Consider the following 144,179-nt stretch of genomic DNA (forward strand, 5'->3'; position numbering starts at 1 on the left):
CAGGGACAAAACACCTGGGGAAAGGGGCAGCTGTGGGCGCAGCTTCAGCAGACTTAAACATTCCTGCCTGCTGGCTCTGAAGACAGCAGCAGATCTCCCAGCACAGTGCTCGAGCTCTGCTAAGGGACAGGCTGCCTCCTCAAGTGGGTTTCTGACCCTCGTGCATCCTGACTGACAGACAACTCCCATCAGGGGTCAACAGATATCTCATACAGGAGAGTTCTGGTTGGCATCTGGCGGGGGCCCCTCTGGGATGAAACTTGCAGAGGAAGAAAACAAGCAGAAATCTTTGCTGTTTTGAAGCCTCTGTTGGTGATACCCAAGCAAATAGGGTCTGGAGTGGACCCCCAGCAAACTCCAGCAGACCTGCAGCAGAGGGGCCTGACTGTTAGAAGGAAAACTAACAAACAGAAAGGAATATCATCAACATCAACAAAAAAGACGTTCACACAGGCCTACCTTAAAAGAGCTCCTGAAGGAAGTACTAAACATAGAAAGGAACAACCAGCACCAGCCACACAAAAACCCTATCTGAAGGTCACCAGCATCAAAGACCAAAGGTACATAAATCCATGAAGATGAGGAAAAACCAGCACAAAAAGACTGAAAACTCCAAAAACCATAACAACTCTTCTCCTTCAAAGGATCACAACTCCTCACCAGCAAGGGAAAAAACTGGATGGAGAATGAGTTTGATGAATTGACAGAAGTAGGCTTCAGAAGGTGGGTAATAACAAACTCCACCAAGCTAAAGGAACATGTTCTAACCCAATGCAAGGAAGCTAAGAACGTTGATAAACAGTTATGGGAACTGCTAACTATAAGAACCAGTTTAGAGAAGAACATAAATGACCTGATGGAGCTGAAAACACAGCATGAGAACTTTGTGAAGCATACACAAGTATCAATAGCTGAATTGATCAAGCAGAAGAAAGAGCATCAGAGAATGAAGATCAACTTAATGAAATAAAGTGTAAAGACAAGATTAGAGAAACAAGAATGAGAAGGAATGAACAAAGCCTCCAAGAAATATGGGACTATGTGAAAACACCAAACCTACATTTGATTGGTGTGCCTGAAAGTGATGGGGAGAATGGAATCAAGTTGGAAAACACTCTTCAGGATATTATCCAGGAGAACTTCCCCAACCTAGCAAGACAGGCCAACATTCAAATTCAGGAAATACAGAGAACACCACAAAGATACTCCTTGAGAAGAATGACCCAACGACACATAATTGTCAGATTGACCAAGGTTGAAATGAAGGAAAAAATGTTGAGGGCAGCCAGAGAGAAAGGTCAGGTTATGCACAAAGAGAAGCCCATCAACTAACAGTAGATCTCTCAGCAGAGACCCTGCAAGCCAGAAGACAGTGGGGGCAAATATTCAACATTCTTAAAGAAAAGAATTTTCAACCCAGAATTTCATATCCAGCCAAACTAAGCTCCATAAGTGAAAGAGAAATAAAATCCTTTACAGACAAGCAAATGCTGAGAGATTTTGTCACCACCAGGCCTACCTTAAAAGAGCTCCTGAAGGAAGTACTAAACATAGAAAGGAACAACCAGTACCAGCCACTGCAAAAACATACCAAATTGTAAAAACCATCAACATTATGAAGAAACTGCATCAACTAATGGGCAAAATAACCAGCTAGCATCATAACGACATGATCAAATTCACACATAAAAATATTAACCTTAAATGTAAATGAGCTAAATGCCCCAAATAAGACACAGACTGACAAATTGGTTAAAGAGTCAAGACCCAGCAGTGTGCTGTATTCAGAAGACAAATCTCACATGCAAAGACACACATAGGCTCAAAATAAATGGATGGAGGAATATTTACCAAGCAACTGGAAAGCAAAAAGAAAAAGCAGGGGTTGCAATCCTAGTCTCTGATAAAACAGACTTTAAACTAACAAAAATCAAAAAGACAAAGAAGGGCATTACATAATGGTAAAGGGATCAATGCAACAAGAAGAGCTAACTATCCTAAATATATATGTGCCCAATACAGGAGCACCCAGATTCATAAAGAAAGTTCTTAGAGACCTACAAAGGAATTTAGACTCCCACACAATAATAGTGGGAGACTTTAACACCTCATTGTTGATATTAGATCAACGAGACAGAAAATTAACAAGGATATTCAGGACTTGAACTCAGCACTGAGCAAAGCAGACCTAATAGACATCTACAGAACTCTCCACCCCAAATCAACAGAATATACATTCTTCTCAGCACCACATCGTACTTATTCTAAAATTAACCAGAAATTGGAAGTAAAACACTCCTCAACAAATGCAAAAGAATGGAAATCATAACAAACAGTATCTCACACCACAGCATAATCAAATTAGAACTCAGGATTAAGAAACTCACTCAAAATTGCACAACTACATGGAAACTGAACAATCTGCTCCTGAATGACTACTGGGTAAATAACGAAATGAAGGCAGAAATAAATACGTTTTTTGAAATCAATGAGAACAAAGACACAACATACCAGAATCTCTGGGACACAGCTAAAACAGTGTTTAGAGGAAAATTTATAGCACTAAATGCCCACGGGAGAAAGCAGGAAATCAACACCCTAACATCACAATTAAAAGAAGTAGAGAACAAGAGCAAACAAATTCAAAAGCTAGCAAAGACAAGAGATAACTAAGATCAGAGTAGAACTGAAGGAGATAGAGACACGAAAAACCCTTCAAAAAAATCAGTGAATCCAGGAGCTGGGTTTTAGAAAAGATCACCAAATTAGATAGACTGCTAGCAAGACTAATAAAGGAGAAAAGTAAAAAATCATATAGACACAATAAAAAATGATATCACCACTGATCCCACAGAAATACAAACCACCATTAGAGAATACTATAAACACCTCTATGAAAATAAACTAGAAAATCTAGAAGAAATGGATAAATTCCTGGACACATACACCCTCCCAAGACTAAACCAGGAAGAAGTTGAATCCCTTAGTAGATCAATAACAAGTTTTGAAATTGAGGAAGTAATTAATAGCCTACCAACCAAAAAAGGCCCAAGACCAGATGGATTTAGAGCCAAATTCTACCAGAGGTAAAAAGAGGAGCTGGTACCACTCCTTCTGGAAGTATTCCAAACAGTAGAAAAAGAGGGATTCCTCCCTAACTCATTTGATGAGGCTAGCATTATTCTGATACTGAAATCTGTCAGAGACACTACAAAAAAAAAAAAAAAAAATTCAAGCCAATATCCCTGATGAACATCGATGTGAAAAATCCTCAGTAAAATCATGACAAACCAAAACCAGCAGTACATCAAAAAGCTTATCCACTATAAGCCTTTTTTTAAGAAGAAAATCAAGTTGGGTTCATACCTGAGATGAGAGGTTGGTTCAACATATGCAAATCAATAAAAATCATCCATCAAATGAACAGAACCAATGACTAAAACCACATGATTATCTCAAGAGATGCAGAAAAGGCCTTCAATAAAATTCAACACCCCTGCATGCTAAAAACCCTCAATAAACTAGGTATTGATAGAACGTATCTCAAAATAATAAGAGTTATTTATGACAAACCCACAGCCAATATCACACCAAATGGACAAAAACTGGAAGCATTCCCTTTGAAAACTGGCACAAGACAAGGATGCCCTCTCTCTCCCCTCTTCAACGTACTATTGGAAGTTCTGGCCAGGGCAATCAGGCAAGATAAATAAAGGTTATTCAAATAGGAAGAAAGGAAGTCAAATTGTCTCTGTTTGCGGATGACATGATTGTATATTTAGAAAACCCCATCGTCTCAGCCCCAAATCTCCTTAAGCTGATGAACAATTTCAGCAAAGTCTCAGGATATAAAAATCAATGTGCAAAAATCACAAGCATTTCTGTACACAAATAATAGACAAATAGAGAGCCAAATAATGAGTGGACTCCCATTCACAATTGCTACAAAGAGAATAAAATACCTAGGAATACCTCTTCAAGGAGAACTGTAAGCTACTGCTCAAGAAAATAAGAGAGGACACAAACAAATGGAAAACCATTCCATGCTCATGGATAGGAAGAATCGATATCGTGAAAATGGCCATACTGCCCAAAGTAATTTATAGATTCAGTGCTATCCCCATCAAATTACCATTGACTTCCTTTACAGAATTAGAAAAAAAAAACTACTTTAAATTTCATATGGAACCAAAAAAGAGCCTGTATAGATGAGACAATCCTAAGCAAAAAGAACAAAGCTGAAGGCATCATGCTAGCTGACTTCAAACTATACTACAAGGCTACAGTAACCAAAAGAGCATGGTACTCACAACAAAACAGATATATAGACCAATGGAACAGAACAGAAGCCTCAGAAATAATACCACACATCCACAACCATCTGATCTTTGACAAATCTGACAAAACGAGCCATGAGGAAAAGATTCCCTATTTAATCAATGGTATTGGGAAAACTGGCTAGCCATATGCAGAAAACTGAAACTGGACCCCTTCCTTACACCTTATACAAAAATTAACTCCAGATTGATTAAAGAATCAAACTTAAGACCGAAAACCGTAAGAATCCTAGAAGAAAACCTAGGCAATACCATTCAGGACATAGGCACGGGCAAAGACTTCATGATTAAAACACCAAAAGCAATTGCAACAAAAGCAAAAATTGACAAATAGGATCTAATTAAACTAAAGAGCTTCTGCAGAGCAAAAGAAACTATCATCAGAGTGAACAGGCAACCTATAGAATGGAAGAAAAAATGTTGCAATCTATGCATCTGACAAAGGGCTAATAGCCATCATCTACAAGGAACTTAAATAAATTTACAAGAAAAAGAAAAGCAAACAGCCCCATCTAAAAGTGGGCAAAGAATATGAACAGACACTTCTCAAAAGAAGACATTTATGCAGTCAACAAACATACGAAAAAAAGCTCATCATCACTGGTCGTTAGAGAAATGCAAATCAAAACCACAATGAGATACCATCTCATGCCAGTTAGAATGGTGATCATTAAAAAGTCATGACACAACAGATGCTGGAGATGATGTGGAGAAATAGGAACCCTTTTACACTGTTGGTGGGAGTGTAAATTAGTTAAACCATTGTGGAAGACAGTGTGGTGATTCCTCAATGATTTAAAACCAGAAATACCTTATGACTAGCAATCCCATTACTGGGTATATACCCAAAGGATTATAAATAATTCTACTATAAAGACACATGCACATGTATGTTTATTGCAGCACTATTCACAATAGCAAAGAGTTGGAACCAACCCAAATGCCCATCAATGATAGACTGGATAAAGAAAATGTAGCACATATACACCATGGAATACTATGCAGCCATAAAAAGGATAAGTTCATGACCTTTGCAGTCACATGGATGAAGCTGGAAACCATCAATGTCAGCAAACTAACACAAGAACAGAAAACCAAACACTGCATGTTTTCACTTATAAATTGTAGTTGAACAAAGAGAGCACATGGACACAGGGAGGGGAACATCACACACCTGGGCCTGTCAGGGAGTGGGGGACTAGGGGAGGGATAGCATTAGGAGAAATACCTAATGTAGATGTCAGGTTGATGGGTGCAGCAAACCACCATGGCATGTGTATGCCTATGTAACAAACCTGCACATTCTGCACATGTGTACCAGAACTTAAAGTATAATTTTTTTAAAAAAAGTCAAAAGTGAACAAATATTGGTGAGGATGTGGAGAAAAGGGTATATTTACAAACTGTTGGTGGGGATGTAAGTTAGTACAACCTCTATGGAAAACAGTATGGAGATTTATCAAAAAAACTAAAAAATAGAACTATCATCTGATCCAGCAGTCCTACTACTGGGTATCTACCCAAAGGAAAAGAAATTATTATATCAAAAAGACAGCTGCATTTGTATGTTTATTACAACATGATTCATAATAGCAAAATATTCGAATCAAGCTAAGTGTCTATCAATGAATATTTAGATAAAGGAAAATGGGGTGTGTGATATATATATATATATCCTACTCAGCCGTAAGAAAGAATGAAATCTTGCCTGTTGAAGCAACATGGATGGAGTTGGAGGCCATTATTCTAAATGAAATAACTCAGAAATAGAAAGTCAAATAATGCATGTTCTCACCTATAAGTGGGAGCTAAAACGAGTACATGTAGGTATACAGAATGGACTAATACAGGTTGGGGACTCCAAAAGGTCAGAGGGCAAGACAGGGAAGAGAATTATAAAACTATCTATCTTGTACAATGTTTACTCTTTGAGCAATGGGTGCAATAAAAGCCCCGACTTCACCACTATGCAATATGTCCTTTTAACAAAAAGGCACTTGTATCATGTAAATCTATAAAATAATATCAAAACAACAAAATACTAAAATAATAAAATACTTCCTTTGGAATGGGTGGAAATTAGAAAATCATAACATCAAATGTTAAGTGTGTAAGAGAATAAAAACTACAGCACATATTTAGGTCACACATAAACACATAGAACATTACACATATTTAAGGATGCTTAAATATATAAAGACATTAAATACATATATTTACACATTAGGGCGGATATCTGTGGTGAAAAAAATAAGCATCAAAATATTAATAAAAAATAAAAATAATAAAACTAGAAAGAAGCAGAGACCAATGATGACAATATACCATGAATTGAGAAATCCAATAAATTCAACTTCATCCCTTCAGTCTAAACATTAAAATAAAAAAATTCAAGAAATACAGCAAAAAAAAATTATATTTGGAAATTGAGAGAAACTATGTGCTGTTTTCAAAGTGGTAGATGAATGATATATCTAAATGTCCCAGCACAAGCTATTTCAGTGAAAGTCAGGATAGGAGTTGAACTCAAGATAGGAGAAAGTAATTGAGTAATCAAAGTGTGCAATTATAGAGTCAATGCCAAGGGGCTAGAAATCTCACAGAAGTAGAGAATAAAGGAAAAGTTTAAAAGTTTGAAAGTTTAAATGAGGTACAATGGTATCATGAAAAGTCTTTAAATGTCTTGATTCTGTTTTTGCAGTGGAAATGTTCAGTAAAGAAGTATGACAGGAGAACTTCTAAATGAGAATTTTAAAAGCCAAAATGGTTTTTATTAGAAACTATACAGAAATCTAATTTCAAAATGTTAAATAATAAAAGAATGTCAGAACAGATCAAAATAAAAAATAGTTATAGAAATCATTCAAATCATGGATAATAAAACTATCCATAAAGCACAAGAGAGAAAATTAAAAAGAAATATTGTGCAGTGGTTAAGGCTAAGGATTTGGTATTGGAAAGCTCAGATTTGAATTTAGGCTTGCCTTTACATTTATTCACTAAGACACTGGTGTGGCCTCGAGTAAAAACTTATCAACTCAGTACTTTCTCTTTAAATGGATGTTGGAAGGATTAAATGAAGTAATGCAAATAAATTCCTAGCACATGGTAAGTATCACTATCAGTAGCATCAGTATTTTGAGAGACAGTATCCATACTTAATTTTATCTTGGTTTCACCCACAACACCAAATAGAGCCTCTAGGAAATGTTTAAATATCCAAATGGGAGAAAATCAATAAATTACTATAAATATATTAAGGATGGCTAGATAGGTAGATAGACACATGGATGCATACATAGGGAGAAAGAAGGATACATAAGAAATAATCTGTTATAGGATTATTTAAAGAAAATAAAGAAGTCAGAGTATCAGTGAGATGATGAAAGACTATTGTCCCAGAAGTCAAAATAAAAGAAAGTACTGAGGAGAAAAAGCTGTTTATTCTAAATATTTAGCATTTTAAAAATGACTCTAAACACTTTGTAATTCTAATCAAATACAAAAGTTAATAGCTGAATGCCAACTATGTGTCAAGCACAGTGTGATAATGTGGATAGTATCATTTTTAGTTTCCATATAAGAACATTGAAGCCTAAGAAAGAGTAAAAAATTTACCCAAGGTCACACAATGATTATCCAATTTCAAGTTGAGAGCTCCTTCAGGTACATAAAGTACATTTTACCATTATGTGTTAGTGTTTGAATTTGTTCTTCATGAAGATTTGGTGGGACGAAGTCTTTGTCAATGCTAAAAGATTAATGCTTTATGAGGGAGAAGTTTGCCAGGAGCACCAAGATTATTCACATTTGGATGTGTGGGTGGGGGAACTCAAGAACATCTGCTGCTCCTCCATGGGCCAGTGCACAGCACTATACAAATGCAAAATGTTCTCTTTTTTTCTTTTTTAATGAACAACTAGTCCCAAAGGAATCACCGAAGGGATAAGGCAGACTTTAAATTGAACCACAAAATCATTTCAAAGCTAATTAGAAGCTACAAATGTGGGGGGCAAATTTTCAATGCAGTGTTCATAAAGCGAGAAAAGAATGAACTGGCAGGCTGTGTTCTATCCACAGACAGACCATATTAGCCAGCCCAGCACCGCTCACACTTTTGTTTGACTAGCACGGCCTTCATTCACACTCAAGAAGTAATTAAAGAGTATAACCCGCCTCTCTAATCATTGTAAAATGTCCCCTTAGAGTAGGCAATCGTTACATGAAGAACTATATCTCAAAGCAGAAAGAGGTTGAGAAATTATAGCTGAGTTTACCTGTTGGCATTAAGGACCCTGTGGAGTCAGAGATCAGAGAAGCCTCAGCCAAAATCCCACCCAGCATCTCTTTTCAAGACAGATGAGTAAAAAGACATGAAAATAAGAGGTTGAGAGGCTCTGTGGGATCATAGCTCATGGTCACAGCCCATGGTTTTATATTCCATATGTGAGAGACGTTTGCCAACCACCGCACTGCTTGTGTTCACATCCAAGACACCATAAGCATCTAAAAAACTGTCCTAGAAACACTGAGGATTTTGGAAACCACAGATTTTGGAAACAACACTGAGGCATCTTCCTTCTCTTGTTCAGTAGTGTTGCTTCCACTACTGATGAAAGAAAACAAGCATTAGCCTTTCCTCTCATTCCTGCTTGCCTAACCCAGAAATATCACCTTTTCTAAACTCAACCCACCTTATCTACATAGAGAGGAAAGAAAGCTTTTTTATCAAAGCAAAGAAGTAATTCTAACACATTTTATATTATTACATTTTGTACTACTAGCTGAAATATAAAGTTTTAATCAACTCACTAGTAAAGACAGCGTCCACAAAGGAAAGGCAAACTGGAGTACTGGAATTGATAAAACTTTTTTCAGGGCAGCCACAACTTACTTATGCAGAGGTCAACCTTCTGGAAACTTTCATTCTCTGTTGCATAAGCCAGAAGTCACTGGTTGAACACCAGAAATAACCAGCACTGAGCACTTTACAGACATTTATATTCATCACAAGTGTATTGAGCACCTACTAGGTTCTTGGTGCTGGGGAGAACATTTTTGATAAGACTGTGACTGAGACTGCTAATTGTTCACTACAGCATCACTCCAACCCTTCTTCCTAACCGGCATTTAGCTGCGCACATTGCTGCACGTAATAAAAGACTACACCTCCCAGCTTCCTTTGCTGCTTGGGATAGAGCCATGTTACTGAATTCTGGCCAGTTCTCAAGATGTAAGGGCAGTGTGGCGTGGAATTTCTGAGAAGTTTCCTAAAAGGGAGTGACCTGTATTTCTACCTTTCCTTCTTTCTGCTATCAGTTATATAAAAGAATTTGGCCAGGTATGGTAGTTCATGCCTGTAATCTCACACTTGAGAGGCCGGGGTAGGGGGATTGCTTGAGGCCAGGAGCTTGAGATCAGCCTGGGCATCATAGTGAGACTTTGTCTCTACAAAAAAAACTTAGAATCATAAAAAAATTGGTGGAGTTACAGAAGCCATTTTGGAACATGAAGTGACATTAAGATCATTAAAATGTTGGCCGGCGCGGTGGCTCACGCCTGTAATCCCAGCACTTTTGGGGGCAGAGGTGGGCGGATCACAAGGTCAGGAGAGCGAGACCATCCTGGCTAACAAGGTGAAACTCCGTCTCCACTAAAAATACAAAAAATTAGCCAGGTATGATGGCGGGCGCCTGTAGTCTCAGCTACTCGGGAGGCTGAGGCAGGAGAATGGTGTAAACCTGGGAGGCGGAGCTTGCAGTGAGCCGAGGTGGTGCCACTGGAGACAGCCAGGCTCTGTCTCAAAAAAACACACACACACACACACACACACACACATTAAAAATTTTTCTTTAAGATTCCAAAGGAAGAAGCCAATCCATACCAATTTGCTTTGTGGGCCATGAGTCTATCACAACTACTCAACTGCCATTATAGCAGAAAAGCAACATAGACAATGCCTGAAAGAATGGGCGTGGCTGTGTTCCAATAAAACTTTATTTACAAAACAGGTGGCCATCCTATGGCAACTAATTTACCAATCTAAGACAAAGATAGTAAAAGGAGAGGATAAAAGTAGTTTGCATCTTGATGATGAAAAGATATTACACAAGCCTTAGACTTCGTAAACTCCAGGTATCCTTTTTATGAAAAAAATATATATATTTTTCTATCTTGTTTAAGTCACTTTTATTCGGGGGTATTTCTCTATTACATAGAGTGAGAACTAGACCTATGTATTACAAAAATAGGGTTCCTGCGTCAAAGTGTTACAATTTTGTTATCATTCGGGCAGTTCAATGCTAAACCTCTATACAGTATGGAACTTATGACATTGAAATGAAAGAATACAGAGAGATGTCTAGTCTAGATGGAGACAGGATTAGGTGAGGGTTTTTAATGCAAAAGACATTGAAGATGAGTTTGAAGGATGATGAAAGCTCTCTATGTGAAGAACATGGAAAGCAGTGTTTCAGACAGAAGCAGCAGGATGTGCAAACATCCTCAAATGAGAGACTATGAGAGCCAGATCGTTAAGAGCCTTACATACCAAATGAAGAAATCTGAACTTTTTTCTACAGTATTAGCTCATCAAGAAGTGTTTAGGGGTCCAGTGACTATCAGGTTTGCAGTCTAGGAAGATCAATTTGGCTGTAGGTATGAGGGTGATATACACTGGGCAAGATGGAAGTTGGTGAGATTCGTTGTGAAGATATTTGCAATAATCCACAGCAAAGAGGGTGGACCTGGTTAAGGTGACAGGAATAGTGTTGAAAAATGGGCTTGACAAGAGATATTTAGACATGCTGATGGATTAGTTAGAGAAGAAAGATGCCATACATTAGAAAGATAACCAAATTGCGGCTGAGGTTAGTGACTTGAAAAACTGAAAGACTAGGTACCATTCCTGGAGATCACAATAAATGTAATAACAAGAGACAAATATGGAGTTGAAATATCTAAATTAAATTCCCAGTTTGGACCTGTACTAGCTCTCTAAACTTCAGTACACCCTTAACTTTCTGAACCTCATCTGAATGTGTGAGTAATGATGTCTGAGTCTAAGGACTGATGTGAGGCCAAGGTAGAATAACAAATGTTCCCCCAAAATTCATGTACTGAAGCCCAAACTCCCAATGTGACTGTATGTGGAGAAGCAACTTCTATGGAGGTAATTAAGGTTAATTGAGATCATACCTGTGGGGCTCTGATCAACGGGATTTGTGACCTTATAAGAGGAGGTGTCAGAAAGCTCACACGTTCTTTTTCCGTTCTTCTCTCTCCCTCCCTCTATCTCCTTTTTCCTCTCCCTCTCTTACCTCTCTCTTCTCTCCCTCTTTCTTCCCCTCTCTTTCTCTCTCTTTCTCCCTCCATTTCTCTACCTTTCCCCCAACACACGTGAGGATGTACTAAGAGAGCCCTTGCTAGAATCCAACGCTGCCAGACCTTCATCAGGAATTTTTCAGCCTCCAAAACTGTAAAATATATAATACACAGGCAACTACTAAGCACAAGGCCTGGCATATATTAGATACCACATCAGTATATGTGTCAACCCTCCTTCCTTGCTTATCCCTCCATATGTTATGCCTTTTTTTCATAATATCAAAAATTTAAAACTTAAAAATAATGGTTTACACAGTGGTGCAGCCCCACAGCAGCTAACTGGCAAATGTATTGGAAGGGCTTTTAGAGGGTACTAACCTGACAGCAGTGGAGACAGTCGAGGTCCTGCTACTGAAAGGGCTAAAACTGTATAAGCACTGGTACAGTAGCACATGTTTATAATTTTGATCCTGGGACATCCAAAAAGTGAAAATTGCCTTCAATTATTTTCTGCTTAAGTGGGCGTGAAATCAAGTTACATATTTAAAAATTACAATTGACCCTTGTAATCCGCAGGTTTCACATCTACAGATTCAACAAATATTTTCAAATATTTTGAAAATATTCAAAAAAGAACCAATAAAAACAATGTATCAATCAAATAATATAACAAAAATAATAACAGCAAAACTATTTACATAGCATTTACATTCTATTAGCTATCCTAATCTAAAGATGATTGAAAGTATAAGGGGATGAGCATAGGTTATATGCAAATACGACACTTTTTAAAAATTTTCCAACTTTTAAGTTCCAGGGTACATGTAAATGCAGGATGTAAAGGTTTGTTAATGTGGGTAAATGTGTGCCAAGGTGGTTGGCTGCACAGATCATTCCATTGCCCAGGTATGAAGCCCACCATCCACTAGCTATTCTTCCTTGTCTTTTCCCTCCTCTCAACCCCCCACCCTCCGACAGGCCATAATGTGTGTTGTTCCCCACCATGTGTTCATGTGTTCTCATCATTTAGCTCCCACTTGTAAGTGAGAACATGTGGTATTTGGTTTTTTGTTCCTGCATTAGTTTGCTAAGGATAATGACCTCCAGCTCCATCCCTGTCCCTGCAAAGGATGATTCATTCCTTTTTATGGCTGCATAGAATTCCATTGTGTATATGTACTACATTCTATTTATCCTATCTATCTATCATTGATGGGCATGTAGGTTGATTCTATCTCTTTGGTACTGTGAATAGTGCTGCAGTAAACATACTTGTGCATGTGTCTTTATAATAGAACCATTTATATTCCTTCAGGTATATACCCAGTAATCAGACTGCTAGGTTGAATGGTATTTCTATCTTTAGGTCCTTGAGGAATCTCCAACTCTGTCTTCCACAAAGGCTGAACTAATTTACACTCGCACCAACCATGTAAAAGCATTCTTTTTTCTCCACAACCTCACACAACATCTTTTACTTTTAGACTTTTTATTTTTTATTTTTGTTTTTTCTCATTTTATTTTATTTTATTTTAAGGTCCATGTGCAGGATGTGTACGTTTGTTACATAGGTAAATGTGTGCCATGGTGGTTTGCTGCACCTATTAACCGAACTGTATTAGTTTGTTCTCATGCTGCTATAAGGACATACCGGAAAGAGGTTTAATTGACTCATGGTTCCACATGGCTAGGGAGGCCTCAGGACACTTACAATCACGGCAGAAGGAGAAGCAAACACATCCTTCTTCAAATGGCGATGGACAGAGAAGTGCTGAGCAAAAGGGGGATCAGCCCCTTATAAAACCAGTCAGATCTCATGAGAACACACTATCATGAGAACAACTTGGAGGTAACTGCCCCAATGATTCAATTACCTTCTACCAGGTCCCTCCCATGACACATGGGGGTTAATGGGAGCTACAATTCAAGATGAGATTTGGCCAAACCATATCATTCCACCCCATCCCCTCCCAAATCTCATGTCCTAACATTTCAAAACACAATCATGCCTTCCCAACAGTCCCTCAAAGTCTTAACTCATTCCATCATTAATCCAAAAGTCCAACTCCAAAGTCTCATCTGAGATAAGGCAAGTTCCTTCCACCTATGAGCCTGTAAAATCAAAAGCAAGTTAATTACTTCCTAGATATAATTGGGGTACAGGCGTTGGGTAAATACAGTCATTCCAAATGGGAGAAATTGGCCAAAATTAAGGGGCTACTGGCCCCATGCAATTCTGAAATTCAGTGGGGCAGTCAAATCTTAAAGATCTGAAATGATCTCCTTTGACTCCATATCTCACATCCAGGGCACAATGATGCAAGAGGTGGGCTCCCACGGACATGGGAAGCTCTGTACCTGTGACTTTGCCTGATACAGCCCTCCTTCCAGTTGACTTCACAGGCTGGTGGTGAATGTCTGTGACTTTTCCAGGTGCATGGTGAGAGCTGACAGTGGATCTACCATTCTGGGACTTAGAGGATGGTGGTTCTCTCCTCACAGCTCCACTAGGCAGTGCTCCAGTGGGGACTCTCTGTCAGGGCTGCAACCCCACATTTCCCTTTCACACTGACCTAGCAGAGGGTCTCCATAAGGGCTCCACTCCTGCAGAAAACTTCTGCCTGGGCAAACAGACATTTCCATACATCCTCTGAAATCTAGGCAGAGGTTCCCAAACCTCAATTATTGACTTCTGTGCACCCTCAAGCTCAGCACCACATGGAAGCTGCCAAGGCATGGGACTTGCACCCTCTGAAGTCATGGCCCAAGCTATACCTTGGCCCCTTTTAGCCATAGCTGGGATACAAGGAATGATTTCCTGAGACTGCACAAAGCAGCAAGGTCCTGGGCCTGGCCCAGAAAACCATTTTTTCCTCCTAAGCCTCTGGGCCTGTGACAGGAGGGGCTGCCATGAAGACCTCTGACATGCCTTGGAGATATTTTCCCCATTGTCTTGGTGATTAATATTTCACTTGTCATTACTTATGCAAATTTCTGCAGCTGTCTTGAACTTCTCCCCAGAAAATGGGATTTATTTTCTACCACATTGTCAGGCTGCAAATTTTCCAAACTTTAATGCTCTTCTTCTTCTTGAATGCTTTGCTGCTTAGAAATTTCTTCTGCCAGAAACCCTATATCATCTCTCTCAAATTCAAAGTTCAACAGATCTCTAGGGCAGGGGCAAAATGGTGCCAATTCTCTTTGCTAATGCATAGCAAGAGTGACCTTTACTACAGTTCTCAGAGAGTTCCTCATCTCCATCTGAGACCACCTCAGCCTGGACTTTATTGTCTATATCAGCATTTTGGTCAAGTCATTCAACCAGTCTCTAGGAAGTTCTGAACTTTCCCACATTTTCCTGTCTTCTTCTGAGCCCTCTAAACTGTTCCAACTTCTACCTGTTACTCAGTTCCAAAGTCATTTCCACATTTTTGGGTGTCCTTATAACAGCACGCCTCTCCCTCGGTACCAATTTACTGTATTCACCTGTTCTTATGCTGCTGTAAGAACCTACCCAAGACAAGGTAATTTACAAAGGAAAGAGGTTTAATTGGCTCACAGTTCTGCATGGCTGGGGAAGCCTCAGGAAATTTACAATTATGGCAGAAGGGGAAACAAAAACATCCCTCTTCACATGGTGGTGGAGAGAGAAGTGCCAAGCAAAGGGGGGCAAATTCCCTTTTAAACCATCAGATCTCATGAGAATTCACTCACTATCATGAGGACAGCATGGAAATAACCTCCCCCATGATTCAATTACCTCCCGCTGGGTCCCTCTCACAACACATGGGAATTATGGGAACTACAATTCAAGATGAAATTTGAGTTGGGATGCAGTCAAACCATATCATCATAACCTAGATATTAAGCCCAGCATGCATTAGCTATTCATCCTGATGCTCTCCCTCCCCTTACCCCAGCGCTGACAGGCCCCAGTGTATGTTGCTCCCCTCTCTGTGTCCATGTATTCAGCTCATTGATCAGCTCCCACTTATAAGTGAGAACATGCAGTGTTTGGTTTTCTGCTCTGTGTTAGCTTGCTGAGGATAATGGCTTCCAGCTCCGTCCATGTCCCTGCAAAGGACATGATCCCATTCCTTTTAATTGCTGTATAGTATTCCATGGCGTATATGTACCACATGTTCTTTATCCAGTCTATCATTGATGGGAACACGGGTTGATTCCATGCCTTTGCTATTGTGAATAGTGCTGCAATAAACATACATGTGCATGTATCTTTATAATACAATGATTTCTATTCCTTTGGGTATATAACCAGTAATGGGATTGCTGGTCAAATGGTATGTCTGGCCCTAGGTCTTTGAGGAATCACCACACAGTCTTCCACAATGGTTGAATTAATTTACACTCCCACCAACAGTGTAAAAGTGTTCCTACTTCTCTACGGCCTTGCCAGTATCTGTTGTTTCTTGAATAATCGCCATTCTGACTGGCGTGGGATGGTATCTCATTGTGGTTTTGATTTGCATTGTTCTAAAGATCAGTGATGTTGACCTTTTTTCATATGTTTGTTGACTAAATAAATATCTTCTTTTAGGAAGTGTCTGTTCACATCCTTTGCCCACTTTTTAATGGGGTTGTTTTATTCTTGTAAATTTGTTTTAAGTTCCTTGTAGATTATGGATATTAGACCTTTGTCTGATGGCTTGATGGCTAGATTGCAAAAGTTTTCTCGCATTCTGTAGGTTATCTCTTCACTCATTAGTTTCTTTTGCTGTGCAGAAGTGTTTTAGTTTAATTAGATTTCATGTCAATTTTTGCTTTTGTTGCAATTGCTTTTGACATTTTTATCAGGAAATCTTTGCCCATGTCTGTGTCCTGAATGGTATTGCCTAGATTTTCTTCTAGGGTTTTTGTAGTTTTGGGTTTTACATTTAAGTCTTTAATCCATCTTGAATTGATTATTTTATAAGGTGTAAGGAAGGGGTCCACTTTCAATTTTCTGCATATGGCTAGCCAGTTCTCCAAGCACCATTTTAAAATAAGAAATCCTTTCCCTATTGCTTGTTTTTCTTTTTTTCAGTTTTGTCAAAGATTAGATGGTTGTAGATTTGTGGTCTTATTTATAAGTTCTCTATTTTGTTTGATTGGTCTTTATGTCTATTTTTGTACCAGTACCATGCTGTTTCTGTTACTGTAGCCATATAATACAGTTTGAAGTCAGGTAGTGTGATGCCTGCAGCTTTGTTCTTTGTGCTTATAATTGACTTGGCTATTACAGGCTCTTTTTTGGTTTCACATGAATTTTAAAGTAGGTTATTCTAATTCTGTGTAGAATGTCAATGGCAGCTTAATGGGAATAGCATTGAATCTATAAAGTTTTTTGGGCATTATGGCCATTTTCATAATACTGATTCTTCCTATCCATGAGGATGGAATGTTTTTCCATTTGTTTTTGTCCTTTCTGATTTCCTTGAGCAGTGGTTTGTAGTTCTCCTTGAAAAGGCCTTTCCCTTCCCCTGCTAAATGTGTTCCTAGGTATTTTATTATTTTTGTAGCAACCGTGAATGGGAGTTCATTAATGATTTGGCTGTCTACTTGTCTATTGTTGGTGTATAGGAAAGCTTGTGATTTTTGCCCATTGATTTTGTATCCTGAGACTTTGCAGAAGTTGCTTATCAGCTTAAGAAGATTTTGGGCTGAGACAATGGGATTTTGTAGATATAAGATTATGTCATCTGCTAACAAAGATCATTTGACTTCCTCTTTTCCTATTTGAACACCCTTTATTTCTTTCTCTTGTCTGATTGCCTTGGCCAGAACTTCCAATACTGTGTTGAATAGGAGTGGTAAGAGAGGGCATCTTTGTCTTGTGCCAATTTCCAAGGAGAATGTTTCCAGCTTTTGCCCATTTAGTATAATATTGGCAGTGGGTTTGTCATATGTGGTTCTTATTATTTTGACTTATGTTCCTCCAATAATTTGTTATTAGAGTTTTTAACATGAAAGTATGTCAATTTTTATTGAAAGCCCTTTCTTCATCTATTAAGGTAATCATGTGGTTTTTCTCTTTAGTTCTCTTTATGTGATGAATTACATTTATTGATTTGCATATGTTGAACCAACCTTGCATCCCAGAGATGAAGTCTATTTGATCATGGTGGATAAGCTTTTTGATGTGCTGCTGAATTTGGTTTGTCAGTATTTTGTTGAGAATTTTGACACTGATTTTCATGAAGGATATTGGCCTGAAGTTTCTCTCTCTCTCTCTCTCTCTCTCTCTCTCTGCCTCTCTCTCTCTCTCTCTCTCTCTCTCTCTCTCTCTGTCTTTCTCTCTCTCTCTCTCTCTCTCGTCTCTCCCTGTATCTCTGCCAGGTTTTTGTATCAGGATTATGCTGGCCTTATAAAATGAGTTAGAGATGAGCCCCTTCTTTTCAATCTTTTGCAATAGTTTCAGTAGGAATGACACAAGGTCTTCTTTGTATTTCTGGTAGAATTCAGCTGTGTATCTACCTGGTCTGGGGATTTTTCGTTTGGTAGGCTATTTATAACTGCCTCAATTTTGGATTCAGTTTCTTTGTTGTTCAGTCTTAGGAGGGTGAATGTAATCAGGAATTTGTTCATTTCTTCTTTTCTAGTTTATGTGCATATAGGTGTTTATAATATTCCCTGATGGTTGTTTGTATTTCTGTGGGGTCAATGGTAACATCTCCCTTATCATTCCTGTTTGTGTTCATTTGAATCTCCTCTCTTTTCTTCTTTATTAGTCTAGCTTGCGTTTTATTTTATTAATTTTTTCAAAATATAACATCTAGGATTTTTTGATATTTTGGAGGTTTTTTTGTGCCTCTGTCTCCTTCAGTTCCACTCTGATCATGGTTATTTCTTGTCTTCTGCTAGCTTTGGGTTTTGTTTGCTCTTGATTCTCTAGTTCTTTTAATTGTGTTGATAGGTTGTTAACTTGAGATCTTTCTAGCTTTTTGATGTGGGCATTTAGTACTATAAACTTCCTTCTTAACACTGATTTAACTGCATCCCAGAGATTCTGATACACTGTATCTTTGTTCTCACTGGTTTCAAAAAAACTTCTTAATTTCTGCCTTAATTTCATTATTTACCCAAAAGTCATTCAGGGGCAGGTTGTTCAATTTCCGTGTGGTTGGCTGATTTTGAGTGAATTTCTTAATAATGAGGTCCTATTTGTTTGTGTTGCGGTCCAAGAAACTGTTAGTTATTATTTCATTTATTTTGCATTTGCTGAGGAGTGTTTTTCTTTCGATTATGTGATCAAGTTTAGAGTAGGTGCCAATATTACAATATTTGATATCAGGGACTTGACCCTCTGCAGATTTGGGTATCTGCAGGAGGTTGTGGAACCAATGTTTGTGGATACCTATGGACAACTGTATCATTAAAAATATTTTTAAAATTTTTAAATATTAAAAGTGTTGATATTTTAAGGAACTGTGTTCATTGAAGTGGAAATCTCTCTTGAACAGTATAACTTATTCTCTAAAATAGTTGGCTAAATGAAGTTTCCAACTATTAAGAGTCTTTTGCTAATTCAGGTTTTGAGTCTTCTAGTGGTTAATTGATATTTTAACTTTTTTCCACCCTGTTTAATAGTATAACTTTGGGGAATAGTAAAATGATTTAGTTATATTGATGTGTGAAGCCAGAAAAGACCCTTAGAGGTTAAGCAGCCTGGAGCATCCTCCATCTTGCTGCCATTACTCCCTCCTTTGAGCTGAACACTTGCTACTTGTTCTTTTAGTCACTGCTCTGATGCAAGTTTCTCCAGGTTCACTTAAGCCCAGTTAAGAAACTAGGCCATGTTTCCTTAATACCCAAACATATTTCTCACATTTCATTTGTCATCTCATTTAATAATCACCTATTGATGAGCTGATTTCTTCCTCCAGGCTCTGTGTTCCCTGAGGGTAGACCAGTGGCGTAATTGTCCATGTAAGTCTAATGCAATACACTGGTTAGCAAAAAACAGGTTCTCAATAGATGTTTATTATGTAAAGGCATGAATAAAACCCAGCCTTTGCCCTCAGCTATAATTTCTTTGAAAACATCCATGAAAAATTAGAATGCAGCCTATTTTGAAGAAATGGGATATCATCATGTTTATTCATTATTTTATCAACTGTTAAAAATCCCCCTACATTAATAAATAAAACCTAAACCACATTTGCTTTTATTTAAAAAGACATTACAGTCCATTCAATAGAGCCCTTTCAAAGAAATCTAAACTTACAGTGTGTTAGTTAGTGTTTTCTTTCTCTTTCTCTTTCTTTCTTTTTTCTTTCTTTCCCTTTCTTTCTTTTTCTTTCTTTCTTCCTTCCTTCCTTCCTTCCTTTCCTTTCCTTCTTTCATTCTTCTTTCCTTTTTTTTTTTTTTTTTTTTGAGACGAAGTCTGGCTCTGTCACCCAGGCTGGAGTGCGGTGGCCGGATCTCAGCTCACTGCAAGCTCCGCCTTCCAGGTTCATGCCATTCTCCTGCCTCTGCCTCCCAAGTAGCTGGGACTACAGGCGCCCGCCTCGTCGCCCGTCTCGGCCTCCCAAAGTGCTGGGATTACAGGCTTGAGCCACCGCGCCCGGCCTCTTTCCTTTTTTTATAGCAATTTAATTAACAGGTGATATAGCATAAGTGCACTAGGTCCTTGAAAAAATAGTGACAGTTTTCCTATGCTGAGCGTTCATATTCTTACAATTCTTTAACTCAGGTGGTTCCAGCAGTACTTAAGAATTTGTGTTATGTATTTTTAACAAGATATGCATGGCAGTCCTAGGTTGATCTAGAAGTAATACAAATGTTTAATACTGATTATTTCCATTACTGATTACACCTAGTTACTTCTTTAAGAGATAATAAAAATTTTCATGTAAATCATTACCTCCTTAAATATTTTATCTATCTCATTAAATCTATTCTGTGCTTCTGGAAATCAAGGTAGCTTTATATTATACTTTCTCATTCTCTTATCCATATCTCTTAGCTTTTTTCTTATTTTCAATCTCCTTGCCTCTCTAGAATGAATTTTGGATAGCCTCTTCAGTTACGATTTTTCTGTTCAGGATTTCTTTCTTCAGCTTTGTCTAATATGTTATGAAATGCAAACATAACATTCTTAACTTTAGTAATCATATTTTGAATTCCTGAAAGTACTTACTAGTCCTTATAAAAAATCTGCTTTCATCTTTTTAATGATTCCTTATTCTCTGTTTTAGTCTTTCATTTTTGCTTTATAAATATTTGTGCAATATATATGTGTGTGTGTATGTAATTATAAGTATCTATGTGTGTGTGCATATATATATATAGTGTAACTGTTTTTACTTGAGATTCCAACACTACTGCTTATTTTATCTACTGATTTTTACTCATGTAGTTTTTTCTTTATTTGATTCATTTTCTCACTTGTTGCTAACTTGCTGTTAAATATATGTTTGCATTTTAGAACAACTTAAAATTTGCAAAAGCATGGTGAAGATAGTACAGAGGGTTCTCATATACTGCACACCAATTTCCCCTACTATTAATCTATTACATGAGTATGATACATTTGCCAAAACTAATAAACCAGCATTAATACCTTATTATTACCTTATTATTAACTAAAGTCCATACTTTATTCAGATTTCCTCAACATTTCCCTAATGCCCTTTTTCTATTCTAGGATACCATATTACATTTAGTAGTAGGATCTCTTTAGGCTTCTCTTAGCTGTAAGAGTTTCTCAGAATCTCCTTTTTCAAAACTTTGACATTTCTTAGGCATACTGGTCAGGTGCTTTGGGATTGTCTGATGTTTTTCTCATGAATAGACTGAAGTTAATGGCTTTTTGGGGGAGGAAGACCACAGAGTTAAAGTGACCTTCTCAACACATCATATCAAAGGCACCTACTGAAAACATGACTTGACATTGTTGATGACTGAGGCAGTGTTTGTCATGTTTCTCCACTGTAAAGTTTCACCTTCTTTTACACTTTCTAATAAAGTTTTTGAAAAGAAATCACTGTATCCAGTGCACACTCTACACATGGGAAATTATCCTTGAAGCCAGAGTAGCTAGAATAAATTATTGGGAATTCTTCTACATGATAAATTTGTCTATTTCCCTTGTTTATTTATTTATTCCATCATGTATTTATACCAGTAAGGATTCATAGATATTTATTTTATACTTTATGATATAATTCAATACTTCTTTCTTTATTTTATTACTTAAGTTGTTCCAACATTGGCCAATGGGAGTTTTTTCAATTGGCTCTTGTGTACCTTTGTCATAATCCACCATTGTGTTTTGTTTTTACTGCTGTCATTTGTTAATTTTCTTACTTCCTTTTCTGAGCATCTCCCTTACCATAAGATGCTCCGGGTTCATTTTGTATATTTCTTACACCAGCCTTAAAATAACTTATTTCTCTAAGGAACTCTGCTTCCTTTCATTGGAAAATTGTGTTAGAAATCAAGATTTGGACACTATGCCCTCATTGGAGTACCATTGCCTCTAGGCCTCTCAGCTCACAAAGAAATATATTTGTATGCCACATGTACGTAAACATGTATTTATAAATATTTCAATATCTTTCTATCTGTATTTACACTAAGCTAAACATAAGTTCTTACTGATGTCTCTAACTCTAATCCATTATTACATGGATCCTTCTAGTTTTCGTTCCGTAATTATCTGTCATGTCTAATTCCAGCAGTGACAAACCTGGTTCCCACCATCTGATAACTATTTATTTAGTTGTTCGATTTTAGGGGAACACTATGCCTCAGCCTCTGTTTGCCTGATGGCAGGACACAAACCCTTTCTTACTAGAGACAACACTTGCTTATCGGCCCAGAGAAGGCACCAGCAGGCACCCGAGGAATCTGGGAACACATTTTACTACCTTCCCACATATTCTCAACTTTTAAAGGACTGGAACTCCTCTCTCCTTTGACTATGCTAAGATTGATTGCCCTTTGTTAAAATACTGTTTAAGCAAGGCCCCTACGCCACTCCCTTGAGAGAGATACTTTTGAACTACAGTCTCTCCCATGTAACGGGTACAGCAGGCGTCAATAAACTTCTGTTCTTCGTCTTGCTAATCTGACTTTTGTTTTCTGGAGTGCCTCAACTAAGAACTTCTGAACCTTGAGAAAAGAAATTACATGTTTTCCCTTTCAGTGGTGTTACAGAGATATGTATGTTACACCTTTCAGAATTGTCCCAAAGCTCTTGGATGTTTTACACTGTATATATATACATATATATATATATTCTTTATTCTCTTTGCATTTCAATTTGAGAAGTTTCTATTGACCTGTCTTCAAACCCACTTATCCTTGTTTCTTCTGTGTCAAGTCCTCTAATGAACCCATCAAAGGAGTTATTCTTTTCTTTTAGTGTCTTTTATTTCTATTGTTTCTTTCATATTATTTCTTAGAGTTTCCACCTATCCTCTTACATTAATCTGTTCTTACATGTTATATATTTTTTCTATTAGAACAGTTAATATCTTAATCATACTTACTTTACATTTCCTGTCTGACAATTTCAATAACTGTGTTGTATCTCAGTTTGGTTCTGATCATTGCTTTGTCTCTCAGGCTCTATTTTTCTTCTTTTGGTGAGGGGGCATACCTTGTGATCTTTTTTGTTTATTGAAGGCCAGATATGTCATATCAGGTAATAGAAATGGACATAAATAATCCTTCAGTTTGAGGGTTCATGTTAATTAGTTAGGAGCTGACCTGTGTTTAGTGTTTGCTGTAGTTAGAGGTGCCAAGACTGAAAATTACCTCGGGTCTTCACTTTTGTCTCCCCTCATGACTTCAGGCTTCTTAATTTCTTCTCAGAAAGAGTCTATGTCTCACAACTATTTTCTGTATGTAATACATGTACTGTTACAGCAGAGTCCTATTGGTGTGATTTACTAAGTTATGTTTGTTGGAGGCAGCATTCTACAATCTTCTAATTAAATCTCAGTCACTTAATAGGCCTGGCTCTCAAGGCTATGACCTTCACAGGTATTTCTATAGTGGTATAATATTTTGTCCCTGGCCTCTACTTCCTTCCTTTCCTTAGTATTTCCAATATATTTCTTTAAGTCTCTGACCCCTATTGACTCTTTGCCCTACTTGGTAGAGACACAAAGAGTTGAGTGGGGCTAGAATTGGATAAATGTCCTTCCCTTACATGGGATAGAGCTCAGGCAGTTTGTTTCCCTGAAGAGTAGTTCTTTGTTATGGAGAAGGTTCTGGGTATACTTCACAAGGGTTATTCTTCCCTTCCCCCTGGCAGAGTCCCGAAGAGCTCATTCTAGGATCTTCACTATGACAACCTGGTAGGTTTCCTGGAGTTAAAGCCTCTGCTTCAATCCCAGGGACTGAAGCCTCCAAGAGTCTCCCACCACACTGTTCCATACTCAGCTTCCAACAATTTGGCAAAATTGCCGTTTAAGTTTTGCTGCCAGTTAATGGCTCTAGAAACTTCTTTTCATTTTTTATTAATAAGGGTGTATAGTAGGTGTAAGCCAATCTTGCCTGTAACTTTGTGAATGCACCTGTCTCCCGATTTTGGTGTGGCAGTTTGCCCTGTGACCTCTGTCCTCTAATGTGTTTAAGAAGTAATTGATGGATTTTAAGTAAGGATAGCTTTTCCTTCTTGTAAGAATGGAAAGTGTGACTTCCAAACTTTTTATATGTGGGAACTGAAATCAGAAGGCTAGTTTATTTTTATTTCCTCCTGCGTTACTGGCCTGTTTCATAGTGAGAGCAGGATTAAACCCTATAGATATTCTACCAGTATCTGATTCAAGTGTTGCTGATACATGCCTGTTACCACCACGTTCTGCTGCTAAAGTCATTGCACATCATTTTAGGTGCTAAAAATTTAGTTCTATTAATTTATGCATATTAACTTTGTAAAACCCACTAAAACCAAACAGTTTTTTTAAAATAAAATAAATAACTAGAAAAGAAATTATGTATCATTGTGTTATTTGTGGGAAGGTACATATACCTGACAAAGAAAATATGATAGAACAAGTATTCTGTTTTTTAACTTTTATTTTCTCAACCACCAAATGAAAATCTGTATGAATATACTTTAACTACTAGTAAGAAAAAACCTGTTTCAACTGAAAATTGAAGGAAATGTCAAACATCAAACTTCTCTCTTCTGATAGGGTAACTTCATTCAAAAATTTTTATCAAGAATAACTGCACTGTCTCTCCCAATTCCATCTACACCTTTTAAAAAATGAAAATTAGGGCCAGGCATGGTGGCTAATGCTTGTAATCACAGCACTTTGGGAGGCCGAGGCAGGAGGATCACCTGAGGTCAGAAGTTCAAGACGAGCCTGGCCAACATGGTGAAACCTCATCTCTGCTAAAAATACAAAATTCAGCCAGGCATGGTTGTATGCACCTGTAATCCCAGCTACCCAGAAGGCTGAGACTGGAGAATCGCTGGAACTGGGGGGGTAGAGGCTGCAGTGAGCCAAGATTGCGTCACTGCACTCCAGTCTGGGTGACAGAGCAAGACTCCGTCTCAAAAAAAACAAAAATGAAAGAAAATTAGAAACATAGAAGTTACTGTTTGTAGAATGGCTTCAATGATAACTATAAGCCAGACATTTAATAATCTAGTGTCCACTATACTCTAATTTTGTGCTAATAGTTTTAGACATATTAGATAAACTCAGTGACTGTTTTTTAATCTTCATTTTACAGATAAGAATATTAAAGCATAAAGCAAGAATGTGCCTGGCATCACAAAATTATTAAAGTAAAAGCAATGTACTTTCAGTGTATGACATTGATTCTATTATAATATCAATGTTTATAATATTATATATATTCTTATGATTATTAGGTATAACATATCTGTTTATATTAATAGTTAGGGTTTTCAGATTTAGCAATCAAAAATACAGAAACAAATTTATTTGAAATTTAAATTCAGTTAAATTTAAATTGTATATAAACAACGTATTTTTTAGTATGTATCAAATATTGCATGGGACATACTTATACTAAAAATTATTTGTTCTTTGTATAAAATTCAAATTTAACTGAATTTTCATTATTTTTTCTGGCAGCCCTATGTGTACATTATTGTTTATCTCCATGTTACAGGTGAGAAAACTGAAGCAGAAAGTGTCACAGAACTATTAATGGAAAGGTACATTAATGGGACATTTATTCTATTTGTCAGACAATCAAAACCAGAACCATGGAGAAATTACATAATGTCACTCTTCTCCTCCTGATTAAACTTGCTGAAGAGGAAATAGCTGTACCTTCATAGTTCTTCAGTCCATCTGAATTTTTTCAGGGCTACCCACAGTCCTTAGCTCCACCACTAGGAGCTGCTCTCTCTGCCTGAGGGTTCACCAGAATCACTGGAGTTTGTCAACCGGACATTCCTGGCCAACCGAGAAGTGCCAGGAAGATAACACCCCTAGGAGCAACCACTAGCCAATGGGAGAGAGAACAGGGGAGATAAAGCCCAGGCTCTCCGTCCTACTAGAAGGTCATCAGCAGAATTGAGCCCAATGACAATCTTCACCTTCATATCCTCTGTTCTTCCTTCCCTGTTTCACTTCCCCATTTCCTCACTTGTGCCAATACCTGTTTCCAAATCCATGTTGCAAATACTGCTTTTACAGAAATCCAAACCAAGGGATTGGTCTGGCAACTAAAATAAGTGGGAGAGACTTGAAAAGGCTGTTTTCCAATTGACATTTCTACTTCACTGAGATCTTGAAGAGTTGAAAGACTCGCATTGCTCTCTTCATCGGGAAGTATGGTTTATAGCAAAGCACCTTCAGAAAGAGCAAGAACACTGGTCTCCCAGAAATCACATATTAGGAGTTTAGGTTTCAAGCAATACAATTGATAGAAAATCAGTGTCATCCTCAGCACCCTTGTCAGCCTCACCTTTTGTGTTTTCATTACCACTTTCTTCCCCAGGCCACAAACAACCCTGCCCTCTCTACTGTTCTGATTTTCCTTATAACAGATTCAATCTTTAGTTTCAATGAAATATTGATGTGTTCTCCTAGAAGGGCAGCCCAAACATTCACACTTTCTTTGAATTATGTGGCCATTTCCTGCAGGCCACTGTAAAGTCACAGCACTCTCAGAATGACCTCTTATATGCCTCCTTCAGGAAAGCAGTTAATGGGCCTTCCAATTTCATGGGGCTGTTACTTTCATTGATATTCATCCTGCAAGCCAAAGAAAGTTACATGATCTCACTAATGACACAGTCACCCCATGAGATTGAGCAGGATATAAATATTCATTAGGACTAAGCTTGCGTCTTCCTGAAAGTTGACTAGATAAGGTCAGGACGAATTCATGTTGGAAATGTGTTCATTTGAACCAAATAATGAATCCATTTGTCATAATGATTAACATGGAGAGAGCAATTTATAAAGGAGAAAAATGTTTCTTTTTATCAAATTTTTATTTGCTTATAGTTTGTTCTACCTCTACCAGTCACATAAGTCATTTGTATGATAATTAACAAAAATGCACAGTTTTATGCACAAGGAATTTTATACTTTTTCATAACTTATAATCCATTAAGGTTTTTGATAAACTTATTTGTCATTTGGAAATCTCAACTCCCTTAAAAATTGTTAGGGGAGAAATGGTATCTTCATTTAAAATTTTCCATTTTCAAAGATGTTAAGGAATTATTTTTATATAGTCTTGTTGGTATTTAATGAGGAAAAAGACGTTACTGAAATGCTGTATCCAGTAGCATGAAAACATCTAATTAATAAACCAATATTGAAAACTATATACTTTTTAATGAAAGAAATGTTTTGTTTTGTTTTTGAGATAGAGTCTTGTTCTGTTGCCCCAGGGTAGAGAGCAAATGGCACAGTCTCCGCTCACTGCAACCTCCGCCTCTCGGGTTCAAGTGATTATCCTGCCTCAGCCCCCCAAGTAGCTGGGATTACAGGCACACGCCACCAAGTCTGGCTAATTTTTGTATTTTTAGTAGAGACGGGGTTTCACCATGTTGGCCAGGCTGGACTCGAGCTCCTGACCTCCAGTGATTCACCTGCCTTGGCCTCCCAAAGTGCTGGGATTACAGGCATGAGAAATGTTCTTCTGTTTGAACCATTTATACATTTCTGTTTTAACATTTTTTAAAACAGTTTTAAAAGTCTAAAGTTTTTTAAGTTTATTAAATATACCTAGCTTTACGCTTAAAACAGTTCTCTACCTCTCTCTTTTTCCCTTGTCTAAGAAAAAAATGCATCTGACAATAATGAATACTGAATTATTTTTAAATGATTCTGTATTTTTGTCATTAGGTGCACTATGCCTATCCAAACCATTTTAAGAATCTGAAATATGTGTTTGAGAATCTGAAATATGTGTCAAAAGTTAACCCTGTTTCAAGAAAAAAATGTACTTGGATGAAATAAGTGTGTTCAGCTTATTTTAGAGAGGGCTATGATTTCTGAGCTCAGACCCAGAAGACTCATACAGAATCAAGACTTTTACCTATCACATGCAGAATCAAATGGAAATTGTAATGAGGAACAAAGAAAATTCCCAAATGACAGATATTTACCATTTACATTATGGTCCCAGAACTTATTTTTCATCTTAAAGCACCTGGGTTTCACCATCCCTCAGGGTAACCCTAGGGACACTATGTCCCTCATTCCCTGCAGAATACCTGAGCAATTTTCTGGAAGAAAATCAACAAGGCTGTGTCAACTCTGAATATCTCAGACAGGTCTCAGTTTATTTAGAAAGTTTATTTTGCAAAGTTGAGGATGTGCGTCTGTGACACAGCTTCAGGAGGTCCTGACAACATGTGTCCAAGGTGGTCAGAGCACAGTTTAGTTGCATACGTTTTAGGGAGACATGAGATATCGCTCAATATATATAAAATGTACATTGATTCAGTCCAGAAAGGTGGGTCAACTCGAAGCAGGGACGGGGCTTCCAGGTCACAGGTAGGTGAGAGACAGAGGGTTGCATTCTGGCTAACCTTTTGAGTTTCTGGCTAGCATTCTGAGTTTCTGACTAGCCTTTCCAAAGGAGGCAATCAAATGTGCATTTATCTCAGTGAGCAGAGGGGTGACTTTGAACAGAATGGGAGGAAGGTTTCCCCTAAACAGCTCCCAGAGTGAATTTTCCCTTTAGCTTAGTGATTTGGGAGCCCCAAGATTTATTTTCCATTCACAGCTGACTTCAGCTGCTCTTCACCCGAAACTGTATTCACTAATTATTTTTCACACCCGGTTGCATATGCAGGAAGATGAAAACCTCTATTTTTAATAACACAAAATTTAGTTACTTTCCTGTACTCTAAAGTACACAAGGTGCTTGCAATACACGTTAATATGGATATTAATTACCCTGTTAGTCACATAGCCTTCATGACACTGTAAAAGCTGTTTTATTTTTTCCCCATTCAAATCAGTAAATCAATGAGATACTATTGAATCATGTAGACACTGCCATTTTATCAGGGAATTGTGCCCTATCTTCTGAATCATTAGTGGTCTAACCTTCATTCAGTGTTACATCTGCAACACCTCTACAATTAGACTGGTTCTAATTAGCCACCTGACAGCTATATTATACAACTGCACTAAAAGAAGGCATAAAATTATATAGGTTGTTGCTTTGACAGGTGATGGAGGATCCAAAGGAGGGCAGTTTGTGGATTTCCTGGGAAGAACCACAAGAAGAGGTAATGAAAAAGATCCATCTTTTAAGCCCAAGAAAAAGAATTTGTGTGCGTAAAACCAGAAAAAATAAGATAGTTTCCACAAAATAAAATAATTAATTTCCTCCTTCCTATTTCTGGAGCTGATGCAAAGGACCTTTCCTTCAGTGGTGTGCTGGGGCCAGTATGTACCAGCTGTGGGAATCCAACTGCAAATCACTTCCCAGCTCAATGTTCAGTGATGCAGCGATGTCACATTGGTAGGTGGAAAGTCAACATGGTTGAAGTATTTAGTGATGGGAGCATGGCAGAAATTGTAAAATGCTACAAAAGATCAGGACCTTATCTCCAGAGAGCTGATTGCTTCAAATTTACCAACACACCTTTGCTTTCATTAAAGGATTTATCTGATGAGTTAACTTCTGAGGAAATGTTGGCAGGGTGCCCTGGCACCATTGTTGAACATGCAGTTTTTTGGCAGCTGATGCCTCTCAAACCAGGTATCACTTGGGCTTCGAGGGAAGTTCTAACTTCGAGGGAAAGTTCTAACCACACCATTACTTCACCCTTTCAGAAATTGTATTCCATTTGTCGGAATTCAACCTGTCTCTTCCACTGTAACGACGTCAAGCAATAGCAAAGCAGCCGTTTGAAATGCACAGTGTCAACAATTTGTTTTTCTGAATGTACAGATAACTGTTTGTTTTGGCAAAGTATAGACCAGGGAGGAATGTATTGTGCTCACACTTATGTACCAGTTTTTCCTTAAAGAATGGTTTGCCTTCTTTCTTTTATGGATCTGAAATGCTTATAAATGAAAACTGTGAATGGCAGGATTTAATTGTATCTAGGAAGTTTAGAAACATGTCCATATATCATAAATAGATTGTCAAAAGAATGTCTAAAGATAAGATGTGTCTAAAGGCAACTTCATTCAGCGTTAACTGTAATTTACCCAGTTCACTTTAGGTCTGACCTAGAAAAACAGGAAACATTTGTTTAAAGCAATACTCATGGCACATGGCCTAAGTTATAATTAAGGAGAGAAAGGGAAAGATATGTTTTTTAAAAAGACTATATCAGATGACTTTTAAAATCACAGCAAAATTGAGGAGAAAATACAATTCCCCCAAATTTCTTTCCCCAAACCCAAGTAGCCTCTGCCGCTATCAACTTGCTACACAAGGGTGAGATATTTGTTAAAATGGATGAACCTGCGCTGACACATCGTTTATTACACAAAGTCTATAGTTTATATCAGAGTTCATTCTTGGTGTTGTGCATTCTGTGGGTTTTGACAAATGTACAATGACATGTATCCACCCTTGCGTAACCATAGAGAATAGTTTCCCTGCACTAAAAATCCCCTCTGCTCTGCCTATTCATCCTTCTCTTCCCACCACCATTGGCAACCACTGAATCATTTAGTATCCTCATAGTTTTGCCCTTTCCATAATGTCATATAGTTGAAATCATACAGTATGAGGTCTTTTATGATTGGCTCCTTTCACCTAGTAACCTGCCTTTTAAGTTTCCTTCATGTCTTTTTATGGATTGATAGACCATTCCTTTTTAGCACTGAATAGTATTCCATTGTCTGGATGTACCACAGTTTATCCATTCACTGTTAAAGTTCATCTTGGTTGTTTCCAGGCTTGAGCAATTATGAAGAAAGCTGCTCTAAATATTCATGCACAGGTTTCTGTGTAGATGCAAGTTTTCAATTCAGTGGAAAAAAATATTTTAAATAAATGACATCATGGAAAACGGGAGGTGTATGGCAGCCATACTCATGAGAGCACATTAATGTCCTATGTAAAAAGATTCTCCCTGAACATCTTTGATCTAGACTACACAAATTGATTCTGAATAGTTCTATGTGCCTTCTTATATGTGATACAATTGCTGCACAGAGCCCTGATCTTGAAAAATGTATTACTTACATTCAGTCTCTCTGTTGGTTTTTAGGACATAGCAAGTTTTTGTTGTCTGAGAAACATGGAATTTTCCAATCCCTCTGCTGGAACACTATCCCCTTGACTCTTTCCATAGCTGCCACTGACTTCCAGGTCTCATCTTAAACATCTCATTTTCAGAGAAGCCATCCCTATGGACCCCTTAGGAAGCAGTGTGCCCCCATACACCCCATTATTATTTATGAGAGTTTCCTGATAACTTCTTCATAGTGGTAAATTGGACCTAGTTAAAAAAATGAATAAAATACATCATTTTTGAAACACAGATTTAAATTCTGCCCAAAGACTTACCTCAAATGAGGTTGGAGCCAATGTAGCCACAAAAAACTACTCAAAGGCCAATATATGAATGTGTTAAGACAAAGCTGACATGCATCCTATATTCATCAGGACAGCTGTGCAATTTGTTGAAATGTTGAAATATTCCCGTACTGGTTAGTAAACAGCTGTTGCCCTGAACCCCTCTCTTTGGAGTCCCTAGGTCCTTGAATGTTATAGCCTCCTTAGGGACCTGCTTGGCCTTTCCTGTGATCCTGCAGTTAAAGAGTTACTAGTTTAATCCTTAGGGACCTTGATCCAGCTTAAAAAGCAATATCCTTTCAGATTGATGGGTTCCAATACCTTTCACTTTTCTAAAGTCTCTCCTTCTGGGTTCCATCATTGGTTCTCCCTCCTCAGAACCACTGAGGGCTATCCTACACCCCTGGTTCACCTTCAAGGCACTTCAAATTCTTCCAGCTGGCAGCATCCAACTTGCCAGCTAGAGTTTCCCGGTGGCCAATGTCATGCCCACCATTGACATGCCAGCCCTCCTCCTGTGTGATCTCCCTGCCAAAGTAATCCTGCCTGTCACATGGATCCATGGCTCTGCACACTGGCAGCAAACTGTATAGGTCAAACAGTAGGAATACATAGCACGTTAAGCATAGCAGTCGCATAGGAGGGAACTTTCTCCCCAGCAGAGATTACTGATTATTTAGCAGATGATTTGGATCCTCCTCTTTAACCTAGAAAAGGCACAATTCAGGGCCAGTAAGAAATTGCCGATAATGGTGGTTCCCATACCTTACTGCATATTTAGAATCACCTGGGTAGCTTTTATAAATTCCAGTTTTCAAGTCATACTCCAGATGTTTTGAATAATAATGTTTGGGAATGGGAGCAAGCCATAGGTATTTTTTAAAGATCTCTAGGTGATTTCACTGTGCTGCCACATCAAATATGCCTCCTTAATTGGCTTAACCTTTGAAGTTTAATCTTTCACTGCATCATTGAGGGTTCACTCACGCAAAAAATATTTACTAAGTGGCATGTGTGTGATTTCCTATTTAGTTACAGCTTTAAAGAAATATAGAAGACCAAAGCAAATTGCTGAGTTTTTTTCTTTCTAGTAGGAAGTCAACAAAGTCTGATGTTGAGAACTCTAGAAACATTACTATAAGCTTATTATGTAGGTATACAATGGGAGACATTTAAAAGTTTAATAATAGGCTTTATAGACAAAGAAATATGACAGAAGAAGGCTATCTTTCATTATGAATCTCATAATACTCAGATTATTAACTCATGTACATTCTCAATTATTTGATTCTTTTCATTTTTTTAAAATCCATTGTTTCCTTATAGACACCTATCTTGAGTAAATTTGGGCTATCTCACAAATGGCCCCAGTTCTGAGTATCCTCAGAAAAACCTCACACTACCATAAAAAACATAAAGATAAAATTGTCCAGGGTAGTAATGGGATAGTAGCTTTGCTGATGATGATCTCATACTTATGTTAATCTACTTCAATATACATATATTTCCTGAAATAAAGATTGAGATGAGGTTCCTAACAAGTATAAATATATTTATGAGAAAAGGAGAAAAAAAAAAGTTTAAAATGGCAATTCTGGCAAAGGCTGAGGATGGCGCCTCTAAGACTTCTTGATACATGGAACTATTGACTGGTTCCTGCTTGGTGTGGTCCATGAACATGGTGCAGGTAACCTAGGATGTGGGTCAAATTTGAATTTAGGGCTCAGTTTTCCAAGATGTAGAGTAGTAACATCTGTTTTGGAAGAGTGGGCTATACTAGGGCTTTCTAGAGAGAGCTAATAGGATTTATTGGTTTAGTATAAGGGATTTATTCTAAGGAATTGGCTCACATAATTAGGGAGGCTGAGAAGTCCCATACTCTGCCATCTGCAACCTGGAGACCCAGGAAAGTTTATGGTGTAGTTCAAAGACCTGAGAGCTGGAGAACCGGTGGTATAAATTCTAGTTCAAGTCTGAAAACCTGAAAACCTGAAAACCTGGGGCACTAAGGGCAGGGGAAGATTGATTTCTCAGCTCTGTGAACCAAAATTATCTGAGATGGGTCTCAATCACTTAAGAAAGTTTATTTTTCGAGGTTAAAGACGCACTCATGGTACAGCCTCAGGAGGACCTGCTGACATGTGCCCAAGGTGGTTAGGGTAGAGCCTGGTTTCATATGCTTTAGGAAGACATGACACAGTCAATCAATATGTATAAGATGTAGTTGGTTCAGGCTGGTAAGGTTGGACAACCCAAAGCAGGGACTTCCGGGTCATAGGTAGATAAGAAACAAATGTTTACATTCTTTTGAATCTTTCACAGGCCTTTCACTGAATACACAATTTACATGTGAGAGGCGGGTCGAGGAATAATCACTTATCCCTTCATCTGGCTCAGTGAATCTACATTTTCACATTCACAATAGGGCAGAAGAAGCAACTAGACATGCATTTGTCTCAGATGGGCAGAGGGATGGCTTTGAGTTCTGTCCTTTGTCCCACACCTGTGAAGATAAGCTATCAATTTACATTGCCAGAGTGAAATTCAACAGAACTGTTTGAGGGTAAAGATCTTGAGGCTCACAAGGAAATTCCTTGTGGGCAAATTGTGAGGGAGATTATGTGGCTTTTTAAAAAAATCTTTGTAGCCATTTTATTTAGCAATAAAATGGGAGGCAGGCTTGCCTGACACAGTTCCCACCTTGACTCTCCCCTTTTTGGTTTAGTGATTTGGGGATCCTGAGATTTATTTTCCTTTCACATCTCAAATAGGCAGAGAGTGAAGTCAATTTTCTTCCACCTTTTTGTTTGACTTGGGCCCTCAACAGACTGGTTGATGCTCACACACATTGGGGAGGACCATTTTCTTTACTCTGTCCACCTATTCAAATACTTATGCTAATCTCCTCCAAATACATGCTCATAGATGCACCTGGAAATAATGTTTAACCAGATGTGTGGACAACCTATCACCCAGTCAAGTTGATATATAAAACTAACCATCACAGTGACAGTAGCAATAAGGTTTAAAAATCAGTATCTGAATAAATAATAATAACCAATACTTATATAGCACCCACTGTGTACCACTGTAATTGCTTAATGACTATTGAGTCATTTAATTTTCACAACAATTATAGGTGGTAGATATAATTGTTATTGTCATTTTTAGCCTAGAAAACTAAGTGTCAGAAAGATTTAATAATTTTCTCCAGATCACACAGCTGGAAGGAGTAGAACTGCAACCAGAACCCATGCATTACAAAACAACTTCCTGTCCTTATAACCACTTCACTGCACTGGCTTTTGAATAACCAGGGCTTCACTTTTCAAAGTTTGTTGTTTAATGAATAAAATAGAATTGAAATGGTTTCAGAGCCTAGAAACAATCATGAAACAGGGTAACCCAGGGTACTTTGTTAAGAGGTAGACAACACTTCTTAAAAATTCAGTAGTAGTGAAGCATTAGAATGGCTTATACCTACTTCTCAGGTAGCACGGGAAAAGAAATTCAGAAAACTAGGCTGAGAATACAGATCGCTTTGATTTGGGGAAAAGATGGAACTAGACCAGGGAAAGGTTGGTAGAAAGAAGCCAAACAAAGAAATACACAAACAGCTCAATCATAAGAGAACAAAAAACTCTATTAAAAAAATGAACAAAAGACCCAAACAGATATTTCTCAAAAGAAGACATATGAATATGAAAAATATTGAATACTATCATAAGAAAAAATGCAAATTAAAACCACAATTGGATATCACTTCACACTTGTTACAGTAACTATTATCAAAAAGATGAACTATAATAAGTGTTGGCAAGGATGCAGAGGTAAGAGAACCCTTGTACACTGTGGGAATGCAAACTGGTGCAGCCATTTTGGAAACAGTAAGGTGGCTCCTCAAAAAATTACAAATAGAACCACTATATGATCCAAAAATCCCACCCTGGGTATATATCCAAAGGATATAAAATCAGTATGTTGAAGAGATATCTGCACTCCCATATTTATTGCATGATTCACAGTAGCTGTATTCATCAGGGTTCTCTTAGAGGGACAGAAATAATAGGAATATATATATATATATATATGAGTTTATTAAGTATTAATTTACATGATCACAAGGTCCCACAATAGGTTGTCTGCAGTCTGAGCAAGGGGAGCGAGTTTGAGCCTCAAAACTGAAGAACTTGGAGTCTGATGTTTGAGGACAGGAAGCATCCAGCATGGGAGAAAGATGTAGGCTGGGAGGCTAGGCCTGTCACACTCCTTCGCATTTTTCTGCTTGCTTTATATTCGCTGGCAGCTGATTAGATGGTGCCCACCTGATTAAGGGTGGATCTGCCTTCCCCAGCCCACTGACTCAAATGTTAATCTCCTTTGGCAACACCCTCATAGACACACCCAGGATCAATATTGCATCCTTCAATCCAATCAAGTTGACATACAGTATTAACCATCACAGTAGCCAAGTTATGGAATCAGCGTAAGTGTCCATTGACTGATGAATGGATAAAGAAAATGTAGTATGTATACATAATGGAATACTATTCAGCTTTTATACAGAAAGAAATTATGTCATTTGCAACAACATAGATGAACTTGGAAGAAATTGTGTTAAATGAAATACGCCAGGCAGAGAAAGGCAAATACCTCATGGTCTCACTTGTAGGTGGAATCTAAAAACAGTCAAAGTCAAACTCAGAGATACAGAGAACAAAATGGTTGTAACCAGTGACTGCAATTGGGAGGAGTAGGGAGATTTTGGTCAAAGAATACAAAGTTTTAGTTAGACAGGAGGAATAAGTTCAAGGGATTTCTTGTGTATCATGGTGACTACAGTTAATAATAATACATCATATACTTGAAAATTGCTAAGAGCAGATTTTAACTGGCCTCACCAGAAAAAGATAAGTATATGAAGTAATGTATACGTTAAGTACTTTGATTTAGCTATTCCACAATATATACAATTTATACAAAGCATTTCCATAAATAGATACAACCCTTTCTTGTCAATCAAAAAATAAATGAAAAAAATAAATCCAACTAAATCGATGATATTAACATAATGTTCTAAATTAAGCAAAGCTGAATTCTCTATCTACTCATGATAATTGCCAACCATGTTTATTTGTAAAATAGACTATACTGTGATAATTCCTCATAACATAAGAAGTTGATGCATTTACAAAAACTTATCTGAGATATTTTATTGACTTGACTGGGTCTTACAAATATGGATTAAGTATATGGATAAAAAAGAATTTGACTGTAAAATTTGGAAAAACAACGTCTCAAAGCATAGTGATACTTTAACACAATGGAATTTTTGGCTATGGGATAATTATAACTCACTTCTGGCAATGTGAACTGACTTTAGATTATTTGTGTTAAAATGTATCAGTCATCTTATAAATAAATAACAGAGCTATTAATAATAATTTTGAACATTTTCCCCACTTGACCTTTTACCAAATCAGCTCCATAACAGACAAATCAATTAATATGTGTTTCCATTATTTTTTTCTTACATTACACTTGGCTGTTGACTTTAATGAGGCAGAGAAATTGTTGAGGGACTGCCTTGGTATTGGGGAAGGCGTGGCAGTGAATACTGTGCCTATTGTGCAGATTACACTCCTCACAAACATCCCTGGGAGGTCAGTATTTTAAGCCCTGTTTTATAGGCTATCTCATTATGGCCAAGGGGCGTAGCTAACTAAACTTAGGGTCACCATCCAGTCTGGCAGTAGAGCTACAGAAAGGGCTTCCAGGGAGTGGACCATTCAGAGTTGTTCTGCAGATTACACTGTGAAACAAGTGTCTCTGGTTCATGATGTATGAGTCCCTTCTACGCTAATTCTACAAATTCAAGAGGGAAACAAACAAAACACTTCCCTTTCCTATTAAAGCTTGTAGTCTTTCAGATTCCCAAGCCATAGTTAGATTTGGGAAGCATTGTTCACTGCCTGGGGAGAGGGTACTATCAATGGTACTATTATCAATGGTAGAGGGGCTGGAATTCAGAACCCAACTTCAGATCCAGCAGATGAATCATTGAACAAACTCAGAAAAGTGAATCTTGAATCTTAAATAGTGAGGGTCCCACCTAACACATCAAGCTTAAGCCACAAGAAATATTCCAAGCCCCACCATTTGATAGACCCGAGTCTACCTGTAAAAGCCAGGTCTAGGTTCACAGTGTTTATTTTCCTACCATGGAGCCTTGCTTGTATCACATTGTGTTTTAATTTTATGCTGACTAGTCCATCTCCACTACCAGACAATACAAAAAGATGGGGATTGGGTCTTTTATTTCTGTATTCTCACCATTGGGTAGAATGTCTGGTAAAAGTAGGACTCATCATGAGTTTGGTGAATGAATGAATAAACATTTATAGTGTTGGCCAAAATAAACTGCAAATTTTAAAGGATATGAACTTCAAATTATAAGACCTTACACTACAGTTTTGCAGGATGTAGCAGGCAAAAGTGACTGATAAATAAGTTCATTTATTATTACACTACACCCAGACCATGAGAAAGCAGGCTTAGCTATATTCATATACACATAGAATAGTATAGGACAATAATGACCTGTACCTATATTTATACCTTTATGCCTATACCTAAATCTCTACCTATTTGTTTCTGTGTCATCTGAATGAATACATAGCTAGATGGATAGATAGATGATTGATAGATAGATAGATAGATAGATAGATAGATAGATAGATGATAGATAGATACAGGCATGAGGACCAATTTGAAAATATAAGCACTTTATGAGCCACACGTTTTTACATTGTAATCATTCGGTTTCTACAAAAAATTGACACCAGAGAGGGTCAGCAACAACACGTGTCATACTCTTCGTTCCAGCAATTAGAGTGCTGTGGTTGTTAAGATATCACTTATAAAATATTTTACTAAAACACAAACACTTTTTTCTTTTTGAGCAAGATGATTGATCATTCACGAATAGTTTCAAACCACTTGTCAATAAAAATGAGCATCGTTTCCAATTCATCAAAACTATAGGACTTCATTACACTCAAAACAATAAATCACACATCTAACAGCAAACTGACCCCTAATAACCTTTGTTATCTAGTTTCTAACATTTCCCAGAGTGTGACATTGAACTCTCATGAGGTAAGATGCTCTACTTTCTAGCCGTCTGTGGCAAAATATAACAGAGTAACATTAATTTCTGAGTATGACTTTTGAGATGAAAGGTGAGTGGTAAATTTTGCAATTATCTTTTGAAAGGTAAGTAAAATATACTTTGCTCTTTAGAAAAGGTTTCATTTCTACACATACATTATAAAGCATATATCAAGTGATTTTACGAGGAAAAACGTAAGATCAAGATTACATATTAATACAAGAGGAATGTGGGTGAAGTCTTAGACTTGGACCCTGGAAAGAAGATGAAACAAGAGAGAGCTCTTTTTGGAGACTCTCCTGCCTCTCACTGTCCATCCCCTAGCTTCTAGAGCTTCTCCCCACTCTGGGAGCATTCATAGTACTCCCCAGACCCTAGTCCAATCTCACGCATCAAGGTCAAGTAACTCCACCTGCCTAATGTATTCTAAATCTGATTTCAGATTGAAAGACAGCTGTTCCAGATGACTACTTCTTAAATGTGCCCTGAACATGCTAACATGTAAGTGGCCAAGAAGCAATATCATGTTTCTCACTGGCATTCTTATATTCAATAAAATAGGTCATTATATTATATATGACATCTAATTTGTAAAAATATACACTTTCCCCATGGGACTCAGTGTGACTATTTGCATCTTGAATGTGAAAAAACCTGTGTCCCATGAAAATTTCTGTGTGCTTTAAGTGGCTCTCACTCCAATGTAGATAGATAGAGGCAGAGGAGCAGATCTAGATACAGGTATAGGAATAGGTTATCATTACTGTACACCATATTATATAAGGAATTCTCTTCTCCCTACTCTTTTTTGGAAACAAAGCTCTCCGTTTCACAGGCTACCTGCGCTCAACTTGTAGTTATCAGAAAACACTGTTAGTAATTTATTTTAAAAGCAACTTCAGGAAGAAATAGATGTTGTGAATGAAGGAATTTAGACACAGCATGAAGAATAAAATCAATCGTTTAGTCTGACAGGCAGTCGTGGGCAGCTATTTGGGTTACAGGGCAAATATCTTGCTGTTTAAACCAAACCTCATGCTACATGCGTGAGCACTGGAGTATTACATAAGTGTTTAACCAGTGCCAAAATTCTGTCATTCTTAGCTGTCTATCCACTCTAGGTAGGGCTGATCCCCAAATTCTGAAAGATTGAAAAGGATAGGATCTTGTTACCATTTTTCTTGTATGTTTTAAAATAGCAAGCCACTCACTTATAAATTTGAACAAGAGATTGCATTTGCCAAACATGTAGTTGTAATTGAGATTTTCATTGTGTGCCTCTTTGTGAAAATGCAGATGGATTAGCATTCATGGTCACTGAGCTCTGTTTCCATGGATATAGTTTCAGTCATGCCAACCAAGGACAGACTGTGTACTTTTTACTTTGTTTCAAGTATTACTCAAATATTTAAAAAATATCCCAGCACGATACGACATTATATATTTATGTAGTGGTGATATTTTGGTAATATTTCATTGACTTTAAATGATTTTAAGGTTCCAATGGCGATTTTTTAAAAGTATGCACCTACATTGTAATACTGAAAGCCTATTGGTTTAACTAGGCATGCTAGCTTGGCCTCCAGGGAACACCTGAAGAAGCCAGAATTAAGTGAACTTGCAGTTCCATTAACATCCAAAGAAGAGTTAGCCTGGTAACAAGATGTTTCATTTACTGCAATTCCAAAAAGCTGTAGAAAAGGCAATGGAGTACTACAGCTAGGAGAAAATTCACTGGTCAGATAAATATGAAAATTATTTCAGTCTTCCCTACTAGACTAGTAAGTTTTTCAAAACTATGTTTTTATAGTCTCGTATTTCTCACAACCCAGTTTTTTAAAAAATTGATTAGTACCTAATACACAATTGTAAATTTAATGTCATGTATCTGTTGTTGGTCTTTTAATTAGAACCTGGTACCAATAGAGTTTTAAAAAATGACAGTGATGAGCACTGAACAAATACCGAATATGCATATTATTTTCAGGAGTGTGTTGAGGCATCCCAAGTGGCATAAAAAATAATGTGTGCATAGCTTGTAACCGTGAAAGTGTATATATGAGGATAAATTAATTCAATTCAACAAGTAATTTAATGCAATGCACTATGGACACATTGGAGGGAAAAACAGTCAAAAAACTTTACTCATGGATCTTATATCCCAGCAAGGGAGACCATCAATAAATAATAGATATGATAAACAATTGCGTGGTGTGTTAGAAGGTTACAAATGTTATGGAACATATGAAAAAGTAGAGGGTAAAGTAAAGGGTAATCTTGAATGGTAGTTGTGTGGGCTCTTGCCAAGTTGCAGTATTAAAAACGATCAAAGTCTGCCTCATTGACAAGGTGAGATTTAAATAAAAGCTTTAGGAGTTGAGAGAGTTGGCCAAGCAGGTGCTGGGAGAAGAACTTTCCAGGCAGAAGCAACACCTAGAGCAAAAGTCCAAAGGTGAGAGTGTGCCTGATGTGTTCAAGGAAGACCAGGGACGTAAACGTAGCTCTCCAGGGTACTGCAAGCAGGGAAGAGTTGTAGAAAATAAGGTCAGAGAGGTCATGAGGAAGCACGCTCAGTCATACACAACCTGACACATGGTGATTGTATGAACGTTAGCTTCTGCTGAGTACAGTGAAGAGCCTTTGCAGATTTCTGAGCAGAGAAACAGTCTACTCAGATGTAAGTTTTAAATGGATCATTCTACTTTTGTATAGAGTACAGACTATAGAGAGAAGAGGATAAATGCAGGTGACCAATTAGGAGAGGGTTGCAGTAATCCAGGGACAACAGATGGGGGCTCAGATCAGGGTAAGAGGTGCTTAAAAGTAGTTAAACTCTGAATATTGTTTGAAGGTAGAGAAAAAGAATTCTTGATGGATTTAATAAGGAAAATGTGAGAAAGGGAGGAATGGAGGATGACTTTGGCCTGTGCAACTCAAAGGATGGAATTTCCTCAACCGAAATGAGAAAAACTGAGTGGAGAAGGTTCCAGGAGGAAGATCAGTTCAGTTTTGAATGTTTAGTCTATCTAGGATACATTCAAGCAGAAATGTTAGACAGTTGTGTATATGAATCTGAAGTTCAAGTACAAAGGTCTGGAGTGAAGATTTAAATTTGGGAGTCATCAGCATATAGATGGTATTCAAAGCCACTGGCTTGGATGATTCCAACAAGAGAGTTCATGTGTGGACCAAAGACTGAGCCTTGGGCAATACAACTTTAAGTCAGGACGAAGAGGGAGATTAACCGGAAAGGAGCACCCAATGAGCTAGAAGGAAAGCAAATGATGTGCGTGGTTTTTTCAAAAGCTAAGAGAAGAAAGTGCATCAAAGCGGAGTTAGAAATCCGTTTGGTCAAAATCTATGATAGGTCAAGTTAAATGAAGGTGAAAAAAAATGACCATTGGATTTAGTGACACAGAACTAGTTCACTGGCAAATTTAAATATTCAACCTTGCAATAGTATCACTACTTTCTGAACATTGCCATTTTGCTTTATACATGGAAGTTCCCCCATCCAAGGTTTATGTGCTTGACTTTCTTTTATTTTTCCTTATAACTGTCCTTTTCTTTGGTGTTTATGGGTGAATATTGACTTTCTCTTAAATCTTTTAACTCCTCATATTTTATATGCTTTCTCAGCACATGCTTTTGAATTACATATTCAAATTTTAATTTCTTTTCACATTTGTAATATAGAGCAATGTTTGAATTCAACTATTAACTTTTATCCATCTCTTAGTCTATATTGATTTTTTGTTGGTTTTTCCAAATTACCTCACATTCATGCTTTATTTTAGCAGCCACATTTTATAAAGTTATCTAGCATTATTTAACTTTCTTTTTTTTTTTTTTTTTTTTGAGGCGGAGTCTCGCTCTGTCGCCCGGACTGGAGTGCAGTGGCCGGATCTCAGCTCACTGCAAGCTCCGCCTCCCGGGTTTACGCCATTCTCCTGCCTCAGCCTCCTGAGTAGCTGGGACTACAGGCGCCCGCCACCTCGCCCGGCTAGTTTTTGTATTTTTAGTAGAGACGGGGTTTCACTGTGTTAGCCAGGATGGTCTCCATCTCCTGACCTCGTTAACTTTCATATCTAGTAAGTAGCATAGTAAGTGAATTGTAACTGTAATTGACAATAAACATCTATTTTATTTCCCAATTTTTTTGTTAATTCAGTAACACAGTTGTATTCTACCTAGTGCATTCATTGAATCTTGCCAAAAAAAAGTCTAAATCACACCCATATTTTGTTTCTAACCCCTCCTCATCAACAACCTCTAGATTATATGCATTTTCCATTATTTTTATTTGTATTGCAAATTACGGTAATCTTACTGTTGTTACTTTTATTTCTGGAGATTCTTTTGTTACTATTTACCAACTCTGACTTTCATTCTGGCTGACCTTTGTAATTTCTTATTTATTCAGATTTGTGTCATCTTGCTGTTGTAGGTACTTTTATACATCCTAGAATTGCATTCTGGTTTACTTAGTGTTCTCAAGGCAATAAATGTCATGTCTTGATGTGAAAATATAACTGTTAATATAAAATGAGTGTACATTAGAGACTGCAATCAGTAGCAGGATAGAAGTAATATAAATTGATAGTTAGGAATATTGAAAAGGAAGTTAAAAGGGGAAAACTTATTAGCTTCCTAGTATTAAAACTCTAGAAAGGCCAATACAAAGACTTTCCATCTATGCAAGTCCAAAGTACTATATATCTAAGTCATAGCTCTACAGAATTGACACATCCTTCCAATTTAAATAGTAAAAACATGCCCAACATACATACACTTAAACATCATTAAACAAGAATAAGCCAAGAAGCATATTAATAGTCATCTTCATCTCTTCCTGTAATACTTGCTCTGCTTATATGCACAGACATTTTGAGTTCTGATAGACCATTTATCTAGATAGATTCAATTAGCAAGTTATGCAAGGTAGTAAAACTGATATAAAAAAATGAACATCATTGAACACTTCACTAAACAGAATGTCTTCACACAGTTTTTATTTTCCCACTAAATAATAAGTTATGTAGTAGACTCTTATGGTAATAATTTCTGTATTCTAAAATGTTAACAAAAGAAAAATATCCCTCAGAATTTACTTATGCTTCAGAGATCTTTCAAAGGATTTAAAACAATTTAGGAAGTCATTCTTTAAAACAGAAAACAAAGCAACAATATGAAATTGTACCTGTGTAATTCTCTATGACTCAAAACCCAAAAGTGTTCTTTCCATGGTAGAAACTCACAAGGTAGATAGAAAAACCAGCTATTTCATGTGTATGTTGTTTTCAGTTGTCATCACATTCTTGATGAATTTGCTGGAGATCTACAATGACCCCAGTTACCATGAAATGATAAATTAAGTGTGAAAGTGTGTCAAGTACTCGTATAAGATACTCTAATTTCTTCAGAATTTACAAAATTTTCTCTAAAATTATCAAGGCAGCAAAATGCAGCAATCATTGAGTCACAAGACATAAATTCTCTTCATAGCTGGTTCAACTAGCTGATTGTTCCAACGAGTGTTGCTCTGCCTCCCCATTATCCATTCACCCTTATCCTGAGAGTCACCTCCTGATTTCACTATCGAGAAAGATGCCTCAACTCTGAATTTTATAATTGTTATGCTTTATGTGGCAGATGGATGAATATACAAACCTACTTAAGAAAAGTGGGAATTTATTTGTTTTATCTAGAGTCTTTGTTCAGGCAATCTTTCACCCAGAGTTCCAAAAATGGGAAAAAAGACCTAGCTTCTATATCAATTTTTTAGTTACTTTTATTCTTGTGTTGTCTATAGTTGATTTCCAACTGGTAACCTAAAAACCTTAATCAAACATACAAACCAAAATAAAAAAAACAAAAATGTACAGACATAATATGAATAGCAGCTGAATTAGTTTCCTGTGGCTGCCATAACAAATGACCACAATCTTGGAGGCTTAAAAGAACAGAAATTTATTCTCTCACAATTTTTAAATCTACAAATCTAAAATCAAAGTGTCAACAGGGCCATGCTTCCTCTGAAGGCTCTAGGGAAGGATCTTTTCTTGCTTCTTCCAGCTTCTCCTTTTCCCATAAAGATACGGGTCATTTGATTGAAGGTCCACTCTATTCCAGTAAAATCTCATCTCAAATCTTACCTAATTATATCTGCAAAGACCCTACTCAAAATAAGGTCACATTCTGAGGGTCTGGGTGGGCATGAATTTTGGGGGAACATTATTCAATCCACTATAGAGATAAATAACAATAAGCACCAATTACATTGTGTGACCCTGGGTGCCTCATTAGATCTCTTTCGATGATAGTGTTCTTTTCCTGTAAAATATTTGAAATGGGCCAAACAAAGGAATCTTTAAGATTTATTCTATCCTTGCCTTCAATGAATCCTAGGATTCAAGGACAATTGCCTTCAACAAATCCTAGGATCAAAGGACAATGTCATCCAAGTGTTCAGGCTATGAGCACACAAAGTGGGCTTTTCTAGTCAGACATGTACTTATCTACAAGGTGCACATATTATGAGTTTGGCTTTGCAGGGCATTTTTTCATTCTGGAGACATGAAAGATTTCTTATCAAGTCTAGTTGAATTTGGGTAATGTGTAACTCCTGACCATTTTTCAGTGATGTTCTTGGCCATGATATTCAGAAGACTATTATATGTGTATGTGTATGTGTGTGTGTGTATATATGTGTGTGTGTATATATATATATATATATTTTTTTTTTTTTTTTCTTTGAGACGGAATCTCACTCTGTCACCTGGGCTGGAGTGTAGTGGCACAATCTCAGCTCACTGCAAGCTCCACCTTCCTGGTTCATGCCATTCTCCTGCCTCAGCCTCCCAAGTAGCTGGAACTACAGGTGCCCGCCACCACGCCCGGTTAATTTTTTGTACTCTTAGTAGAGATGGGGCTTCACCGTGTTAGCCAGGATGGTCTCGATTTCCTGACATCATGATCCACCCTCCTCAGCCTCCCAAAGTGCTGGGATTACAGGTGTGAGCCACCGCACCTGGCCTGTATTTTCTTTTCCAAAGATTTTTAAAGATCATTTGCTCCTGTCTTCTCCCTGTTATGGATTATAGTTTTTTAAATAGCATGATGATCACTTAGCAACTAAAGAATTCCACACAGGTTTATGAGATGAATCTGTTTACCAGATATATTAATCTAACTTGAAAACATTTTTTAGTACTTTATTTACAGGAAGCTTTTTAGCCTAAATTTTGTTGGAATGAATCTGGCCATTTCAAGTCTTTATTTAAATCTGTTTTATAACTAAAGTAATGTTAATGAGATGGTGCTCTTTTCCTTCAAATAGAATGATAGGCATTTGCAAGATTGTTAGAGATCAACTTGGTTGGTGATTTTTCTCTTTTGAGAACACAGACATGAGTCTGGCTCCTGTAATCCCAGCTACTAGGAAGGCTGACATAGGATACTCACTTGAACCCGGGAGGTGGAGATTGCAGTGAGCCAAGATCGTGACACTGCACTCCAGCCTGGGGGACAGAGCAAGACTGTCTCAAAAAAAAAAAAGAAGAAGAAAAAAAAAGAAATGTAAAATTGCAAAATGATAGTCACTATGGAAGGCAGTCTGACAGCTCCTCAAAAAAGTAAACACAGAATTACCATATGGATCCAGTAATTCCATTACTGGGTGTATACCAAAAAGAACTGAAAGCAAAGAATCAAGTATATATTTGTACAACTATGTTTATAGCAGCATTATTCACAATAGCCAAAAAGTGGAGGCAACCTAAGTGTCCATTGACAGGTCAATAAATAAACAAATGTATGATATACATACAGTGGAACTTTAATCAGCCTTTAAAAAGGACATTTTGATACATGTCACAACATACATAAACCTCGAAGACATTATGCTAAGTGAAATAAGTCAATCACAAATTGACAAATATTTATTATTCCAACTGTACGAGGTCTCTAGAATAATCAAATTTATAGAAACAGAAAGTAGAATGATAGCTGTAATGGGCTAGAGAAATGGGAAAATGGGGAGTTAGTATTTCATGGGTACAGAGTTTCACTATGGGAAGAAGAAAAATCCTGGAGATGGATAGTGGTGATGGTTGCACAACCATGTGAACATGCTTAATGACACTGAACTGTATACCTAAAAATTGTTACAATTCTAAACATTATGTGATATATATTTTACCATGAAAGGGTAGACAATGTTTTCTACCATTAATTATTACACTAGATTCAGAGATCATACCTAATTATTGTGTTAGGTTATATGAGATCAAGAGAAAAATGTTTCATCCTGAATGTCAAACTATGATCTGTTAATATTGAATTTCTAGAGTATGAAGTCCTTTTAATGAAGCTCAGCTTATAAAATACGATTTGACCAAACATAATGCCTCCGCAGTGATAGCATGTACTGATTGTGTAGCAGGTACATTAGACATGATGAATCAGTGTTTCTCAGATCTGGCTGCACGTTAGCCTCATTTGACGTACTTTAAAAAATACCAAAAGGTATGATGGATATGGCAGTGGCTCTACAGTCATTTTGTTGAATCTCACACATTTTTCCCCTTAAACTTGGAGGGAATTTTGTAGACTCCAGTTTTCAGGGAGTCCAAGGCAACTTTTTGATTTTTGGATGGTGTTAGGGTGTTCTGGAAACTATGAACACTCAAATTAACCCCAAATCTGACTTCCAGGACAAAGCCCCATACTAATGTTGGCAGTAGAATCCAAATCAAGAACAGAAACAATAGTTGGAAAAAGGAGAAGGAGGAGGAGGAGGACGAGAAGGAAGAGAAAGAAAAGAAAAAAGCAAATTCTGAAGTCATACTTTTTAACTTGTTATAACTATAGAAAATGAAGATTAGCGTATGAAACTTTAAACACTATCCTGGCTATCCCACCTCTGCTGTATATGGCACACCACCTTAAAGTACAAGAAAATCGCCTTGCTTTAAAATGAGTAACAGAAAAATATGGTGATTAAATTCCATATAAGTTTATTATATGAAAAAAGAAAATGTACTGAAAAAATTTTCCTCTGGTAATGTACTAAAAACACTTGTCAGCAATTGCTAATTACTACCTAAAAATAAGCCAAACTTGAGAAAAAAATATAGGAACTCTTTATAATGACATAAATCATAATTATAGAAGTACAATTTTTAATTGGACCAAATGAATAGAATTGTCAAAGTACAGGAAGGAACTAAAAATAAAATAATCATTTCAAAAATAAAGACTAAACTAAGAGAAAAAAAGAGATAATAGAAAAGTAGAATAGTCACATATTATGAGATTGTATTAAAGTATGGTTCAACTGTATTCTAAGAGAAATTGACTTTTTACAAACAGGCAATTAGGCTAAAAGTGAGAACATGTTTCATGAGATATCCTGTTAATGCTAATTATTTTTTAAAAGCCTGACATATCTATATTAATATCAGACAAAGTAGATTTCAGAGCAAAGGGTTAAAAAGAGCTAGTTATTCAAGAGGACCTAGGAATTCTAAACATTTATGCATTTAATAATAAAACTTTAAAATATATGTTGCATTCAGTGGAGAAATGGAAAAACTGTTTCTAAAGTCAACAATAACTGGAGATTTTAATACTCCATCTCTCAATAACTCATAGCGTAAGTAGACAAAAAATAATTAAGAAGATTGAAGATTTGAACATCACTACCAACCAACTTGACTTAACTGACATTTATGGAATGCTCCAAGCAAGAACTGTAGAACACATTTTCAAGAATAATCAAGTTTATAGAAATAGAAAGTAGCATGATGGTTGTAATGGGCTACAGAAATGGGAAAATGGGGAGTTAGTATTTCATGGGTACAGAGTTTTACTATGGGAAGACGAAAAATCCTGGAGATGGATGATGGTGATGGTTGCACAACAATGTGGACATACTTAATGACATTGAACTGTACACTTAGAAATGGTTAAAATTGTAAATATTAAGCATGAAATGAGCATTAACTAAGACAGGCCATATTCGAGAGCATTAAAAAAGTCACAATAAATTTTAAATAGTATAATTCATATGAATTATTTTCTGACTATAATAGAATTAAATTAGAATTCTAGAATAATATCTAGAAAATCCCTCAAATATTTTGAAACTAAATGCACATCTTAGTATTTTATGCATCAAAGAAGAAATCATAAATGAAATAAAATAAGAAAGCATATTCATCTGAATGAAAATTAAAACATTTCAAAATCTTTGAGAAGCAGCTAAGGTAGTATTTAAATGGAAATTCATAGCCCTGAGTGTCAATAGTATAAAAGAAGATAAATTGCAAGCCAATGGCCTCAGGTTCTACTTAAGAAAAAGAGAAACAAATTAAAGCTGAAATAACATAAAGAAATACTAAACATTGGGGTACAAATCAATAAAATATAAAGCAGGAAAACAATGAAGAAAAAATAAAATCAAAAGCTGGTTCTCTGAGACAATCAATGAACTGTTAAACCTCTAGCCAGATTTATTAGGAAAAAAATAGAAAAGACACAAATTTCTTATGACAGGAATGAGAGAGGTGGTATAATTATGACAGCTTCTGCTGACATTTAAAAAACTAAGAGAATTCTGTTAGCAAATTATGTAAAATATGTGAGAACTCAGAAGAAATATATAAATTTCTTAAAAGACACAAACTAATGAAGGTCATGTAACAAGAAATAATAACCTGAATAATGAGATATCTAGTAGGGAAATTGAATTTTAAACCTCCCCAGAAAGAAAATTCAAGGCCCACATGTCTTTACTGAGGAATTTGACCAAACATTTAATGGAGAAATAATACTAATTCTATTCAAATGCTTCTAAAAAAATTTAAGAGGGAATTCATATCAACTCATTTTACAAGGCCAGCATAACCCTGCTACCAAGTGAAGACATTCGAAGAAATTACAGACCAATATTCCTCAACATGGAAGAAAACTTTCTTGTTTCATTAGTCCTGAGAGTTTATTTGAAGTAAGTCACAACAAAAAAATAATAAATATTTGTGTTTTCTTGGTTTTACTTTCAACCTGAAGTGTCTCAAGCAAAAAAAACCATGAGAGAGAATAAAGCTGGATACATACAGGACATGGAAACTAGTGTTTTCCTTTACATCTTTCCCTTTCTTTCAATATCTTTTTCTCTCTTTATTTTAACTATTATTTTAAGTTCAAGGATCCATGTGCAGGATGTGCAGGTTTGTTACATAGGTAAACTTGTGTCATGGAGGTTCATTGTACAGGTTACTTCACCACACAGGTATTAAGCCTAGTACCCATTAGTTTTTTTCCTAATGCTCTCCCTCCTCCCACCTTCCACCCTCCAGTAGGCCCCAGTGTGTGTTGCTCCCCTCTATGTGTCCATGTGTTCTCATTGCTTAGCTCCCAGTTCTAAGTAAGAACATGTGGCATTTGGTTTTCTGTTCCTCCATTAGTTTGTTAAGGATAATGTCCTTCAGCTCCATCCACATCCCTGCAAAGACATGATCTTGTTTTTCTTTATGGCTGTATAGTATTCCATGGTGTATATGTACCACATCTTCTTTATCCAGTCCATCATTGATGGGCATTTAGGTTGATTCCCTGTCTTTACTACTTTGAATAGTGCTGCAATGAACATAGACGTGCATGTGTCTGGAAATTGAATCCCACAATATAGAAAAAGGTAACAAAAATAAAAGTGGGGTCTATCCCAGGAATGCAAGTTTAGTTGAAGATGCAAGGATCAATTAATGTAATTCATTATAATAATGGACTGAAGAAAAAAATATAATATCTTACCAATACATGCAGAAAAGTAGTTGAAATATCCCTGATTTAAGTTAAAACTGAAAACTCTCAGCAAGTTTAAAATACAAGGGAACTTCCCTAACCTAACAAAAGGCATGTGGGTAAAACCTACAGTTGGTACACTTAATAGTGAAAAATTAAATACTTCCCCCTAAGTTCAGGAACCAGAAAAGGATACCCACTTTCATTATTTCTATTCAACATTGTATCAGATGTCCTAGCCAATGCACAAAGCCAAGTACAATAAATAAAAGGCTTCCATATTGAAAACTAAGAAGAAAAACTATGTTTATTCACAAATAACATGAGCATCTGTGTTGAAAAGTCAACTGAATAATAAAAGTCACTAGAACTAATAAGAGTTTGTCAGAGTCTAAAGATTTGAAACTAATATATTAAAATTAATTGTATTTGTCTTATACCTGCATAAATCTCAGAAATTGAAACTTAAAAAATAATTATTTAAACAAGCATCATAGAATGTAAAATACTTAGAAATAAATCTGATGAAAATGTGTAAGACCTATACAGTGAAAATTGCAATACATTGTTAAGAGAGATTAAATAAGACCTAAATCAGTGGAAAGATACATCAGTTTCGTGAGTTGGAAGAACTGTAATATGTCAGTTGTGTGTATATTAACCACAAATTCAATGCAAACCAAGGCAAAATCCAAGTAGACTGTTTGGTACATATTGAAAACCTGAATCTAAAACTGGTATAGAAATCCAAATGTCCTCATGCAGCCAAAACAACTTTGAAAAAGAAAAAGAAATTGGAAAGACTGCTAGTAAGAACAACAACATGGAAAAATGTCAAAGTGAAAGAAACTAGAAACAAATGACTACATGTTATAAGATTTTGTTTATTTAACAGACTTTAAAAAAAACAGAAACTATAGTCATATAAAGCAGATCAGTGGTTGCCTGGGTCTTGGCATTTGGAGGAGAGAATTAATTGCAAAGGGGCACAAATGTATGTTTAAAATTTTACATACAATAATGGTGATGGTGGTTACGCCACTGTCTATATTTGTCAAAGCTCATCAAATTATATATTTAAACTAGTGAATTTTATTATACAGTAAAGTGAAAATCTCTGTGGGGGAAACTATAGAGAAACATACACTTCTATGTTGGTGGTAAGATTTCAGGACTGTTCAATCACTGTGGAGAGAAGGTTAGTAATATCTAGTAAAATCACACATGCATATGTTCTCTGACTCAGAGTTTCTCCTTTTAGGAACCTATTCCAATGATACATTGACAAAAATATGAAACGGTGTAGACACAAAGCTATTCATTGCAACAGTCCTTTAATAGTATCTTATACCAGAAATCAAAGAATAATGAATAAACAAAGAATAATACAGCCATAACAAAAAGACACAACAAAAAGCAGTCCATTCAGGTGGGTCATACTGGCCAAAGATGGAACAATCTGAGCATCAATTAAAATGATGACTGCAGTGATTTGAAAACTATCAGCTTTGTTAAACTCCATGAGTCAAAATGATACTTGAAATGTAGCTAACTGGTCATCTCAGAGAGATGCTAAGGAGCCAACTCATTATTCTGAAAACGATAAATAAAAGAAAAAGTATAGCATATTTCTCTCTAGTTCTGAATATACTATAACTTGAGGTAATTGAATAGTTGTGGAAAATTATTTTAGAAAAATTATCCCTAGGAAATGCAGAAAAGTATGATGGAATTATAACATCGCTATTTTAAACCCCTCCTAAAAAATAAATTTATTCAATTATCACTGTGGTTGCTAAAATAATTAGGTGGAGCCAGGCACAGTGGCAGGTGCTGGTCATTCCAGTTACTCTGGAAGCTGAGGCAGGAGGATCACTTGAGTCCAGGAGTTCAAATCCAACCGAGACAATACAGTAAGACCCTCATCTCTAAAGAGCGAAAATGAAATTATTAGGGGAAATTCTGGTGCAGGTTACAGCAATGGATAGACCATAGTGAAAACACCTAAATCCACTGATCAATCCGAGTAGTATTAAAATAAGCAATCGGACACTGTGGGTCTCCTCTTATGATGCAGTAGAAGTATTTAGCATCACCTACAAAATATCCCTGCCAAATGTCAAACCTAAATCTGCTCAAGCCAATAGTTCTTACAAACTTTCACAAGACAGTAAGAGAAATAGTAAATTATGTCAAACAAAACCACAGAGAAGTGGTCAGAAAACTAAGAATGAGAAAAATTCTACAGAAAATGGTCAATTTTTAACAACAACAACAACAACAAAACAAAATGCCTAGAGAGAAAGAGATGATAATAGGTTAAAAAGCGAAAGAAAACTTTAATTTCAAGTTACAGTAGTTTGGAGCAGACCATTGCTCTTGCTGAGAAAAATCAAAACATTTGGATCACTCTCTGTCTCTTTTTTTTTAATGTTTAAAACATCAGAGAACTGCTAAAGTAACCCAGACTAGAAGAAACAATGGTAGAGAAGTCAGAACACGTGTTTCAGCCATTAATTCCCTGGGGAAATGTAATGCTTCTGCGTATACAGAAAGAGCCTTAGAATCTAGGTTACGCCCAGGCAAAGAGATACTGCGGAGATAAGAGAAACCAGCAGAGCATTTAACAGTTTTGTCAGGCTAGAGAGACAAAATTGCAGACATAAAGGGCCAGGATCCAGGCAGGCAGTGGGTGAAGAATTAAACCTGAAACATGGCAAGTTTTCCTTTGAAGACATTTGGTGCATTCTAAATATGTACATGGTAGGAAATGAGAAGTTAAGCAGAAAATCTCTGAAAAGCAGAGTAGGTTTTCCAACAATCTCAGTAACATAGGAATTACAGTTTAAAACCTACTAGAGGGAGGGGGTCCCAACAAACACCACTGAACCCCAGTTGGAAACCTGGGAGGCCTTTATACTACAATCAAGGGTGACTAAGAGGTTGAAAAAAAAAAAAAAACCACCCAAACTGAAACCCAGTATTGACTCATCTCACACTTTGAATTAATGTGATCAAGCCCACATTGTCAGCCAAGCAGAGAAAAGACTAAATTCTTTCTGGAAGGAAATAATATCATCTGGAGTCTATAACATTACTAGGCTCACCAGAAGAAAAGAGCGTGCAAATAAAAGTCAAGAAAAATGACAGGATAGAAATACATCAACAAGTGATCCCAACATTGGAGTTATTAGTAAATTACTTTAAAATAACTTTGATTGATATATTTAAGAAAAGATACATAAATTTACCAGAGCTTTTGGAATCTATTTTTAAAAAGACAAGGGTAAATTCTAAAACTAAAAAATAATAGTAACTAACATTAGGAACTCAATACGTGGTCTGAGCAGATTAGACACAGAAGATGAAATTCTGAAACTAGAAGACAGAGCAATAGAAAACAGGTGACATGATTTTTTTGTTGTTGTTGTTCTTGTTGTTTTGATAGAGACAGGGTTTCTGTACGTTTCCCAGGCTGGTCTTGAACTTATGGACTCAAGCAATACTCCCACTTTGGCCTCCCAAAGTGCTGGAATTACAGGCGTGATCCACCGAACCTGGTCCAGAAAACAGGTGACATGAAAGAGGAAACAGCTAACAGAAAATAGAGAAAACCATCAGATGGGTACAAGACAAAGTGAAATGGCAAAATATAAATTTTCTTAGAACCACAGAAACAGACAACAGAAAGAAGTGCAAAAGCAAAACATCATCCAACTGTGATACATACAAGGATGGATTTAGGCACATCATAGTAAAACTACTTAAACCCAAGGACAAAAAGAGAAATATTAAATTTACTCAGAAAAAGGAAGAAATGTTAACTACAAAGAAATAACAATAAGACTGAGCTATTACTCTCAACAGAAACTATGAAAGTTAAAGCACAATTATATAACTACTAAAAGAAAATGATGGCCACCTTAGAATTCTATCCCCAGTGAGAATAGTATGACTTTTTATTTTATTTGTTTATTTCTTTTGAGACAGAGTATTGCGTTGTCACCCAGGCTAGAGTGCAGTGGCACGTTCTCGTCTCATTGCAACCTCCTCCTCCCGGGTTCAAGGGATTCTCCTGCATCAGCTTCCTGAGTAGTCTGGGATTACAGGAGTGCGCCACCACACCAGGCTAATTTTTGTATTTTTCTTTGGTAGAGACGGGGTTTCCCCATGTACTTTTTAAAGTAGAGACAGGGTTTCCCCATGTTGGCCATGCTGGTCTCAAACACTTGACCTCAGGTGATCCGCCTGCCTAGGCCTCCCAAAGATTACAGGTGTAGGCCATCACACCCAGCCAAAAATAGCATTTTTTAAACTGTAAAATAAAGGCATGACACTTTCTGACAAATACTGAGGTAATCTGTTGCCAGCAGACCTTTACTAAATAAAAGGTAATGTTCAACCAGAAGAAAATGATCCTATACAGAAACACATATGTGTGGAAAAGAATGAAAAACACAGAATATGTCAATACGTCAGTAAATGTAAAGTAATATTGACAGTACAAAGAGTGACAATAATATTTTGTGAAACTTAAAATATTCACAGAATTAAAATCCATGGTGGCAGAAATGGAAAGATGGTAGAAGGTAAATGGGGTTAAAATGTACAAAGGTTTTAACATTAGAGAAGTGGAAAATAGTAATTTGCACTAAACTAGGGTAAGTGAAGGATGCTAGCTATAACGTCTAATAACCACTAAAAGACTATTAAAAGAAGTAATTAAGTATATGTAGCAAACATATTTGATTAATTCAAAAGAAATCAAGACAGAGAAAAAGGAAAATAAAGCAGGTAATCAAATAGAAAATAAGACTACCGACATAAAAGCAGGTATGCCAATAATTACATTAAATACCATGAACTAAATGATTCTATTTAACAACAGTACTTGTTAGGTTGAATTGAAAACAAAATACAACTCTATGTTGCTAAGAAGAAATACACTGTAAAAACATAAAGTCAAAAAAGTTTAAAGTAAAAAGATACAGCAAGAAAACAGGCCTCACTCCTACAACTTGCAAGGAACTGAATTTTGCCAACAACCATGTAAATTTCAAAGAGAACTCCAAGTATCTGATAAGAATACAGCCCCGGCCACACCTTGATCTCACCCTGGACAGAGGACACCATACCTGGACTCCTAATCTATACAACTGAGAGCTAATATATGCGTATCGTTTTTAGCTGCTAAATTTGTGGCAATTTGTTACACAGCAACAGAAAACTAATACATAACACACATATCCATCCAAAAATTAATTAATTAGTGTGATATAGTCATAATATGAAATTCTGCACAGCAATGAGAATAAATGCATTATTGCTACGTGCATTACCATGGAAGAGTCTCAGTAACATAATGCAGAGCAAAATAAATAAGACACAACAGAGTACCTAGATGAATCTATGCACTCCTAGAAAGTACATTTGTTGGGTTGTAGTAAAATCTCATATTTTCTTTGATAAAGCTCTGTATCTTTAATAAGATTCTCAAGCATATCATGACCCCAAAAAGGCAAGGGTCACTGATGTAGATTATGTAACTATGTACTAAAACAAAATTAAATCTGCATAATTGCCTTAATTTTCATTGTTGATGCAGCATGAGGACAGAATGCAATTTTTATTGTTTGGTATGTTTTAAGTTTTTCTTCTGCTAATTATCATCCTTAAATTCATAAACAGTCACAAAGAAACGTAATGCTATGGAATTACAAACTGAGTGCACGTGTAAATCTCTTGTAAGTTTTATCATTTTTGTCTTCAAGAAAGGAATCCAAGGCTAGGCATTGTGGCTCAGGCCTGTAATCTCAGCACTTTGAGAGGTCAAGGTGGGAGGAACACTTGAGACCAGGAATTCAGGCCCAGCTGGGTCAACACAGCAAGACTACATCTCTAAATAAAACAAATAAGCAAACAATTAGCAGGGCACAGTGATGTGTGCATGCAGTCCCGGCTACTAGGAAGGCTTAGGCAGGATGATCACTTGAACTCAGGAATTTGAGTCTGCAGTCAGCTATAATCACACCACTGCACCCCAGCCTGAACAACAGAGTAAGACCTTGTCTCCTAAAAAGAAAAGGGAAAGCAAGAAAGAAATCCAATGTTCTGCATTTCTTTCTTATTCCCTCCCAGTCCAGTCATGAATGCGTTGTCTGGGTTTGGTCAGATTCAAGGACACCAACTGGGCCTTCTCACTGATGGGTAGAACCAATGGAAGCGTTAAGAGCGTGAGCTTCTCCTCTCATTCCCTTTGCTCTCTCTTTTCCCGTGTGACAACCAAGGATTGGGTCATTTCAAGAGAATTATTTCTAGCAGAGGTCAGTATCAGGCATTGCAAACAAATATATTCTCATTACATATTATCTTTCTCTCTGTATCCTCTCTCTTATATTGACAGATGCCACAAGTTACTAGCCAGCTTAAAAAGGGATGTTCCATATAACATGCCCTGGGTTACTAACATACACTGCACCAAAATTTGTACCTCCAATCTAGAAGTTAATAAAGTGTTACCTTGGTTTTCTTCATTCATTGTTTCTTGCGCATGCATTTTCCTCCAGAGCCTTGTCAGGGAACAAGGGGATGATCAGGTACAGGATTTTGGTTTCTGGATCACAGATTATAAAGCTGTCTCAATATTATAAGAAAATTTCTGAAAGCTGTAGGTAATACCCAACCTTTGTTTATTAAGACATACAGTCTTGACTTAAAAGATATTTATTTAGGGATTGATTTCTTACTCAAATAGTTTAGGAACATTCTCGAGAATTCACTTTTGGAATGAGAATATCATATTTATGTTACACTCTCTCTGAAGAAATTGCATATATCCACATAGTGCTAACATGATACAGGAACTATGTTTGAATGTGTTTGTAGAAAATAGCTTTGACATCAAAACTTGTTATTTAAAGCCAGAAAATTAGTATTCATACTTAGAACATCATAGATGGATACAAGGACAGGTGGATGGAAAATGCTGAAAAGTGCTTTACAGAGAGCAGAGAGTGTGTTTGAGAAATGTGAATCATTTTTTAAAATGTAAAAACCAAATCACCATTGCTTTAGTTTCAACTTTAGCCTCTGGGCAATTATCAAGCCTTTGCATTTTCCTGAGTTTCTTTTACTTTGTAGAGTTTCAGATTCCATTTACTGACCCAAACAGATCAGCAAATTGTTTAATTCAATGATATGAGTTGTATTTTTGTATTAAAATAAACATCTTTGTCATTGATGGCTAATTCAGGTAAGAAAAGCTTTTTGGTTTGAGGTAAAACTCATTAATTACCTAATGATAATGAAATTCAGTCATTAGCAGGGAAACGAAATATTTCTAGATGTTAAAGAAATTCATTTTAAATAACTTATGCTGTTTTTTAGGTATATTACCTTTCCTATTCTGTAATACAAAAAAAAAAAGCAAAATGGATTTTTTCCTGTCACACACCATTCAACACAAAACCACACACCAAAGCAATCACTTCTTCAACAAACATGAACACTGGGTGTCCTTTGATTCCATTCAATTCTGGCTCATCTACCTGGAGATAGGACAGTTTGAGGGCTCAGTCCCACGAGACTGCTGTTTCAGATGCCAAATGCAAGTAGCAGGTTATCACCTATGCTTCTAACCACTCAGCTATGAATCAGAATTCTTATGACTCCTTCCTCATGTTTGATTAATTTGCTAGAGTGGATCACAGAAGTCAAAGAAACACTTAACTTATGTTTACCCATTTATTATAAAGAACATTAGAAAGGATACAGATAAACAGCCAGATTGAAGAGATGCATAGGGTGAGGTATGGGAGAAGGGATACGGAGCTTCAAAGACGTCTTCAGGAAGCACCACATATTCAGCTATCCAGAAGCTCCCAAACCAAGTTATTTTTAGGTTTTATGAAGGCTTCATAATATAGGCATGATGGGTAAAATCACCGGCCACTGGCGATCAATTCAACCTTTAGCTCTTCTTCCCTCCCCAGAGGTTGAGATGTGGGGCTCAAAGTTCCAACTGTCTAATCATGCCCTGGTCTTTCTGGTCACCAGCTCCAATCTTGAAGCTACCTAGGGGTTCCCAGACCTAGTCATCTCATTAGCATGACTAAAGGCACTCTGAGACAGTATGTCAGGGCCAGGCGCAGTGGCTCACATCTGTAATCCCAGCACTTTGGGAGGCCGAGGCAGATGGATCACTTGACGTCAGGAGTTCAGGACTAGCCTTGCCAATGTGGTGAAATCCGTTTCTACTAAAAATGCAAAAATTAGCCAGTTGTGGTATAGTGCACACCTGCAATCCCAGCTACTCGAGAGGCAGAGGCAGGAGAATGGCTTGAACCCAGGAGTCAGAGGTTGCAGTGAACCATCATGCCACTGCACTCCAGCCTGGATGACAGAGAGAGACTCTGCCTGAAAAAAAAAAAAAAAAAAAGAAGCAATATGCCAGGAAACTAAACACTAAAAATATACTTCACAATATCGCACCTGCAAGATGGCAGATATTATGGTTTACTATTCAAAAAATAGAAATAAGTTTCAAATTGGAAACCAGGCTTATATACAATTTTGAAAAAGAAAGTATCTCTCCATGAATTTTTCTAGGGTGAGTGTATTAGAATTGCTGTTTCCCCTATGGTATGAATCAAATGGCTCCCATTTCAAATCCATTTTTGTGTTCAAGACATACTGGTAATGTTTTTTCTGACTCTAAAAATAGTTTTGTTTCAGCGAAGGCCGCGAAGTAAGTCCTCCAGTCACAAGGCATACTGAAAATTTGAATGTGACTCAAGCTCATTGTGAAATGATGTTTACCAAGTCATGATTATAAGCAAAGGTAGTTACTCTGTTATAAAGAGAATGTTGCAAAGGCTAACAAGATTTCAAAGTACAGATTGAGTATCCTTTATCTGAAATTTTTGGAGACAAAAGTTTTCAGAGTTCAGATTTAGTTGCATTTTGGAATATTTGCATATACCTAAGGAGGTATCTCAAAGATGGGACCCAAGTATAAACACAAAATGCATTATGATTCATACATACCTTGTACACATAGGCTGCAGGTAATTTTATAAAATACTTTAAATGATTTTATTAAACATGAAACAAAGTTTGTGTTAAGCACTTTAGTGTGGAATTTTCCACTTGTGGCATCATGTCAGGGCTCAAAACAATTTTAGATTTTGGGATTTTGGATTACAATTGGATGTTCAACCTGCATATACGTATATAGAGGTATACACACACACACACACACACACATATATATAAACCCTCATAAAAATATTTTACACAAATGTAGTATCAATCAAGCTCCCTCAGGTTTTTTATAAAACATTTTTAAGCATAGATACCAAATGCTTCTCTGGATTAAGTAACACTCTCTGAAATTTGTTTTACTCTACTACATTATTGCTGGTAAATTATGCTTTTAAGTATAATGATGTTGGCCAAAATTAAGGAACTTTATAAGAAACTGTCATATGAAATTTATTTTATTTAATATGGATATATTACTGAGGATATTTCTGACTCCATTAACTCCATTAATCAGGTTTTTTTTGTTTTGTTTTGTTTTGTTTTTTGAGACGGAGTGGTGCCTGTTGCCTAGGCTGGAGTGCAATGACAAAATCATAGCTCATTGTAACCTTGGAGTCCTGGGCTCAAGCTATCCTCCTCCTCAGCCTCTAGGACTTACAGGCATATGTCACCGCATTGGACTGCTTTTTGTTTTGTTTTGTTTTGTTTTGTTTTGTTGTAGACATGGGGCCTGGCTATGTTACCCAGGCTGGTCCTGGACTCCTAGCCTTACACAATCCTCCTGCTTTAGCCTCCCAAAGTGCTGGGATTACAGATTTGAGCCACCACACCTGGTTTAGTCTTGTATCGTTGACATCTACCAAAACTCACTAATCAATTGTTCCCAATTCTAAACTGGGCTCCATCATTAACTGCCTTGTGACCTACAGCAAGTCACTGAACTTTCTTAAGCTTTATTTTCCTCATGTTTAAAGTAGAATAATATTGTATCAGTGTAGTGAGGATAAAATAAGAATTATCATGTGAAAGACTTCTGGTAATTTTATATGACAATGTATGAATATTTTGTTAAAAATTTAGTGCCAAATGCTTTGTTCACAGAAGGCATATTGTTTAAACAAACTGGTATCTATTTATCTTAGAAATTTTTATAATTAACAAATTTAAAGCCAAATATAACTATATACTCAAAAGTAGGAGAGCGGGCTTCTAAATTTTTGGAAAACAATAATACTCAGGAGTTCTTAAGATACATGAAAGGCAATTGAGTTTCATCACAGAAATAGTAAGAAAGAAATAAGAAAATATTTCTTGGCTGAGCACAGTAGCTCATGCCTGTAATCCCAGCTCTTTGGGAGGTCAAAGCAGGTGGGTCACCTGTCAGAAGTTCAAGACCAGCCTGGCCAACATGGTGAAACCTCGTCTCTACTAAAAATATAAAAATTAGCCGGGCATGATGGTGGGTGCCTGTAATCCCAACTACTTGGGAGGTTGAGGCAGGAAAAGCTCTTGAACCTGGTTGCAGTGAGCCGAGATTGTGCCATTACACTCCAACCTGAGCAACTGAGTGAAACTGTCTCAAAAAAAAAAAAAAAAAAGAGAATGTTTCTTTCCTTGAAGGTGACTATAATGAAATCTTTCACTTTTCTTTCATCCTAGAAAGCAAGAATCACAATTATACAGCAATTATGCAAAACCTCCCATGCTCATAAATACTAATCTAATAAGCTGTGATTCAGATTCTAAATCATCCAATTAAATGCTAATTGGCTTATTCTCTTTAAAACAAGTTTACACTGATTCTATTCATGTCTTGACCTCTCGACATATGAGTCTAGTTTCCTTGATTAAAAAGGACCATGGTTGGATTGTACGTATGGTCCTAAAAAGAAAGCAACCACGTAAAGTATCACAGAGACCCATGGCCAACATAGCATAAAAGTATCTGTAAAGAAGCAAAATATACTTTTATCATATATGCCTAGATTTTACACTAACATAAGTATTGCATCCTAAAAAGAGTCATAGAGACACATTCTGCTCATTTCTATACTGTCATATTTATCAAAATTTATATGCAGTTCATCTTTGCAAATTGTCTTCAGAGATGGTTTAGAGGCAACATATGATAACCATTTTTGTATCAGACTCATCTCCGTATCAACCACACATAGTCTTCTTTTCCACAGTCACCTCTGTTATTCAATTAAAATGACTCTGAATGAATGACCTTTGGTTGTTTACAAATACGAAGTCTGCCTGTAAGAGCTTAAGCTTTGCTGCCATTGAAGACATGCAGACATCAGCTCCAGAACGTGCTATGGTTGAGTTCTGCATAAGTCTCACCTGATAAGAGTATCCTCAGAGAAGATCTGGCTGTTACACAGGAGGCAATGCTCCCTGGATGGGAACCCAGCTCCTACGCCTGGGAAACAGTCACATTGCTTCAGGGTCATGTTTCGAAAATACTGTGTAGAGCCTATGCATAAAACTCTTGTAAAACATTTGCAAAGACACCTGATGCTTTCTAGTCTTTGCTCAAGAGTTCAACTCATTTTATTTAAAATATATTAAAATGCTAAGTTTGCAGAAGTCTGGTGTTACAAAAACCTGATGTTCAGCAGAAGTAGAACGAATTCAGATGGTAGAAATTTCACATTCTCCATGAAGCCAAGAAACCACAAGTCCACCTAGAAGATTTCATATCTTCCCAAGTAATCACTTGAAAAGGTGAGTTAGACCAGTGTGTCGGTCTGTGTTTACCTTTCTGTCCATCCTGAGCCAGCCCTGTGAGCAGCATACAGATAAGGAAAAGGGAAGATTGTTCCACTAGTCTGGCAGGCAAAGTCTAGATAATTGATTGAATGATGCCATTATGGGACATAGGCTGTGTTCAGCCTACCTAGTTGTAAGGCACAGAGTAAAATAAAAATCCCAGGAAAGATACATTTTGAAAATCCTGCTTTTGACTCAGTTTTTCAATGGGCATTGCATGGTGATGAAAAGAGAAAAACTTGGGATAAAACTCTAGAAGAAATTAAAATGATGTGACATGATATCTATGTAAGGTTCTCCCTGACATAGGCCTTGTCAGGGGCCTTGCCAGATATTTATGACACTGTGGATGCCATGTGGTTAGTGGAACTTCCAGAGTTCTTGTAAGCCACACCAGCATGTGATCTCTGGATTTCTACAGGGCCATGGCTAGTAGGTTGATAGATCATGGTGATACTGAAACGTTAATACAGCCAAGGCCATTTTGAATATACATGTAGGTGTGTGCCTATGTGGGTGAAATTGCTGATTTTATCTCCCACAATATGCTGAGCGATCATAAGAAAGTAACATTTTAAATGTGAGTCCAGAGTATCAACTGATTTTATCAAAACCTAATTGGAAAAATATATATGTATGTGATATCACATATATATATCACATACATATAGATATATATTTTCTACCTCTCTACGGTATTTTTGGTGTTTTTTATAATTGTTTTTTTCATTATAGTAAGAGCATTGTAGTAAGAGCATTTAATGAGATCCACCCTTTTAACAAATTTTAAGTGTACAATAGAGTATCATTGATGAATATAAATACATTATTAAAAAGATACATATTGGTGAGGTTATGTAGAAAGTGGAACCCTTGTACATTGTTGGTGGGAATGAAAGACAGTGCTGCCACTATGGAAAATAGTATAGAGTTTCCTCAAAAACTTAAAAATAGAACTGCTGTATGATCCAGCAATCCCACTGATTGGTATTTATCCAAAAGAATTGAAATTCAGATTTTGAAGAGATAGTATTTGCACCCCTATTTTTCATTGCAGCATTATTTACAACAGCCAAGATGTGGAAACAACCTAAGTGGTCACTGATGGATAAATGTGTAAAGAAAATGTGGTATATACATACAAGGAATTTTACTCAGCCTTTAAAAAAAGGAAATCCTGCAATGCAACAACATGGAGGGACATGGAGGACATTATGCTAAGTTAAATAAATGAGACACAGAAGGGCCAGTTGTAAGATTCTCCCCGGGGCCTGAAAGCTTAAGGAGATGAATAACTCCTCGCTTCTCAGGCCCAGTCCCAAGACACAAGGCCACTTGCATCAGCAGCCTGCCTCAGCAAGATAGCAGAAGCAGGAAGAGAGCCGGTCAGAAGACACCTACCCTGGCCGGAAGACAGGTACCCCTGAAGATGGAGGAAGAGGACATTCAAGTACAAAGTAGCAGTTATGTCAGACTAGGACACTTCCTGTTTATAGGAGACTATAAAACCTTTGCCACGTCCTCACTTGGGGCTGACGCCGTTTAGGCCTCAGCCCGCCTGCATCCAGGTACTCATTAAAATAGCAAGTTGTTCCACAGCGCCTCCTGCTGTCTGCTGGTGCGCTCTTGGGGTTTGAATTGATACAAGAACCTTACACCAATACTGTATGATTCTCTTATATGATGAATGTAAAATAGTAAAACTCATAAATGCAGATAGTAGAATGGTGGTTACCAGGGACTAAAAAGAGACGGTAACCGGGAATTACTATTCAACAGGTACAAAATTTCAGTTAAGCAGAATGAATTAGTTCTAGAAATCTGCTGCACAACACTATGCCTATTGCCATTGTTGTTTTCTTGATTTGGTTTGGTTTGGCTTGTTTGATGCTTAATTTCTTCTTAAATTTAAAAAAAAAAAATTTTTTTTTTTTGGACTCAAGCCCTATTTAGCTGACCAGGAAATCTATGGGGGAACAAAGAGCTATAACACACCATTCACCCAGTCTGTCCCCTTGCCACTCTGTTAGAGTGAGACGTCTTAAGTAGATTTGATCTCAGGCTCCAATCCTGTCACTCAATTATGCTTGCATGCCAAGATCCTTAGCAAGACATAAACGTCCTATCACTATGGCTGCTACCAACCACTCTAGCTGCAATTCTTGCTGCTTCCCTATATGTAGTCTAGGTTCCAACAGTACTGAACCACTGAATTCCCTGAATTTGAATACGATTTAACACTTCCTTGCCTCATGTGACATTCTTTGGCCAGAATCCATTTTCTGGCTCTCCTTTTTGCCTTGATAATAGTAGCTGTATTCCTAGGCTGCTTATTTACGTATCTCTTCTGGGAAGCCTTTCTTTTCTTTTTAAAATTTGTACAAATTTATGGGGTATATGTGAATTCTTTTATGTGTTTATAGCATGGAGTGATTTCAAGTCAGGGTATTCAGGGTGTCCGTTACCCCAGTGCAATATGTTTTCATTAACTATTGTCACTCTGCTATCGAACATTGGATTTATTCCTTCTATTTCACTGTATGTTTGTACCCTTTAACCAATTCTCTTCATCTTTCCCCCTCTCCCTGACTCACCTTTCCCATTCTCTGTTGTCTGTCTTTACTCTCTACTTTTAGGTGACCGAACTTTTTAGCTCCTGCATATCAGTGAGAAAATACAATATTTGCCTTTTTGTATCTGGCTTATTTCATTTAAGATAATGACTGACTCCATTTTGATGTTGCTGCAAATGACATTACTTCATTCTATTTTATGGCTGAATAGTTTTCCATTTTGTATATATATGCCACACTTTTGTGAGCCATTCATCGTTGATGGACATTTAGGTTGATTTTATATCTTTGCTATTGTGAATAGTGCTGCAGTAAACATGTTAATGCAGGTATCTCTTTGATATACATATTTCTTTCTGGGAAGCCTTTTGTGATTTAACCTCTAGTTTCATCTCTTTGACATCTGTTATTTACTGACCAGTGTCCCTTCTAACAACATTATATTGGACATCCTTAAATAAATCTCTCCTACTCCAGGTTTCAAGTTTGCCTGGAATTGAAGTGTTGGAGGATGTGGGACTTCCAATGCAAAACCTGGGACAGGGAAAACCAGGGTAGTTGGTCACCTACCATGGGTGGGACCTGACCTTCTATCTAGTCACTTTTGTTTAAAATATATTTCCCCCATTAAACTTTGACGTTCTTTGAAGGCAATGTCCTCCCATTGATCCCTGGCATATAATACCTTTCTTGATGCTTAATAAATATTCAGTGAATGATTTTCTATTTTCAAAGGGCTTAAAATAGCTCTTGGGGTATGAACACATATTTATTTTATGGGTTGTTTCCTTCCTGTTAATAGCAGCACTGTGATATGGTTTGGCTGTGTCCCCACCCAAATCTTATCTTGAATTCCCATCTTTCCTGTGCTATTCTCATGATAGAGAGTAAGTCCACCAAGATCCGATAGTTATTATAAGGGGGAATTTTCCTGCACAAGCTCTCTTTTCGCATGCTGCCATCCATGTAAGACGTGACTGGCTGCTCCTTGCCTTCCACCGTGATTGTGAAGCCTCACTAGCCATGTGGAACTGCAAGTCCAATAAACTTCCTTCTTTTGTAAATTGCCCAGTCTCAGGTATGTCTTTATCAGCAGCATGAAAATGGACTATTACGGTAAATTGGTACAAGGAGAGTGGGCGCTGCTGAAAAGATACGTGAAAATGTGGAATCAACTTTGGAACTGGGTAACAGGCAGAAGTTGGAAAAGTTTGGAGGGCTCAGAAGAAAACAGGAAAATGTGGGAAAGTTTGGAACTTCCTAGAGACTTGTTGAATGGCTTTGATCAAAATCCTGATAGCGATATGGACAATAAGGTCCAGGCTGAGGTGGTCTAAGATGGAGATGAGGAACTTCCTGGGAACTGGAGCAAAGATGACTCTTGCTATGTTTTAGCAAACACACTGATGGCATATTGCCCCTGCTTTAGAGATTTGTGGAACTTTGAACATGAAAGAGATAACAGCATATCTGGTGAAAGAAATTTCTAAACAGCAAAGCATTCAAGAGGTGACTTGGATACTGTTAAAGGTATTCAATTTTATAAGGGAAGCAGAGCATAAAAATTCAGAAAAATTGCAGCCTGACAATGTGATAGAAAATAAAAGCCCATTTTCTGAGGAGAAATTGAAGCTGGCTGCAGAAATTTCCATAAGTAAGGAGCAGCCTAATGTTAATTCCCAGGACAATAAAGAAAATGTCTCCAGGGCATGTCAGAGGCCTTCTTGGCAGCTCCTCCCATCACAGACAGGAGGCCTAGGAGAAAATGGTTTCATGGGCTCGGCCCAGGGTCCCTGTGCTGTGTGCAATCTACGAAGTTGGTGCCCTGCAACCCCACCACTCCAGCTGTGACTAGCACGGGCCAAGCAAGGTACAGCTCAGGCTGTTGCTTCAGAGGATGGATGCCCCAAGTCTTGGCAGTTTGCATGTGGTGTTGAACCTGTGGGTACACAGAAGTCAAGAATTGAGGTTTTGGAACCTCTGTCTAGATTTCAGAAGAGGTATGGAAATGCCTGGATGCCCAGGCAAAAGTTTGCTGCAGGGATGGGGCCCTCATGGAGAACCTCTGCTAGGGCAGTGTGGAAGGGAAATGTGGGGTTGGAGTCCCAATACAGAGTCCCTACTGGGGCACTGCCTAGCAGAGCTTGAGAGGAGGGCCACCATCCTCCAGACACCAGAATGGTAGATCCACCAACAGCTTGCACTGTGCACCTGGAAAAGCTGCAGACACTCAACACCAGCCCGTGAAAGTAGCTAGGAGGGAGGCTGTACCTGCAAAGCCATAGGGGTGGAGCTACTCAAGACAATGGGAGCACACTTCTTGCATCAGTGTGACCTGCATGTGACACAGGGAGTCAAAGGAGATCATTTGGATTTTTAAAATTTGACTGCCTCGCTGGATTTCAGATTTGCATGGGGACTGTAGCCCTTGTGTTTTGACCAATGTCTCCCATTTGGAATGGCTGTATTTACCCAATGCCTGTACCCCCATTGTATCTAGGAAGTAACTAACTTGCTTTCGATTTTACAGCCTCATGGGTGGAAGTGATTTACCTTGTCTTGGATGATATTTGGGACTGTGAACTTTTGAGTTAATGCTGAAATAAGATTGGGGGGACTGTTGGGAAGACATGATTGGTTTTGAAATGTCAGGACATGATATTTTGGAGGGACCAGGTTGGAATGATATGGTTTGTCTGTGTCTCCACTCAAATCTCACCTTGAATTCCCATGTTTTGTGGGAGGGACCTGGTGGGAGGTAATTTAATCATGGGGGTAGGTCTTTACCGTGCTGTTCTTGGGATAGACAGTAATTCTCACAGGATCTGATGGATACTATAAGGGAGAGTTTTCCTGCACAAGCTCTCTTTTTGCCTGCTGCCATCCACGTAAGACGTGACTGGCTGCTGCTTGCCTTCCGACATGATTGTGAAGCCTCCTCTGCCATGTGGAACTGTAAGTCCAATAAACTTCTTTCTTTTGTAAATTTCCCAGTCTTGAGTGTCTCTTTATCAGCAGCATGAAAACTGACTAATACACACTGTTGATAAGAGTTTAAACACCCCCAGAAACAGTCCAAATATCTATTAGCCAAATAATGTATAAGTACATGTTGAATAAATATCCTATGGTTCAGTCACTGGAATAGTATACAGAAACAAAATTAGTTGACTACCGATGTACAAAGCAGATTGATGAATCTTAGAATTATAATTTGTATTATATTTGGAACATACAAAAGAATACATATAAAATATGTCTCAAATATATTTTAATGTCTGCTAAAGGGGAAAAGAAAAAAGACTTCCATTATCAATCAATATGTGTGGGGTTTTATTATTTTCATCAATATTATTACTTTTAGAAGCAGCTGCTACTATTGAACATTCATTCCATGCCACACATTATGATCAGCCCTTAATATACATTATCTTATTTGATTTTACTTTTTCAATAACTCTGCACTCTATAGGTGAGGAAACCAAGATACTGAGGTAGTAAATGCCTTGCCCAAAAATACATATTCTGTTGGTGTAAACGCCAGATTTCAATCCTGATCCTACCTGGATTCAAAACTCGTATTTGTTCAGTGTACTATATTAATAATCCACCTAATGATCTCAATTATCTGTTAATTTGAATGCACTTTGTGGTGAGCACACTGCAGGGGTCCCCCTCCTCCCATCGCCATGATCCTTGCTTCCTCGTGTTTGTGTCTTTGTATAATCTTTTCTGCTTGAGTTTAGGCAGGGCCTGTTACTTGCTTCTAACCAGTAGAATATGGCAAAGGTGATAGATGTCACTTCTGTGATTACATTACGTTATATAGGATTCAATCTTGCCAGCAGAATTATTCTGGAGACTGTCTCCTTGTCTGGATTTAAGAGGTCCATATGACAGCCCTCAGCTCAAGATAGTCTCCAGCTAATTGCCAGCAAGAAGCCAGGGCTCTGAGTCCTAGAGGCACATGGAAATGAATTCTGCCACCAAAGTCAGTGAGCTTGAAAGAGGATGCTTCTCTAGTCCAGCCTCCACATGAGAAACCAGCCCAGTTGACAGCTTCATTACAGCTTTATAAGACCCTAAGCAGAGGAACCCCCTTAATTTGTGCCTGAATTCCTGTCCCAAAACACAATTAGGTAATAAATGGGTGTTGTTCTCAGTTGCTATGCTTGTGATAGTTTGTTATGTTACAAAAGAAAATGAATACACTACCTTTTTTTAAATCATTTTTTCCCTCAAAGATAAGTTATGTACTTATTATGAAAGATTATTCTATATGTTTATAGAAGGCCTTAACCAGAGTTTGGAACCGGACTGCCCGCCTGATGATGTAATTATAGGAATTATATCCTAAAAATTAGTAATATTATGAAACTTGTAAGAGTACGAAATAGTATCTTTGTGCCTACTGCCCATTTTGAAGCTCAGTTAGTGCTACTTTGACTAGGTATGGTGTCATGCTCAGGGTCAGGTTCCAGCCCCAGCTGAGGGCTGAGGGGAGTGGGTGGATGTAGGGCAGGGAGCTGGAAGAACACTCGAGAGACAGCAGGTAAATGAGATATGGCTTTATTCAGAAGTCTCTTCTCAGGGTCAGTGTTACATTTATACACTACACAAACAATAGTGGCTGAGAGCCAGATTGGATGCTTTTCTATGTTATGTCAACATGGCTATGATTATTTAAGACATGGGACTATGGGCCTGTGCTACAAACTCACTTAGTCATCCAGGCTGTTAACCTTGGCCTATGCCTGCTGCCCTATGCCTGCTTGGCTGTAGCACAGCCATCTTTCTTACATATGGCATTATTGAGATTGAAATGTCATAACCATGCTGCAGAAGGGAGGCCTCCACCAGTTCTCATTCGACAACACAGCTGTATTAAATCCTTCTCTCTTCAGAAGCCAAGACCTATGCATTCCTACATGAATAGCTTTTAAAGGTTAATTAAAAGCAGTGAGAAATAAAAATTTATAAGCTTCTGCTTATAATTTTTAATAGTACCATTTCTGACCTTTTGATTGTGATCCTATGATGTACTATTCAGATCCAGCTGTTCACTCTTCCCATCAACTTAAAGGAGAACTCAACAGAGCATAGATAGAGTCTTTGCATTTCCAGGAAAGTTTTTTCAAGGTTTATTCTGGTGAACATGACTTCCTATGGCTGTTAGGAGGTTTTCTGTTGTGAATGAGATATTCTCTTCTTGGAGATTCACGATCTACATCAGCATTTAATAAATATCAAAAAGTTTCAACTAAGAAAAATAATTAACAATTTATTTACTAGCATTACATGTACTTCTTTGTCCTCAGAAAGCTTTCTCTGAAAACACCTTACAAACTTAATAACACCTGCTTGAGAAAGAGTGTGTGAGAAGAATGAACTCATCAATTTGGAATCTTTATTTTTAAAAATATTTTCAATAGCCTTCACACTGGAAATTTGAAGCATCAAATCTATTAAATAACAAAACATTATCAGAGCAAGTAAAACTAAAAGTTCACATGGAAAGTTTTAACAATAAAGCATTATTAGAGACTAAGTAGTAATATGTGACCAAGACTGGTCAAGAGATAAACTTGTGCATATTAATGCTGTTATGATCAGCTTTTATGTCTCATCTAAGACTAATAAAGAATGATGTCAATGTTAGGAAGGAAGATTAAATACATAGCAATATATTTGCATTGTCAATTTGAATATTTTACTAAAATATCAGCAAATGGTATATCTTTGAATTTTCTAACACAGAAGTAAATTGTCTTCTGTCTTCAAATTTTATTTGCATTCACCAACACCAGTAAGGCAGGGGAATGTTCCCACATGCCAATTTAGCTATAGTTATCTCTTTGCAGTTTGAAAAACACAGCACCATCTCCTACCTTAGCACTTACTGTCTTCTTGCCCAAAATTCTCTTCCTCCAGATGTCTGAATGGCTTACTCCCTTGTTTTATCCAGGTATTTGCTCAAATGTCTCATCCGCTCTTTCCCGGCTACCTTCCAAAAAGGGACATATTACCAGCCTCACTTCCTCATCCTTTACTCTCTATATTTTTCTTAATTGAAATATTCTGTACCTGTGACAGTTTCTGTTGGCTTATTTGCTTGTTGACTATTTACCCAAGATACCCAACTGCAATATAGATTTCTTGGCAGCAGAGATTTTGTTCAGTTGTGGATCCCCAGCGTCTAGCATAGAGCATAATTCTCAGGAGGTATGAAATAAATAGCACATGAACTAATGAAATAGCAGAAGTTCATCCTTCAGAACAGACTTACAGGCAGTTGTTTAAGGGAAGTTTAACATAGGAAAAGCAGTGAAATTCACCATATTAAGACTAAAAAAGAAATATGCAATCATCTCAATGCATATAAAAACACATTCAACAAAACCTGACATCTATTTTCAATGAAAACTGTGAGCACACTAGAAATAGAAGGGAACCCTCTCAACCTGATGATCATGACTACAAGAAAACCTACAGCTAACATCACAATTCACGGTAAAAGACTAAATGCTTTCTTCTAATATTGGAAACAAGGCAAGGATGTCCACTGCCAGCACTTATATTCAACATTACACTAGAAGTTCTAGTCAGTAAAATAAGGTGAGAAAAAATTAATAAAAGGCCTCCAGAATGGAAAAACAGCAAATGAAACTGTTTATTTGCAGATGACATAATTGTCTATATAGAGCATTATATAGAGTCTAATAAAATGTTACTAGATCCAATATGTGAATTTAGCAAGATGACAGAGTAAGAAATGAAACATACGAAATCTACTGTATTTCTACAAACTAGTGATGAATAATTGGAAAATGAAATTTTAAAACATTATCATTGCTACCATCAGCAACTATATGCCAATAAATTGAAAAATTTAAGAGAAATGAATAAATGCCTAAATACTACCAAGACCTGAACAGAACAAAATCTGAAATTCAAAACCTGAACAGACCAAAAACAAGCAATGAGTTCAAAGCCATAATAAAATGTCTACTAGTAGAGGCCGGGTGTGGTGTCTCACAGCTGTAATCCCAGCACTTTGGGAGGCCAAGGCAGGTGGATCATGAGGTCAGGAGATCGAGACTATCCTGGCTAACATGGTGAAACCCCATCTCTACTAAAAATACAAAAAAAATTAGTCGGGCGTGGAAATACATGGATAGAAAATAAATGAATAAAAAAATACTCAATTTTATTTATCATTAGGGAAATAAAATTAAAATCACAATTAGATACCACTATTTTTCCATCAGAATGCCTAAAATTAAAAAGATTAATCGAAGTTTATGCAAAGCTGTGGAGCAACTAGAACTTTCATATGGTGCTATCTGTAATGAAATATGGTACAGTTATTTTGGAAAATAGCTTATTAATTTATTAGAAAGTTAGACATATATCTTTCCTACGACTCAGCTATTCCACTGGGCAATTATGCAAGAGAGATAAAAGCATATGTTCAAACAAATATTTGTACATGAATGTTCATAGCAGCTTTATTTTTAACAGCTGAAACCTAGACGCAATCCAAATATTCCTCCACAGGTGAGTGGATTTAAAAAATGTGGAATATTTATGCAATAGAATGTTTCCAATCATATAAAAGAAGGAACTGTTGATACATCTAATTATCTGAATAAATATCCAATTATCTTGAATAAAGTGAGCCAGGTAAAAAAGAAGGTGTATGATTTTATTTTATTTACATAATATTCTAGAAAATGCAAACTAATCTATTGTGACAGAAAGTGGTTTGTGGTTGCATGAGGAGTTTTGAAGGGACTCACAGGCATCCAACTGCGCCCATCAGCATCCCCGGTTGCTTTTCCTCTTTGATAAACCCTCTGATCCCTGTTCAGGTCAGTTTCAACGGGAGAACGGGAGGCCTGGAAAGAGATCTAAAAGACTTAACCCTTCCACAGGGAGAGTTAATTTGCTGCATTAGCTGGGGGCTATGCAATACCTTCTTGCCCAGATTGCCTGCTCCACTCTGACCCATCTCTCTCAAGGATTACGCCTTCCTCTGGGATTGGACTTTGAGGCTGGGTTTTGTAGATGGGGATTTATTTGCAACTGGCAAATGAAACTTATCTAGCCATTAGCGTGTTGCAATTATTCCTGTCTGGTCAGCCAAATGGGAGCTCAGCACAATTAGATGCCAGGACAGAAATACCTAGGGGGTAAAATTTTTATGATGACTCTCATGCTATTATCATGAAGTAAATCCTCAAAATTCTCTTTCTGTCATTCTGCCTTTCTCCCTGTGCTGGGTAAGATTTTGAGGTGGAAAGACATCACCTCTCCTCTCTGGAATTTGAAATCTAAGCATGATGCTCTCAGGGATGTGCCAGCACTCTGAGTTCTCCAACTGCATGGTATTCATGAAGCAAGTTTCTCCAAGGAGCTCTGAGCATTTACAGCCTTAATCCAATTCAGCCTTAAAACATTCGTGATATTAAATGACTTTTGCCCAAAGCCCCAGCAAGCAAGCCATCGTTGGATTGATCTCAATCCAGGAAGTCTCTTTTATTTACTCATGGGCTTCGCTGTACTCCCAGAGCACTTTACTGGGACCCTGCATGCAACATTCAGGTTGCTTTGCCTTCAGATGCATGAATTGTGCATGCATTTGTCACCCTGGCTTAAGTGTAAACTCCCAAAGAGCAGGGCAAAATTAGGAAGGCTGTTGACACGCCTACCCTGTGCCAGCCACAGAATAGTCACTCTATGTCTATTGAACTAATCAGTTGTATTTTTTATTGATAGTTATTCCTTCAACTTGTACACACAAGTGATGAGGACACTGCAAACACAGCTCCTTTAGCAGCTCTGTTGCAGGGGAGGCGGGTCGTGGTGCAGATACAGGCCACCATTTGCAGGCTGGTTTCTCATCTGTGTCATGGAGTCACTGAGGAACTGCCTTGCGTAGGCAGGAAGACTCATGTAAAAAGACAAATGCAGCATCTATCCTAGGGGAGCTGAGAGCTCAGTGGAGATCAAACAGCACTGGAACAGTGGACAGTCTGGGCTGAAATCTCCTTGATCTCAACCCAAGCTCTACTTCTAAGTAGCTGTGTGTTCTTGAGCAAGATGCTCAACCTCTCTGAATCTCATGGTTTCTCTGTCCACCCCAGGATGCTGTCTCTATCCCCCTACACACCTGAGATTGTCCGCCTGTGTGCTTGCTGCACTCTGAGCTGACACCTTTCTCTTCACAGTGACTCCATTTTCTTGCAATTGCCATTTTCCATGGCTGTTTCCTCAATGAGAAGTCGATCTCCTTGGAGGCAGGGACTACATTTTATTTATCTTTATTTCCCCAGAGCCCAGCATTGTTTCTGGAAAATTAAAATGATGATTCTAATATTTATCACATAGGATTCTAATATTTATCACATAGGATTGTGAGATAGAAATATATTTATTAAAGTGCTTAGTATGGTGTCTTTTTCGCATAGAAAGCACAAATTATAATTTATTCAGTAACCGCTTGAAATGAGCTGTCTTATTGAAATCAGTGGTCTTACCCCACTTTATAGATGGGAAAACTGAGTCTCAGAGACAAAAGCAAATGGGAGGTTCTTGCACTGGAAAGACATGGCTGCATGATGCATGGGACTTTGTTGGTGGTGAGTTTGCAGACGGTGAGAGAATTTTTTCTTCTAAGAGACGTTGACGAACTAGAAGGAGGAGGGTCTTGTTCGGGGAGATGGGGAAACCACTGGCTGGAAGCCTGCAGCCCTAGAATTCTAGAGTCCACCACAGGAAGAACCCAGAAGAACATTTCCTGTAGGAAATGTGTCCTGAGGATTAATGGTGGGCTGAATGCTGAGTGCGAACATTTCCCTTTCCTCATCTGCATTTGGTAGATCTTTATTTTTCCTTTTTAAAGATCAGTGGTTTCTCCAGACAAGAAAGGGTGGAAAAAGGGATGGCAAAGAATCACAAGGACACTTTTAGAAGTGATAAATACACTCACTATTTTCATCATAGTGGTGGTTTCGCAGTTGTGTGACATATGCCAAAACATCAAATTGAACACTTGAAATATATTCCATTTATTTCATGTCTGTTACACTTCCACAAGCCATTAAAAGAAGAAGAGAGAGAGCAAATTTGAAGTGACAGGAGGAAGAATGAAATTCCTTTCTGCTTGTTTCTACCATGATGCCCTCATTCAATAAGCTGGTTACGTTTCCTCATGGGTTTGTAGGACATAGAATAAGAAATATATATATATATATTTGCATTATATATAGACTATGTATGTATATATTAATATACATATATGTATTTATACATATATACATTTAATTGTTTACATGTATACATTTAATAATACCTCTTTAAAAAAGCCTCTTTGAGAGACCCCTTGTTCCTTCCACTATGTGAGGGCATAGCAAGAAGGTGACATCTGTGAGGAAGTGGGCCCTCACCAGTCACCAAATTTGTCAGCATCTTGATCTTAGAATCAGCCTCCAGAACTGAGAGAGAGAGAGAGAGAGAAAGAAAGAGAGAGAGAGAGAGAAGTGGTTAGCACATGCCTCCATTTTATTACTTTAGTGACTGATTCAAAATCATGAAGTTGAATCTTTAAACTATTCCTAGCCTGAAATGGTTTGTGGTTTTAGAATTTCTTAACATCAACTATTCCCTCCTCAGAGAAACTCACTTGGAAATTTGTTTAAATTATTAAAAGTAATCCCAAAAGAGAGTGGCCTAGTCAGGTCAATCATGATTCCCGTTTCTAAGGCAATTCATCTAGATTCAAAAAACAGAAGTAGATATTTCCAGCTTACAGTTTATCTTAATCATTGGACTATGCCCAGAGTCTATTCATAGTGCTGTTGCTTCCAGCATATATTTCAATATGGATCGAACTCCAATTATGCTTTCTATAATTTTCTTTAAGTGCTAACAAGCAATGATACTCAAATATGTATATTGAGATTCTCATTTTCAACTGCTTTCTGAACATATGTGCCGAGATGTCTTCTGAAATTGAAGATGCTTTAAAAACATTTATGACATTCCCCTTCCAATTATTATTATTGCTATTATTATTATTGAGGCAGAGTCTCACTCTGTTGTCCAGGCTGGAGTGCAGTGGCACGATCTCGGGTCACTGCAACCTCCGCCTCCTGGGTTCAAGCGATTCTCCCGCCTCAGCCTCCTGAGTAGCTGGGATTACAGTCATGCGCCACTAAATCCGGCTAATTTTTGTATTTTTAGTAGAGACGGGGTTTCGCCATGTTGACCAGGCTGGTCTTGAACTCCTGACCTCAAGTGATCCGCCTGCCTCCCTTGCAATATTTCCTTCTCTTACATTCCTGTTTTTGAGTGATCATTAAAAATCCAGAAGCATATATTAGGTACAGTGTGGCAAAACAGAGAAATGATCAAATCATTTTGAGGGCGTCAGTGAAAGCTTTCAGTGAAGTTGGTTGAACTGCACCTTGCAGGCAGAGGAAGAATTCTCTAGGTAAACAGAAAGTTGCATTGCTATGGTCTGCATGCTTGTGTCTTCCCCAAATATATATGTTAAAATCCTACCTCCAAAGGTGACAGTGTTAGAAAGTTGGACCTTTGGGAGGTAATTAGGTCATGAAGGCAAATTCCTAATGAATGGGATTAGCGCCTTTATAAAAAGGCCCCTGAGAAACCCTTTGTCCCTTCCACTATGTGAGGACACAGCAAAAAGGTGCCATCTGTGAAGAAGTGGGCCCTCACCAGACACCGAATTTGCCAGCACCTTGATCTTGAACTTCCCAGCCTCCAGTACTGTTAGATATAAATTTGTGTTGTTTATAAACTATTCAGGTTATGCTATTTCGTTACAGCAGCTCAGATGAACTAAGACATGCATCTAAAAACAAAGAAAACTGCATGAACCAATGCATGAACTAGAAGCAGTGGCATGTGCCTCGGGGATCTGCAAGAAGTTCTATATGGCTATTGCACAGCATAGAGTCTGTACGTAGAAGGAAGGTACACAGACAGGAAGAGGGTCTGAGAGAGGGGTAATGGTATATTTTTGTAATTTAAAATAATTCAGTGTAGACAGAGGGATATATGTGTTTATCTACAACTTACTATAAATCTACACTCTTGGGTAATTGGTTAATATTTGAGAGGAATTTTCCTAACATTGCAATTCCCCAGGAAACGCTCCTGAGTCCTAAGATTCCATGTAGGAGGTTATTGTGGAGTGTTCTTAAGAACTACAGGTGAGAGAAGGGAAGAAAGCCCTATCTGATGCAGTGGCAACAGATAACGAAGCTAAGAAAGAGAGCTCTGGGGCTGGAATGACTCTTCAGAATTATGTTAATTAAAGCAAGCGGGCTGGACCAGACCTTTGTGCTGTCCACATCAAGCAATCATTGGCTTCCAGCTGCCTCCAAGAGAAGGTTGGTCTTTTGTCCTATTGTATTATTGCACTATGCTGTAGCTTGGTTTCTCCAGAAGACAAAAACTGAAACAGAGTTAGGAGTGCAGGTTAATTTTGCCATGTGGCAGACACTGAGACCTACTGAGGAGTGCACACATCCATTAGGGAATCAATCAAATCTGTGAGAGAAATGAGGCAGAAGCTGGCTTGGGCAAGGGGAAGAACAGACCACCATGTGGAGCTGACAAAGTCTCTCAGCCCATGATGGGTGGAAAGTACTAGGCCATTATACTACCACTTTGTTCAGTCTCTGGCCCAAGGCCACCATGAGAAGAGTTTAAACCTTGGTTTAAAAATGGAGGCAAGAGCAAACTAAAAAAGCCAAAAGTTGGAGGATATCAGTGAACCACACTCCTCACAACTAGACAGTAAGGACTTTCTTGAAGAAAAATCTGAGCTGCACACCTCCTACATTTACCATGTCTGCCTCATGACCTCATGACTACTACTTCTTCTTCTTCTTCTTCTTCTTCTCCTTCTCCTTCTTTTTTTTTTTTTTTTTGGAGACAGAGTTTCAGTCTTGTCACCCAGGCTGGAGTGCGGTGGTGCGATCTCAGCTCACTGCAACCTCTGCCTCCCAGATTCAAGCTATTCAAGACTCACTGCAACTCTCCTGCCTCAGCTTCCCGAGTAGCTGGGATGCCTCATGCTCTTCTAAGATTCATGGTGTAGTTATGGTGCTCTGCCCTCTTGTGTAATCTGTCTGTCTGGTTCATGAGAACCCACAAAAATTTCTGTTATTTGACTAACCATTCCTTGAAGTTTCTTTCAGTGCTGGGATTTTATTCTTTTGCTTAAGTTTCCCTGAGACATTGCAAATACAAATGGCAAATGAACATATAATGAAGTCACTGTTTTAGATGTCCAAATACCATACACACTGCTACCTCTGAGGTTATTTGAACTGCTGAATAGAATAACTTTTACGTTTCCAATTCTTGCTAATGGAGAGAGAAGATTGCCTCTATGTTAATGTTGGATTTTAAAATACATCCTTTTTAAGCACTATTAAGCATGTTTTAGGTTACAAAGTATATTTTGTTCATCCTTTCCATTATAACAGAAAAAATATTATAAGGAAATGTTTCAAATTTTTCTTCTTACACTTCAGTCTCATTGAAAAGAAAGATGTCTACATCACTGAGAAGAAAAAGAAGCCCAATGTGGATTCAGTACAATTACATGGAGTACTTGTCAAGGCCTAGACACTGCAGAAATAAATTGTAGGCTGCATTTCTGCTCTTAGGACTCAGTCAAATGGGACATAGAAGCCATACAAGGCAACAACATAACTGAAGACAAGGTGTTGGAAGAACAATAAGAACAAGTTTTGTTTGTTTGTTTGTTTGTTTTTTGAGATGGAATCTCGCTCTGTAGCCCAGGCTGGAGTGCAGTGGCGGGATCTCAGGTCACTGTAAGCTCCGCCTCCTGGGTTTATGCCATTCTCCTGCCTCAGCCTCCCGAGTAGCTGGGACTTCAGGTGCCCGCCACCACGCCCAGCTAGTTTTTTGTATTTTTTTAGTAGAGACGGGTTTCACCGTGTTAGCCAGGATGGTCTCAATCTGACCTCGTGATCCACCCATCTTGGCCTCCCAAAGTGCTGGGATTACAGGCTTGAGTCACCACATCCGGCCACAATATGAACAAGTTTTTATAGGATCAAAGGAAAGAAAGAATTTGACTGGATCTGAGGAGTACAAGAATATTCCAGAATTGGGGAATAAATAGGAGAGATCAACAGAAAGGCCATTTGAATCAGAACCAGCAGGCAAGAAGTCTGGAACCATCTAGCAGCCTGTTCTGTAAGGACAAACGATCATTAAATAGGCAACTAGCAAGCTTTATTGCAGAAAGCCAGGAATAGCATGGGTTAGCTTTCTTTAATTCCTCTTTGTTGAGTTTCCCATTGTCTTAGAAAGTATTCAGGAGGTAAGACCTACTGGTGTACAGTACAGTAGGAATATCAGGCCTATTAATCATAATCAAGTCTCTAATGCTTGTATTAATAAATCATGTTTAATCTAGAATAATTTCTGAAAATAATGCCACAGATCAATAAATAAATCCCTAGGAAAAGCCAAAGGCCCCAGGACCATAGCGAGAACTTGAGGTCAGGGGATCTTAGACACTCTAAGAAGAAGACACCCAGGCAAGACTCTTGTGGATGAAGACAATTACACAAGTCCACAGCCTTCTGAAATAAGCTTAGTTCTAACAATCTCAGGAAAAACACAAAATAATTTAGCTCTCCTGATGGTTATTGGAGAACCATTTTCCCCAGGTTTAAAAAAGATGATGGACGTGGCTAAATCACTGTCCCCAACCTCTTTATAGAACCCAGAGCTTCCAACCTTAAGATTTAATTTCCAGGGTTAGGATGCAAGAAGTGACTTACTTTTGAGTTCTACCAGGAAGCAAAATGGCACACATCAAAAATAACCCATTTGGCGATTTCATGAATTTCCAAGCAGCTTATAGAATGTACAGTCATACAGCTTTTTTCTTATTGCACATAAGAGACTATTTAAATGCTAGAAAATTGTATATTTCCAACTTCAAAATGAAATATATCATCCAACAGAATTAAAGCAGTAACTACAGAAAGAGTAATCAATAATTAGGCTCTTCCTTTTATTACCTTAGAGAATGAGGAGACGTTATTTAATCAATTGTTTTTCTAAAATTTATGACTGTTAGGAGCCAAGTCTAAATGCATATAGAAAAAGGTTCGAGGAAATGATGTAACTGTTCTCTAAGAAGGTGATTTAAGCCTTTGGATTAAAGGAGGTTTAAGATGTTGCCCTTGTGGTAATGCAGTGTTTTAACTTAAGGGCCATTGTGAACATCAATTTTCCCTCATGAAACAAATCACCAGCCAACCAAAACCTCTATTATTTCTGTATTTCCCAAAGGACTCTTCCATTCCCCAATTCAGTGTATGAATTACAGCCTCATAAAGGTACTACCGAAATGTGACAGTCTCATTTGGAGACACACATTACAAAAGAGTTTCAGCCAAAATAGTTTGAATCAGAAAGTGGTCTTTGAGTAGTGACTCAGCCTAATACATCACTAAGAAGGAGAAATAAATGAGGCATTGGAGACCATTCATCCAAATGTCAAATAGGAAAAGTCATTCACACTCCATGACATGTAAAGGAAAGCAGTGATGTTTCAAGAACTAACTGGCAAAGACTACCAGATTTTAGAAGCAAAGTCTGCGTTTCATGATGCCCTAAAATCTAGTTGAAAACATAATATTCAATATCGTTACCTCTCTTTTTGTATATTTGTTTGTTATACCGAACTGAATATATTCATTTGTTATTTGAAGTTATGTTCTTATAGGAAGGTAGACACCAACCAGCAGTTGCTAATAATATACTATAATTTAGTAAGTAATTCAATTGAATAAAATGTATGACAAATTTAACGAACATGTTAATTAAAATGCATACTCACCTTGCAGCATCACATTAATCTTTGTACCCCCAGTGCCTATGCCGTGTTTAGTATGCGTCAAATATTTGAGCAATACACAAGTGAGTACTCTGAGAGCTCCCCCTGCCAAAAAAATAATTATGGTTATGATCAGATCCCCAGAGTGTGACTATAACCTGTATGGGGGCCAAGTTTGACTACTGTTGTGTCCTACACTGTTATTACCTATCCAGTATCTATTTCCCCATATTCCTTATAAATGAAACCTAGATTTTGATTGGTACAGCAAGGTGTCCCACTGAAAACTCATTTCTCTAACCAATGTGATGCCAATGCTTGCCCATAAGGAGGGCACCCCTTCAAAATAAAAAGACAAAGCTTCTTTTGCTTTTTATTTTTACTTTTTCATGCTTGATAGGCAGGTATAATACCTGGTTTTGGTGCAGCCATGAGGATAACAGTTGCACATTTAGGATGGTGGAGAAAAAGTTAGACAGAGGCTAAATCCTTGATAACACTGCAGAGCTATTGCTCCTGTCATTAACTTAATTCTAGACTCCTCACTGAGTAAGAAAAATAGACTCATTGTTGAAGCTATTGCTTTCAATTGCTTGAAGTCAAATACATTCCTTCCCTGTGTGTCCTTTTGACAATATCTTTAAAGTAATAAATACATAGAAACATCACTTTTCACCTTTATTCTTTTATAAGTATCACCTTGGTTCCAGAACATTGATTTGAGTGAACAAATGGTTAGTGTTTGAAAGCTTTCCTGAAATTTCTTGCCTCAAACAAGAGCCAGAAGGAAAACTGTTCACATATTCTTTATATCTTGAGCCAGACTATCAGTTCCTCCAGGCCTAATCCATTACTTTGTGATTATTGATTATTCCGTTTATGAAAATGAGTATGACACAAGTTCCTTCTTGCAGATCAGATGTCAGTACCTCAGAGGATCCTTCACCCGGATTATGGCAGCCACTCAGTCATTCGCAACCATAGCATCTTATTTTAATTTTTGGTATAGCCCTTATAAACCTCTGATACTTTTCTTGTTTACTTATGTATGTATTCATGCATGTGTGCCTCTGTTTACTTTTAGCATCCTCCCCCAAGTGCTAGGATATGAGCAGAGAATTTGTCTGCTTTATCTAGAAATATATCCTTGGCTTATAGTAGACAAGTAGGTATATTTGTTGAATGACTGAATGACTGAATCAGTAAGTATGAGAGAGAATCAAAGAATTGTCAGATATAGTCACTGACCTGAGGAAATTTCAAAGACAAATAAGGAGATGACAGACTTACTGGAAAATATGAAAAATATGAAGTTATAAGAATACTTTTAAAAACTCAAGTGTGGTGGCTCACATTTCTAATCCCAGCACGTTGGGAGGCCAAGGCGGGAGGATCATTTGAGGTCAAGAGTTTGAGACCAGCCTGGCCAACATGGTGAAACCCCGTATCTACTAAAAATACAAAAATTAGCCAGACATGGTTGTGGGTGCCTGTAATCCCAGATACTCAGGAGTCTGAGGCAGGAGAACTGCTTGAACCCAGGAGGTGGATGTTACTGTGTGCCAAGATCGTGCCACTGCACTCCAGCCTGGGCAACAGAGCAAGACTCTGTCTCTAAAAGCAAGAAAGGATATTAAAACGACAGAGGTATAGTCAGAGCCCAATGAAGATAAGCCACAACTTGGATTTTTTAGTAGCTCAGAGGATCAAGACTTTCATATGGATTCAGGCAGCAGAGAGAGCAAAGCCATAGTGAAAGGAGGAGGGCTGGAGCAAAGCATATTATAGCATAACATATCCTTGAGTTTAACCAGAAAAAAAGACATAGTGTCTCTTTGAGAACATTTGTGATGTGGTTGGAAAAATGGGAGACTCTCCTCAAAGATTGTGGTTTTAGGATTGGCTATGCTGAGTGATTAGGTGAGTGCAAAAGTAACTGTAGTTTTTGCATTGTTGAAATGTGCCATTTGATATTGGAATATATGCTTAAATAAACGTGCTTACATTATACATCATTTGATGGGCATTTCTCACTTTCTCTTTTTTCACCAATGACATTACTTGCTTTTTATTTTATGTTTATTTTAGACTATGGAAACAATGTTAGACAAAAAGCAAATGCTAGCGATTTTCTTATTTAAGTTCAAAATGAGTTGTAAAGCAGCGAAGACAATTCACATCATTAACAATGCATTTGGCCCAGGAACTGCTAATGAATGTACAGTGCAGTGGTGGTTCAAGAAGTGTAGCAAAGGAGATGAGAGCCTTGAGGTGAGGAGCATAGTGGCCGGCCATCAGAAGTTGGCAATGACCAATTGAGAGCAATCATCGAAGCTGATCCTCTTACAACTGCATGAAAAGTTGCTGAAGAAGTCAATGTCCGGCCGGGCGCGGTGGCTCAAGCCTGTAATCCCAGCACTTTGGGAGGCCGAGACGGGCGGATCACGAGGTCAGGAGATCGAGACCATCCTGGCTAACACGGTGAAACCCCGTCTCTACTAAAAATACAAAAAAATGAGCCGGGCGAGGTGGCGGGCGCCTGTAGTCCCAGCTACTCGGGAGGCTGAGGCAGGAGAATGGCGTGAACCCGGGAGGCGGAGCTTGCAGTGAGCTGAGATCCGGCCACTGCACTCCAGCCCGGGCGGCAGAGCCAGACTCCGTCTCAAAAAAAAAAAAAAAAAAAAAAAAAAAAAAAAAGAAGTCAATGTCCACCATGCTATGGTTGTTGAGCATTTGAAGCAAATTGGAAAGGTGAAAAGCTCGATAAGTGGGTGTCTCATGAGCTGATCAAAAACTTTTTTAAAAATTGTCATTTTGAAGTGTCCTCTTCTTTTATTCTACACAACAATAACGAACCATTTCTCAATCGGATTCTGATGTGCAAGGAAAAGTGGATTTTATATGATAAATGGCAATGACCAGCTCAGTGGTTGGGCTGAGAAGACACTCTAAGGCACTTCCCAAAGCCAAACTTGTAGAGAAAGGGCCCAATTCTCTACAACACCCCACTGCACATCGCACCACCAATACTTCAAAAGTTGAACAAATTGAGCTACGAAGTTTTTGCTTTATCCACCATATTCACCTGACCCCTTGCCAACCAACTACCACTTCTTCAAGCATCTCGACAACTTTTTGCAGAGAAAATGCTTCCACAACCAGCAGGATGCAGAAAATGCTTTCCAAGAGTTTGTCAGATCCCAAAGCATGGATTTTTATGCTACAGGAATGAACAAACTTATTTCTCCTTGGCAAAACTGTGTTGATTGTAATGGTTCCTATTTTGATTAATAAAGATGTGTTTGAGCCTAGTTATAATGATTTAAAATTCATGGTTGAAACTGCAATTACTTTTACACCAACCTAATAGTTTATACCTAGTATTGCTGAGCCTCAAGTTCCTTATTTGATAAATGGGGATGAGAATGCTTACCTCACTGAATTATAATCAGGATTAAAAGAGACAGTATGAAAGCAGTTTGCGAAGCATGAGTAATTATGAAAATGGCTAACAGCTCTTGAGTTCTTATATGTGTCAGGCACTGGAGTCGTCACTTCACACAGATGATCTCTTTTAATCCTCAGAAAAACCCAGAGGAAAAGGCAAGATCCAGGTTTCAACATCAAAGGGAGAGAGCCAGCTAGGAGCAGGACTGGGCTGGGGAGAGGTTTGGGTTTTTGGTGATGGAAGAATAGCTCTGGGGAAAACATTCCCTTCTTTGACCAGCTCATCTAACAATTGCTCTGACGATCCACAGTTGCACGACTTACTTCACACTTAAACTAGGAGGATGACACCCAAACATGTGGTCACCAGGTGAGACATATATATACATCCCATTTTCACCAAGCATCTACGAATCTACTTTGGCAAAGTACATTCAACAACTTGGGGGAATTCTCCAACTTCCTCGGAGAGGAAAGTGAGCCTCTTCAAATTTAATTTTTGCATCCAATTGTTCACAATCCAAGTATATTTTTAAAGATACATTTCTTTAACTGCCATCACATGCAAATTTCTAAGGAAATTAGAATGCTGCCAAACATCGTCCAGAAATGTAGGTAGTAACTCTTGCACAGAAGAACATGTACCATAAGTTAGAAAATCCTGAATAGAATTCCAAATATTCCAGTCATGATTTACCCAAGCAGAATGGCATAAGAATTAGGAGCATAGTCTCCAGGGCTGACAAATCTGTTTACTGCCTGGCTGTCACATACTGTTATGAAAACTTGGGGATGTTTATTTATTCACCATGTAGAATCATTTTTCTCAAGTGTAAAATGGAAACAAAAATGTATTACTCCAGTGCTACTGTAACAATTAATTGAGATGATACATATAAAGCAAAGCATCGTGTGCTTCTCAGAGACAGTACTGAAAATGGTAATTTTTTTCTTTGTATTACTAATTAGTTAAGTCTTTCAGATTTTCTCACTTGGTACTTAAAATAACTACCTTTATTATATGCCACTCATGACAAAAGTTAGGTTTTGATGTAATTTAAGTATTGGAAAATATAAAAAGCATATTACCTCTTTGATAATTATCCTTTTAGCACAAGTTAGCATTCAGTCCAGCCAAAATTACATAATGCTAAATGCTGAAATTAGTTTACATAAAAGTTAGTGGACCGGGCGCGGTGGCTCACGCCTGTAATCCCAGCACTTTGGGAGGCCGAGGTGGGCAGATCACGAGGTCAGGAGATCGAGACCATCCTGGCTAAAACTGTGAAACCTCATCTTTACTAAAAATAGAAAAAATTAGCCGGGCGAGGTGGCGGCGCCTGGAGTCGCAGCTACTCCGGAGGCTGAGGCAGGAGAATGGCGTGAACTCGGGAGGCGGAGCTTGCAGTGAGCTGAGATCTCGCCACTGCACTCCAGCCTGCGTGACAGAGCGAGACTCTGTCTCAAAAATAAATAAACAAATAAATAAATAAATAAATTAGTGTTCTGCAGACTCTGTGATATTTGTGGTTTAGTATCAGTTCTCAAAATGGAGACAGTACATGTGATCTCACCCTGAAACCTCCAGCCAAACCTACTATTTCATACTTAATAGTAAAATAGTCAATATATACACTCAGTACATTTACATAATTCTAATCAGCATGGGATCATTAAGTGTTGATGTTCTCTTATTCTTTATGTAGATTTTGTTTTAGTTCTCAAGATGGATTTTCAAAATCTTCTAAAGGATTCATTTACTCATGTTTTTGAATCAATATATGCCAAAAGATTTTCTCTCTTTACCAGAAAATTTACATAATATATTATTTCTCTAATTTGTGATTCTCTGTGCCTGTGGGAAAACATAAAAGAAAACTTAATATACTTGTTATTCTATGGAAATGATATTCATGTACATTTCTTATGCTTTCCTATGCGTAATTTTAAGAGTGGAATTGGTCCCTTATTTAAACTCTGAGATTTATTTGCTGTTTCTTAAAGAGACAGATGACTCCTAATTGGAAATAAAAATTGTAGCCTTAGTCAAATATTTAATAAGACCTGCATTGTTAAGTTTGAAATTTCACTCCAGCATTAGCAGTGAATTTTGTATTTTATTCTATTTAGAATCTGTGTTGTTATATTTTTGGGAGTTGTAATCATGCCTATTTCCCCAGCTAGAATGCAAACCCTTTGAATTTGGACCATTTAATGAAGCTTTGAAACATTTACCCCCAACTCATAGGTCATCTGTAACATAACAGATCTCCCCATACACTTAAAGTGGGTGAATGAACTTCATAGGGAGTAAATTGTGCCTCAGTAAGGTTGGGATTACAGGCCTCAGTCACCACGCCAGGTCTTTGTTTTCATGTTTGATTGTTCCTTCCATGTGCTTGAGGCCACACTGGCTCTCTGGGTCATTGTCTGCGTGTTTATTCATTTTATGCCAAAGGAGGTAAAGAGAGATATCTGGTAAATTTGGAAAAAATAAACTGGGCCTGAGTATTAATTCATTCTCACTCTGCTGTAAAGAAATACTTGAGACTGGGCAATTGATAAAGAAAATAGGTTTAATCGGCTCACAGTTCTGCAGGCTGTACAGGAAGCATAGCAGCTTCTGCTTCTGGGGAGGCCTCAGGGAGCTTTTATTCATGGTGGAAGGTAAAGAGGGAGCAAGGCACTTAACATGGCTGGAGCAGGAGGATGAGAGAGAGAGTCAGGAGGTGCTACACACTTTTGTTTGTTTTTTTGTTTGTTTGTTTGTCTTTGAGATGGAATTTCAGAATTTCACTCTTGTTTCCCAGGCTGGAGGGCAATGGCCCTATCTGGGCCCATGGCAACCTCCACCTCCCAGGTTCAAGTGATTCTCCTGCCTCAGCCTCCCCAGTAGCTGGGATTACAGGGGCCCACTACCACGCCTGGCTACTTTTTGTATTTTTAGTAGAGACAGAATTTCACCATGTTGGCTAGGCTGGTCTCAAACTCCTGACCTCAGGTGATCCACCCACCTCAGCCTCCCAAAGTGCTGAGATTACCAGGCATGAGTACACACTTTCAAATAAGCAGACCTCTAGAGAATTCTATCATGAGAACAGCACTAGGGGGATGGTGCTAACCCATTCCCGAGGGAACACCCCAGGACCCAATCACCTCCCACCAGGTCTCGCTTCCAATGCTGGGGATTACAATTCAACATGAGATTTGGATGGGCACAGAGATCCAAACCACGTCAGCCTAGTTCTACTAATCCTGCCCTTCTTTTATTGGAATTCTCCAGGTCTCTGCTGCTTTCTGCAGTGAGGAAAGACTTGTTCTATAATAATCCAGCACTGCAGGCTAGGCTAATCATCTTTCCAACATGTGGTTCACTTAGCAAGCCTATTTGGCCTCACACATCCTACACTTAGCTCTTACTAGTAACTAAAATGGCACTTTGCCTTCTGCTTGCCACTCCTTATTTTTCACAAATGTTTACAAATCCAGGTGAAGAAAAGAGGTGGTCTTTGTTGAGCTCCCTTGGAAACACTAAGACTAATTCTATAATTTTTATTTCTCATCTTGGTAATTCTTATGGTGTGGAGATTCATGTACCTTCAGGGTTTATGTGCTGAAATCCTAATCCCCAGTGTGATGATGTGAGGAGGAGGGATCTTTGGAAGGTGATGAGATCATGGAAGTAGAGCACTCATGAATGAAATCAGTGCCTTTTAAAAGTGATCCCAGAGAGTTAGTTGACTCCCTCCACCATTTGGAGGCACAGTTAAGGCACCGTTTGTGAGGAAGTGGCTTTCACCAGACACTGAGTCGATGGCACCTTGATCTTGATCTTGATCTTCCCAGCTTCCAGAATTGTGATAAATAAATTTCTGTCTTTAAAAGCTACCTGTTTATGGCATTTTGTTATAGCTTGCCAAATAACCAAAGCCAATAGCTATTGTGACTTAAGTAATATAATTAACCTCCATTTTATTCCAAGAAATGTAATCACTTGACTCCCTTCTATTAAGCCCTCACCTCTACGTGCACATTTTATCTCTCCCCATTACCTCTCACCTTCCATCAGTAGCATCTCTACTTTTACATTATAATGCCTATTAACATTTAGGTTCTGTTCTATAACCATAATTAAATATTTATGCTATCTCTGTGGAGGTATTCTAAGAGCTGAAAACTAGTAAACAGCAGTTACAGTATAATGACTACATAAATATTCAATGAAGGGCCAACTCATGTGCGACTATTCTATTTCCTTCACTTTATTCCCATATCACCCACTCCCACAGCAATCAACGTGTAATGATCAAATGATTATCCATAATTGTACTTCAATATTTGCCCAAAATCATGCCTTATTTAATGTATCTCACACTTGGACGCTAACCTTATAGACAGGGTTAGCTGTTATTTTTCCTGGAGTTTATATTTGTCTTCCAGACATTTATATTTATCCTTATTGAGAGAAGCAGCATATGCTTTCTTCACTGTGTCACTACTGTAAATCTACTCATTTGTCATTCTATTTATTAATTGGAATGCCCATTCATCTTTCTAAGAAACTCCTTGCAGCCTACTAAATTCAAGTTCCAATTTGGCATTGGTTACTGTTTTGACGAATGGAGGCAAGATGGTGCATTTCCGGGTTTTTCATCACCAACTTTTCCCCGTGTGCGCGAGGATGCAGCTGGCGCCCGGGAAGGTGCAGACCAACCAGGCATGCGCCAGGTGATGTCAATCCGAAGAGATCAAGATTTACCTGGTGGCACCTGCGGCGCCTTCCCCCCGCTCCCCTGACGCGTCCGTGCCCCGCCTATTGCCCTTCCACTCCTAGAAAAGCCACTCCGGGCAGATGCACGGGGTGGGCTTCCTCAGCCCCTACCTTTGTCGGGACTGCATTAGGAACTCTGCCCGAGAGCTCTACTGGGTGACTCTCCGCCTCCTTTGCTGGAGGCCAACAGACTTCACCCCCATACCTTTTTCTCTGGAGCTAGATGACCAAAGAATAAATTTGCAGTTTTGCTTTTAGCCTTGCCTACTCGCTGGTTCTTTTGTGCTCGCTCTGGTGGTCTTAGAAAAACAAATCAGTTGGTGCCGAAGACCCGGGAGGAGACCCCTCCTCAGGCCTCTAAGGGTTGAGGAACCTCCTCCTGCTCCCACGCGGCAGACGGACCAGGACCTGAGACCCGCTTCCCTCACTCTCACGGCCTTTCTGGGGTAAGTGCCCTTGTCCCCTCTTTACCTCCCTCGGCCAGAAATCCTGCGCAGGTCCGAGGTCCATTTGGAGCCACCAAGTGGTTCGGGAGACCCGTTCAGGACGGAGACATCCGCCTGAAGGTAATCTCCATTTTGGCTTCAAGAGCCTCCAGTTTGTCTCTGCTGGTTCCAAAGGATGCTTTGAAGCCAGGCAGGGATCCATTTCCATTTCCATTGTGTCCATTGTGTAAGTAAAGAGGAAACAAACGGGAAACCCCCAGTCCAAATTTCCAAAGAGCACCCCCTTAGGGTGCCTCCTAGCCACTTTAAAAAACCTTACAGCTTGAACAAGACCTTAGGAGGAAGCGGTTAATTTTCCTTTCCACTGTGGCGTGATCGACCTCAGCAATTTCTGCCAGCGGCTAGGCAAGTGGTCCGAAATTAATTACGTACAAGGCTTTGGGCCTTATGCTCTCGTCCGGACCTGCCCTATATTCCTCCTTCTCTCCCCTCTCTCTCCAACCCCTCCCTTCCTGCCCAGACTCCTCCTTCCTCCTCCTTATCTACTAGTAATCCACTCGGTCCCGTGCCTCCTTCGGGGCCCCCAACTGGCTGTCTTGTGTCCCCTATCTCTGCCCACACCCTCCTACAGTGTTAGCACCTTTGTGAGAGGTGGCTGGGGCAGAGGGGGTAGTCAGAGTACATGTCCCTTTTTCATTGGCCGATCTTTTCAAAATTGAGAAGCGTTTAGGCGATTTCTCAGCTAATCCTACCATATACATAAAGGAATTTGGATACCTTTGTCAGGCCTATGACTTAACTTGGCATGACCTCCAGGTTATCCTAACCTCTACCCTAAACTGACTGAGGTTCTAACCCAGTATACCCGGTTAGATCTGGCCTCCCCCACAGGGGCCACTATTTTGGCGTCTTATTTCATTTCTCAATCAGCTCCTGACATTCGTAAGAAACTTCAAAAGGTAGAGGATGGTCCTCAGGCACCAATACAAGACCTGGTTAAATTAGCCTTTAAGGTCTATAACTCCAGAGAGGAGATGGCAAGCTCGCCTTGAACAGAAGTTACAGCTCCTAGCAGCGGCTTTACAGCCCAGTTGTAACCCCAGGCCAGAGAGTACACACTCCGCAGACTCCAAGGCTACAAAAGGAGCCTGCTATAAGTGCGGCAAAGCAGGACACTATGCCAACAGGTGTCCGCAAGGTCCCCGAGCCCCAACGCAGCCTTGCTATAAGTGCAAGGCATCAAGACATTGGACCAGTGAATGTCCTAACCCTCGTCCACCAGCAACCCCCTGCCCTGCTTGCCAGCAGGGAGGACACTGGAAGTCTGATTGCCCCACCCTGAGAACAGGTGCTGCGTCTCCACGTGACCCCCTTTCCCAGGATCCTGGGAGCTCCTTCCAGCTCCTACATCTAGACGACGACAACTGAAGGTGCCGAGACTCAGGGACCCCCATCACCCTCGCCGAGCCGCGGGTAACTCTCCTGGTAGCGGGTAAGACAATCAATTTTTTAATCAACAGCGAGGCTACCTATTCTGTTTTGCCGTCCTTCTCTGGACCTAGCCTTCCATCCAATATCTCTGTAGTAGGAGTAAGCGGAAAGCCATCCACTCCACAAAAACTCCACTCCTTAATTGCTGCCTGGCCAACAACTACTCTGCGCACTCGTTCCTCATTCTCAGCTAAAAAGGGCCCCTACCGAAAGCAATCAGTGGAAATCAGTTTGGCTTTCCCCCACTCGCCTCAAACTTACTAAATTTTCTTAACTATCTCATACTCCTCAACCTTGCTGGGACCTTCCTTCTGGGTTTTGCCCCTATTCCAACAAATGCTTCCATTCCTCATTCCTATACTAATACTGTGCCTTATTTTATTCTTCATCCGTATGTCCAAATGCCAACCATGGGCCCCGACCTTGACGACACCCCTTAACAGCAGGAAGTAGCCAGACAGACCACGGTGCCCCTTATCACTATTACCAATAAAAGGTTGGAATGTTTTGACGAATGGAGGCAAGATGGTGCATTTCCGGGTTTTTCATCACCAACTTTTCCCCGTGTGCGCGAGGATGCAGCTGGCGCCTGGGAAGGTGCAGACTAACCAGGCATGCGCCAGGTGATGTCAATCCGAAGAGATCAAGATTTACCTGGTGGCACCTGTGGCGCCTTCCCCCCCGCTCCCCTGACGCGTCTGTGCCCCGCCTATTGCCCTTCCACTCCTAGAAAAGCCACTCCCGGCAGACGCTCGGGGCGGGCTTCCTCAGCCCCTACCTTTGTCGGGACTGCATTAGGAACTCTGCCCGAGAGCTCTACTGGGTGACTCTCTCCGCCTCCTTTGCTGGAGGCCAACAGACTTCACCCCCATACCTTTTTCTCTGGAGCTAGATGACCAAAGAATAAATTTGCAGTTTTGCCTACTCGCTGGTTCTTTTGTGCTCGCTCTGGTGGTCTTAGAAAAACAAATCAGTTACTTTCTGGGCCCACTGTCCACTTGTTATGCTGAGATTTCTTTTGACTGACTTCCTAGGTCAGCTCAGCTGTTTTTTTTTTTTTTACCTTGTATTCTCTGCACTCAAACACTGTCATTTGCTCAGTCTCTATGTGTTTACCAAGTATTTACTATGTACAAGGTATAGTATTATACACTATGAAAATTCAAGGCAAATCAAAATTTGTTCTGCACCAAAGAGTTAATAAATTAGGTCTTGAACACACATGTAAATAATCATAACATAAAAACTACCAGGAAGATAATAGAGAAATAGAATTTGACAAAGAAATAGAGAATGAAAGAAATAGAAATATGCCATAGATGAAAAATTTAAGCATCAGATGTGAAGAGGTGAAGGGGAGGTAAGGCATGGTGAGAGAGAGTCAAGGAAGATGAGAGAATGCATGAGAAAGAAAGAAGGAATCTAACCTTGTTAAGTAGTGGTTATGCAAAAACATAGACACTTTCTTAGTGAACAAAATGTTACACTCCTATTCAACATAGTATTGGAAGTTCTGACCAAGGCCATCAGGCAAGAGAAAGAAAGAAAGCGTATTCGAATAGGAAGAGAGGAAGTCAAATTAACTCTGTTTGTAGGTTACATGATTGTATATTTAGAAAACCCCATTGTCTTAGCCCAAAAACTTGTTAAGCTGATAAGAAATTCAGCAAAATCTCAGGATACAAAATCAACGTGCAAAAATCACAAGCATTCTTATACACCAATAATAGACAAACAGCCAAATCATGAGCAAACTCCCATTCACAATTGCTACAAAGAGAATAAAATACCTAGGAATACAACTTACCAAGGGATGTGAAGGACCTCTTCAGGGAGAACTACAAACCATTGCTGAGGGAAATAAGAGAGGACACAAACAAATGGAAGAACATTCCATGCTCATGGATAGGAAGAATCAGTATCGGGAAAATGGCCATACTGCCCAAAGTAATTTATTGATTCAATGCTATTTCCATCAAGCTGCCATTGACTTTCTTCACAGAATTAGAAAAAAACTACTTTAAATTTCATATGGACAAAAAAAAGAGCTCGTACAGCCAAGACAATTCTAATCAAAAAGAACAAACCTGGAAGTATCACGCTACCTGACTTCAAACCAAAACAGCATGGTACTGGTACCAAAACATATATAGATCAATGGAACAGAACAGAGGTCTCAGAAATAACACCACACATCTACAACCATCTGGTCTTTGACAAACCTGACAAAAACAAGCAATGGGGAAAGAATTCCCTATTTAATAAATGGTGTTGGGAAAACTGGCTAGCCTTATTCAGAAAATTGAAACTGGACTCCTTCCTTACATCTTATACAAAAATTAATTCAAGGTGGATTAAAGATTTAAATGTAAGACCTAAAACCATAAAAACCCTAGAAGAAAACCTAGGCAATACCATTCAGGACATAGGCATGGGCAAAGACTTCATGACTAAAACAACAAAAGCAATTGCAACAAAAACAAAAATTGACAAATGCGATCTAATTAAAGAGCTTCTGCACAGCAAAATAATCTATCATCAGAGTGAATAGGCAACTTACAGAATGGGAGAAAATTTTTGCAATCCATCTGTCTGACAAAGGGCTAATATCTAGAATCTACAAGGAACTTAAACAAGTTTAGGAGAAAAAAAAAACCCCATCAAAAAGTGGGTGAAGGATATGAGCAGACACTTTTTTAAAAAAGACATTTGTGTGACCAACAAACATATGAAAAAAAGCTCATCATCCCTGGTCAGTAAAGAAATGCAAATCAAAACCACAATGAGATACCATCTCACACCAGTTAGGATGGTGATGATTAAAAAGTCAGGAAACAACAGATGAGAGAGAGAGGATGTGAAAAAATAGGAACACTTTTACACTGTTGGTGGGAATGTAAATTACTTCAACCATTGTGGTAACACAGTGTGGCAATTCCTCAAGGATCTAGAACTAGAAATACCATTTGACCCAGCCGTCCCATTACTGGGTATATACCTAAAGGATTATAATCATTCTACTACAAAGACATACGCACACGTATGTTTATTGCGGCACTGTTCACGATAGCAAATACTTGGAACCAACTCAAATGCCCATCAATGTTAGACTGGATAAAGAAAATGTGGCACATACACACCATGGAATACTATGCAGCCATAAAAAACAATGAGTTCATGTCCTTTGCAGGGACATGGATGAAGCTGGAAACCATCATTCTCAGCAAATTAACACAGGAACAGAAAATAAAACACCTCATGTTTCTCACTCATAAGTGGGAGTTGAACAGTGAGAATATATGGACACAGGCAGGGGAACATCACACACTGGAGCCCGTCAGGGGGTGGGGGCCAAGGGGAGGGATAGCATCAGGAGAAATATCTAATGTAAATGATGGGTTGATGGGTGCAGCAAACCTCTATGGCACATGGTATACCTATGTAACAAACCTGTACATTCTGCACATGTATCCTAGAACTTAAAGTATAATAATAATAAAAATGGCATCCCTTCACCTTCTGCCATGATTGTGAGGCCTCCCCAGCCATGTGGAATTGTGAGTCCGTTAAACTTATTTTTCTTTATAAATTAAAAAAAAAAAGTTACAGCACTCTTAAAGAGAAACTAAAACCAATTTCATTCATTTAGAAAATAACAAAACTGAATATTGAAACCCATGAGACACTGCCAAGATCATTCTCAGAAGAAAATCCATAGCAATAAATGTTGTATTATTACAGAGTAGTAAAACCTGGGAGGAAAAAAATGAACTAAGCACTCACCTCAAGCACATTGAAAAATATCTAAAATATAAATCTGATCTGTGAGATATATAAATTGATGAATATAAACTTAAGTACAATGAGTTAGAAATCAAATTAAAAAGTTGAATTCAAACATAAAACCAAGAGTGATTTTTTAAGAAAAGTTAATGGAATAGATAGATTTTGTGGCACTTTTTTTTAAGAACAAGAAAAGTCATCATATGGTGAAAGATAGTTATTATAACACACATAAGAAAGTAATATATACAAATATCACATAGAAAACTTGAAACCTGGATAAAATGATTGAATTGTTTGATATTATATATTATTAAAGTTGCTTATATATGAGAATAAACTAATAACTACAAAATAAATGTTTTTAATGTCAAGGAACACCATCTGCCCCTCCAAAAAGGACTAGAAATTCAAGTATTTCTATATAAAGAATATTGCTTTAAATATCTTAGGATTCAGGTAATGATGATGCAGACAGAAGAGGTGCAGACTAATCTAACTTCCTACTAAAACCCAAAATCTAAAGTAAAAAATACAGATAAATCAAATCTAATGGAGCAGAAGGCCTGTTAGAGTTTATTCTGAGAATGAAATGTATTTATTTGACAGGGATAAGAAAAGGAGAAAGGGAGATAAAGGAATACAAGATGATTATCTGGATGTTAATTTGGTATACATAATGAAGAGTAACATTATTCATTGAGATAAGAAAGATAACTTCATGTAGATTGAAATATGTTGCTTGAATTTAGATATAAAGTTTGGGATATATACAAATTTGAAGATAAAATTACAGTATAAATACGAGAGTCACAAGCATTAGCAAATCAACTAGAGAGAGCATTCAGAATTCCAACAGAATTCCAGCACAATAAGATAATTAACTTTACCAAACATTATATTTTGAATATTGCATTAACCATCTATTGCTATATATAGAGACAAATTACCTCCAAATTCAGCAGTTTAAAACTCAAGAATAAACTATAATTATTCCTTGTATGGTTTCTGAGGGTCAGGCACCTGGGAGAATCTTAGCTGTGCTATTCTGGCCCAGATTCTCTCATGATATTGTAGCCAGGTTGTTGGCCAGGACTGCTTTAGCCATCGCAAATATTTTCTGGGGCCAGGGTATCTACTTCCAAGCTCACTCATGCGGCTTTCTTGCAGGCTTCAGTTCCTCACCAAATGGACCTCTCCATAGTGCCGCTCACAAAATTTAAGTTTGTTATCCCTGGCATGAAGGAACTAAGAGAGAGAAGGTGAGAGAGATACATACAAAGTGGAAGTTAAAATCTTCTTACAACCTAATATTGGAAGTGATGCCTGATCATTTCTGCTATATTCTATTCCTTAGAAGCAAGTTACTAAGTCTAGCCACTCAACAAGTAGGGAATTTAAGCTCTACTGCTCAAAAAGAGTATCAACAAATATGCCAATATATCTTTAAAACCCTCACAAATACCAACCACTTGGAAGAGCTAAGAATTTGTGATGAGACCCAAGAAAAAACTATTAGGAATCCACAAAAACATGAAGGCGTTAGTGATGCCCTGGAAGTCAGTTGATTTGAATAAGCCACTGTGTGTTATGACAGTGGAAAGAAATATTATTTACTGAGTACCCATATATACCTGGCACTGTACTAGGTACATTATGTGAATCATCTCTTTTTCTTGCCTTTAATAACAATCGTGTACTTCCAGTGCCTTCACCACCTGGAATCCCAAGGTACCTGAATCAGATAGGATATATTTTGGTTTTGAAGGACAGAGTCTCAAGATAGTAGGAATTAAAACACAATGGAATGTATCTTTCTCACACATAAAAATCTGGAAGTAGGCAGACTAATGTAACGGGAGCAGTGGCTCTGCTCCATGAAATCCTTGGGCATTCCAGCCCATGTTTCCATCATTGATAGCCCACAGTGTCATGATGCAGAACACGTCTAGCAGTCCATCTTTCAAGAAGCACAATGGAGGGAAGATTAAGAGGAAAGGAGCGAAGGACAGGTGCCAGCTGTCTTTTAGGAGGCTCAACTGGAAATCACCAAACACTTTTACTTACCTGTCACAACTTTTCCATGAACTGAGAGATTTCTTTACTCTGGTAGTAATAAAGCCTAGATAAAATTCAAGAATTTTATTACTATGGAAGAATAAATATATAGGGATAAATAGTAGTCTTTATGATAAATAGTACTTTATGACAGTATCATACAGAATTATCGGAAGCACTCTAAAGTACAGGACCTCTGAAAAAAATTACTAGCCTTTTGATTCCTCAGGCATTGTGAAATCTGTTAGTTTTTTAAGGCCAATTCCTTAGAGACTAATTTTGACCAAGGTTTATATAGTTTATATTCTTAGTCAAAGTACTCAATTCTATTTCATTTCAACCCTAACAGCTCACATTATCATGAATGAGAAGAAATATGCACCTGCATTTTAAAATTTTTTGCCCAATTTAGCAGTCTTGGTTCTCAGATGTCCTATCTAGTGATAATATCTTCTTATTAGCCTCTGGTATTTTGTGGGCTACAGAAACCACTTGGAAGGACCATAAAAGTTCCCAGTTTTATGTTGGTACGAAATATATTATTTGCATCCATTAATGTCCTCACCAAATTTTTTATCAGCAATACAATGCACAAAATTATGTGTGGTGTGATTATCTGTGATGTTCCCAAATCCCACAAATAATTATTAGTAAAGAAGGACTAGAGCCCCGGTTGGAGAATTGTAATTGTTTATTACTAATATTCTTAGACAAAAGGGAATGCCATTTTCCACTACTCACACACACAAAAAGGAAGTATATAAATAAATGTTTAAGTTCTGTCCAAAAACCACTATGAGTGTTAGGGCTCAGAAACTTATACCCCAAGGTGAAGGCCTCAGAAGCAGACTCAGAAGAAAAGTTTCTCTGAACTTCTGTCTCTCGCTCCTCATTCTTCCCCACAATGCAAGTCATAGAAACTTGAATTCTTCCTTTCTAAGGTGTGTCATAGAAACCAGAACCCCTTTTCCCCAAAGCCAGCCATAAAACCTGAAAACATTACCCTAACATTCCCCCTCCTTTCTGTGTAAAAGATGGCCATAAAGAAATTCTCTGACCTGACTTGTTTCATTGTAGGTCATAAGACCCCCTGAGTCCAGAAAGCATTCCACTCCATATCCCAGAGGAAGCAATGCTGTACTGAGAGGCCAAGAAGTATCTGAACAGTCAGACCATGCTGAGTTTCCCCACCTAGTCTATTCCCATTAGGTCATATTCTTTTTGTTCAACCATACTGCTATACGGTTTTTCATTCTTCATCAAATCTAAGCATAAAAATCGACAGTTGTCACTCTATCTTTGAGTCTCCATTTTTAAGACTCCCATGTCACATAAAACTATAAGTAAGTAAATGTCTTATGCTCTTCTCTTGTTAATTTGTCTTTTGTCATAGGAGTGTCAGCTGTGACCCTTATGATAGGGAGGAACGGGACCACCTCCTTTGCTCCCCAACAAGAGAAAAACACAGGTCAAAGCAGGTTGAGAACATATTTCTGACTTTAAAGCTCAGAAGTATGGTTACCACCAATTCCATCTCTTCCCATTTGTAAACCTATCTCAGAAATGCTTTGTCCTCACTGAGCCTCACAAAGATTAAATATCACGTCCGCACTTATATACTTAAGAAATATCAGGATTAGGATTGTAAATTCATGTCTTCTTAACTTCAAAACACATCCTCATATTATTTCCAACACAAGGAGACTTGGATGCAATTACTGCCTGTTGCCCAGTTCCAAAGTTGCTTTCACAATTTTGGATATCTTTACAGCAATGTCCCACTCTACCAGTACCAATTTAGTGTATTAGTCCATTTTTACACTGCTGATAAAGACATACCTGAGACTGGGCAGTTTACAAAAGAAAGAGGTTTAATGGACTCACAGTTCCATGTGGCTGGGGAACTTTTACAATCATGGCAGAAGGTGAAAGGCACATCTCACATGGTGTCAGACAAGAAAAGAGAGCTTATGAAGGGGATAAATTATCCCCTGATAATGTATATAACCATCAGATCTCATGAGATACGTCTCACTATTACAAGAACATCATGGGAAAGACCTGCTCCCGTGATTCAATTACCTCCCACTGGGTCCCTCTCATAACACATGGGAATTGTGGGAGCTACAATTCAAGATGACATTCGGGTGGGGACACAGCCAAACCATATCACATGTTAATTAGCTCAATTCTTATAATTATTTCACTATACATATATATAGTGAATATATATATATATATATATGCACACACACAATTTTATTTGAATCATACCTCAATAAAGCTGGAAAATAGATGCCCACCAAGAGCCAGGTATAGAAGCATGTGCTTATAACAATGAAGTTTCTAAAAGAAATAGCACTGCTTAGATAAATGTTACCAATTTCTCTGATACTCCCAAAATTCAGGTTTTTGTGTTAAAAATCCTGATTTTTAATATTGGTAAAAAAATTTAATAACATAGATAAGCAATTTTATATGTCTTGATGGATATAGGGTCCCATGGGCTATAGCTTACAATATGTGGTCTCAATCTGAGATATTCTATCGTCTTCCCATTCTATGGTCTCCTAAGTCTCCCATATATAGACCTGAATGATATCTCCCGTTTCTCTAAAATTGAGTTAGTTGAAGACGTGATCCCAAAGCTCACCCTAGTTTGCCAGGTACTAGGTTCCAATAGGTGAATGTAGCGTTCTATGGATGAGGGAGCTGTTCGATTTATGCATACTCGTGTCAGTATTTTGATTATGACAAATCTGAATTCAATAGTTTGGTATACATTCATAAGAAAAAATGAAACTCTTATGAAAGACTTGTCAACTATAAAGCCTCAAAAGTGGGGCATAATTAGTCCATGTTAGTGCTTTTGAATTTGTTTTGTTCTGGAATAAAGTCTAGCACATGCTGCCTTAGAGAGTTTTCTTTTCCGTTCAAACATATAAGAAAACTTGGTATTGGTTTGGTAATAGCACAGACACTTAAAAAGTTAGGCTTTTATTATTCTTTTTCTGAGTTTAAAATAGGAAATCTCATCCAAAAAATGAGCATCATCTCTTCTGTCAAGTCCGAGCTGTTTGGTAGATTGATGAATGATAGCTCAATACAGAGAAGCAAACCAGTCTCCTCCCTAAATCTGTGTGATCAGAGGTTGAACCTAAACCACCACTTCTGCTGTTTGCCAGATATCAGCACAAGAGACATTTTACACATACCATGAACCCAAGCTCGTTGCAATTATTTACTGTCGAGTGACCATTATATATATTTCCAAAGATGCATTCTCAAAATATGTTTTTCATAAACTAGTCTCTAGTTATATACATGTAACTCTCTAGTTACTTTTTTCCATTTTTGATTTTTTATTTTTGTGTGTACATAGTAGGTTTATACATTTTTGAGGCACATGTGATGTTCTGATACAGGCACACAATGTGAAATAATCACATTATGGAGAATGGGGTATTCATCCCCTCATGTATTTATCATTTGTGATACAAATAATCAAATTACACTTTTTGTTATTTTTAAATGTACAATTAAGTTATTATTGATTATAGTCAGCCTCTTGTGCTATCAAACAGTATCTATTTTTTTGTACCACTAACAAACCCCACTTCCCTCTCAATCTCCCACTACCCTTTCCAGCCTCTGGTAATGATCCTTCTGCTCCCTGTGTCTATGAGTTCAATTGTTTTGATTTTTAAATCCCACAAATAAGTGAGAACATGAAACGTTTGTCTTTCTGTACCTGGATTATGTCACTTAACATAATGATCTTCAGTTCCATCCATGTGTCTAATTACTTTAATAAACACCAGCACCAACACAAAGAAGCAAATGAAAAACATCAATACAAATAGATTAATCTTCCCTGGTCTTCATAATACATTCAAACACTGATGAAAGCCAGATAGCTTTTTTTCCCGTATAATTCAAAATAAGAAGCAAAAGACATTTTAAAATGAAACTAAATATATGCATTTTTTTTTTCAAAATTTTACTTGTCAGTCTCTTCTCGACAACTAGAATATGAATTGCCTAAATGTTTTTCTTTACGGTAGAATCCTCTAAAATATTTTGCCTATAGCAGAAGTTCAACAAAGATTTGTGAACTTATCAGTCATTAGGCCTAACAAGATAAATAACTCTGACTTAAAGCCAATTCAAGTCCTAAGGCAATATGCTTTTTGGTTCATTACAAAAGCTTTTTCAAAAAATGCATGCAAATTCTTTTTTAAAAATTTTCTAATATGGCATATCCAGAGGGACACCATCCTTTTGCTACGGATTTTATGCCAATGTGTCTTCCCTGAAGTGGACAGTGATTTATACTTCACCTATCTGCAAGTTTTCAAATAGCTATAGATTCTCAAGACAAAGTCTGAAAGAAGAATATAATCAGTTTAAAAATGGTCAAAATTTAGAAGATAAAATAAAAGCTCCAGAGGATAAAGAGATCAAAAGTAAGAAACATAAATGGCTTATCGTCGAACAGTGAAAGAAAGGGGCTGTTAAAAAGTTTGCTGCACAGGCCGGGCATGGTGGCTGACACCTGTAATCCCAGCACCTTGGGAGGCCAAGGCGGGCAGATTACCTGAGGTCAAGAGTTCAAGACCAGGCTGGTGAAACCCTGTCTCTACTAAAAATACAAAAGTTAGCAGGACGTGGTGGCATGTGTCTATAATCCCAGCTACTTGGGAGGCTGAGGCAGGAGATTCACTTGAACCCAGGAGGCAGAGGTTACAGTGAGCCAGAGTCATACCATTGTACTCCAGAGTGAGACTCTGTCTCAAAAAAAAAAAAAAAAAAAAAAAAAAGGTTGTTTCACAGAGGCCACCATACAGGAAGATTTGGGAGAGGTCAGAGTTGAAAGGAATAGCACATCAGCTAGGACAGCATATTAAGTAAGGTTTCCATATGGGTGGTGAGCTCACTCAGGATGGTGGTAGCACTGAACTTAGAGATGATAACTGTGAACCATGTGCACCTTCCATAAATGAAGGGAAAATACCAATAAGTTGATAGATGGCATCTAATGAAGGCACAGAAGCATGAAAGAGATGTTGAGTACACTGCAGACTCCAGTCTCTTGGCTAAATGATGTCTTCTAAGTACTGGTGTTAAGGCTGGAAGATCTAGAGAGTGTTCAAAGAATATATTGATAACATAAATGGGTTAACTTCCCAGAGTGCAAGAATTCGAAGGTGGAGAGAGGGAAACTAGAGATGGGGGCAGAGATTACATGTGGTAAAGAGGAAGAAGTGAGGGGGTCGATGAAGAGCAAGATGGAATCACCTTAAGGCTCAGACAAGTGAAGTGAATTATTTTATACCACGAAGCTAATTCAGAACAGAATCCATTAAAAAATGCACATTTTATGCTTTCTTAGGCCCAACTGTTTTTGGCCAAATACATAGCAAAGTTGGTGATGGAAAAGCAATAGTCTCAGAAAATTAAGCTAATAAATGCTTTGTTATAGTGGTTGATTTTTAACGTGAGATTAAAGTAAAATCCAAAATATACTTAAGTATTAAGATTGTATATTACAACTGAAATATTTCCTTCTCTCTTACAATCTAAACTCTTAAACAGTTTCAGCATCCTACTACAGCCTGAATAAATTCCAATGGAACATAAACAAATTAACAAAGAGTAACTGGGAAATGTCAACATTCCCAGATGCTGATGGTCAGACTAATGATGCCAATTAAGAAAACTGATCTTGAAAATAAAACAGATGTCCTAATACAGAGTGGGAGCACAATTCATGAAGATTTAGAGCGCCAGGAGTAGAGGAAGAGAATGGCACGGTTAAGTAAATGTTTGGCGAGTCCATCCAGCTGCACATAATTCAGTACAGATAAAGTGCAATGTGCTAAGGATTAGAATGAAAATGCACAGAAAATGTTAACAGGACAGGGGAGAAGGAGCTTCCAACTCTGCACTGAGGAGACAGAAGAAGAGTTGATTCAACAGGTGTTTACTGTGCACCTATTAGGAACCAGGTACCATTCTGGGCACCAGTGAACAGTGAGCAATAGATTCAAAACTTCCTGCCTTTGTGAGCTGATATTCTATAAGGGAGATACAGAGAAAATATATAATATGTCATGTGGTAACAAGTGATGTGCAGAATAAAAAATTAGAGTAAGGAAATAAGAATACGCATTAAACAGGGTGGTTAGGAAATGTCCCCTGCTAAGGTGACACTTAAGCAGTCTCTGACATTTGAGGTGACATTTGACTTGGTTCTAAAAGCATGTATTAAGCGACTGCCAGAAAGAGAGGTGGGGGATTTCCAGACAGAGAAAGTAAAAAATGGAAAACCCCAGGGACTAAAAACAAATTGGGGGAAATAAGCTGGTTTTGACTCCCTAACATCTATTCCTCCTTCTAATGGTGGTATTAGATGGATAGACAAACCCTACTTCCTTCCTCTTAGAGTCCCAGCTAGCTCCGAGAATGAAATTAATATGGCATAGATTAACAGGAGGAAAGCATACTCTACAAGTTTTGCATGGCATGGGAGCCCTCGTACAGAAATGAAGACTCAAAGGAGAAGTTAGAGTCAGTTAGTTACATACTGAATTGGACAAACAGCGGTAAACTTGAAAATGTGACTAAATTATATTGGGAGGCTTAAAAGATAAGAGTTATTCTAACGAGAACTGTACAGAATTCTTTCAGTCTCAACTTCTTGTTCTTGAAGATAAGGATGTCGCCTTTCTTTCTAGTAAAGAGAGTTTTTCATGGGAATTTCATCCTTTTAAGAAAGAGCCCAAAGGTCAAAGTGATCTTGCACTTGCTGTTTTTCAAGTGTCTTCAACTTAAATGCACCAAAATAGCATATTTTAGCCACCTCGGTACCTTGAAATTCCTTTAGAAAACTGTCTCCTCCTTCTCAGTCCATATGTTTCAGACTAAGAGTAAGACATGTACCTAGGCTTGACTAATTAAAGCATCAAATTCCTGTGCAGTGATGAGTAGCTCAACATTGTTCAATCATGATAAATCCCTGGGCTTGTATGAAGGTTGTCAGAAATCTCCACTGGGATCGCCAGTGGTTTCCATGATAGAAGTCTGGAGCTTCTAGAAGCTATCATCCTAGAACCAGAGTATGAAAATAAGACACCACAATGTAGAGCTAAAATACAAAAAGAAGTAAGTCTGTTCTTGAGTTTAGTTTTATTTTATTTTATTTATTTATTTCTGAGACAAGGTCTCCCTCCTCCGTTGTCCAGGCTGGAGTGCTGTGGTGCAATCTCAGCTCACCACGAACTCCATCTCCCTGTTCAAATAATTCTACTGCCTCAGCTTCTGGACTAGCTGGGACTACAGGCGTGCATCACTATGTTCAGCTAATGTTTGTATTTTTAGTAGAGACAGGTTTTACCATGTTGCCCAGCCTGGTCTCGAACTCTTGGCTTCAAGTGATCCAGTCAGTCACCTTGGCTTCCCAAAGTGTTAGGATTACCGGCGTGAGCCACTGCGCCTGACCTGATCTTTATTTTCGAAATCCCAGATAAAACCATGTCTGCAGGTAGACTTGGCCAGTATTTTTTAAATCTGTGAGGCAATAAACTCCTCTCTTTAACATTAGACTGGATATCCTAATATTCGGCAATCAGAGTCTTGATAGAATGAATATATTGTGTTGGTCTTAGTCAGTTTGGGTTGCTACAACAAATATTTGTAGATGGTGGTGGGGTCGGGGGGGCTCAAATAACTAACATTGATTGTTTAGTCAGGTGCTTGGTGAGGGCCCTCTTCCTGGTCTTGTCTTCACATGGCCTTTCCTTGGTGTATGCAGAGAGACAGAAAGACAGAGAGAGATGCCGTGTCTCCTCCCATTTTTGCAAGAGCACTTATCCCATCATAAGGACTCCTTTTTCGCAACTTAATTGACTTCCAAAGGCCCTATCTCCAAATACTGTCACATTGGGGATTAGAGTTTCAACGTATTAATTTCGGGGGAACACAGGCATTCCATAGCAATGTTCAAGAAAAGAAGTGTCAAATGTTATTTTAGAAATTATGATGGCACTTGGTTGAGTATCCCACAAAGACCTCTAGGAAAACTTTATTCTTGCCATTTAAAGAAAGTGAGATTGTAGAAGCACTGAGAAAGTGGGGGAGGTAGTTTCAGAATATAGAGTAAAATGTTGTGCGGAGTTTAGAATGCCCACACACAGAACCTTGAGAAATCACCTTCTCTGGATTGCTTACTCATAAAAATGTGCACATGTGTTAAGCACAGTAGGTACTGTGGTGAGACACAATCTGTGGGTGCAAAAATAGATTTAACATTTATACATTGTTAAAGAGAACCAGAGCCTAACAGTAGTTAAATCAGTTAAAAACAGGTTAGCGGGAAAAGATCTCAGTACAGAACTGGGCTCAATTTTGAATACAGAAAGGAAAAGTAGGGATTTATAACCAAGGAGCAGGTTGGGGTATGGGTGGATGGAAAGTTACTAAAAGGTGACATCACGGGTAAAGGAAATTCTTGCTAAACTGACCTAACAGGATTCTTGCTAAATGTAGGCCAGGATGATTGGATATCAAGGGTGAGAAATGAGGAATGTGATCAGATCTCAAAGGTTTGGGATTCCAGCTTCCACTGGGCGATGGAGGTCAAGCAAGGATGGAGGCCAAAGTTGAGACCTAGTGAAGAAGAGGATTCAAGGGGTCTGACTAGAGTGTGGGCAAAGAGAGGGTCTTTGTCAGTGTGACCACAAATTTTAATGTGTTTATGATCATTTCTCGGTAAGCTGGTGTTGCCATGTTTAAATAACATGAGAGCTTGGGGGACTTTGCTCACAGGAAAAATGACAGTGCACTTCAGAATCTTGAAACTTTGTTGTTTTGAGCTCAGCTAAACCCACACTCTTTCTTTTTCCTATAGATTTACTATTGTCATCACCAAACATTAACCTGTGTAAAGTTATAAATATTTAATACATTGCACCATATGCTACACATCTATAAGTCTACTTAAATGGTTCTCAGGTATTGCGGTACTTAAAGTATGGTCAAAAAGCACCTCATCAAAATCACTTAGGAGGCTTGTTAAAAGTGAGATTTCTGGACCTTATAAACAAACTGTATCAAAATTTCAGATAGTGGTGCTCCCATATATGCACCAATCCAGAATATGTTAATAAAAATTCAAACCTAGTCTTATGCACACTGAAGTTTGAGAACTATTCAACTATGGAGCAGAGTAAATATTGGTTAGATTTAGATGAAACAATGAGACTGGTACTTACTGATATCCACTGTGCTCTTTACATGCTTTGTACACCCAGTCTCACTTAATTATCAAAACAGGACAATGAGATAAATATTTTCCCTGTTTTACAGATGCTGAGATTAAATGAGAGATGGTTACATCATGCACTCAAATCCACACATGTGGGCACTGCCCAAGCTGGCAGGGAATTCAAGTCTATCTGATGCTTATGTAATAGTCCAATGGGTTCACCTTGCCCGCTGCCTAGACAAAGCCAATTTATCAAGACAGGGGAATTGTAATGGAGAAAGAATAATTCACACAGAGTCGGCTGCGCGGGAGACAGAGTTTTATTATTACTCAAATCAGTCTCCCCAAGCATTCAGGGATCAGAATTTTTAAAGATAATTTGGCAGGTAGGGGCTTGGGAAGTGGGGAGTGCTGATTGGTCAGGTTGGAGATGGAATCATAGGGCGTCAAGTGAGGTTTCCTTGCTGTCTTCTGTTCCTGGGTGCAATGGCAGAACTGGTTGAGCGAGATAACCGGTCTGGGTGGTGTCAGCTGATTCATCCAGTTCAGGGTCTGCAAACTATCTCAAGCACTGATCTTAAATTTTACAGTAGCGATGTTATCCCCAGGAGCAATTTGGAAAGGTTTCAGACTCTTGGAACCAGAGGCTGCATGACCCCTAAACCGTAATTTCTAATCTTGTCGCTAATTTGTTGGTCTTCCAAAGGCCAACTGGTCCCCAGGCAAGAAATGGGTATTTTTAGGAAAGGGCTACTATCAGTTTTGTTTTAGAGTCAAACCATGAACTGAATTCCTTCCCAAAGTTAGTTTGGCCTAAACCCAGGAATGAAAAAGGCCAGCTTAAAAGTTAGAAGCAAGATGGAGTAGGTTAGGTCTGATCTCTTTTGCTGTCATAATTTCCTGAGTTACAATTTTTGCAAAGGTGAACCAGGCTACCTTCTGCCTCTCATTTCTTGGATATTCCATGAAAATCTTCCATTCACAAAAGCATTTGCTAAAATGTGAACAGTACTTATTTGGATTGGAACCACCATAGTACACACAGCTGGGCTGATCCAGGAAAATGTTAGATGTGTTTCCCAGATTATCATTTTTCACAAAAGGTGATTGATATTATATCTGTCTCTTTTCCTGTGATTTTAGTAAGTCCCAAAATCTCAACCAACCAAGATAGCTAATCGATCCTACCTCTGCCTTGTAATTCAAAAAGGTGGATTGAGGTCAAGAATATTCAATTTCCTTAACATTTAATTTTATCCACATCCTTTTACCACTTGAGGAAAGTACGGTGGCTTGACTGATTTAATGTGTTGCATTAAACAACTATTCTAATGATAATGAGTCTTTTATTATGAATCTAACATTTCTGGCACAGAATCGGACACAAAGGACTCTTCAGGAACCTTACTATTCAAATGGTCTGAGAGATAAAAAAAAAAAAAAACATAATTACAGTACAATGGATTGCATGTGCATATCTACAAAGAGATAGGTAAAAATGAATGGGTAATTGGGTGAACTAAATGCTTCACAGAGGACAGACATTTATGCTAAGAGATCACCAAGCAGAGAAATAATGGAAGTCATTCCAAGAAAAAGAACAGCATTATTCAGAGACCTCGAGTTCCATAGCACTTGCCCCTGAAATGTATGTCTCAGATCTTTTTCAACTTCTTCACCCAGTTCATCAGATACCCAGATAAGTGACTTCACCTGCTGTCCTTTTCAGAGACCAAAAGGCAGGCTTACTACTTACGCTAAGCTTATGAAGCCCTGTCACGAGTTATTCAGATTTTAAATAAGCTATTCCTACAAAAAACAGTAAATTCATATTACTTCTTCCACTGTCTTCAACTGCACCAGAAAATTTTGAATTGGAATTTGGGAAGGATTTCTAATGAGGCATTGGAAAAATACTTGATAAATATTTGAAAATTTCTTCCTAGCAATATTTTGAGAAAACATTGTAAAAGTGTTGTTGAACCTAAAATCTAGAGAATGAAAACATATGATCTCTTGAGAGTTTATTTATGCACACAGGGGTTATGAACTTTATGTCAAACTGCCTTTGTTAAAGAAAGCATTAGGATAACGACTCAAACATTTTCAGGTTATTCTTGGTCAAACTTAAACATTGTGTCAGCATGCTTAATGTGCTATGAGCATTTACTAATTTTCTATGAATTAATCACATTTCCGTTTGCCATGGATACCCCTATTCCTTTACCCACTAGTTTAATTACTGCTTCCTTTTTAAGACAATATTTTCTGAAAAGAACACTGATGTCATTAAAGTGGAAACATTTCTTAGTTTTAACACTTCTACATGTTGATTTGTCATTTTCATGACTTATAAATGCTTAGACTATTACTCTATAAAACAATGGGAAGCTATTTCAAGTGAGGCCGGAAAATGGGAATACATATTCTCAAGAGAAAATAATTCATCAAGATGTTCCATTTATTCTCGCTTTGGACAAAACATTGTTATACCATATGACAAATTAAGAAACACTAAATTACAGTCTTGAAAATACATGTTTATCCCTAAAATGTCTGACTTAAATTCACATTACTTTTTCCAATAGCACAGATTTTAATGTAGTCTTAATAATATGAAGTGAGGCAGAACTTAGGCATTTAGGTGCTTTAATAAGAAAGCTAAGATTCAGGGAAATATTTTTAAACAACTTGGAATCTAATCAGTAAAAATATTTTGAATTTTGAATCAAAAAATATATTGAAAATATATTGAATGCAACAGTAGTGGTGCATATTTCTTAATTGACATATATTTGTTTCATCTAAATTTTCTTCTTTTGACATCCTAAAAGATGTCGGGCATCTATATAAAAAATTCCTTCAAAGCTTTTTCCTCACTGTTTTTCAACTTGGTAGACACTGTGAGCTACCACTTTACTTCATTTCATTGATTCATTTCTTAACTCATGTCCTAGAATTTATCAACTAGGGTTGCTGCTATGGTTTGAATATGTCCTCCAATATTCATGTGTGGAAACTTAATTACCATTTTAATAGTATTAAGAAATGGGGGTCTTCAATAGGTGATTAGGTTATGAGGGCTCTTCCCTTGAGTGGATTAATGCCATCATTGCAGGACTGAGTTCTTCATAAAAAGGATGATTTTGGTTTTATTTCACAATGTCTTGCATGCTCACTTCTGCCTTTTGCCCTTCCTTCATCTTATGACCTTTGCCAGGTGCCAATGTCATTCTCTTGGACTTCAGAGCCTTCAGAACTGTGAAAAATAAATTTCTTTTTTAAATAAATTACTGTATCTGTGGTATTCTATTATAGTGCAGAAAATGGACTGATGGTTGCTGTAATATATTAAATAATAACACTCCAGTCCCTCATTCTCAGACCATTAGTTCTCATCCTCTCATCTGTCCAGGCCCCTTATTTCCACAATTATCCTATAGAAATGTCATGCCCCTTGACTCCACATTTGTTTCCATATCAATGAGCTCCTTTCTGACTCTACTTTCTTCCTGATGCATCATTTCAACAACTTTCTGCCAATATTCCGAACATGCTCATCTCTTCGTCCTTCTGATGCAAAAGCCCTGAAAATCTTAAGCATTTTTCAATGTACAAATCCTTACTTTAGAGTGATATTTCCAGAAAAGAATTGGGTCATAAGTTAGAGATTATCTGGTTTTGGTGCTTTACAGTTTCTTTTCAAATCAAACTCTGTTCTTCAGGTAGTCAAATATTTGAATGAGTTAACATTTGTTAGTGGCAACAAGGGTCATATTTAATATATTTAACAACAGACCAAATGGAACAGGAACCATACTAAAAATATCACCTGTTAAAAGCAGCCAATATCAGCTTTTATTGAAAGCAATGAGAAATAACTCCAGAAAGAGGTGGGGGGAGGGAACAATAAAATAAAATTAAGTGAGGATAACCAGGTGGCTAACAGAAAAGAAAAATGCACTGAATGACAAAGCTTTTGAATGAACAAGAATAAAGTCAGATAGGAATATTAGCAGCAAAAGACTGTCAGGCTTCTTTCTGTGTGCTGCCATAAAATGACATAGTTATAACCACTTTCTGCCTTTGTATATTTTCCCTCAAGATCAAAATTCTCTAGGTGGTAGAATATGGTTGTCTCAGGCTAGGCATGCTCCTCCCACCCAAATATCATGAACCAATCACTGTGGCAGTGAGATGGGTTCCTTCTCCTGGCTCAGTCAATTTCCTAGGCCACCCAAGCCATCAGAAAGATGAGGGAATTTCTGGAAGATTGAAAAGGGATATGTAGATGGAAGCAAGAGGCACTACAGCATCTTTTGCTGTCAGTGAAAATTTCTTTTCTTGATGGCTTTTAAGGAGCCCTCTCCTTAGTATTATAGAGAGAACATCTTTGCTTCAGTGAGAGTTCAAGTTAAACTACAGACCAAAAAGCTCCTTGAAACTCCTTCAATTACTTTTCAGATTGATCACTTCCCACTGCTATTTCTCTATCGTCTGTCTTCCTACTCAGCTTGGAGTGTAAATATTGGTACTTCCCAGGGCTTTGACCTTACTTCTTTTTTGTTTCCTACTCAGCAAACCTTTCCCTACAATCTCATCCACACCCTTGGCTTCAGCTACCATGTATATGCTGACTCCACAAACTGTAGCACAGATTAATCACTTGCGTTTTCAACTCTTAAATGCAACCGATCTACCTAACATTTCCCCTTCAGATAATGTGGGGAATTTCCCACAGAAAATTCAAATTTAATGTTTCCAAATAAAATTCATCCTCCTTCTCCCCTTCCATGTCATTCCTCTTCTTCTCTGTGTCATGGTAGCCTCATTCACGGCATCACCATCTGCTGAAAAATCCAATCTGAGAGCTTGGAATCTTCCTAGACTCAACCCCTCTCTCAAACTGCCTTGTACAATCCACCAGCAAACGACGGCAGTTCTACTCACTGCTATTGCCCCTGTAAAAGCACTCTTCATTTCTCCTAACATATTCTTCTACCTCCTGCACCCACTACCATCAATATGCTTTCAAACTGCTGCTAGAAAAAAACTAAAATGCAAATTTGACTATGTCCCTTAAAAGGCTGCCTACAGAATAACATCCAAACTCCTTGGTCTGGGAAGCAAGATCATCTGAAGTTTATTATCGCCCTCTCTATCTAGTCCCAGCTCTTGCCATCCCTATAACCACACTTAGAATGCCAGCTGCACCAAACAGTTCTGTCTGTGGAACATGGCTGGTCATGTGCTTCTCTGGACAAAGACAAATCATTCTCACTGAGCCTTGTCCAAATATCTGTTCTGTACAATAAAATATATGTTGTTTTACATTACTGAGGGTATTAGTCAGGATTCTCTAGAGAAACAGATCTCTAGAGAAAATAAGACACATACATACGAGAGGAAGAAAGAGAGAGTGAGAGAGAGAGACTTATTGTAAAGTAAGATACTGGCTCACACAATTTTGGAATCTGAGAAGTCCCACAGTCTGCCATCTGCAAGCTGGAAACTCAGGAAACCCAGTGAGAACCAGTGAGGTATATTCCAGCCTGGGTCTAATGGCCTGAGAACTAAGAGTGCTGAGGTCAGGAGAAGATCAATAACCCAGCTAAAGCACTCAGGCAGAGAGCAAATTCAACATTCTCCATCTTTTTGTTCTATATACATCCTCACTGGATGATGCCTTCTCACAATGAGCAAAACCATCTGCCTTACTCAGTTTGCTAATTCAAATACTAGTGTCTCTCCCACACACCTTCATAGACACACTGAGAAATAATGTTTAACCAGATATCCGGGCATCCCATGGCCCAGTCAAGTTGACATACAAAATTAACCATCACACTGAGTTTGAGGTTATATACACAACAATATATAACTGGAGCAGGTGTTTTTATGATTTACAATTTTCCCATGGTGAAAATCTCCAGCATTACCTGGAGAATAGATTTTACCTTTTTACAGAATGTTACATTTTCTCCTTTCTGGATTATTATGTGGAATGTTACAAAATACATGAAATTTGAGAACAGATCTAAGTTCAAAAATGTTCATTTCCCTTATTATCTTTTGTGACCTTTGATAATTTCCTCTTAGTAAAATGTGGATGATATCTACTTTGGACATAGTTGTCAGGCTTAATTCAGCTAATAGGGATAACGCTCCTAACATCTTAGATGGAGTCAGAAGTTATAAACCAGGGACTATCTTTCTCCATGATGATTAGCAATGGAATGTCTAAAAAGAAATAAGAGAATAAAAGATGCGACATAAATATTTAAAGATTGTACATTGTATAGTTGGAAACCTGAGAGAATCAAGCAAAAATTTATTCAAAACAGTAAGAATGTTTAAGTGGTAGCTAGATACAAAATTAAAATGTGAGTCAACAACTGCCTTATATTTGAAGAACAATTAATTTGAAAATATTACTAAAAAAGACCTATATGAGAACTAAGTATAAAATATCCAAGAACATGTTTAAAAAGAAATGTGTATAATTATTTTAAAAAAACAATGAAAGTCTGTCATATACAATTTTAATATGTGGTGCCCAGCAGTGAGTAATTGTTTTGATGAATGCCAGTTCCCTTCCCACAGGCTTTAGGCATTACAGGGTACACTTAAGGGAACACTACAGCTCTTCTGCGCAGCTACCTTAGTCTTTTCTCATAAAGCAAATGAAGCAGATATCATCAACTGAGAGATTGGAAAATGCCAACAATCTTATTTGTAGGGAAATGTCAATAAATAAAAATTTAATGTGGAAACCAGTTAAAAGGCCCATGAAAGTAATTTCTTACCAGACAAGATCAAATCCTGAGATCAACTGCTTCAAACTGCCTAGAGTCAATGATTAGAAGAGAAATGCACAAAGCTTAGCTTTCAACAAGTTAACTCTTCACATGTTTAAGGACAGTTGAGTAGCTTACTTTTCTGAAAATGTGAGGTTCAAGAAAAAATACAACCTAAGCAAATAGAAAATGGTGGTTCTTTAGACTTACAGAAGAAAAGCATGCACCTGTTTAGAAAGTGTTGGGTTCCTTTTTAATTTTTTCCAAAGGTTTAGGTTTGGTTTAACGACACGATCTTGATATCATTATGGTAATAAGCTGCATTTGCTAACTATGTTGTACAAGATAATTATTGGTTGTTTTGAATCTAAAGTCTTTGAGAAAAATGTTTAATCATAAGCTAAATTCATCATAATTGTGCACTTTTTAGGAGGAGTTGTCATAAGATAGGTTTGGATTTACATTGAGTTTTAGATTGGAACGATAATGATAAGCTTCCTAAAGGTGGCAGGAAATTTGTCCTCTTCATAGATCGATCACTTTTCACACTGCAGTGACAATTTCATTTTTGTTCAAAGGCTTTTGTAACAGAGTCTGTTATTTATCTTGCAACCTATGTTATCTCATTTTCCCCTAAACCCTAATTCTTAGCTGGCCTCGCTCCCAATGGAAAAAAGATGTTTTCCAGCAACGCTTGAGTTCAATGTGGACATATTATTAAGATCAATCTGATACCCTACAAATAAACATCTTTTGTTTAACTTTCTAGCAGAGGGTTATACCCCCATTTCCCTTCTTTCATTTCTGCTAGCTGAAAAAAAATTCTTTCACACATGACAGAGAAATAAACTTTTATTTTATTTAAGCCATTATTATTTTGAGTAGTGTATCTCAAGATAACTTAGTTATCTAAGTTATCTTAGTTTACTGTCACTCAAGATAACTTAGTTCCAATTAAAACAATATTTATAAAATAAATTGAAAAAAACCAGGAAGTCTGCCTTCATGTTAGCTAAAAAAAATTACACAGAAGCTAATAATTTTTAAATCTTGCTGAAAGAATGTTTTCTGGATCCTATGATTTCCTGTTTGGTTTATTATCTAAATTGCTTGCATTTATCAGTTACTGCTGCTGTGACTCAATCATTATAATAACATGATCAAAAGCCTCCTATTTAACATCTACTGCAATGCACGTTTGCTGCATTGATAATATTCAATTCTGCCAAATAGGATAAGAAAAACAAGTGGGAGAGATGAAACTCATAAGGTATGCTAAGCACAGTTAATGAATAATTTAGCAGCTTGTAAAGGAAAAGCTCATAAAGATGTGTCAGGTAGAGGTGGACAAATAAGTTAATTACCTAAGAAATACATCAGTCATAGATATAGTAATTAAAATGTGTGTGTTAAGCTTATATAGAAAGGGCTGGAAGAAACAGGAGAAAAGTAATATTATGATAGATGAAGTTCTGAAAGGGTTATGAGCATGTTAGTCAGCCTTCTGGTTGCTCCCCATTTGCTACAACTAAGACTCAATAGCTTAGTTGAAATGACTTTTTATTTTACTCTTCTGAAAGAACACAGTAAAGAGCTCAAACACAGCCAAAAGTAGACATCCTGGAATCATTCTATGCATTGCCAATTAGATGTCTGGAATGACCTTTGGGAATTACTCCTTTTGGAGAGTCTCCTTCACCCCTTCCAATTTACACCCATGTTCCTTGGTGGTTTATACTTTGGCTATGCCCAGTGATATACTGGACAGTGTGTGACAATTCCACCTACTTGCTCAAAGATCTTACCTGTGAATTCCATCACACAAACACTCCAATTTTCAACAGCTACATCTGTGCTCTCCCTTAGCATGGCTCCCTACTACAAACTTCAAAATTCCAGAAGATAAGTGTCTGGGGAACTGACTGGTCCTTGAGCTTAAGAAAGCATTGTAGAATTAATAGGTTGCTTATAATAAATGTGGCTGTCACCGTCAAAAGAACAATGAAGTATTACAGCTCTGGATTCACTACTGAGCAAATAACAAAATGGATTAACTCTTCAGAAGAAAATAACAGCTACAGCCTGATATTTCATCATTTCATCATGGCATCAATTGAAATTGATAAGGGTCTAAAACCAAATTTATCAGTAGCTTGGTAGAAGAGATTAACACCCTAGACATTAGTGAATTAAAAATAAAAGTCAGCTCCTTTAATGATCCATGGACAGAAACTAAAAGAGATTTTTTAATGGGCCCAACACTCAGAGGAGTGTGAACAATGATTAATTTTTAAAAACATGTTTGTGGGTTTTTTTTTTTTTTTTTTTCACTTAGAAGAAATCTGCATTTGGCTATCTCTCGAATTATTTTTTAAATTCAGAAAATTCTATCATGTATAAAGGAAAGGGCTGCTACTGGCATAGCTCAGGTTTTCGTGAATAGCTCTGATTTCCCTACCTCTTTATTCCTTTTCTCCAAACTCTTCTCCACACTGATTCCAGATAACTCTTTAAACTGGCAATCTGATTGTGTCACTCCTTTGCTTAAAATTCTTCAGTGAGTCTTTACAGGATAAAATCTAAAGTTCTTTGCATGATGAAAATCCCTTTGCAGTGCACACTGTTTAACTTTAGGGCCTTCTCTTCCTTCTCGCTTTCCACTGTTCTCTGTTTCCCTGTAGAGTGCAGTGGGAAGTCAGCCTGCTGGGTCTCCCACTGGTGACAACTCCCAGCAGCACAAATGGCCTTGGATTTCTTCCACCCCCTTCCTTCTCCAGGCGTTTTCACTGGGTCCTGCCCAGACACCAGCCGCCACTCTGTCCAGACCTGTGGGGCTGTCAGGCCTCTGCTGCTCCTGCTTCTCCCTCTTTCTCCTGGATTCTGATCTGTTCAGCATCCCCCGCAGTGTCCTCTTTCACCTGCCACAAAAAATAAAAGACAAAACAAGCCCACATTTAAAACAAATTATTAGGGTTAGATATTTTCTCCTTTCTTAAGACCTGGAGAGCTTGTTAATTAAACAAATAAACAAATAAAATACCACACACAGTCCCTCAATCTCCATTCCCTTAGTCTTGATGAGGGTAATGAGCAAGACAATATCTGACTTGTAAATCAGCAAAGATGGAAATACACACAAACATATACATATTCATATATTCATACACATATACACACATACATACATACATATTTGTATATGTTTCTATGTATATATGTGTGTTTGCATTTAGAATATGTATATCATGGTACAGAGGTAAAAACTGTTATAAAATGGGAAATTTTACCTTGGCTCTCAAATAAAGAGCCGAGAATGATTTTATGGCAAGATGCAACTTTCTCTCTCTCTCTCTCTCTCTCTCTCTCTCTCTCCCCAAACTCTTTGTGCCTCTCTCTCTCTTTGTACCTCTGTCTCTCAGTCATTAGTTTATTTGCTAAGAATTGCTTTAGCAGTAAACAAAAGACATGCAAAATTCTTGCTCTCACAAAATTTGTGTTTCTAAAGGAGAGGACAGACAATACACACACATCAATCTAGAAAGTCAGCATGGTAAAGTGATAGGCAGCTAGGCAGTGACCGTACTGAAGGCAGGGGTGGTGATGCTGTTTGAGGTACATTTCTCAGGCAGCTTCCCAAATTGTGATTGAAAGTTTCTTCCGATGTTGGTAGAAGAAGCCTAATGCATTGTTTGGCTTCAGTATAGCATTTCCTTTTACATATTTATTTATAATGTAACGTTTTTCAACATTTTGAAGCAGCTTACCACTTACCCCCCAAACTGTCATGTGAAACGTTGGAGCCCATTAATATAGACCTCAAACCTAAAAACAAAATAAGAGGCCAGACGCAGTGGCTCACACCTGTAATCCCAGCACTTCGGGAGGCCGAGGCCGGTGGATCATGAGGTCAGGAGTTCGAGACCAGGCTGGCCAAGATGGTGAAACCCCATCTCTACTAAAAATGCAAAAATTAGCCAGGTTTGGTGGTGGGCGCCTGTAATCCCAGCTACTCAGGAGGCTGAGACAGGAGAATCACTTGAATCTGGGAGGCAGAGGTTGCAGTGAGTCGAGATTGTGCCACTGCGCTCCAGTCTAGGCAACAGAGCGAGACTCCGTCTCAAAAAAACAAAAAAGAAAGAAGAAAGCGGGGCTTTGAAGAAAGATGCTATCTCTAGGTACTAGCCCACCTAGACTAAGAGAGTGATTGCAATGTAACAAAGGAGCCCTACACAGTCAAGGCAAAGGGACAGCTGAAAGGGTTCCGAGGATCTTCATGTTGAAGGAACGCAAGTCTAGCCAACTTAGCATGGTTTTTCCTAGTAAAGCTTTTCCCTAATCAAGATTTTCCCTGGTTCTTTAATCTTAGAGAAATGCATAAATTGGTTGTTTGGGGGGACAGTTAAATAACAGAATAAATAATGTTCAAAAATCATCTCTTTCATCAATCTACTGTAAAGGCTACAGGCATAATACTTCATTACAACTGTGTAAAGGCAATACAATGCTTTGCTTTCTGGAATTACTGTTTTCCTCATTATATAAACATTTATTAAGAAAAGATGGCATACTTTTACCTTTCTACTTGGAAATAATTTTGAACATGCAGAAAGTTATAAGAATAGTTCAAAGAAGATAAGTATCTGTTTTACTCAGATTCAGCCATTGTTAATATTTTGTCCATCTGCTTTATCTTTGTTATTTGTTATCTATCTGCTTTTTTTTCTGAACTACTAGGAATAAATTACATACAACATGACCCTCTACCTGTCAATGCTTCAGTCTGTATTTCCTAAGAATTAGAATATTCTCTTGCATAACTACTACATCGTTTTTAACATTTAAGAATCTACTAACACTATTGTAATTTTATCAATTGAACAAAGACCTGTGTAGCTGTTGTTTTGTTTTTCAGTACTTTCAGTATAGGATCCACTTAGGATCACACATTACATTTAATTTTCAGGCTTCTTGAATCTTTAATCTGGAAGAGTTTCTCAGCTTTTACTTTTTATAACATTTTTGAAGAACATTTCCTTCCAGTTAATAGAAGGATCATCACTTGGGGTTTTCCTAATGTTTCCTCAGAACTAGATTCATGTTAGCATTCTTAGCAGGCATATTGATTTGCATACTCTTAGCAAGAGTGCTACACAAGTTGTTTTATGGTCTTCTTAGGATATCGCATGTGGAGACACATCATGTTCATCTGCTTTTCCTTGTTGATATAAATTTTGATCACCTGACCAAGGTACAGCCCAGCTACTCCAGTGTGTAGTTATTATTTTATTCTCTTGCAATAGATAAGCAATCTGTATGGAGATACTTCGAGACTGTGCAATATCCTGCTCTACATAAAAATTTTCACGTGTGATTTATCACTCATCAGTGATTCTTGCATGAACCAACCTTCATTGTAATGGTTGCACAATGAGGACCTTCATACTCCAGCATGCGCTTCACATTCACCAGTCATCACTCAGCCTTCTACAATGACCAAGAGCCCTCCCTTCTCCCCAGTTATTTACTCACATATTTATAATCAGCATGAACTTATGGATTCCTATTTGTGCAAAGTTTCTGAATTTATTACTATACTTACTTATTTTGATTCTCAAACTTACCAATGCTTGGCCTTTGAGCTCCTGGGTCTTTGTGACTTATCCCAGATGGTATATTCCTTAATGTAATGCATGGTAGGACCATGGAAACTGATGTTTCTCAATGTCTGGTCTCTCTTTGTCCTGCATATATCACCCAGGGTACTTACAAATGCAGGTAACATCTTCATACTCAAACCTACTGAACCAAAGTTTTTGGGGATTGGCAAACTCAGATGATTTTTATGAACAATAAAGATCAAAGCCGATGACATAGATAAGGACAGAGAAATCTTACACCAGATGGAGTTACCAGGCAAAGAACACTTTTCCAAGATGAATGAAGTAGGGGTCAAAACTATTGTTACAAAGGACAAAGATTAAATGCAACTCTGCTGAAACAAAAGGAGGCAGGAATTTTAAATGCTAGGGTGAGCTTATGGGAAAGTACTGAAGGATTTTAAGAAGGAGGTTGGTCAAAGTGATTAGACAGTTTCTATTTGCTAATTGGCACTTATCCTAGTTAGGTTCCTATCCTCCCATAGAGACTCGGAGATAGGCCCTGTTTTTCTCGATTACATTTAAAAGGATGGTGCCCAGATCCTTGAGAAAGACATTCCTGGGTTGGAAAAGATTTATATCTCAAAGGAGCAAAAAATTATTTACAATCACAAGTTTTCTAGTAAATTCTCTTAAAAAAAGGAACTTAGGGACCCATAGTAAGGAAGAACTCTGTCTAAAGTTTAGCCAAACTGAGTGGAATGGTAAGGCTCGCTTGACCAGTCTCCACAAAAGCAGAAACTAAAACTATCTCGTTCATCTCTGGATTCCCTGTGGCTAGCTCAGTTCTTACCCTGTTGTAAGCTCTCATTAAATACATATGAAATGAATGAATAGATTAATTGTTCATTTTATGATCAGAGTCATCAGGGAAATTGTATTTTATTTGCAGAAATTTGCTTAAACTCTGTAGGTATCCCTCTGTTTCTTTAGGCAATATTTCTCAACCTGTTTGAAACTCTAAAAATCTCCTGGAGGGCTTCATAAGAATCAGGTTCCAGAGCCGTACCTAAGATTTCACTAAATTAAAATGTCAGGAAGTAGAGAGCTAAGTATCTGTATTTTAATGCAATTTAAAAATGCTACCGGGGAGATGATTTAAGCATCTATTTCCTTAACATCTCAGCACCATAGGATCATATTTTAAAACACTCAACCTGTATTTATTTCAATAAGATGTCAGGTTACTCCATTCAGCTCAAATTTAAGGAAAGGATTCAGTTGCCATTTCCAAGCATGAGAGTGCCAGTGGTGTTATTGAGCACTGGTCTTAATCATACTCTCTACTGCTGTAGCCTCTGGTTTTATGGGAAGCATAAGATCAAGTCCTGCTGGGATTTTAAATGCAGCCTCCGCTACTGCTGTGTTCTGAAACCTAGAGGCGTGGAGCTATTAGCATTTGTATCAATTACTATTAAAGTAAAAGTTTAGCACAACCACATCTCTTGAGTAAGCCTGTAATGGGAAAAAAAAAAAAAAAATCACAAAATGCTTTTGTCTGAACACATTCTAGATTCTATCCCCAGGATGGTGGGCAACATTTCAACCTCAAGAGGCTATGGCACACGCCCCTTGTTTATATCCCTTGAGAACTAGTTTGAGAAATTGTCTATGTAATTATTTCAACTGGGATTAAAAAGAAAAAATACCCACTAATTAGTATCAATAATATAGCTCTTAGAGAATTGGTAAGAAAACTTCTAGGCCGGGCGCGGTGGCTCAAGCCTGTAATCCCAGCACTTTGGGAGGCCGAGACGGGCGGATCACGAGGTCAGGAGATCGAGACCATCCTGGCTAACACAGTGAAACCCCGTCTCTACTAAAAATACAAAAACTAGCCGGGCGAGGTGGCGGGCGCCTGTAGTCCCAGCTACTCGGGAGGCTGAGGCAGGAGAATGGCGTAAACCCGGGAGGCGGAGCTTGCAGTGAGCTGAGATCCGGCCACTGCACTCCAGTCCGGGCGACAGAGCGAGACTCCGCCTCAAAAAAAAAAAAAAAAAAAAAAAAAAAAGAAAACTTCTAAATCTTGCATTATGTGAAAATTGAAGTTTTATTCAAAAGCTATAGGGATTATAATAAGAATAATTTCCACTGCTGGTTAAGAGCTTACTATATTCCAAGCACACCTCTAAGTAGTCCTTCTGCATCATCTTATTTAATAATGATAATGGCCAAATAAGGTAGATCATTATTATGCTCATTTTACAGACAAAGACACTGAGTCTCAAAGAGCTTAATTAGCTAGCTCAAGGCCATATTGCTAGTATTAGGTTGGTGCAAAAGTAATTGTGGTATTTGCCATTTAAAAAAAAAAGTAATGACAAAAACCACAATTACTTTTGCACCAATGTAATACATGTGGAAGCAGAGCTTCAACTGCTAGAAGCTGTCTGCAGAGTTAGCACTAACGTAATATTTTTAAATGGTGGTTCTCAATCAGAGGCAATTTTGTCCCAGAAGACATTAGCAAAGTCTGCAAGGTTTTTGTTTGTCACAGGGAGAGTTAGAGGCTGTGTGCTATTGGCATCGTATGGGTAGAGGCCAGGGATGCTTCGGAACATCCTGTGGTACACAGAACAGCCTCCACAACAAATAATTATCCAGCCCAACATATCAACAGTACCAACGCTTGAAAAACCTGGCACATTGGAAAATAAAGCCTTTTGAGGTTAATATTTTATGAAGTATACTTTATCTATACATATATGTATATATTATATAGTTTCCTGAGAATTATTCATGCCATTAAAAAGGAAAAGCTATACTATCGATTTCAAGTTCTATGTAGTAATAGAAACCTAGAGAGAACACTGAAAAACTAAATTCCTGTGGAACATTAAAAATCTTTACTTTAGTTAAGTATTTCATCAAACAGCTTTCCAGAACTGTTGATTAGAAAGGTATTTGTTTCCACAGAGAATCTCTGAGTCAACTCCACCAGATGTTTTATTTCATGAATAATTATTTTCTCCAAAGATATTTTTATTTCAGAGGAAGACACATTGAAATGTTAATTTCTGTAAAATTGAGCTAACTTAGGTAACATATCTTCAGTGTTATATTCATTAAGAGCTAAGATTCTCTATAATTATAATTAAGATGACTCCCCTGATTTTGAATTAAGTTTAGATAAGAGCAAGCAATTCAAATAGGGCAAAATCTTAAAATGTTATTAAAATCAACATAATTTTATATTTCCTTGCTTGATTTTTTGAAGTCAGGAATTGAAATATATTCTAATTGGAGAAGCAATAAGAGTGAATGAGGCTCTGTTAGAAATTACATTTAATCTTTCTTTTTAATGACACAGACAACAAACTTCGAGAAAATATCAAAGAAATATTTTATGTTTACTTAAATCAATGAACTAAATGAATACTTCTTTCTTCAGTCTTATCTTAAAGTCAGTATACCTAAGCCGCAAGCATGTAATATATATTATAAAAGTTAGAGTGATTCCTTTCTAAACCACCATCGTTAGAGTCTTTGGAACAAATAACAATAAAATAAAATTCTTCTGATACTTCTGATAGCTAAATTCTTTTGTGTGGAACCCAAATATTTTAAAATATACCATCACAGTTATCAGTTGCTAGCAATAACTTCCTGTCAAATGTAAAACACTGCATGTAAAATATTTTTCAAACTTAAAGTGGTTATGCATGAGCAATCAATGTGCACTTTCATTTGTGAAGAGTAAGAAGTTATTACCAAGCAAAGCAATTTTAGAGCAAGAAGAGCTTTAAAAGTTTACCCAGTACATCCTGTTCCTTTTAAAGCTGAGAACAATGATGTCAGAGAGGATGACTTTTCCACAGTGGTAAAGAGTAGGGCTAGGACTGGCTGTTAAGTCACTGATTCCATGCAGCCTCTTCTATTACATTGTGCCATTATTCCCAATAAGTAAAAATCAGTTTTTTTCCCCTTTCAATACTTAGAATGCCAAGTAGAGTGTAATGTACCAAACTAGCTGTTATGGTCAGCAGATGCCAAAGAGTTTAAAATCTTTTGGAAAAGGAATAAATGAAAAAGATAAGAAATGGTAATACATGGCACAAACTCTGGTAGATAAGAGACATTTCCAGCTGGGATGAAAACGATCATCTTTAAGGGGAACTGTTTAACTGAGTTAGCTCTTTAAGTGGAAATGGGATTTCAAGAGAAAGAGTAAAAGGACAGGAGCTTTCTGAGTGGGGAGATCTATGTAAACAAACATGTGGACGTAGGAAATTACAGGCATGGCTGGGAAAAAGCGAAAAGATTTATTGTTCCAGGGTATGTGATTTGCATAAAGAATGTGATAATAAAGTTAGGAAAGATAAGTTGGAACCTGGTGACTCTGGTGCCTTGCAAGCTCCTGGTGATTGTAGAGAGTCCTAATTGCAGGCTGGGAGCAGTGGCTCACGTCTGTAATCCTAGCACTTTGGGAGGCCAAGGCAGGTGGATCACCTGAAGTCAGGAGTTCGAGATCAGCCTGGCCAACATGCTGAAACCCTGTCTCTACTAAAGGTACAAAAATCAGTCGGGCTTGGTGGCACACCCCTGTGATCCTAGCTATTCAGGAGGCTAAGGCAAGGGTATCGCTTGAACCCGGCGAGTGGAGGTTGCAGCGAGCCGAGATCACATCACTGCACTGCACTCTAGCCTGGGCGACAGAGTGAGACTATGTCTCCAAAAAATAAAAAAAAAGTCCTAATTGCAACTAGAAGCAACTCATGAGCAGAATTATTCACAAGAATGGCTCCTTGAATGTGATCCTGTCGAAGGCTGTTTTGTCAATAGAGCCTAAGTGAATAATATATAATATGAAGGAACTTTTTGTTTGTGTATTTCTAGGATTTATTTTATTTTTGTGGTCAGCAATTGTGTAAACCAGGTAACATGATGAAACTTTAGGAACCTACTAAAACTGCTGTACATGAATGTTGCAACTGAAGTTTTTTTAACGTTTCCGATGATTCTTGATACCAAGTTCACTGTATTCCTGACATTTGTAGGTCAGATTGGAAGCTACCAAAGTAATGAATTATGAATGTATTTCTGCTTAAAGTTGTTAAACATTTGGAGTTTACCAGTCAAGTTTTTTGTGATAGAGAAAAAATGACAATTAAATGGTCTAGAACATAAATAATTAAAAAATAATTTTAAGCAAAAATCTGAAAGAATCTATTTGCCGTTGTTTGACTTTTTATTCGTGTTTTTATGAGAATCCAGGGATATTATTACTGTGAAATTTAGGTGCTTCCTGGGAAATATTTTAAGATTTCTTCTTCTTACTAGACGATTATTCTTTTAAAGAGATGCTGGTAAGGAGAATCATGGGGTCAGTACACTTTTAAGCCAACTCCAGGATGGTTGAGCCAATGAAGAATATTTTTTGTATAATTCCTTCTAAGAAGAACCAGAAATCAGTGAGAGTAGCTGACTCTACTTGAGGCAGAAATCTTGAGGTCAGCCTGTAGATTTTGTTATTGCAAGAAAACATAGATACTTTTAAAGGTGTCTATGGCTAAGCAAAAGAATTTAGACCCAACGGGCTTTCATTGTCTGTACTGTCACAACTAGAGCACAACTAGGGTTGTGCTGTGAGAGAATCTAACAATGACTTTAATTATTAGGCCAGTTGACGGCCAGGCACGGTGGCTCATGCCTGTAATCCCAGCACTTTGGGAGGCCAAGGTGGGTGGACCACAAAGTCAGGAGTTCGAGACCAGCCTGGCCAACATAGTGAAACCCCATCTCTACTAAAAATACAGAAATTAGCCAGGTGTGGTGGCACGTGCTGTAGTCCCAGCTACTCAGAAGCCTGAGGTGGGAGAATCACTTGAACCTGGGAAGCAGAGGTTACAGTGAGCCCAGGCCATGCCATTGCACTCCAGCCTGGGTGACAGAGTGAGACTCCATCTGAAAAAAAAAAAAAAAAAGAAACAGTCGACATGGAGAAAGGCTATTAATTGATGATGATGTTCTATATGAGTAAACAATATACAGCATGTCTCATGGACTGAATGTGTCTCCCTAAAATTCATATGTTGAAACCTGAACTTTCAAAGTAGGTGGCAACAGGGCCTTTGGAAGATAATTAGAGTCATGAGAGTAGAGCCCTAATTATGCATGGGATTAGTGTCCTTATAAGAAGAGTCATGGGACTGATGATATCTTTCTCCACCATGAGAGGATAAAGCAAGAACGTGTTCATCTGCAACCCAAGAAGAGGACCTTCACCAAGAGCCGAATTAGCAGGCACTTCATCTTGGACTTACCAGCCTCCAGATCTGAAGGAAATACATTTCTGTTGCTTAAGTCATCAGGTCCATGATATTTTTGTTTTAGCAGCTTGAACTAAGACAGTATCCTAGATAAAAATCATATGCGAGTTATTTTATGGGTACAAAATCGTTAACAACACAAATATATATGACCAATGGTGCTGCAAAAATGACCACACAGCCTCCCCATCAAGATTCAGGTGTGAACTACAGTGAAATTACTGTGTGAACATGGTCCCTGTATTCAGTATCAGAAACATCCCTAATACAAGAGAATTAAATCAAAGCAGGAGACTGGCTACAGGTAAATAGATTTCCTATGAGGCTATGACCTTTTTGATTCATGTAGAAAGCAACATCTTGGATATGTGTAAATATACTTGATTAAAAGTATAGTTTGTTTTTTTTTCCTAAATTCTCTCTGACCACTGATTTATACCCTGATGGCAAAAGGCCTGGGCATGGCACAAATGGATTTCTCATACCCAAAAGCCTCCTTCCCTGCTCAAACAGCATCACAGGCACTATCTGCACCTATTAGATATTGTGCAGGCCAGGGAAGCAGTGTTGTGATACATGCATCTGCTTCTTCTCCAAATGGTCAACGCACACCCAATACTTTTTTGCATTCTTGTTTAATTAAATTAGAAATGTAATCAAATATGTCAATGAGTATATTTTCCATATATTCTTTCCCATTTGTTGGATTATCTGAAATAATACAACCTTTGATATACTTAAGTTTTCTAAGTTCTGTTAGACTTTTATATCAGTCATATTACTCAACCTTTTGTACCATTTATTTGATTGCTGGGTAATTGTATTCTGATTATATGTTTACAATAATACCAAATTTATAGGATTGTTGGAGATGATGCCTAACACATAGGAAGGTCTCAAAAAAATGTAGTCTTTTATCACTACTACTTCTCTTGTCTATGACTATGTCCTAAATAAGTGTTTTACCAGACTTCACAGGACAGAAATGATGTGGTTTCTTCCTATGGCTATTTCTCCCCATTGTGTACACCTTTGTTGCCTAACATTAGCTTGCGTGACACAAAGCTATCCCCTAACAATTATGGTTATTTTTTTTCCATTGGATCTAAAGTTGATTAATACGAAGACATCTATAGGGAGTAATATTTTTCTATTTACTTTCATTATTTCTTCAGTTTTTAGCTTAGTAGTCATGTTGTATGAAACTAAAAAAGATAGTTATTTTGAATTTATAATACATCTTCCCCTAGCATAAGCCAATAAATGAGAGACAGTCTCCCCCCTACGTTAGCATGTTTGGGAGAAAACAGAGAGTCAACTTTATACTCCTAGAGCCCCTTAAGAATATAGCATAATGCTCATCAACATGAACATTGTGGGGAGCACAGTGTACCCCTGCTCACAGTCCTAGGAAATCCTTGTACTCCAGTGTGCTAGAGTTCCTCCAGCACTGGAAAACTGTTGCCTTTATTCAATCTGTCTCAGTAGTTCTTAACCTCATGAAGAAAAAGTCAGTGTTAGGAGAGAAGAAAGAGATCACAGAGAAGCATTTGGGCAGAGATTATGGGAACGATGTAACTACTGCAAGATAGTCAGAGAAGGGTTTATGTTTTGAAATAATGTTCAAATATTGATCATGACCCAGAACTTTTCCTTTTGTTCCAGGACACAGTGAGATGAAAGAGAGTACATTTTACATTCCCATTTGCCCTTCCTTTGTATATTCTTTTGTAACACTTATCATTAAAAAGAACTTCCACAGGTACTCAAGCCACCCTAATGTGGTATCAGTCATTTAATTTATAATATACATGTGCTGAAAGTTCTGAGCTTTTCCAAAGCCTAAAATCTCTCTCAGTCCAAGTTCTGAAAGGACAGTAAGAAAAGGCACTTTACTGAACGCCTAAGTGGTTAGAGAGACCAGACAAAACACAGGAGCACTGTGCACACCCCTAGTAAAAGGAATTAGGAAGAACAGGTGACTGCAGCTCTTCATATTTAAAGGTTGTCAGGAAATCAGAAACAGCATATTTGACTACTCTAGTAAACTCCAAAGCATACAGTGACTCAGACAGGGTAAGTTTATTCTCATATATTTACTTTCAAACAGATAGTTTTACTCTGCCAGTAGCTCTTCTCCAATAAGTGATTCAGGGACTTGGACCAGTTGATTCATGTGTCTCTGCGATCTTCAAGTCCTGATTTCCCAGGTTACCAAGTGTGTCTGCCTCACTCCTGAAGAAGAAAGAACATGGTGGGTCTAGCACCCATGGGCGATATGTTACATTCAAGCCTAAGAATAGCTTGAATCTCACTTTCACTCACAGCCCATTGGCAAATATTCAGTAACTGCAAAGGATACTGGCAAATGCAGTCTAGCTGTGTGCCCAGAAAGAAGAGTAAGTAGATTTAGTTAACTGTTAGCCACACACCTGTTGGAAAAATGCTAATAAAAAATCATACTTTAAAATTTTAACTGAGAATAGCACACCTCACTTTCACTCACAGTCCATTGGCAAGTATTCAGTAACTGCAAAGAATAGTGGGAAATGTAGTCTGACTCGGTGCCCAGAACGAAGAGTAAGTAGATTTAGTCAACTGTTAGCCACATACCTGTTGGAAAAATGCTAACAAAAACATCATACTTTAAAATTTTAACTGTCTCTTTGAGAAGCATTTTGCCTTTTAAAATTATATAAAATATAACTGTATTTATATTTTATGTATAGGTATATATTTATAATTCTCACAAACAGTTCATATTGAAACAGTCAATCTAAAAATTCATCATTGACACCACTTGGGCTTGAAATAAAACTCATTGCTAGTTGGACAATCCTATCAGAGATCATTTATTTGGACAGGCTCCATACAGTAATTCTCTAGCATTCCAGTGTACTGTTTAGTATAACTTATAGTATAAAAGAAGTGGCTCTTAACTTGTATCATCTTGTTCATTTCATTAGAACTTTAACTGATAGATGGATTGTGTCTGTAATCCCAGCACTCTGGGAGGCTGAGGTGGGAGGATCACTTGAGACCAAGAGTTTGAGACCAGCCTGGGCAACATAGGGAGACCCTGTCTCTAAAAGATAAAAATAAACTATCCAGGCATGGTGTCACATACCTGTAGTCCCAGCTACTCTGTAAAGCTGAAGCAGGAGGGTCACTTGAGCCTAGGAGGTCGAGGCTGCAGTGAGGTATGATCATACCATTGCACTCCAGCATGGGCAAGAGAGCAAGAACCCCATCTCTGAAAAATAAAAAATGAAAAGAACTTAACTAATAGACATTAGCAAAGCCCTCACTACAGATGGTTCACACCTACGTTTATAACTGACACTAAATTCTGTCCAAGGGCTGCTTGTGGATTGTTTCAATTAATGCTTGAAAGTAAATTGCATGTTTCACGCATACAATACTTTATTATTAACTATAGTCACCATGCTGTCCTTTAGGTCTCCAAAACTTATTTATCTTATAATCAAATGTTTCTACCTTTTGACTAATATCTTTCCATTTCTTCCACCCTGACCCCGGGTAACCACAATTCTACTTTATTTCTGTGACTTTTTTTTAGATTCCACATGTAAGTGAAATAAGGAGGTATTTGTCTTTCTGTGTCTGGCTGATTTCACTTGAAATTTGTTAAGAGAGAAGATCTTAAGTATTATCAGCACACAGTAAAAGGGGAGTAATTTTCTGAAGTGATGCCTAGGTTGACAGTCATTTCACAGTGTACACATAAATCAAAACCTCATGTTGTACACCTTGAATATATACAATTTTTGTCAATTATACCTCAATAAAGTTGATAAAAGGTTAATTGTATTAACAGAATATACATAAAAGAGACAAAATCACCCATCACAATAATGTCTCCCATATTTTCATAGTATTCACAGTCTAAACAAGGACATTCAACAGATTTTAATTTTGTATTTGTCGGTACCATTCAAGCAGTTTTCATCTGGGTATTAAATACCAAGCATGCATGTAGTGCTCACTGGAAAAAATATGAATGATTTTTGATCCACTGTCACTACAGCTGTTTTCATGAAGTAACTGGAAAATTGCATATATTATCCTGTCACCCCCAATGTTATAGTCCTGATGCCTTTTATAAATCTATGACTAGGGGAGACCAGCAGAATCAGAAAATTCTCTCGGAATGGGTCTGGGCTTGGAAACAATCTAAGTAGCCTAGGGAAGCTGTTACTGAAAGTGGTTTCTCCCCAGCTGAGAAATGTTTCAAATTTAAAGATTAAAAGTCTCCCAACCAATTCACATGACATGTCAGATGAATGTGTTAAAGAGCTCGCAACAATTTATTTAAAATTCTACTTCATCTCTACAGGGAAAGAAACAAGTCGGGATGTTGTTTCTTTTTTTTTTTTTTTTTTTTTTTTTTTTTTTTTTTTTTTGAGACGGAGTCTCGCTCTGTCACCCGGGCTGGAGTGCAGTGGCCGGATCTCAGCTCACTGCAAGCTCCGCCTCCCAGGTTTACGCCATTCTCCTGCCTCAGCCTCCGAGTAGCTGGGACTACAGGCGCCAGCCACCTCGCCGGCTAGCTTTTTGTATTTTTTTAGTAGAGACGGGGTTTCACCGTGTTAGCCAGGGTGGTCTCAAACTCCTGACCTCGTGATCCGCCCGTCTCGGCCTCCCAAAGTGCTGGGATTACAGGCTTGAGCCACCGCGCCCGGCCGGGATGTTGTTTCTTAATTGGCACACTCATTGAGTGTCTCTCCATGAAGAGCAAAATCAATTAGTTTCTATGAAGCAAAGACCAGTAAGCCCTGGTCCCTGCATTAACAAGTAATCATTTAGTAAGAGTCACAGGAAAGCCGAATTAAGGATAGGGACAAAATCTCAGGTGGAAATGTGGCGGAAAGGTGTGCTGAGTAGTTTCTTTCTCATGTTATAGAGAAAGATGGGCAAGAATATAGACAAACGTTGAATAGGAATGTGTCTGCCTAGACTGTGTCAGACTTTAAAAAATAGCTTCATTAATATGAGCTTAAGAGCAGGAGTACGATTCAAAATATTTACCAACTGGTATGGTTTGGGCACCCACCCTTCGGTATAGGTCCTGAGTCTAAGCAACAGATCGGGCAATGAGTACCAGCAGTGGGGACCCTACTGAAGAGGCCAATTGAGCACTCAGTGTGGCAAGAGAAAGTTGTAGGAAAACAGGGGCTACTGCATGGACAGACTATTTGATGAGAAAACAACACTCAAAGATGATTTCTGTCTTTGCTGTGCAGGCCCAACCCTGATATCACAGCAGGAGACGCAGGCCAGGTGAAATAAAGCCACTCAGGGCTACTGAGACCCTGTGATTTATCAGACTCAGCCAGAGGACTCATGTCATCTCTTGGTGTATATCCAAAACACTGGGGTTTGAGTTGTAACTGGACTACTAGAATGCTGACAAAATGACTGTAATGGCTTCTTCCTTAACTTCTCTCCAACCTCTGGCTGTCTGTATTTTCCCACAATGAGTATCATCATCTGAACTTGCATTATTTGCTCACTTTTCTCCCTCATTTAAAATATAAGCTTCATGAGAGCAGAGCTTTGTTTTATTATTGTTGTTGTTCACTGCTGTATCCCTAGTGCGTAAGACAGCATCTAGTACATAGTAGACTCTCAATAAATACTGATGTGTTTATGAATAAGTAATAACAGTAACTGTCACCTAATAAGGGCTTAATCTGTTTCAGTAGTAGTCTCTTTAATTCCATTACCTAATTTTTTGTAGCCTTAATGTCCTTATAAGTTTTTGAACAGTAATGCAGTGACATTAACAATAGAAATCTAAATATCCCCTGCCTCTACTCTTGGATTTCCATAGGGTGCCTGCCATCTCAGGATAAACTGACCCTAAGCTCAAATCACCCTGAGGCAAACTTTTAAAATATTTTTGTTCATTATGTCTCTTTTTCATATGATCAGCCCCCATTGCCCTCTAAGCCACAGGAATGTGCCTCCCACTGCCACAGTAGAAGGTGTTGTCAAAACAAAAATTGGCACAGGACAAAGTTAAACAGGCAAAGAAATTTCTATTCAAAGCTATTGCACTAAGGGAGAGAGGCCAGAACTAAGTCTGAACTTAACTCCACTGAAACAAAGGACAAGAGGATTTTTAAGAGCTGAAAGGGAAAACTCAAGCTATCTGTGTTTGCTAATTGGCAATACTCAAAGAGGGAGAATTCAAGATGTCCGTGTTCATTAATTGGCTTTACCCAAAGGAAAAGTAAACGTGCACTTATCTTCACATCAACAGGCAGTTTTACAATGTGGAGCAAGATGCCCACCAAAGCTAGGCGTCTGTCTCACCACAAGACTGAGCGAGAGGGATTCTATCTTCCTTGATGATTACGTTTCAAAGGGATGGCTCCCAAGTCCTTGAGAAAGATACTCATAGGTTATAAAGCTGGCCAGAAGCCTTTAAAATGATATATATCTCAAAGGAGCAGAGAAATAATTTGAAATTACAGGCTTTCTAAAGTAAATGTTCTAAGAAAAGGGAGGTCAGGGCCCTAGAGCGTCTAAAGTTTCATCAAGCTGAAGACTGCCTTGGTCAGTGTTCACCGTGGGAACACCCATTGCAGGGCTGTCTCTTGCTACTCTCAGAGCCAAGAGTCATTAAGATGTCACAGCAGCACTGTGGTCCATGCGAAAGGAGAATGCCCTTCTCTCCCAAAGAGTGCCATGCTATAACTTGAACCTTTAAGTAGCACTCTGTGTAATTCTAGTTCCCATCTCTCTGTCCACTGGATCCAATATCAAACTGAAGAACTACAACATGGCACAGAGAATGGCACCCTCTCCATCTCCCTCATCCAACTTACCTTTCCCTCTAACTGCTTAACTGGCAATCCTGAAAACTTGTTTTCTCTACTTTTGGCAAAACCAAACTTCATGCATGTGAGTCACCAACTCACTAGCTCCATAAACACTATATTCCGGATCCGACTTTGAATTTTTCTCAGACAACTTAATACATTACAAGAACACTATTAGGTAGGCATTGTTATTCCCAGATTACAGATAATGAAGTTGACATTTATTCAGCTAGAGCAACTTTAGGCAAGTTAATCTACACAAAACTAGAACTTGGTGAAAGATGGAAGCAAAATTCAACCCAGAATGTTTCTTTAACCCCAAGTCTGTGCTCTGAACACCTAAACCGTAACTGGTTAAAATAAAAATTCTGAGCAACTCTACTTTTTTCATCAAAACACTAATATAGTAAGAAGGAAGTAAATTTACTCTAAGAGGGCTGCAAGAGAGAGGTTAAGAAACCAGATGAGCAAGGTTCATAATGAACATGGGACAAATTATAAGCATGTCTATTGAAATTTTAGCTTTGCCCCCAGGCATTCATCAGTCTCTGAGGCAGTTACCACCACAAAAGGACCAAACTCTACCTACAATGCTTTCAGGGCTCTGCCCCCTTAGCCCCTCATGCAGCCTTCTACCTATTTAAAACATTTGGTCTCACTGTCAGGCCAACTCAAAGCTGCTGTACCTCATTATGTTAAAAACCAGAGAATAAAGGCCTAATGATTTCCTAGATTGTTGTTAATTCAATTCTACAAGCCATGTAATCGGGTCCTTTGAAAGTGTGGAACTGACTAGTGATTAGTGAATACAAGGAGCTAAAGCAAAATTTGTGAAGATGTTAATCTAATCGGGATAAATAGTTGGACTTCACCTCCAAGAGGCAGCCCTTCTCCATCCATATAAAAGTAGAGGGGGTTTTGAGATATTGCATACACTTACACATTCTAGAGTTCTAACATAGTACTTGCAATATTTACAAATGTTTTTAATTAACTTAGAGCCAACCATCTCATCCATCTTTCTGCCAGTGAAAGATAGTCTCTGGGTTATAGTTATTTGTAATACTTTTTACTTTCTCAAATTATGGACAGTTTAGCAGTTTCTTTAGAAATTAAAATAAAAAAGAAGAAAGTGGGTAAAATAATAATTAAGCTTAATTCCAATCCAGTTCTTCATAAGCCTTCTAAAATACCTTGCAAATGTTTTATTTCAGGCAAATTTAGAAAGCTACTTGTACAAGTGCATATTAAAAGAGTGTCAAGGGAAAAATGCAAATTTGCATGCCTGAGGCAAAGACTGTGCCAGAATGCATGGAGAATACAGAGAAATGTTAAGACATTAACGGATGCTAGATTGGGCACATTAGCATACAGTATCTCCCATGTGCAGGGGAGAGAAGAGTGGGGAATTGGGAGTGGGGCTTTTCTTTCACCATTTAGTGACTAAGTCTCCATTTTCCTTCCTCTGCCCCCTTGTCATCCCTTCACTGACTTCTGATTCACTACCATCCACTTCTCCTTTCTCTTCCTCCCCTTGCTTTCCACTTCCTTCTCTCAGTCCACAAAATGTCACTAAGACAGCTAGCAGGGGGAAAGGATAAAGGGATTCAAGTCCCATTTCCTGCCTCAAATACAGAGCAGAGCCCAGGACTAGGGTGAGGCTGAAAAATGAAGGTGCAGATGGAAATAAAACTAAATATATGGGCAATATTTATACTTTATTTCTTAGCCCTCTCCATGAAGGTATTGCCTTTTCTTTTTGTTTCCAAAAATGATCACTAGGAATACTATCTAAGGCTTTCAAATTAAATGAAATCATATAAAAATGTACAATCAAATCATATAAAAATTTCTCAACCTTCTTGGATATAGGCTTTGTGACATCAAATATTTTTAGATTTTAATATTATCAATGAAGATTCATGCATCCATTAGTAACTTAACCAACAGCCTCAAAATGGGGCCTTGACAACAATTAGAGGGTCTTACCGGGGCCAGGAACTGGGTGTTGTGCATGGTTTGTCTTATTTAGTTCATACACCAACCTTGCAACTTACGATCTCTTCTACCCTCAATTTATAGTTGAGAAAACTGGATCCTAGAAAGATTAACTAATTTACTGAAAGTCAGATAATCCATGTCAGATCTGGGATTCAAAACCTCATCTGTTTGAATACATAGCCTAAACTTTTAACAACTAAGTCATATAATCAGTACTCATCCAAACTGACCTCTTGATCATCCTTCTATGGCTTTCCAATCATTTTCTCCACTTCTAACACCTCAGAGTTACCAAGCTTTCAGTCCAAATGAATCCTGTCTTCTGCCTCCTCTTTCATCTAAACATTTTACTATCTAGCCCCCTGTTATAACCTGCTCTGTGAAAAATTGACATAGCCATCAAGGCCCCTGCCCGAAACAAGGGGTTTCATGAGCCCAATCTCTTAAAGTGGTTCTGGGACCTGATCCAGAGTTTCTATCAAAAGTCAAGCCCCCTCAGTTCCTGCAGCTGTAATCAGCCTCTATGCAAAAAATACGTAGACACATTAGATACATGTAATCAAGTGATCAACGGGAAGAATGGTCAATGCAGACAGTTGGAGATACACCCTGGTCAGTCCAGCTGCCATTCAACAGAGACAAGAAATAAGTGAGTTTTGGGAATAAAAAAGAAAAGGAAAACATCTGACTAATGGAGGTACAAAGTTCACTTGTGGGAACTGCAATAGTAGATACATGGCCCTGAGACGAGAAGTCCTCTTCCAATAGAAGGTTTTTCTTGATTGAAGGGTTTGTGATCTCACGGGCTTCAAGGAATGAAGCCGTGGACCACAACAGCGAGTGTTACAGCTTGATTAGAGAAACGCGCAGACTTCAGACAAAGGCGCGGACCCAAAGAGTGTGCTGCCGCAAGATTTATTAAAGTGTAAGGAAAACGAAAGCGAAAGTAAAGCTTCCACACGTGGATGCCGTTTCTTGCTTGGGTGTCTTATGCTTATAACCCCTTATGACCCCTCCCCATTTCCTTTTTCTGTCCTATAGAATTAACTTATTTTCTATTCGCTGGTGGCTTGGTGAGCTTGATTGGTTAAAAACATCAGACTGCAGCTAAAGCTTAAACTCCCTGTACGACTGGTTGAAGTTTCAATCCCTTAGCTTGCAGCTGTTGACTCATTTTGGCTTAGGGAAAAGTCCCCTTTGATTGGTTGGCGTTCCAATCCCTCAGCTTGCAGCTATGACTCATTTTGGCTCAGGGGAAAGTCCCCTTAGGGAAGTCGCTATTGACCCAGGAACTCCAGCCAACTTAGCCACTTAGTCCCTCAGCCCTGGCTTGTGGAAGCAGAGATTCCTAATATGACCCTCACTTCTTCATTTTCTCCACTGGGGTTGGAAGCAGTAGGAGTAGCTATAGAGGATGTATTAACACCAATTTACAGAGATCCTATTGAATTTACGCCTCTCCACCAGGTGTGATGCAAGGAAAACAAAGCTAATATCCAAAGTCTTTGGTAAGGACTAGCTCCAGGCACGGGATGATGTGGATATTTAAAGACTTGCTGACCCAGAAATCCTGGTATTACAGTCTTAACCCAAGAAAATATCTTGGGTGCCATGGAAGACAAATAATGGAGTTTGGGGGTAAGTCTATTAGAAAGAAACTCTATGTGATCTGAGTCCCTGGTATCAGGGTATCAGATTGGAACAGGATAATAAAGTAACCTTAATACTGGAAGAGCAAGAATTCGTACAGTTGAGAACCATTACTTGACTGGTACCTCCAGCCCACCAGCAGGCAATGATGGCATCAGACTAGAAGATCACTAGTAAATCATTGTAAATAGTGAGCAGACTTTCCAGTGTTCTCTACTAGTGATAGGAACCAACACAATAACTTTGTATCAAGAAGGTCCAAGATTTATGAAGTTGTCAAACTAAAAAGACCTCTCTCAGAAAAGAAAGACTATTTTTGCAATTGCATTTTGTAATTTAGGAGCCAGTGTCATACAAATTGCCTATTAAAAATGAATAATGGGCCAGGCGCGGAGGCTCATACCTTTAATCCCAGTACTTTGGGAGGCCAAGGCGGGTGGATCACTTGATACCAGGAGTTCAAGACCAGCCAGCATGGTGAAACCCAATCTCTACTAAAAATACAAAAATTAGCTGGACTTGGTGGTACACGCCTGTACTCACAGTTACTCGGGAGGTTGAAGCAAGAGAAATTGCTTGAACCCAGGAGGCTGTGGTTGCAGTGAGCCAAGATCCCACCACTGCATTCCAGCCTGGGTGACTGAGTGAGACCCTGTCTCAAAAAAAAAAAAAAAAAAAATGAATAATGATTCATTTTATACTCCAAACTAAAGAAACTCACATACATACACACTTACCCAAAACTATCTTAGTGTTTCCAGGGTCCCATCTGCAAGTCTATCTTTATTTATAGCAGACATCACGGATACAGAAGGGCTTGATTCGTAAGCCTACTTTGTTTAGTTCTTCTTTCCCAACTGCAGCCAAGGTGTTCATAAGCAGAAAGTCTCTCCGTTACTGTCCATAATGTGTCTTTTTACTTTTCTGGAACATGAGAGATGCTGAGTCAATGCTTTCCTTTCTAAGAGCTGAGAACCTCTACCGGGCTTTCCTGGGGCTCACTTTGTCCCCCAGTAGCTGATGTCAGTATGGCAGCGTTGGGGTTGCCACTTCCACCTCACCTCAGGATTCCCTAGTTCCTTAAACCATGTATATACAGGAGGTGTCACAGCCTATAAGGCTGAACAAACGCCAAATTTACATGCTTGATTTAAAATCCTGAAAGATAAAGCTTTAGACAGTGGCTAATAATAAATAATAAATCAATTCATTTGTTAACTTAGACTTCATAGAAGTAGAGGTCCAAGTACCATCATGAAACTGAGAAGATGCACCTCCTTCCTGGAAATGGTCAAGTCCCATTTTCTAGATGAAACTCTGCCACTTAATAATTGTACTTCTTTTAGACAGTTACTCTCACTTTTTTTCTGTAAATTTAGAATAATAGGAGCATTACTCAACCCAGCAATATTTCTTAGAATTGTTATGTAGATTAAACCAATTGACACATATAAAGGGCTGGTCACAGTGAGAACCTATGACATTGATGAAGAGAGGCTAAGGGACCTGCCCGAGACCCCACAATGCCTATCTGTGTGGGCAAATGGAAGGGAGGGCCCACATGGATGCATGACTTCTTGTCTCTCGCTGAGAACCAGGTCCCTTCTACTAGCCTGGTTCACAGGTGGGAATGGTTCAAATGATGAGAAAGAGAAGTTACAACCCAAGCAAAGAGACCTGGCTCCATCAATTTTTCTTTCTTTCACTCCCCTTACGAGAATAAATATAGTGCCTGAAACCACTGCAGTGACATAGTCACAGGTCTCTTTATTTTAAAGTTAACAAAAGGGAAAACATCCTTTTCTGAACTTTGCTTATTGGCCAAAATAAAAATAATCCAGTTCTGCCACAGCTAAATTTGGATGACTTTTTCTATCCTGCCTCTCTCCCTTGTATATCCCAGTCCCTATCCATCCTTCAGCTCCTTCTTCAATTCCATGGAGACTTACACTTTTATTTTAAAACTGAACTTTGACATTATTTGGAAGCAGAATCCGAGCTGATATGAGCACGGGCAGACATAGCAGAGAGGATGAACAGATAGGAACAGAGTTGGGCAGGGTTCTGGGACCCGTGCCAAGTCCCTAGCCTAGTATCTGGCACATTAAAAGTACCTGGAAAAAAAAAAAAATTAGCTACCTTCTTTAGTAAGTTTGCTTACGAATCTTTAATCTGATTATTCTATCATCAATGCACTCACAATGCATAGGAGAAGCCTTCATATAAATAACCAATGGGCAATTAGAAGGGAGGGGCCACTGCCACACTAATAAGGAGCTTTAGTACAAATAAGGTTACCAAAAAAAAAAAAAAAAAAAAACCCGCTAAGGTTCACGCAGCACCATGCCAGGGCCTATGGCTTAGGTTGCATAGCATAAGCTTCATTTCAGATCCCACTTGCTCTCTTGGCCCCAAACACCTTTGTGCAGAGAAAAAAAACAAAACAAAACAAAACAAAAAAATCACCTTACCCATCAGTCCTGGTGCTCAGTAAATGTCTTGATATGATACATCCCCTCATTGATCTTTTGAATCCAATTTCATGTGACAAGTGGTTTGTAACAAGAATCTCAATGAACTCTTGAATGGGATAGGGGCCACAATTTTACAGCTACAATTACAAGGTCAGGTAGCTACAACAACAATATAATAGAGCGCAGGGAACAGAGCAATCATGGTTCATTTTCTCTGAACATTTACTAGCATGGTTTTTGAGGGCTTTCTATGTACTGTCACATTTAATATTCACAAGAATCTGTCAGGTACATTTCCATCTTACAAGTGAGAAAACATTAAATGCGAGAAGTTTATTAACTGGAAATTGCTGGAGTAAAGATGTGAACCCACTTCAATCTAACTATTATTTCACAAAGTACTAGACTGGTAGAATATGAAATATTTTAGGTTTAACTTGACACTCAGCAATAAGCACCATGGATTCACCTGGTAAACTGTAATTCTCTTTCCATTTTTTTCTCAATGCTTCTGAATACGAGTCAGTCTGGTATGAACATGCCTCTCACAGCCTCACATACACACTTGCTAATCTCCCCCTTACAAGCAACAGAAAACAGGTCTTAACCCAGAGCCTTCAACAAACAGTGTCTAGATAAATCATCACAATTTTAATCACAGTTGTTATCTTCTATTTATGCCAAATGATAGCAGTTTTCCATTTTCCACCTATCATGCAAAGTTTCCATTTTAAATAAAATCAAGTTATAAAGAAAAAATATTAAGGAAATAACAATATGGTATGTTCAGCATGCTAGAAATGATTACAGTGGTAGTCAGAAGTGCTCAAATATGGAAAATATCAGGTATAGGTTGAGCCAACAACTAAGAATTGGGAAATAGTACCTTATACCACTAGCCATTTGCATAGGCCTTGGTGTCAAGAAATATACAAGCTTATATCCCAGTTTTGCTGGTTTCTAGTTGTGTGGCCTTGGAAAATCATTAAATCTCTCATCCTCAGTTTTCTCTTCCAAAAATAGTTTATAGTAATGACTTTTGAGGTATCTTTATGACAGGTAAATGAAACAATTGTTGTTACTACACCTTAACTGTTTGGCACATAGTAGGTGCTCAATAAATATTAGTGTCTTCTACTCTCTCCCTTCTTCCTAGTTAACAGAGTTGGTAGAAGAAGGATTAATTCTCATTGCCTTACCAAGATCTCTTTTTTCTTTTTTAAATTTTTTTATTAAAAATTGAGTATTTATAAATATATATTTGGCATAAAGCAAAACATGACAACTAATAAAAAATTCATCTATGCCATTACTTTTATAGCTCCTATATGTCCCTTTCTTTCCCCTTCCCACTAAGAGCAAAGCAGTCTTACAAGTTTTGGGTTTCCTTTTCCTTGTTGTCTTTATAGTTTCATGGTCCCTGATGGCCATTTGAAAGCATCACCTTCCTCTTAGCACTATTATATCACAGAATAATGACCCAGAACCATAGTAGTGACCTTGCATTTTCCTTAAGCTTTGTGTTTGGGCTTACAGCAACTTAAGTTTAATTGTAAATAATACACCTTTCTCATTTGCCAAAACAATACCATGAAACACAGAATGTGGCTTAAATATTTATACAGCATGAGTAACTTGCATATGGAAAGTGTCCTAGGTAGAATCAGAGTCTCATAATTAGAGTGGGAAGGTTCTGACTCACACAGTCATTCAGGGAGCAAGTGTATACCCCTATTTCTGTTGCTTTCCCATCCCCTAGGACATTTGTCTTGTCTGTATGATCAAAGTTGGGTCCTGGACACAACCATATTATATCTTGCAGAGAGTGGAAAGCGAGAAAGTCCACTTTAAGCAATGGAAAGTAAGCCCCAATTCTGAAGGAACAACCATGAACAGATGATTTAAGGAGAATCATGTCTTTGCTCTTTGCGGGAGGAGCCAACAGAGTGAAATGAAGGGGACACCTTCAGATACTCAAGCAGAAGGTAGGCTACAGTGAAGTAAGTCCAGTATCTTTATTTATTTTTTTCATTTTTTATTTCCATAGGTTTTGAGGAATGGTCATATTTGGTTACATGAGTAAATTCTTTAGTGGTGATTTGTAAGATTTTGGTGCACCCATCACCCGAGCAGTACACTGAACCCAGTTTGTAGTCTTTTATCCCTCACGCCCTTCCCATCCTTTCCCCCAGAGTCCCCAAAGTCTATTGTGTCATTCTTATGCCTTTGCATCCTCATAGCCTAGCTCAAAATTATGGGAAATCCAGCATCTTTAAATGATGTCTTGAGACCATATTCTCCTGTGCTTCCCCTGTGAACAAGCAAGTAGTGATGGATCTAGTAGTTACTACCATGATGTAATGCATCAGAGTCCACCACAATCATGTTTTCTAGCCATGCATAACCACAGGAAAAATGATAGATAAGTAAATATACCAATCTAGGCCTAAGGATGAGCATTTGGTTCTACTACTGCCTTTTTGTCCACTTAACCCAATTAGGTGGCTTCGTATTTTTTAAAATTTCAGTGTCTATCTGCAAGCCCCATGAGTATATGATCCTAGAATTTAGAAATTGTTTTATAATTTGTATTTAATTTACATGGATTAGAATGTTATTAACTACCCTTGGTGCTCATGAAGTATCTTTTACCCTAATATATCTTCCACAGTGCAACTTCATAGTGAGTCCACATAGATAGAAAAAGCTATTTGAAGAAAATACTTCAGCAATTTCTCCCATGAACAGTTTTTTGTTTGTTTGTTTTTGCCTCCAGCTTCAGTAAAACAAGTTGCAAAGAACTTTATAGGCAAAACATTGGTCCCTGATAAATCACAAGATTTTTTTTTCTTTGAAGGCTAGTAATGATATTGATGAGGAAGAGCAGCTTGCTCTACAAAATTATCTAGGGGTCCAGATGTCTTCCATCTTGCTCTGCCATGCCCTCCTGTGCTATACCTCTTCTATCTATATGGTAGACCTTACATAAATGCTTGCAGCTGTATTATCAACACAATGTATATACCTGAGAGGGGAGAAAAAATTCCATGGCAAGCATTTATCTTTTGAGACAGTGAAATCTGAGACAGTTACAGTGAAATTACACATATTACTCCCATTGTTCAGAACTAGTAACATCAGCTTGCCAGCTACAAAGGAGAGAGGGAAATGTAGTCTCTAGCTTCTCATTCGCAGGCCTAGGTAAAATGCTATTAAGATGGAAAAGGAAAATAAAATGGAGAAAGAGTACAAAGTCTACTGCAGGCAATAAACAAGTGTACAATTAAATACATAGTATGGCAGATAATGAAAAGTATTATGGAAACTACATATATAAAAAAGAATCTTTTCCCCATTATATCTTCTGCAGTGCAACTTAATAGTGAGTCCACATAGATAGAAAAGCTATTTGAAGAAAATATTTTAGCAATTTCTCCCATGAACAGTTTTTTGTTTATTTGTTTTTGCCCCCAGCTTCAGTAAAATAAGCTGTAAATAACTTTATAGGCAAAACGTTGGTCCCTGATTAATAAGGTTGGTGCCCTAATTTATATATATATATATATACATGTATGAAAAAGAGTGAGAGGTTAATATCATTTATTTTAAATAAGGTGTTCAGGAAAATCCCTTCTGGACATATTAGCAAAAATGATAGCAGAAGGATCTCCAAAAATGATCTCCTCCACAAAAGTAATGAGAAAATTGCCAAAAAAAAGTCAGAATCATTTCTTCAAAATACTGGAAAAAATAACAAAAATCTTGAAGTAACACAGGGAGGATTTATTCAGGAAAAATAAATGATCTCAGCAAGAGCAGCCAGAGTTCTAATCTTATCTCCTGCTCTTCAGCTCTGCAGTACCCTTGAGAGAGAATAAACAGCCCACATTTCCACGGTAGCTCAGAAGCCATCAAAGGGAGTACAAAGGAGTTGCAACTTTTTAAAAAGCTTCATTCCAAAACAATTGTCATTATTTGAGCAGTCTGGTGGTTCTCTGAAAGATATCACTTACCAGGCTACCTGTACTTGGTCTGTTTAGGAGTTCACCTAGTGCAAAAATTATTTCCCTGAAGAATATTTATCAAAAACAATTACTGGAAAGTGTTTTAACTTTGTGGTTGCCTTAGGCAGTGGTTAACAGGAGAAACAATCAATAAAAATTTAAAAGGAAAAGTTGAGAAATGACATGTCAATACGGTCTTTGAAAAAATCTTAAACACAATTTTTGTAATTTAGAAAGTCATATACATGCATAGGACTGTGCACATGCTCAGGGGTGTGGTAATGCCCAGAAAATCCTTAAGAAGTCCTATAAGAACCACCTCTGGCTGACCATAGGGACCTGTGCAATAAGAAACTGAGAGCTAAGGAAGAGTTGTCAATTGCCTAACTGAATGTTGAGGGCCTGCTTTGCAACAAGCACACAAAGCCACTCAGCAAAAGCTGGAAGATGTATTGTTTCCAGACTTTTAAGGAAATTATCCAATCATTATCTGAGCACTAAGGTAATAGAGTACTCTAAAAGACTACATACGACAATAAATATGGACTTTACCAAATTAACTCAGAAATTACTAAACAAACAAACAAGACTACTACAGCAAGCAGCAGCATCAAATCCTGGAGAGGGGGAAGAATTTTATTTCTAGAATTGTCATATTAGATTATTTAAAATGTCCAGTTTCTAACAAAAGATTATGAGATGCAAATACCTAAGAAAGTGTGACCCATGCATAAGAAAAAAATCATTAGCAACTATTCCCAAGAAAGCCCAAAAGTTGACTTACTAGATAAATATTTTTCTGCCAGCTATATGAAATATGTTCAAAGACCTCAAGGACATGATAGGTAAAGAACTAAAAAAAAGTATGAAAACAATGACTTACCAAATATGGAATATGAATACCAATGATCTTTGACAAACTTGACAAAAACAAGCAATGAGGAAAGGATTCCCTTTTTAATAAATGGTGCTGGGAAAACTGGCTAGCCATATGCAGAAAACTGAAACCGGACCACTTCCTTACACCTTATACAAAAATTAGCTCAAGGTGGATTAACGACTTAAATGTAAACCCTAAAACCATAAAAACCATAGAAGAAAACCTAGGGAATACCATTCAGAACATAGGCATGGGCAAAGACTTCATGACTAAAACACCAAAAGCCATTGCAAGAAAAGCAAAAATTGACAAATGGGATCTAATTAAACTAAAGAGCTTCTGGACAGCAAAAGAAACTATCATCAGAGTGAACAGGCAACCTACAGAATGGGAGAAAATTCTTGCAATCTATTCACCTGAAAAAGGTCTAATATCCAGAATCCACAAGGAACTTAAACAAATTTAAAATAAAATAAAATAAAAAAACATTAAAAAGCGGGCAAAGGATATGAACAGACACTTCCCAAAAGAAGAGATTTACGTGGCCAACAAACATATGAAAAAAAAGCTCATCATCACTGTTCATTAGAGAAATGCAAATCAAAACCACAGTGAGATATCATCTCACATCAGTTAGAATGATGATCATTAAAAAGTCAGGAAACAATAGATGCTGGAGAGGATGTGGAGAAATAGACACGCTTTTACACTGTTGGTGGGAATGTAAATTAGTTCAACAATTGTGGAAGACAATATGGAGATTCCTCAAGGATCTAGAGCCAGAAATACCATTTGACCGAGCAATCCCATTACTGGGTATATACCCAAAGGATTATAAATCATTCTATTATAAAGACACATGCACATATATGTTTATTGCAGTACTATTCACAGTAGCAAGACTTGGAACCAACCCAAATGCCCATCAATGTTAGACTGGATAAAGAAAATGTGGCACATATACACCATGGAATACTATGCAGCCATAAAAAAGAATGAGTTCATGTCCTTTGCAGGGACATGGATGAAGCTGGAAACCATCATACTCAGCAAACTAACACAGGAACAGAAAACCAAACACCACATGTTCTGACTCATAAGTAGGAGTTGAACATTGATAACACATGAACACAGAATGGGGAACATCACACACCAGAGCCTGTCGGGGATGGAAGGCAAGGGGAGGGAGAACATTAGGACAAATACTTAATGCATGAGGTGCTTAGAACCTAGATGACAGGTTGATAGGTGCAGCAAAACACCACAGCACTTGTACACCTATGTAACAAACCTACATGTTCTGCACACGTATCCTAGAACTTAAAGTATAAAAAATAAAATATATATATATTCTGGAATTGAAAATAAAAAAAACTGAAATAAAAATTTACTAGAGTGGTTCAACAGTAAATTTGAGAGGGCAGAAGAAAGTATCAGCAA

Source organism: Trachypithecus francoisi, unplaced genomic scaffold, assembly GCF_009764315.1.
Source record: "Trachypithecus francoisi isolate TF-2019V2 unplaced genomic scaffold, Tfra_2.0 Lachesis_group1, whole genome shotgun sequence".
NCBI classification, from domain to species: domain Eukaryota; kingdom Metazoa; phylum Chordata; class Mammalia; order Primates; family Cercopithecidae; genus Trachypithecus; species Trachypithecus francoisi.